At 41.0% G+C, this 101,610-nt stretch overlaps 6 protein-coding genes across 14 annotated transcripts; 2 read left to right on the top strand and 4 right to left on the bottom strand.

Annotated features, from left to right (window-relative positions):
* Positions 1 to 8,054: 8,054 nt before the first annotated feature.
* On the bottom strand, positions 8,055 to 29,274 carry wdr19 (WD repeat domain 19). Its single transcript, XM_072670307.1, has 36 exons — positions 29,189 to 29,274; positions 28,835 to 28,926; positions 28,664 to 28,729; positions 27,373 to 27,498; positions 26,428 to 26,543; positions 25,574 to 25,689; positions 25,405 to 25,485; positions 23,164 to 23,276; positions 22,745 to 22,918; positions 21,389 to 21,459; positions 21,099 to 21,271; positions 20,500 to 20,614; positions 20,255 to 20,361; positions 19,761 to 19,883; positions 19,258 to 19,407; positions 18,951 to 19,098; positions 18,273 to 18,480; positions 18,020 to 18,179; positions 17,690 to 17,800; positions 17,447 to 17,556; positions 17,181 to 17,238; positions 16,844 to 16,990; positions 15,895 to 15,977; positions 15,677 to 15,760; positions 15,269 to 15,415; positions 14,936 to 15,060; positions 13,822 to 13,931; positions 13,625 to 13,693; positions 13,444 to 13,521; positions 12,446 to 12,542; positions 12,118 to 12,242; positions 11,351 to 11,432; positions 11,010 to 11,160; positions 10,114 to 10,237; positions 9,891 to 9,967; positions 8,055 to 8,868 (listed from the first exon to the last, which is right to left on the bottom strand). Exons 1-36 carry the CDS (start codon positions 29,192 to 29,194, stop codon positions 8,754 to 8,756), a joined length of 4,038 nt encoding a protein of 1,345 aa, XP_072526408.1. The 5' UTR covers positions 29,195 to 29,274; the 3' UTR covers positions 8,055 to 8,753.
* A 1,794-nt stretch (positions 29,275 to 31,068) lies between these two features.
* ncapd3 (non-SMC condensin II complex, subunit D3) lies at positions 31,069 to 49,059 on the bottom strand. The gene is made up of 35 exons (XM_072670362.1): positions 48,997 to 49,059; positions 47,536 to 47,684; positions 47,253 to 47,415; positions 46,763 to 46,938; positions 46,024 to 46,194; positions 45,824 to 45,885; positions 45,110 to 45,197; positions 44,127 to 44,260; positions 43,618 to 43,690; positions 43,374 to 43,499; positions 42,820 to 43,081; positions 42,272 to 42,310; positions 41,970 to 42,113; positions 41,581 to 41,654; positions 40,395 to 40,529; positions 39,756 to 39,976; positions 39,223 to 39,414; positions 39,036 to 39,133; positions 38,771 to 38,880; positions 38,560 to 38,667; positions 37,732 to 37,840; positions 37,476 to 37,577; positions 36,988 to 37,226; positions 36,688 to 36,767; positions 36,427 to 36,564; positions 35,791 to 35,924; positions 34,907 to 35,094; positions 34,657 to 34,767; positions 34,370 to 34,537; positions 34,163 to 34,281; positions 33,210 to 33,277; positions 32,806 to 32,853; positions 31,694 to 31,756; positions 31,523 to 31,580; positions 31,069 to 31,263 (listed from the first exon to the last, which is right to left on the bottom strand). The coding sequence occupies exons 1-35, from the start codon at positions 49,046 to 49,048 to the stop codon at positions 31,188 to 31,190; spliced, it is 4,278 nt and encodes a 1,425-aa protein (XP_072526463.1). The 5' UTR covers positions 49,049 to 49,059; the 3' UTR covers positions 31,069 to 31,187.
* A 440-nt stretch (positions 49,060 to 49,499) lies between these two features.
* primpol (primase and polymerase (DNA-directed)) lies at positions 49,500 to 58,120 on the top strand. The gene is made up of 14 exons (XM_072670327.1): positions 49,500 to 49,579; positions 50,748 to 50,953; positions 51,078 to 51,172; positions 51,646 to 51,784; positions 52,069 to 52,216; positions 52,911 to 52,962; positions 53,582 to 53,727; positions 53,868 to 54,030; positions 54,534 to 54,628; positions 55,647 to 55,733; positions 56,319 to 56,427; positions 56,576 to 56,658; positions 56,790 to 56,836; positions 57,361 to 58,120. Exons 2-14 carry the CDS (start codon positions 50,771 to 50,773, stop codon positions 57,610 to 57,612), a joined length of 1,599 nt encoding a protein of 532 aa, XP_072526428.1. The 5' UTR covers positions 49,500 to 49,579; positions 50,748 to 50,770; the 3' UTR covers positions 57,613 to 58,120.
* Positions 58,121 to 59,747: 1,627 nt separating this feature from the next.
* On the top strand, positions 59,748 to 83,174 carry LOC140546869 (uncharacterized). 7 transcript variants are annotated; one of them, XM_072670302.1, is made up of 21 exons: positions 59,748 to 59,893; positions 60,784 to 61,165; positions 62,832 to 64,485; positions 64,604 to 64,873; positions 66,238 to 66,639; positions 67,800 to 68,207; positions 68,427 to 68,538; positions 68,638 to 68,864; positions 69,220 to 69,627; positions 71,551 to 71,985; positions 73,073 to 73,486; positions 74,432 to 74,854; positions 75,272 to 75,529; positions 76,913 to 77,167; positions 78,829 to 79,068; positions 79,161 to 79,418; positions 79,724 to 80,014; positions 80,172 to 80,441; positions 80,534 to 80,617; positions 80,730 to 82,670; positions 83,017 to 83,174. In XM_072670302.1, exons 2-20 carry the CDS (start codon positions 60,835 to 60,837, stop codon positions 80,794 to 80,796), a joined length of 6,807 nt encoding a protein of 2,268 aa, XP_072526403.1. In that variant the 5' UTR covers positions 59,748 to 59,893; positions 60,784 to 60,834; the 3' UTR covers positions 80,797 to 82,670; positions 83,017 to 83,174. The 7 variants fall into 7 exon arrangements, with proteins under 7 accessions (XP_072526403.1, XP_072526402.1, XP_072526400.1 ...); XM_072670301.1 differs by having other exon boundaries at positions 68,427 to 68,864; positions 79,233 to 79,418; XM_072670299.1 differs by having other exon boundaries at positions 68,427 to 68,864.
* A 4,014-nt stretch (positions 83,175 to 87,188) lies between these two features.
* LOC140546888 (uncharacterized) lies at positions 87,189 to 90,115 on the bottom strand. The gene is made up of 5 exons (XM_072670338.1): positions 89,774 to 90,115; positions 89,155 to 89,421; positions 88,487 to 88,629; positions 88,295 to 88,401; positions 87,189 to 87,987 (listed from the first exon to the last, which is right to left on the bottom strand). The coding sequence occupies exons 1-5, from the start codon at positions 89,955 to 89,957 to the stop codon at positions 87,852 to 87,854; spliced, it is 837 nt and encodes a 278-aa protein (XP_072526439.1). The 5' UTR covers positions 89,958 to 90,115; the 3' UTR covers positions 87,189 to 87,851.
* Positions 90,116 to 91,623: 1,508 nt separating this feature from the next.
* LOC140546877 (uncharacterized) lies at positions 91,624 to 95,522 on the bottom strand. 3 transcript variants are annotated; one of them, XM_072670318.1, is made up of 5 exons: positions 95,328 to 95,522; positions 93,393 to 94,664; positions 92,692 to 92,834; positions 92,484 to 92,590; positions 91,624 to 92,196 (listed from the first exon to the last, which is right to left on the bottom strand). In XM_072670318.1, the coding sequence occupies exons 1-5, from the start codon at positions 95,488 to 95,490 to the stop codon at positions 92,061 to 92,063; spliced, it is 1,821 nt and encodes a 606-aa protein (XP_072526419.1). In that variant the 5' UTR covers positions 95,491 to 95,522; the 3' UTR covers positions 91,624 to 92,060. The 3 variants fall into 3 exon arrangements, with proteins under 3 accessions (XP_072526419.1, XP_072526420.1, XP_072526421.1); XM_072670319.1 differs by lacking the exon at positions 91,624 to 92,196 and having other exon boundaries at positions 92,491 to 92,618; XM_072670320.1 differs by lacking the exons at positions 91,624 to 92,196; positions 92,484 to 92,590 and having other exon boundaries at positions 92,694 to 92,829.
* Positions 95,523 to 101,610: the final 6,088 nt, after the last annotated feature.

Below are 101,610 nucleotides of genomic sequence, written 5' to 3'. Positions count from 1 at the left end.
TTTCATATTCAACTGTAAAATATCTCCACACTGCAGACTCTCAAACTCTTTTATTTACCTTCTGAGTATGTCCACACTGCTGCCGGATGGGAATAATGGTGCATTGAGGACAACAGCTCCGAATACCGTGGTTAAAGAGATTAAAATAGCCGATACCCGATCCATTAAAATACACCTGGATGTGCCCGATCTCAATCCACTGCATCAGATAGGGACACCCCTACTAGAAATAGTATGTTACTCTTTAAAAAAAGGTATTTTTCTACAGAAGCTCGAAGCCTTGGTGTAGTGATGGATGATCAGTTATCGTTCTCAAGTCATGTTGCAAACGTAACTCGGTCCTGCAGATTTCTCCTGTACAACATCCGGAGAATTCGACCCTTCCTCTCTAGAGAGTCGCCCAGGTGCTTGTTCAGTCTCTCGTCACTTCCAGACTTGACTACTGCAACTCTCTTCTGGCTGGTCTCCCTCTGCGCACCATCAGGCCCCTGCAACTCATTCAGAATGCAGCGGCACGGGTCGTCTTCAATGTCCCTAAATTTAGCCATGTCACTCCACTGCTGCGTTCTCTCCACTGGCTTCCTGTAGCTGCTGCCTGCATCAGATTCAAAACCCTGACTCTGGCCTACAAAACCAAGATCGGACCAGCCCCTCCGTACCTGATGGCAATGGTCAAAAGCCGTTCCGCACCAAGAGCCCTTCGAGCTTCAAGTACGGCTCGGCTCGACCCGCCATCCCTCAAAATCCGCGGAAGACAAGCGTCCAGGCTTTTTTCTGTCCTGGCACCAAAGTGGTGGAACGAGCTGCCCCTGGGTGTCCGAACGGCCGAGTCACTCGCTGTCTTCAAACGCAGACTGAAGACCCACCTCTTCCGAGAGTACTTGGACGAATAGTCTTATTGTATTGTGTTTAGTAATGTCTAAGCTTAGAGGTATCTTTTGAATTATTAGTCTATTCTAACTAGCTAAGGCTTTAAATAGCAAAACACTTTGTAAGTCGCTGTGGATAAGAGCGTCTGCTAAATGCTGTAAATGTAAATGTAAATGTAATGTATTTTCTCATGCAAAGCGGCGTTATGCTCCTGGGCTCCCCCTACAGCCAGGAAGTGGAATTTTGCACTTTTCACATGCATTTTACAAGCTGAGGGACAGAAGCAGCACCTGATTGGAAAGTAGCATGTGGACAGGGGCTTTAATTACACGGCTGTAATAAATATGGTATGGCAGCGGTATGCTTCCTATTGCAGGTCTGAGGTCTTGCAACAGTACAACCCTTTTTTGTGCTATACTGAATCATCTACAAGAGGTCCTCCATCCTATCTATTTAACCAAACAAAAAAATGTGCATGCATTCAGATGGTTCCTAAATAGTCATGGTTCTGTATAGAAGTGTTCCCTTTAATAAGAAAACCTATGAAGAACCACTGAGATGCACAGCCTTGCCCATGAAGATAGGAATACAAACTAGCGTGTGTGTGGGCACAAGAGAATGATAGATGGTGCTTAAGTAGCCGGGTGTATGAGTGGGAGTGAGCGAGCGAGGTAGAAAGTACAGCACGCACACACTCTCTCTCTCTCTGTGTTCTCTGTGTGTGTCTTAGGTAGAGGATATTTACAGTGGCTGGGTATTCTAGCTAAAATGAACTGTGTGTGTGTGTGTGTGTGTGTGTGTGTGTGTGCGTGTGTGGGTACAGATCACATGAAACACAGAAGAATCTATGAGACCAAATGCAGAGCAGCAGTGTGAGGGTGAGTGTGTGTGTTTCAGGATCCGTGTAAGCAGAGAGGACAGTCAGTTCAGAGAGTGGCGCAATGCCAGCTCACTGCGGAGGAAGACACACACACACACACACGCACAGTCTTGACCAATTATTCAACTTCCTTCAAACCTTCTCACCATCGTACTATCACTCACTCACTCTCTCTCTCTCTCTCTCTTTCACAAGCCTACATCAGCCTTAAAGAATCTCCTATATACCCCACCGATACTAGTGTATTGTTCAGCGACTCCCTCCTTTACAAAACACACACACACACACACACACACAGTCTGCCTTTAACTATTTAACTGGACAGACCTTTTGCTTTGTGAGGGACACATGCTTTGTACATATCTACTGCTTTCTCTCTCTCTCTCTTACACACACACACACACCATCTGTCACGGACTAATATGAACACAATTCTCATTCTGCTCAGTCAAACCGTATATCCCTGACCACAGAGCACTGCTTTCTGATTGGGCGGCCAGAACTGAAAAAAGCTAAGTGATCACTGGAGGATAGCACAACCAGAATCACCTAGATAAGAATGTCCTCTTCGCTAAGGTGAGATCTTCAAAACAGTTCATTAGTTCAACAGATTCATTAACAAACTGAATATGTTCCTTGAGGAACCTTTTATTAAAGATTGTTGTAAGATGTTCTTCAAGAGTTCCAAATTAAGGAACCTCCAAAGGTTAAAAATCCTTTTAACAGTGAATAGGCTTGTGTCCATCTCAGATCAACCATACAGTTAAAACTGAGCCAACTCAGCTGCAGCTGAAATTGTTTATTTCGTACAATTGTTGTGTGTGTCGCCCCTCCCACTAAATTTATTTACTGTTTATCGCCATCTGCGGGTTAGAACTTACCTTGTTACATGTGGGGAGGCCTTACAATTCTCAGATGTCTGACCACAGAGGGCTGTGGTGCTGACAGGATTCAAAGGTATGAAGCAGTTGGACAGTCGCTTTCTAAGGACTCTAGGGTGGCCCTACAGTCTAACTGCTGCTCATCAAGAGGGAGGAGATTATACATTTAAATGCCAGCATGGGCTTAGTATGCCACTGTTAAAAGCCTGGGTCCTACAATGGGGGATTCTAACCTGCAAATGTGAACAAACTGAATCTTACAATCGAATGAGATGCCTCAACACGATAGGTCTATAATGACATGGAGCTGTTGAAAAGATCTTACAGAGAAAAGGAAGAATCAAACTGCTGAAGCTGATGGAGTTTTCAGAACAGTGGACGGATGCCATTCCAAGTCCAGACCTTAACGTCATTAAATGTGTTTGGGATGAAAATGCTGCTTCTACAAATTAACTTTGGAGGTGTTGGAGAAGAGTATTTGGAAACCTGCTCATTCATAATTTCTTCTGAAATCAAGGGTATCCTGCTTTTTCTGGGAGTAACTGTCTCTACTGTCCAGAGAGGAAGGCTTTCTAACACGTTTTGTAGAAGCATTGCTGCAGGGTTTTTAAAAAGATTGCATTCAGGCTCAAGAGCTTTAGTGAGGTCAGGATTTTGGATGATCATCACCTCACCTCATCATCCCCAACTCCCGAGCTCATCCCAAAAATATTGGATGTGGCACCAACCATCATTCCAGAGAACACAGTTCCACTGCTCCACAGCTCAATGCTAAACAAGCTGTGTGTGTGCATTTGCACATCTGTGTCAGCAATGGGTGCAACTTAAAAGTAGCTGAATGCATCCATTAGAAGGGTATAATAAAGAATGATCTGCAGGACACAAATACTGTATCTCAGAACTGTGTGAACACGAGTGCACGTGGAAAGGCTGAGACACACAACTGAGGTCCTCTGGAGCTATTTTAAGATCAGTGTTGGACATGGACCTTCTGTTGTTCTTGGGGCTACACACATTGACCTACTGCCTGTCCCCCTCCTGCACTCTCCATCCGCTCATCCTTTTAGTTCTGTTTGATTGCTACATTTTTGCCAAAGGACTAAACAACAAAGTTATATATTATATAAAAAAACATTATATATTCAAAAGAAGCCATGCAGAAAGATGACCAGGGATAGCCCCTGTAGGGACTGATTTCATTAGCGTGTTCTCACAGAATAACACAAGAGAGAAGCTTGCGGTGGACAGAGCACTGAGCCGCTGGCCCAAAATCTGCAGTCTACCAGCAGCAAACAATAATTTCTTCAAGGAGGCAGTGTAGAGTCCTTGTCTCGACTTACCGTCACCTCTTCAGTGAAGATCTTTTGTAGCCAGTGACAAAGAAGTCTGTGGGGACATGTACACTGTTAAAAGGACAAGATCCTTGAGGAACTTTTGGAGGTTCTTCAATTTGAAACTTTGGAGGACCATCTTAAAGTCCTTTAAGGAACCTTCGAAAAAGTATTTAGAAGGTTTCTTGAAGGATCCTTAAAGCCCCTAAATCCATTCCACCATCAAATAATCCAAGCATTGGTGTCCCGTGTCTGTAGTGGGAATCCCCATCATTATGGAGGGGTCCAATCAGTGATGGGGATTCAAGTCAAGTCAACCAAATGATGTAGTGCCTGAACCTTGAATGGTCCCTTGAGTTCAGTGGTTTAAAGAAGCGTTTTGTGCAAATGTCTGATGAAGAAGAATGTGATGAAACACAATATTTAAGAGCCCTCAAACTAATGTAGAACCTTTATGTAGAACCATTATGGTTCTGTTTTTAGTTCTTTAGATCCTAAAATGTTCTTCATACTCAAATTTCATTTTCAGCTCTTTTTCCAAGGGAACCAAAAGTGGTTCTTCTATAGTATCTATTGAAATGACCCTTTTAGGCACTGGCTCCAGGCCCTTATCGGCTCTCACAAGACCCTCTTCATTTGGACAAGATGTCCTGATTATGACACCAGTTGAATTTTCAAGACTCTACAAGGAAGACTTCCCTGCTGAAAAATTTTGCTGGGATCTGGTTTCCGTATGGTCTAAGCTGGTCTTTCATTGTCAAGGTGGTTAAAAAGCTGGTCATCCAGACAAAAACATCCCCTAAGCTACCAGATTAACCAGCTCTTGACCAGTATAGTGTATGTTGCATTCGATTTTGGTCAAGTTTGGCAATGCTGGTTGTCTAGCTTAGTTATGCTGATCATGCTGGGCAACCAGCTTGGTCTTGTTTATCTAGCTTGGTCAGGTAGATCATGCTTGTAGACCAGCTAAACCATCAATCTCTAACGAAAACATACCCTATGCTGGTCAAGAGCGATGGTCAACCATCTTAACCAGTTTCACCTGCTTGAGTTGACTAGGCTGGATTGTTCAGTAGGGTTTACACAGGTCTTGCCAGATTTCCAGTATCTTGCAGAAAATAAAAAACAGCTCTTGGCCACAATTCTTGTAGTAGAAATGCTTTGCCGGCACTCCTCTGTATGTTCTTTGGCATAGGAACATCTTGTGTCGAGTAGAAGCATGAGAGCTGTTGTTCTAAAGCTTCTTCGTGATGAAAAGTGTAGGGGGTGGGAGCTACTTTGGAAACATTCGCTACTACACTGGGAACTCTTGGCAGCAGTTCCATATATGTATTTGCATAAAATGAGGGCCATGTAGAATCTATTCCTGGCAATGCTGGTCTTGAACTTATATATCCCCCAAGAGAGTGAGCTTGCATATGATGCATCACTGCATGGTGAACAATCAGCAGCTCACAAACCCCAGTTCCCTAAGCAATCAAATGGTACAGCAGCCCTCTACACCATGAACTACTTCCGAGCTGGGGTATTCCTTAGACTCCTGCATGGACACAGAAGACCAGGAGGCTAAGGAAGCATGGAGAAGATGCCATTGCTAGTGTATCAGGACTTGGACAGGTCTCCCATCCAAGAAGCAATCCTGTTTAGGTGTGGATCATAGTAGGAAGTATATAAAGGTAGCCAAGCCACCCAAGAGGGGTGTCCAACTATGATTCAGACTTCTTAGGCATTAGCACACCCCAAGCTCTGAAATGACCACCATTGTAATAGAATGGACTGGTGGGTGGAAGACCTTCCTATGACCTTCCTTCATATGCTTCGTTTACAACTGGTATTCCTTGTATCATTAGGAAAGTTGCTGTGGGGGTTAGGAGCAATACCCTCGTTCCCAGAGAATGTGGCCATAAAAAGGTAGATTCTGCAGACTCCGCATTAGACATCACCACTTGGCAGAATTTAGTTTAATTAGTTCCATTTTTCATGACTTGGCAGGGCAAATGAACATAGACCTGAGCTTCTGACAATCCAGCTTCTGTACGCTGGATCAGCACACTGACCAGCCATTAAGCCGCCTGTAATAGCAATGCTGAAGTATGCTTATACTATATATAACAATCCGGCCACGTTGTATGCACTGTGTACAGGTGCACCTGATGTATTATAGTGCCGTTTATTCGACCTCCGATAGCGAGGCCGGTGTATGTATAAGATATTTTGCTACATTCATTAAAGATTGGAAAAAATGACTGTTTTTTATATTGATTAATCTTGCAAATTATTTTGTTGATTAGTCAATTAATCTAAAAGTTTTTTCTCCACAAAAAGGTAGATTGGGTTTTTTTTTTTTTTTTGTTACAATTCTTTACTTTTTACAAAACTGTAAATAAAAGATTTCCATATTAAGTGCAAAACTGGAGGTTCAACCAAGAACTTCATCAAAGTGTGTGTGATCTTCTGTATTTAAAGAAATGTGCTTAAAATAGCGACCTAAGAGAGTCATTAGATATGGTTTATATCCAGTCAAGCCAAAAGCACATGAACACGCAATCTGACACTGTCAATGAAAAAGCATACTTGGCCAATAAAGTCCGATTCTGATTCTGATTCTGAAAAAGGCCATGATTCTAGCCTTAAACTTTACTCCTAGTCAGGTATTCACTGGAAGTATTCACTAAGGTAGCAGGGAGACAAATATATCGCTTATATAACAAGAACGCAGCTTTGGCAGCTACAAAAATGTTGAGTTGACCGGAACTAGAAACGACTGATCTTGTGGAGCAGTTGGGTCATGGTAATGAGGAAAAACGTTATTTACACTATATACACAATATAAATAAGAATTAAAAAAGCAATAACAATATTATGTACAGGTTATTGCAAATGACTCTTAATTGCACATGTGGGAGCGGGGGGGTATTGCACATAGTATTTTTACATTGAGGGACCTCTGTTCCCTGAACATGTGTGTGTAGTTAAGTGTGTGTGTATGTGGTCCTCTGGGAGCAGTGCTGGTTGTGCAGTCTGACGGCAGCAGGAAGGAAGGACCTGCGATACCCCTCCTTCACACACTTGGGATGAAGCAGCCTGTCACTAAATGATCTGCCCAGTGCTGCCAGAGTCTCATGCATGGGGTGGGAGCTGTTCTCCAGCATGGATGCCAGCTTGCCGGTCATCCTCCTGTCCCATCCCATCCACCACCTGCACTGGGTCTAAGAAGCACCCCAGGACAGAGCCGGCCCTCATTCATTGACTATGGCAACTCATTGCGGCAGCCCTATAAAACTTTACCTTGGTATAGTTGAAGTGACCTTGGTATAGTTGATCATGACAACCCAAAAATCAACTTAAAATACTCAGTAAATGCATTGATGGCACCTTTAAGCAGACATTAAGTACCTTAAGGTGCACTGTTAAAAAAAATGTTGATTACAACAAAATGTACAATGAACTGAATGCAGAAAATCAGTTCAGCACTCCAGGTCGCAGTGATATGGATAGAACCTGAAATAATATACAGGCATTAATCCCTGAAGTACACAGTCAAGCGAAATTCTCCTCTTCTTTCAGTTATTGTGACACCCTCTAACTGAGAATGCTCACTGCTCACTGTATGTTTATTATCACTGGGGTTATAATCTAGATCAGTGGATCCACTGTCGCGCCGGAATTTGTAACACAAAGTAAACAAAGATGGCCGTTGCCCACTGTTTCGTGAAAAATAAGGTGGGTAAAGAATCATTAAATGCAGACATACAAAAATGTCTATGACTTTTTTTTTTAGGTATACTTACAACATCAGGAAAACAGTCAAAGAACAGTCAAAGATCAGCAACTTTTTGACAGCCAATTACCCAACCCACTCGTTAGTACACTCCCCATCACATGTAATGTCATCTACCCACCCAAAGAGAGAGAAAGGCCACTTGTGCTCTCTTAGGCTCCGGCTGCTGATGGCAGATGGCAGGCAGCACTGCTCCACTAAGAGCCCCTGATCTAATCTTTGACAAAAATGCACATAAAAATTCTCTGTTGATGGTTAATGAACAAGACAGCTTTAAACAAAACATTTGAAGTAAATGACCACTACAATGATCACATTCAAAACACCCCATTGAATGAGGCTTTCTTTATTCTTTAGAAGATAAATAGATGTCAATAACAAAATTCTAATAAAATATGTACAAAATTAGACTTAAACAGTGTCTGAGCTGCAGTCATACAATACTAACTATTTTGTTTTAAAAATTGATACAAAATATCAGAATATAATCCTCTCTATATGGATGTGAAAGCACACACTCTCACACATGCACACACACTCCAACTTGTATTTATGATTTAAAGAATGAAAAAATAAAAGTTACACATTGGGAAAGTACCATTCATTTAAAGTCATGTGGGGCTGTCATTGGACATGCAACATGGGCTGGATGGGTCCAGGTGGGTTTCCAGGTGGGCATGGGCTCTGAGCTGTTTTTTAAATGCTTTTTTACTGGGACCCAGTTGGCCTTCCCAAATGGGCTCCATCATTTAAGCCCACCATAATCTCACTTGGATCCCATCTATGCCCCATGTGCAGCATACAACCCAGACTGAGCCCATGATTAACCCTTCTTGTTCCAATCACTGACCCTGGTGGGCATCCTGGTTCCCAGGTGGGCTACCCATACAAGCCCATACACATGGGCATGTTATATGGGAACTGGTCAACCATGAGTGAAAAGAAAGGTATCATTCTTTACCTCATTCCTTTGACCTCTGTATGTTTGTGTGTGTGTATGTGTAAGTGTGTTAGGGCTCATGCTGGTCCTGTTGCAGGAATCTGGAACAGTCTGAGATTTTCTTCAGCTGATTCACACTCAAGCTCTCTGAGCACATGGGACACACTGACTCCGTCTCCAAAAGCCTGATGAACACAAACGAAAATGAAGCGGTCATCATAAATGCAGCAATCCATTGAACTGTCAGTTCAAATATGCCTCGCTGAGCTCACAGGGCCAGATTTAGGGTCTTAGGTAAAAGGCAGGAAAGGGGCCTGTGGACATTTTTAAATTATCTTTAAATTATTATGTTGCTTATCTCATCAACAAGATCACACTGTTATCTGTAATATCAGGAACAACGGCATAAGCTCATGCAACCTCATGCAATGAAAGTGAAAGTGAAAGTTTGTTTCTAGCACCTACTGACGTTTCACAGGTGGCATTGCTATAGGAACATGAGAAGATGGCCAGCATCATGTTGTAGTTGGATCTGCAAAACTACATTAAATAATCTGCTATACTTTACACCGCTGTTCTGTCCAGGGGGTATTCCTGCCTTACGTCCAGAGATGCTGACTAGCCTACAGATCACCAACTGCAACCCTGACCAGGAAGAAGCGATAAGAGCATTTTTCGCTGCCTTAGTTTGTGCCCCACTCTCTATATATAATGTGCATATTGTCGCGTTCACATAAAATCCTTGTATCTCCAAAATGGCAACTTTTACAAATCCTTACTCTGACTTAACTGTTTAATGGAAGTCAATGCATAACGCATTTCTATTGGTCCATTCATCATAAAATTTTGAAACAATATAAAGAACAACTTAATAAAGATCTTTGATGGGAAGTTTGACATCACATCACCCATTACACCAAATGGATATGAGCCAGAAACTAGTATGGTATGAATGTGAGTGCATCAATATTCAAAATTTCTCTTAGATATTTAATATTATGAATGTTTTGAACAAAACATGCTCTGCAAAGGCTTTAGCTAAAAGTCTATTCTCAGGTCTCAGATTCATGGCAAGGTCAACACTAGCAGGCATTCGAATAAAATGGTAGAAAGGTGATGGATGTATAAATAAGTGAGAGGTTGGTAAATGAACAATCAATGGATAGATGAAAAAATGGATAAATGAAAGTACTGGTATTAGACATACTGTGTAAATTGAGAGTACAGGGCAGGGAAGTCGCAGTGCGGGCACACACACCAGTCCTCCTTCACCATGTGGCGACCCTAAGAGAGAAAACACAGATCTATAAGAACAAACTGACGTCACAGGTGAGTTTTATGTGTTCGTGTGTCATTGGGTTTAGACAGAATTGGCCGGGCTGCTCCTGGGTTCAGACCGAATTTAGTCAATTACAAAAGTCCATTCCTACCGTAGCTATGCAGTAGGGCAGGTTGTTCTTGCAGCCAGGGCAGAGCAGCTCACACTCAGGCAGACTGAAGCCGCAGTATGGACAGGGAGAACTTTCCTCTTCTATTTCTGAGGTGTCTGGACGTCTGCATTTCATAGTAGGACAGGAAAAAGACAGCAGGCAGCCAAAGTTATGTCAGCCTCGCAGGATTTTATGTAGCCTCCTGAAATAAGCCTTTGCTGAGGTAAGCATTCTGCAACAATACCCTTCCAAAAAGTTTCAGCAAAGCTGAGCTGCCCCTAGCAATCTGCTGAGACTTTCACAGCCTACTGCCATTAGACAGACATGTTACAAGATACAAGATGTGCCTATTGTGTTGTTTTTTTTTTTAGTAATTATGTTCTTCTAATAGATACGCTATATGTCCAAATGTTTGTGGACACCCCTTCTAATAAATGCTTTTAGCTACTTTAAATTGCACCCATTGCTGACACAGATGTGTAAATACACACACACAGCTCATCTACTCCCTGTACAATCCTTTTGCCAATAGATTAGGACTTTCTGGAGCAGATAAACAGGACTGCCACCATGCCAAATGCCAGGCATGTGCTAGAGGGGTATAAAGTCCCCAGCATTGCTCCATCCAATACTTTTGGGATGAGTTGGGGTGTTGGGGATTCAACATCCTGACCTCACCAACACTAACACTCGCTAAATGCGATCAAATCCTCACAGCAATGCTTTAAATTGTAGTAGAAAATTAGACAGTTACTGCAACCAAAGCAGGATAACCTCTCTTTTAATACCCTTGATTTCAGAAAAAAAAAACAATGAATGAGCAGGTGTGTGAAGTGTTTTAGGGAGCCAGTAATTGACCATTTCTATGTATCTGTGGCTGGGTGTGCATTTCTTACCGGACCATGGCTTCGATCTTCTTCTTATATTTGGAGTCGATCTTGTTGCGGTACTCTGGCCTCATCAGCATGGCAGCAAAGCTGAAAGACGAGTTCTTTAGTCCCGCCCGATGGCACTCGATTACAGCTGACGTCAGGATGGGAACGATGTCTGCATTTCACACACAATGAGACTTCAGGCATAATGCTAATATACTCACTCTCAACTAATTGTTTACATAATAACCACACACCATAACATATGACTTCTATATTTGATTCCCAATAGAAAAGTGCCTGTATAAAAGTGTTGGTGTTGGGGTTAGGGTTAGGGTGTGTGTATATATTTGTGTGAGACTCACGTGAGGGGAATTTGCTGATGTTGTTCGAGACTCTGATCAGCATACGTGCTCCCTTTAGATGGTCTCCTCTCTTCACATGGATCTATAAAAGCATCACTTACTCATTTAACACCACCAGTGGATCAATAGCACATGTTGACCATCTTTCTACTCAGATAAATACACTGCATTAACCACCGGGCAAACAGCAGTCGACAGCTTAACAGTGAAAATAATGTTTATTTTTTTAGGTACACTGAAAATGGTTCACTTCTAAGGCTGTACATACATAATATGTCCAAGTGTTTGCAGACACCTCTTCTTATCAGTGAATTTAGCGAATTGGTGCCCCCATTGCTGATGGAGGTGTTTAAATACACACAAAGCTTGTATTTGTCAGGGAAGTTTGGGGCAGCCCAACACAGCTGGCCATCAACATTAATAGTTGTTGGCATCTGGTTGGATGTTGGTTCTCAGGTGAGCAAAATTCAATTTCAGGACAATGTTTAATGGTTACTTCTATTTGATGTAGAATACGGACATTGGCTGGCATTAATATTTTGTTGTTTTTAAGCTGTGATGTTATGTAACCAACGTCCAACCAAATTCAATATCCGTCCAATGTGCGAGTCCAGCGTCTTTCTATTCTTTTGTTTGTCAAGTGGTATAGAGAATAATCAACCCATTTGTATCCCTAGCACTGCACAAGGTGGTTCCATGGTTGAATTGAAAGATTGATGATCTGCTGTCCCTGACGTTTGGCCATAATGTGTGTGTATATGTGTTACCTTGACTAATATGTAGCTGTGTAGGATCATCAGGTTAGTGGCCATCTCTGCTGGAATCTTGATCTTCTGTGTCTGGAGCTCCATGTACATGCTAAACAAGACATCATGAGCATTCCTGTAGTTACCTAGTATATTAAAACACACACACAGACAAAAATATGACATGGCATTATGGCATAATGACATTCAGTAGTATGGCATCAAAAAAACAATACAGACATATGTAACTATGTGTACATACATAAGTAAATGAGTACTCATCCCTCAGACAAATCAAACAACAAAAGTTTGCTTTCTGTCACACACACACACTCACACACACACACACCTGCCGACTGCTCCTCTCTGGCGATGATTATTGCTGTCCTTGCACTCTCCCTGTACTGTTTGAGTGCCATGTACAGCCTGAACAGATACTTTGCATCCTGTGAAAGGGGAGGGAGAGGCCACAAACATCAGCCAATCACATGCTCAATCTGTGTACCAGGTCATCCTAATCTCACGCAATACGAGGGCACAACAATCTCTTTGTCCTAATACAGCGAACACCACAGTAGAGCTGTCACAGATCAGATCAAATCACGGCTATGAGTCTGTGGGATGACAGGGGTCCTAAACAGGCTTGTAAAACTATATCTGAGCATTTTCCACCCCAACAATTATATTTATACATCAAACAATCTTAAACACTCAATAAATGCATTCTATAGTACCTTTATAATATGCATTACCCTCATTCCAGCAAATCGCGAATCACTGAGAGAGTAAATTTAATATTAAATGAAGTGTTGTTTTTTTCTTTAATCAAGTAATCACGTTTATTCAGGTAATTGTGACAGCCCTACACCACAAACACACACAGAAATCTAAAATAGAGAAAAGAAGCACAGGGTCTCTACTTGAAACACACATGAACACACAAACACATTGCTTCTGCTGGTTCACCACAAGGGGGCAGCAATAGCAGACGCAGTGGGCTACTCACGGAGAGAGACTACATGCAGAAAGCGACAGATGTGGATAAAAAAAAAAAAAATGAGCAAGTGACAAAGTTAATAAGTGAATATGAATGATGGGGGGGAAAAAAGCAACAAAAACAAAACACCATAAAGAGCCAGAATGGCTAATTTTGCCTGTAATGCCAAGAAGCTAAAATAAACCCGCAAGGCGACTGCTAGCCTGCAGCCATGCAGCATTCTTGGCTGAACTTTCGCTTTAATGGGGGTTCAACTGGCTGCAATCGGCCATTCAACGTGTCTCATGTCTTTATGTGTGAAAAGAAAGCAACTGTTTAACGGATGTATACCACGTTAAGGTGTGCTTTACCTTTGGCATTCCATCACTTTCTCCCATCAGGTAATCGATTAGCTGATTGGTCAGAGCCTCATCTTTGGCTTCTCCCACCTGTAATGTGATACAGGTCCTGTTAGTGCCCACAGTACAGCAATTGCATTGCACTGTAATACCCTTCACCACCATCCCCATCAGGCTTCCATTATGCTCTCACCGTCTCAATGGCCATTTCTATAGCCAGATTATCATCAGTGTTGGGGCACTTCAGAAAGTGCTTCAGTGCCTGTGAGAGAGTGAGAGAGCACTATCACAATCATTCCTGTTAATACAATCAATAGGAGTCTAAAACAGTGGTCAAGGAGATATAGGAGTGTACATGTGATTAACTGAGAAAGAAGTGAGTGTGCTGACCCTGCTGTACTGGCCACATTTGTGGAAAAATTTTCCAGCCTGCAGGTGCTTCTTCTCCCCCTCAAAATACAGTGCTATGCTCTGGAAGTCTTCTGTTGTGGCCTCAGAGCCTGGAGGGGGAATAAAAACCCAGAGATTTGGTTGGTTCGGCCAGACAGATATGCAAACAGGTAGATACAGTCCAACATTTGGGCATCTGTGGCCAAATGACCCACTGCCACTATGGCCCGAGGATCACTGGTTCGAATCCAGGGTCATGCTGCCAGAGCCTGAGAGAGAACAAGTGGCATTGCTATCTCTGGGTGGGTAGATGACTTTCTCTCTCTCCCCACATCACTCCAGGCGTCTGCTAGCCAAATGCATCAGACCTGGGTACCCAACACTTTCCTCAGAGCATGTTGGTTGCTCAGTGATGTTGCATCAGTGGCAGTTGGCTGGTTGTGCTAACCTCCAGAAGCTGTCTGAATAATAGTGCTTCCGTGTGGATAACCTTCTGTCTTTCAAAACATAAAAAACATCAAAAATCAAGTTTGGACACAATTTCTCGTTCAGAAATGTAGGCCTGCTGTATGCCATCAGTTGCAATAGACACGGTCACTTAAACCAAATTTCCAAGCTTTATAAATTCTCTGACTCTTCAAACCTTCTGCTAACACTCATCAAATGCAGGCTCCTCTAAACAACTATCTAAAGACCTGAAAAGATCTGAATAGGCTGTATCTTCCCTTAACTAATGATAACTAAATGACTAAAATGTGACCAAAACTAATATATATTATAGTCAAAAGACTAACAGCAGGATTGGAATTTAGTTTTAGTCTTAGAGTTGCTAAGAGGAATCAACTCCATATTAATTTAGAATGTGAGATCATGAAAGCTCCTGTAGGTGTCCCAATACTTTTGTCCTTGTGCTTAGTTTTGCTTTGTTCTGTGTGTTTTCATTCTTTAACATGTGTGCTGTGCAGCAGGTTAGGAGGGGTTGTGTTCCACAGAAGCTACTGAAGTGCAAATATGACTGAGAGCATCTTTTAAACTGTTGTTCTTTAACAACCAGCTGAATGGACCTAGAGCTGAGAGTGACCTTTTTGGACATGAGTGTATGCAGCACTCTCACCAATGATGTCGGCGTACACCTCCATCTGGCCGTGCTGCTGGGCGAGCTGAAAGGCTTCATCGCTGCAGCGCGACATCACCAGAAACTGGATGGCTGAACCGTAATCATTCAGACGCAGGAAAAACCTGCAGCGGCACAAACCACAAACAAGCTACTGCGGCACAGTGTTACTGATGCAAACCTCCGGAAGCTCTCTGAATAATAATAGTGCCTCTGTGTGGATAACCTTCTGCGATCACATCTAATAAAAGGCCTTTAAAAACAGCCAGAAATACTTCAGCGTTTTTCAACCTGCTGCTTTCTGTTCTTATAACAACTCTGTCCCTTTCTGACCTGGCAACCATCTTGGCTCCATCGATGGATTGTGTTTCCCTGACGATCCGGACGGCCTCCTCCGGATTGTTCAGGTGCTCCAGCAGGATACGAATCATGCTGTCATAGTCCCGAGCGCTCTCATAGGCCATCGCAGCTTCTTTATACCTGAAATATAAACACAGAATGATCAGAACGGAGTCTGTGACCCAAGCATCCACATTTCATAAGCTATAAAAAATGTAGCACCTTTAAGCACCATGTTTAAGGTGGTTTTCTATTTCAGGTGGCTGTTAAGATGTACCAGCCGATTGCTGTGGCAGATGCTAGAAGACTACATTTTAGGGCACTTAAGGAAAGACAGGACTAATTTTAGATGTGGGATGATGGTGCAGTGCATTCTGCTCCACCAGTGTGCAATCCACATACTTGCCATCAGCCTCCTTGGCCTTGGCGTACTGCAGGTGAATCTTAGGGGAGCTCACATGGGGCAGCAGCTCTCCAACCTTCGCCCTGAAACACAGGGGTTAAAACCAGTCACATCCGTAATCACTTTACCTAATGATCTCATCAATAACATCAATCACAGCGAACAGCAGTGGATGCAGTGAATCTGCAGGATCAGGAGAAAGGTGAGGTTTCTGTACCAGTTCTTGCAGCGAATGTAGACAGAAGCAGCCTTGTCGTAGTACTGGCCTTTCTCATACAACTGGGCAGCCTCAGAATATTGCTGCAAAACAAATCAGTGCAATCACCAGGAGCGCAAATTTTACATTGAGGGTCCTTATCATAGGAAAACTAATTTCTCACTGTCCTGAAACAAAAGAGTGTAATGCAGTGTGCAGACACAGTTCCAAAACATACATTACGTAGTAGTTTCATAACCATTACTGAAAAAATCATAGTAGATACTGATTCATTTATTGCAGATTCAACATTATTTATGCTAGATACTGAATGATTGATGTCACACTGAATCAGTTGTAGATACCAAATGATTTCCCCCTAGAATCTGAATCATTTATTAAAGATATCAAATCATTTATACTAGATACAGAATCATTTATAGTAGATACCAAATCATGTATAGTAGCTACTGAATCACTTATTGTAGCTAATAAAACATTGGTACTAAATAACACATTATTTATACTAGATACTAATTAATTTATAGTAGATACTGAATCTTTTTTTGGATACAAAATAGTTTACAGTGGATACAGCATCACTTAAATAGATACTGAATTATTTCTACTTGAATCTGAATCATTTATTGTTGATACTCAATAATTTGTATTAGATACTTCATTATTTATTGTAGATACCCAATCATTTATACTAGATCCTGAATAATTCATAGCAGTAACTAAATATTTCTTTATGATTTATTGCACATACCCATTAAAACTACATACTGACTCATTTATTTTAGGCAAATGAAGGTGTCAAAAAATATGTCTGTTTTTGGTACATAAATTTAAACAAATAAATATATAAATCTCATAGGAAGAATAAAGTACAAGAAGTAGTAGGATATGGAGCCTATAAGCATTCGCTGAACTTTTACCTTAAAAACCATTCAGTACTAAGTACTACCTTCATGCTCTCCAGGATGGCTCCACACTCTTTCTTCAGCGTTCTGCTCGGGTGTTTGATCGCCTGGTTGGCTCCTCTGCGGATGTCTCCCATTCGGATGGACATGCGGGCCACTCCAGCCAGACAGCTCTCATCGTGTTCCTGAAACTGCACGCACACACACACACACACACACACACACGCACACGCACACATTCTACTACTATACTTGTATCCTTAGTCTTATACTGACACCACAAAATACATGTAAACTGTAAAGTATACACTTACACTGTTGAGGACATTTACACACACTCTCACATGTCTAATCCGACCATTAATAATTATGCACGCTCACCTTATTGTCTCCAGTCATGCCCTTTTCATAGTGAGCCAGTGCATTTGTATAATCTCCACTAGGGGGAGACAAACACAACATATTCATATGACCTTAATAGAGCAATCAATACAAGTGATCCTTACATAATTATAATGAATATCTGCAGTGATATACAGCTATTTAAATAGTGCAGGTCACTTCATGAAATGAAGACTCAAGCGAGACAGATTTACACCATGAAAGGACTGACTGTCTTGCTGTTACAGATGTTTATAAAGACTTACACAAACTCCAGCTGAATGCCGTATTCCTTAGATATGAAGGGGATTTCCGCAGGGCGCAGTCTCTTAGCCAGCTGCAAGGCGCTGTCCCAGTGCTGCAGATCCCTCCTCATCTACATGTACACAAATTCAGACACACGTTACCGCAGATGTATTTAAATTCTTTTGAAATATGTCTCTCTCCCTATATATGTCTTTATGATTGAATTTTCATGTGTCAGTGTGATTCAGTGTGTGTAAGGGGACCTCCAGTGCTGCCATAGGATATGACGAGGCCAGGTAAAGGTCTTGAGCTTGGTTATAATCACTGAGGAACATGGCCAGGTGCCCTGCCAGCAAATTCTGGTCCTCTATCCCCTGCAAATGAAAGCAAGAAGAAAAACAACTGCAGATTGTACTATTCAAACATTTGGTTATAAGTTATTGGGAGGTGTAGCCACTTTGACAAGGTCTGGATAAAGACTGTGCCCCAGAAATACAATGTTTACATACATACATACATACACACACACACACACACACACACACACACACACACACATACACATACATACACACACACACACTCTGACATACCTTGATGTCCTCCAGAGACAGCACCATGCCCACATTGCCCATGTTACGGTAAACTCTGATGGCTAGCTCCACCTCCATGTGATGGAGACATGCCCTGCCAAGCTCTGCCCATGCTTCAGAACTACCCAGAGCCTTACACACACTCCACGCCTCTGAGAACCTACACACAGAAAAGCAAGATTCACAGCACAGAGTAAATTTGTGGTTGGGGTGGGGGGGTAATATTTGTGTGGGAGTGTGTTTGTGTGTGTACCTCTTGAGCTTAATAGCTTGCTGCAGCAGGGGCTGGAGCGGCTCTTTCCTGGCGTCAGCGTGTGTGTCGCTGAGGAACGAGTGTGTGCTCAGAATAACATTGCTTGTCTTGCCACTCTGCGTCTGACAAGTCAATTCCCCGTTATACAGCAGCAAGGGCTTATGGGAAAATGGCAGCTTTGTGGAGCCCACCAGAAGGACCTTAGAGCCTGAGAGAGACAGAAAGAGTGAGATAGAAAGAGAGAGAGAAAGAGAGATAATGAGAGAGATAGAAAAAGAGAAGAGAGAGTAAAAAGAAAGATGAGAAGAGGGAGTAAGAGAGTATGGGACAGTACAAGGGAGAGAGAGAGAGAGAGAGAAAGAGGAGTGAAAAGCAAGAAGATAAATGAGGGGAGAGAGAGAAAACACAGTGAGACAGAAATGAAAGAGAAAACAGGAGGCGAAAGAAGAAAAAGAGAGAGATGGAGAAGAGACAGAGAGAAAGAGAAGATGAGGGAGGAGTCAAAAAAGGTGGGAGAGGCAGGAAATAGAGACCAAGTGAGAAAGCAGTTCTTACAGAACTAGTCCTGATGCTGCACAATGGTGCTGACATATGAGCTGAACCTTAATAAATAGTGAATAGAAATTCAATCAATCAACCAATCAACACAGAAAAGGTCAGCAGTGAGTGTGTCCTTACCCTGTATGGTGTCCTTGTGGAACGCGTACGTGTAGACTTTGTCCTCATCGAACGCCACAAAAACACACTTATCATTCACCCAGTTTTCCCACAATACACTCGTGATCGTTGGAGAGAAGTCTGGAATCTCAAACAGGGAGTCGTCCACCTGCGGACAACATTGGAATAAGAAGAAGAAATCAGGGCACCCATTTCTGTTTACAAAAGAAACGTCTGAATTACAACAGCTAATCATCACACTTACAGTCTCTATAGTTATATCATAGTTAACTACAGTATTCAGAAGAGAGTGTGAGGGTGTGTGTACCGGACAGTAGAGAAACCCATCGCTCTTGTCGTCTATAAAGACAAGTCGAGTTCCGTTGGGGTCAGGAAAGACCTTGCGAACGCCCACCGGGTGACGATATTCATTAACACTCTGCCAGTCCTCAATGTAGAAACACTGAACGAGACCCGTCTGAGAGAGAGAGAGAGAGAGAGAGAGAGAGAGAGAGAGACATAGAAAGAGAGAGAAAGAGAGAGAGAGAGAGAGAGACATTTGATACAGTAAGTGCAGTGTATACATTAATGAGGATGACTGGCCTGTTTTACTGGTTGTGTAATATCTGGCACTACTGACAGAGAGTCAACCAGCTCATGCAGCATAGAAGTAGGGGAGCGGGGGCTGCAGAGCGCCACTGTTACTTTAATAGCAGCACTTTATTACCATGCTGCAAAATGCATTTTATGTGGTGATTTTTATGGTCCATATTCTATATATAAACCGTGTATGGTGTGTGTGTGTGTGTGTGTGTGTGTGCAATGTCTTACATCTGTTCCATAGAACAGGAACTCTGTGGTAAGGGCGTGGCTGAGGATGCGGTACTTCTGGTCTGGATCTGGGAAGAGCTTTGTTTGTCTGTCCTCCTCAACGTTCTGATCTTCGTCCTCAATCTAACACACACACACACACACATATTTAAAACACTTCATTGTGTAAAAGGCAAGTAATATGTAAAGCCAATGGTCTCGGCTGGGTATAATTATTAAGTACTCAAGTTTCCTGAATATGGGAAATTTGCAAGGGTCAACACAATCCATGTGCAATGAATGAGCCTCCCCTGGGTGAACCACTTTTGAGTGTCACTTCTGCCAAGTATACGGTATATAACACAAAGCACACAATTTCCAGTAGTGTACAAACTTAGGGCTGGGTTAAATACATTTAACCAGAGACTACTGCATGTACCATGCATTATTACCAACATTATTGTAAAACCTGTGTATTAATGCAGCCATACAGATGCACACACACTCTCTCTTACCACATGCAGCTGAACCTTTCCTTCAAACAAAGCAGCTGCATAATCACAGTTCAGACTTAAGCTGACCACCGTCCCCAGATACTCCGTATCTTTAAGACGCTCCACACCTATGTAAACACATACAGACGTAAACAAACTACGCAGCCACCATTTGTCCACTGTATATTAGCACCAACACAATTGTACTATACATGTACACAAATAATGAAAAGTACAAACACCCAGCCTCACACACACACACTCACCACTGTTTCCCAAAGCGTAAAACCACGCCCTGTTGTTCATCCCCACAGCAAGGTGGTACGGTCCCACCGCGATAAAGTTCGGCTCCACCTCCACTGCCACCGCCATGGTGGGATCCTGCGTGGACAGGGAACAGGAAAACGAATGAAGGAGAGGTCAAATCGGCCGAGACATGTTTCTCCCTAGTTTACAGGTGGAAACTAAGCTGCAACTACTGCATACCAGGTACACCCCACAAGATCTGCCTGATGTTTGTAGAGATGCTCTGACTTAGTCGTCTAGACATCGCAGTTTTCATCACACGGCTCCTGACAAAGTGGCTCAGATTCTTACGCTTGCTTATTTTTCCTGCTTTCAACACAACACCTTCAAGAACTGACTGTTCACTCGCTACTTAATGTATTCCCCTCTTGACAGGTGCCATGACAGGAACCAGATAATCAATGTTATTCACTTTACTTGTTATTCACTGTTTTAATGTTATGGCAATGTCCATGTAAAGGGTAAATAAACTAGCAATTGAATGGCTATAAGCGGTCAATATATTAAGAAATGCAAGAGTGTGTGTGTGTGTGTGTGTGTGTGTGTGTGTGTTCCTCACCCCCTCCACCTGATTGGCCACAGTGACCTCCAGCAGAGATGTGAGGTAGGCGATTCGAGTGCCACAGCTGCCCCCTAGAATAGGCAACTTGGTCAGATAGACATGCAGACTGCCCTGCTGAGAGGAAATGGCCAATAACTGGCCATCATCTGTCCAGCAGATCTGATCCAAACCTGAGAGAGACAGAGACAGGGAGAAAAAGACAGAAAGGGTCAGAGAGCAACAGAGAGAAAGAACTTGGAGGTTTGGAGTAATTGTGTGTGTGTGTGTGTGTGTGTTAAACAAGGCACCTTTAGTCTCTTCTTCCAGAGTAACAATGGCATCCATCTCTTTCAGATCAGTCAGGTCATGAATCTTCACACTGCAGAGACACAGAACAGTCATATACACGCCTCAATACAACCCTACATATACATAAATACATACACACATATATACATTTACAAACATACATATACATATAAATGCATATATAGCTTCAGCATGTCCTGGCAGGGCTAAACTGCTGTAGGCTGACTAATAGACCATTACCACACTTCCACATTCATTAATAGGGAAGCGTAAATAGTAGCATTAAATGGCTTCTGGTTGTGTTACTACCATTTCCTAAATACACCCATAATTCAACTAAACACAATTCCTAACATACATGTTCAACTCCAGCTGAAAAATCCTGTGTCAGGATCATCATGTGTCAGGCGTGCAGGGCCACACAAATGTTTTGAGCGTTTGTGCAAAACGTTTTCGCCAAAAAAAAAAATCAGACTTTTGGAAACTGCTCTCCTGTCGGCTGTGCTAAAACCCAATGACAATGAATTTTAGAGGGAGGTTGAACACTCTCGAAGGTGTAGCCACTTTGCCAAGATCTTAAAGAAGATGGTCAGGAACAACCCAAGAACAACCAGGGCACAAGTACACCACAAGCTGCGGAAACGCTAGTTTCACTGTTTACAGGCAAGCGAGTTTAACATTGCAAGGGACTAAGAGGCCGCAGTCCAAGAAAGATGCCCTTGCTTTAAAACTGACACCTTCAAGCTGGACTAAAGTTTATGCTGAAACACATGGACAAAGAAAAAGCCTTCTGGATGAAAGGTTTATGGTCAGATGAAACAAAGATTGAGTTGTTTGGCCATAGCAGGTATGTTTGGAGGAGTATAGGCAAGGCATTCAACCTCAAGAACACTGTACCAACTGTTAAGCATGGTGGTGGTAGTATTATGCTCTGGGGCTGTGTTGCTGTCAGTGGAACTGATACATTACATAATGTTACTGAAATTATGAAGAAGTTAGGACTACCTTAGAATTCTTCAGCATAACCTCAAACCACCAGTTAGATGGTTAGAACTTGGACACAACCGGGTTTTAATTGTAATTATGGGCCATAGATTAATTATTAATTATTATTTACATATGAGAAAATGATAATAATAATAATAATAATAAGCAATGATATACTGTGCATCCACAGCTTACTTATCACTTATTGGAATTGGTATCAGCCAGAAATTGTTACTCTTCAGTTATTGTCATCTGCCAAGAAATTGAATATTGTTTTTTTCGATATGGAATAAGCTATTGTTTGCTAGAAGGTCATGTAATCAAAAAATTATCTACAGGAGACTGAAATCTGAACACATGCTTCATACCAGTTGTCACCACAGGATGCAGCTTTGTTGAGGGCCTGAGAGATGGAGATGCTGGTCAGGGAGTCTTTGTGATTATGGGCCTGAAAGAGCTCCTGGCCAATTTCCCGGATGTGTGTAGAGATGACCACAAAATAGCCATGAGAAAACCCGATCATTATGTAGCCATCACCATACCTACAAAACAGAGAGAGAGAGAGGTGAAGGGTCATTCCAATGTTTTGTAACCAGTGAGTGGAAGTACAAGTTAGAGGCACATGGTAGATGTTTCTAATAAAGTGGCCTGTAAGTGGAAGCATAAAATAGGTGTTTCTCATAAAGTGCCCAGTGATTGAAAGCACAGGATAGGCGTTTCCAATGAAGTGTCTTGTGAGTGGAAGGTAGGTGTTCTTGACGTGCATGGTGAGTTTGAGACTGCATACCAACGGTATGAGATGATGTTTCCGTAGCGCTGCTGGAAGGCCAGTTCAATGGGGTTATCGGGGTCATTCAGGTTAAACAGGAACAAGGTCTTCTTTCCCACTGCCACACTCACCTAAAGGTCAGAGGCCATTCAGGGGTCAAAACACTGTATGCTACTAACAATCAAAACTAATCACCAGAGGTTGTTGACTAGTATAAACTGCTCATCTCAAATCAGCAGGTGAAACGCAGTAGTCTCCAGGCCAGACTGAACGATGGGCTCTAAACTACACTTTGTAGCTGACCATATGAATAGAAAAGCCCTCTGGAGGACAGTTTTATGGTCAGATGAGACAAAGATTGAGTTCTTTGGTCACAATGACCAAAGGTATGCTTGGAGAATTAAAGGTGAGGCATTTGACCCCAAGAACACAACCAACTGTTAAGCATGGTGGCGGTAAGACCACTTCTGGAGCTGGATGAAGGGGATTCAGTGGAGTATCCACCTCAGAACACTTCAGCCTAACCTCAAACCATCAACAAGACAATGACCCCAAATAAACAGCAAAAGTGGGGGTGATATGGATAACGCAAGCTTATGGAATGGCCTGACCCTGTTGAACATATGTGGTCTGTGCTTAAAAATCTTTACATCAGTTTAGCTTTCACTGTTTGCATGTTTTGTTTTAGCTGTTCTGCTAAATGCCTAAATGTGAACGCAAACAGGCTCCAAGACTGAACAAGCAATGCTTTCTGACTGATCTAGTATCAGACACTCCTCCTCCAAGAGGTGCAGAACTGCGTTACTCTGTAGTGAAGATGAATCTGGAATAGAATATGCAGTGCAATTTGTTAGCCCTACACCTAACAACTCGACTTGCAGCCTGACAACAGCAGTAACATATGTTTGTTCCCTTCTCTTTCTCTCTTTCTCTCTCTCTCTCTCTACATCTGCATAATAGAGTGAGTCATCATCCCCTGGACTGTTCTACAGATACCGCCTTTCTGCAGCACTGCAGCACACAGTCAACCCTGCACATCACACTTGTTACACAACCAATACGCATGCTAGAAAACACACAGTGGCTCGACACCGGATACTAACATGAATGTTGCGTGACCAGATCATAAGTGATCAGCGAGATGGATCGCCTTTTATAATTTCCCTAATGGCAAATGACCCCTCCTATGTTCCCTAATAGCCTATATATATGGCTTTCTATTAGAGATACTATAATGCAGGGTGAAGAACCTGTTGATTCATGACTTAGGAAGTGCACTACATAGGGAGTAGTAAGTAAGTAGTAGTGAGCGAGCCATTATTTCATGCTAGGCCTGAAGATTAGTGGACAGGAATTGTGCACAGCTCCTTCACCAATCATTTGAGATTAATACCTGTTGTATTACTGTAATAAATTCAATAATGCAATAAATGTATCTAAGCTCTGCCCACAAAAGTCTTCTTTCATTCCAACAGCTACCAGGTTGGTCAGGCTTCACAGCACGTTGGCTAAAATCCTGTTTAACACAATTAACACAGGGTGGAGTTTAGATTTGACACATAATGCTATATAATACTGGGCAACATTTAAGATGCTAGAATGCCAAGCTGGACCACACTGTTGTAACCAACCAAAACTGAATCTGAAACCATGCTAACATTAGCTTGATCAACAAAACAAGCAACAAAATAAACAACATTGATCCACCCTAAAAGGACAGCCTTTCACACACATACATAACAAACATTTGGAGCTTTTCGAGTGGTGCAACTGTCTAACTGCAGGTTGTTATCAACAGGAAATTGTGAGTTTCATTCTCAGTGATGCTACAGATGTCACAGGCCAAGTAGCCAAAAGCATAACTGGCTTTTGATAGCTGGCTTTTCTCTTGCCCACCCCGCAATAACTCAAGCCAGTGTAGGCGTTAGTTAGCTATGTAACACAATTAGCACTTAATGTTCTCCTCCTAACGTACTGAGCTGCTTGCTTAAATAGATGCACTGGTGCTTCATGTGTCTCCTGTATATGCTAGCTAGCCTTTATCCTACCAGCACTGATTGCATAGTTAAATCTTGTGATATACAGGGGTGTCCTACATAGTGTGCCACAGTTAAATTTACATAATAACAATTATTTGTGTCTCACTAGCTCACTTTGCTTACATTCTTTAAAGCTTATCCAGCACAGCAACAGTTGCAATGAGGGGGGGTCAGACATTTTAAACAGGACACAGTAATATATGTGTGTGTGTGTGCTCACAGTGCTCTCTCCTGGTGATGATCTCTCATCTGTCTTCATCACAGAGAACTGAATATCAGCAGGATCTGCCCTTACTGAAGTCTAAAAGAGAGAGAGAGAGAGTGTGTGTGTGAAAGAGCAAGAGCAAAAGAAAGAGATGTCACATCTACAAACATCAACCGACACACACCTGTCGAATGGTGTCTCCTTCATGGTTGCTGACGGTTATATTACGGTCCTCACTGCCCAGAGCTAAGAGGTTCTGAGTACTCCAGCACCCACAGGTGATGCGTTTGGTGTGTTTACCTAAACAAACAAACAAACACACACGCACACACACAAATATATATACACACATTATAATGTGGCTGATATGGACAAAATACCAGTATTGTGGTTATGTAACTATGCACTTTGTCTAGTCTTTCCAGGTACCTTAGGACCCAGTTATTTACTATTTATGCATATTAAGCAGAGTTGCTGTTGGTTCCACAGATATTCAGTTAAAGAAATAGTACATGCTAATGGTACTAACAATGAATGAAAGCTAGTCGTCAATTAGCATGAGGTCATTTGAGTAATGAATTGAGTAATTGGTGACAATTTATGTTTATTAGTTGTTAGTAAGACCAGCATCCGACCTACGACTAGCATTGACTTTTGTTACTACAGTTACTACAGCTTTGAACAGATGCCATCTCTGCTGTTGCTCAATGTTAAACTGCTCCGACATCTGCACTAGCCTGGATCACAGGACCTTCTTCCTGTCTTCACTTTCTTGTTCCCAACTCTAACAGGTCTGACCAATAAGTGGAGAGAATGTTCTCATGTAGCAATGGTTTAACTACATTGTTTTTGGATTTTTGTTTGCTGGATTCAACAGAAATTGTAAACACACTCTGAAGCTGTGACTGGCCAAGAAGGCAAAGGCCACTATCGTTATAATGACTAACAATACACTAAGCAGCGTTCAAAACAGCATAGTAGTTGATAATACTACTACGACATTAGAGTATGTGTAGGGGTTGTGCGGATAATTTTTACCTAGCACAGGTATCTTGCGGGAGGTTTGCTGGTTGTAGATAAGCAGGTTTCCTTTAGACGTACCAACGGCCAACAGTGGGCCAGTTTTGGACCACAGGAGGAAAGACAGCTGATCCCTGATGTAATTACACAATAATAATTCATACACAAGCAAGGAATCAACAGCAAATTAATATGCACAAGAAAATCATTTGGAAACAATATAAGGGACAGTTGGTATATCAATTTACGTGAACACCAAATGCGATGAGTACTAATAGCACCCCTTGTGGAGAAACCTGCTAAAAGTGAGTGAGTGAATTAAAAGCACAGATTTTGGTCAGTGGTTAGATGTAGAACAGACGGTGTAACCTACAACTATTTGGAAAAAAAAATATTGGGACACCTACATGAGCCTTTAGGACAACTGGACTGAATGAAACACCTGAATTTAATGATTAAGGTGTGTGTCCCAATATTTTCAATATAGTGTAGATACTACTAAATGGTCAGTGTCGGTCATCCACTTTTCTTACAACTTAAAATGTGTAAAATTAGCTGCAGATGACTAGACATGGTTAGAGAGGATTCTGGAGGAGCCTGTCTTATTACAAGCACAGGCATTTAGTTTGGTTTGTTCATGATTGTTGCCAGATCCAGAGAGCTCTCTGAGGCCTTCAGAAAGAAGGTTGTAGATGCAGATGAGTCTGGGATAGGTTTTAAAAAGATTTCAGAACAATTAGAAATCATTCCACTGTCCAAAAATTAAGGTTACAAGCAAAGAACACTGAAAACAACTGCCAAAATGGCCAGATCAGTCTGTCCTGGCAAGTTCAGCCAAAGAGCAGACCACAGGCTGCGTAAAGAAGACAGTTGTATGTGTTCAGTTATATAACCTCCATCTCTCAATACTCTTCAAAAATAAGATCCAAATGTTTAAATATGCACACAAACACACACACACACCTCATGCCGCTGTCTAACTGTGAAGTTTTATTCACATTGGCATCCCAAAGATGAATGGAGCTGGATTTTTCTGCAATTACAGCCAAGGTGTCGCCATCCTTATCCCAGTCCAGAGATACACACTTCCTGCAACCACACACACACACACACACACATACATACATTTTATATACAAACTGTACAAAACTCAACAAACAAGTCCTAATTGTATAGTCATTTTGTATATTTTAGCTAGTTGCATTAACAGTTCCCAAAGATTTGCAATCTGTTGTTTAAATATATACTGTTATGTATTTTTCTGGGACTAAACAGTTACAGAATAGAATTAAGACAAGACATTTTAATATTTCTATATAATATTTAACATTTGTTTTAATATAATATACATACACACATTGTCCTCAGAATCAAAAGTCTTATAAAATCTGAAAGCATAGCGCTCCAGTTCCATAAATAAATGGGTGATTCTTTGACTAGGGAAACTTTTATGGCCCCAGGTTATAAATTCAGGTAAAAAAAAATACAAAATAAAAAAGCTTAACAAAATAAATAAGTTAGTTATTAAATATATCATTTTTTGTACCACTACAAAATCTGCACCAAAATGATGTGCATGTTTATGTATATCATGGAGTGATCAATTCAATAACAAATAGCAATGTATTTTAATAATAACTTAAAAATGCAAAGAATGTATTATTTACTAATGTATTATTTATTAAAGAATGTATTATTTATTAATTTTCATATCTACCCAACTTTTGAAACATATTACTATGATGGGGGGGGGGGGGCTTTATAACCCTCTAGCATATGCATGCATGGAATTCGGCATGGTGCCAATATGTTCATTTTTATCTGCTCCTTACAGGGACTACACAAGCTGTTCATGCTGTGTTCACAAACTTTGGACATACAGTATAATTCTCACTGATAGTCAGTCTTCAGTGAAGAGCGCACTGGAGAATACAGGACAGGATGAAAAAGTAAGTGAACCCTTTGGAATGACTTGGATTTCTACACTTTATCACATGGCAATATATTAAACAATAATTAATTAATTAGAAAGAGAATAATAATTTCTAATTTTATATTTCAAAAGTTGTTAAAATGTAAAAAAAAAAAAAAAAAAAAAAAAGTCCCCATCCAATTAGTAAATACAACAGTGCACTAATATCACTTCAGGCACACTAGTGGAGTATGTATAGTATAGCTAGTGGTGTGTGGTTTGGGACGCGGCCAGCGTTCAGTCCTGCGGAGATAACTGTAGATAGCTAATACTCGTACTGACCCAGGCAGGCTCAGTTCGTTCATCTTCTGTCCATGGCGGTCGAATATCTTGACGGAGTTGTCGGGGCTGGTCATGAAACATAAAAAAAAAACATGGTCATACTTTCCTCCGTTAGCTCCATCCCTGTTAGAGTAACTGAACACAAATACAGTAGCTAATAACGTCTCTCACCCCGCAACGGCCAGATAATTCCCCAGAGCCTTCTGCCATTTATACTGCAAACACGAGCCCGTCCAGGCCTTATCTGACAGGGTAAAAACGCGCTGGAAGAGAAAAGGAGGGGAAATGAAGAGAGAAGAGTCCAGACTGAATCCAGGCGCTGCCTTCAGCTAGTCTGTCTATCAGAGCTCGAGCAGCAGCCAGTTAGCTAGCTAGCTAGTTAGCATGCTAGGCTAGCTGAAGATTCGGCGTGTTGACGGTGAGCTATGGCGAACCTCCGTCGTGTGAAAAAAGGTGCAAATGACTTAAACAACGAAACGGACTCGGCCATGTTTAACACAGACTGCGAGTTTATTATTTACATACCTTCATTTTGGATTTCTAGCCAATGCACAAGTTTTCCCCTTCCCAGAATGCCTCGCACGGAAGCGTCTACTTCTCCCTTAGCGACCTCCCTAGCAACGTCCAAGAGCAAGGAATGGGGGGGATTAAAGGGCCCATCTCTTACGCTATATGTCCAAATGTTTGTGGACACCCCTTCTACTGATTTTCTTAAAGTTACACCCAGACCACATGAGCCTATTGGCAGCATGCTGCCTAACGCCAGGCGTGGGCTAGAGGGGTACAAAGCCCCCCAGTGTTGAGCTGTGGAGCAGTGGAAGAGCTGTGTTCTTGGGAATGATGGATGGTGGAGCTCCATCCAATAGTTTTGGGATGACTTGAGGAGATGGTGATCATCCAACATCCTGGCCTTACTAACACTCGCTCTTGTCACTGAATGCAATCAAATCCTCACAGCAGTCCAAAAATCCTCCAAAATCTAGTAGAAGCCTTCTTCTATGGACAGTAAAGACCAAGTAGTTTCACCAACAAAGGCAGGATAAACTCATTACACTACACTACATTAAAACAATGAATTTGAAAGGCATGATGAATGAGCAGGTGTCCTAATACTTTTGTCCATGTAGCGTACCTTTTCTTATACTTTATTTTCCTCCCTCTGTGTAAGTTTTATTAATCATTATTATTCCTTTTCCATTTATCCCATAAATTAATTTTTCTGCCATCGATATATCGTCACAGCCACACGAAACCCTTGTAATATCCATTTTTAGTGTTCCTTGTTAGCAACATCTCCTGTTCTAAATGTGTGAACTTGAAATCCTGCTTTGTGAAATACCTTTCTGTCGCTAAAGAGATATCTGAAGTCATTTTACAGCCTTCTGAGTGGAACACCAACCTTCGGCCTACTATTTGTACTTTATAAGGCTATCACAACAGTAAATGAGTACATTCGTTCTCTCCCAGACCACCCTATATATAATTATACATTTTGTGACTGATGAAAATTAGAGTCGCGTCAGTTAATCAGTTTTACACTAGAAAAAAGTTGAAAAAACAACTTTTGCATACTATTTCAAATTTCAGGATCAAATGGTCAATGTGCATGAAATCATCTTTTAAGACCCCACAGCCAAAACAAATATTGTTGGTTGTTCTTAAAATCAGTGAGCTCGTGAGCTCCACTGGCTTATAATGGCACAGAGTGCTTGGACCCCGATAATTGCCACTTACAACATAAATTGCACTGTATTTTAATGTTTTACAGACTTTTGTTTTTGTAATGTATAATGTCAGTGTAACTATTAGCCTTCTCAGGTGCATGCTTAGAATAAATTTAGTCATGTGACCAACATGGGGCAGTGGTGGCTCAGCGGTTAGAGCGCCGGGATATCGATAACAGGGTTGTGGGTTCGATTCCCGGGCTCGGCAAGCTGTTGGGTCCTTGAGCAAGGCCCTAGATATACTCTCTGCTCCCCGGGCGCTGGAGTTGGCTGCCCACCGCTCTGGGTGTGTGTGTGTGTACTCACTGCCCCTAACACATGTGTGTGTGTGTGAGTGTGTGTTCACTACCAGATGGGTTAAATGCGGAGGACGCATTTCGCTGTACAGTGACAAATACGTGACAAATACATGCACCTTTTATGATGCACTTACAAACATGTATATGAAATGAAGACAACCTATGATCTAGGGCTATGGTTTAATTTTAAAACCATAAAATTAAAATTAAAATTTAAATAAAATTTACTCAAAACATCTCGGTCACAATTGTGACTGACTTGATTAAACGAGTTAGGTCAACAATATATGCTCCATAACATTCAATCTAATAACAAATAAGAAAAGTAAAAACACATTCTCGATCATTCCGTTTATTTACAAAAGATATCAGTATACTTCCAACAAGCTGAAAAGCATTCTCAAAGTTATAAAATGGACAGAGATATGTATATATAAAAAAAAAGTCTGGACACATTAAAGGTCATTAAGCCATTACGGCTTGCTATGAATGGGCATGCATTCATAACTGCCTTTTCTTGGTTCTGCTTCTTCTCACGACGGGAGACTCCACGTTCCACTGCCTGGGAGCTGGTGCTCTGGAAAAGAACAGGAACCCATTATCACTCGGGAAGTTACGTACATAAAACAGAGCTCTGGTTCTGTAACATCTCCAGGCTGAACTCTCACAGACTTGCTTGTGCAACGTAATAGAATTCAAAGTATATCAAGTGATGATGGTAGTGTTACAGTCATTTATTTTAGTCAGTCTAATTTTGCACAACAACACAAAAATGTCTTATTTTCAGCTTTAATATAAACAAGCATTCAGTCATGGGGGGTGGGGGTGGTACTTACTGATGTTCAGGTGACTTCAGATGCAGAATACTCTCCTCCCCAGGTATGTTATTCCTCCCTGTATCCAGAAACAAGCATTACAAGAGTCAATTCGGCAGCTGTGAAATGACCACATATACGATCACTAGCTTTGCCTCACTACAGTTGTGTGCGACAGTGTAAGAACACTACCTCCAGCTCCGTCGTAGTGAATGGCACTGACTTGCTCTCCAAATGTCACTTCATTGATGCTCTCTGCAAAGAATCACATAATCTCAGTGTTACACAAAGACAGGACAATTTATCTAAGAGAGGCGTAACGTCATCCAAAGAACTTGGTTTGATGAATTCAGCAATGTTTAGACATGAAAAGGTTACAAGTTCAGAAACCCAATCCCTGTAGTGACTAAAACATTCTGAGACCCCACATCTGTAATACAGTAAGGTCATATAAATAAAGTGCTCTGCTGGCTTTATTTGCAATGTAATGAGAGTAAAATCTATGTTGTGCACTATGTAGGAAAAAGGAGCCAGATCCAAGTAGGACCAAAGCCATCAGACAATCGCAGACAATTTTATCCAGATAGCTCTCAGCTGTTTAATATTTCAGCAAAAAACAAACAGTAGCAACAATAAATGGATTTGTGCAACATCAAGCTAGTAATGTGAACATAGCCTAAATCAAAACATCCAAATCTCTGATTCCTCAAAACAGCCGTGAGGGGGTGCCATTTGTCTCATCTTAAATGATTTGGTCTTCATTATGCTCTGTGTCAACCTGTTTATTGGCCCAAGACAAGAATGAAAAGGATATGAAACTGACCATGATTTAGATCGTCTGCTTCTATAAAAATCATCTATGTACTGAAACTTTAGGTAGTTTACAGCACAGATTATAATAAAGCCTGATTTCAAGATGGTGCTCACAAACTAAGTTGGAAACCTTTAGATCCACTATAAAAAAGTACAATCTTTGAACTGCTTTATACAGCATGTTCTATATTTATGATCACAGTTACTGCCACTTTATTCTATATTCTTATATAATTTATAAACATGTACATGTTTCATTCTCTTTTTGTTTTGCATTTCATTTTATAGAGTGTTTATTCATAATGGCCATTTATAGAGTGTTTATTCTTACACAACGGTTGCAACTGGAACAACTACAATTTCCCTTCCTGGGATCAATAAAGTATTTCTGATTCTGATTCTTCCAGTGCAGTTTGATCATACAACTGAGTTAAAGACCAGCTGGTTTGCACAGGCATGTGAGATCTGTAAGGCATTCATTCATTTCCTACCTTGGGGTGTGCTGATAGCTCTGCCATCAAAAACTCCCTTTGCCGTTCCTAAACATAAATAATAAGTTTGTGAGTGTAAGGACCCAAATGAGTTCAATATTATTACACCGTTGTCTTAATTTAATACAGTAAACATAAGTGCCTTAAAATGATCATTGGAACTTTATATATTTGAGACTGTTGCCCTGTCCAATCAGACAGAGATATTCAATAAAAATTCAAATAAAACAAGATCAAATGTGGCAAACCACTGGGTTCATGTACCACTGACTGGCGACAAGTATGCGAATAAATGTACATGCCACTAAAGCCACAATCTAAAGTGCTAGCCATGAGCTGATATATTAGCTCTGAACAATACAGTTTAAATTCACAGCAGAGGAACACTGCTGGTGCAGCTTTACCTGAGGATATTGTGCTCTGGGACCCTCTTCTTCCCACAGGAGTCAGCATACCAGCAAACGTACGACGCCTGACAGCGAGAGAGAGAACACATAAGAGACAGATGGGCTCCTACTGTCATTCAGCCAAGGCTGTCTATTACTTCATTCCTAAGTTTAACCCCGCATTCTTGTGATATAGTAGAATAAGGCTTTTTGTCATTGAAATATATCGGGATGGGTGTGGCTACACATCATACTGCAACCAGCCAGCAGAGGCCTTAGATTTTTGAGAAATGTTGAAGGGTCCATGCTTTCTACAGTCACTGCACTAAACATTTGGAACTTCCGTTGTCATAGACTGCTCCTACATCAGAAGATCCCCTGTTCTGGAACTGTTAGCATGCTAATGCTCACTAACGTTATAAACAGTAAGACCGCTGAATACCAAGAACACCCCACAAGCCCTGACCGATGACTTGGAGATGCTCTGACCCATCACAATTTGACCCTTGACAAAGTGGCTCAGATTCTTACGCCTGGCCATTTTTCCTGACTTCAAGAACTGACTGTTTACCTGTGGTCGGGGCTGTGACACAAGTCAGCTCCTCTCAGCTGAAGAGCTAACTTAGCAATTAGCATGCTGGCTAACTCATCTACAACAACCAGTTAAATAACAGAAAGATCATAATACTTGCAAACAAAATCCATTAGTGCTCACTGTGGCAAATCCCACTGAAATGAATGCTAGCGTGACCACAGCTTTAAGCTAATATTTGAGTAGCAGGTACTGTCAGTATTAAATCAGCGTATAAATTATAGTAGACTTAACCCGAGAGAGACGTTAGCTTGCTTGTAGCATGCAAGTATCAAGATTTCATTTCCCTCCATGGACAAATACAGCATAGAATTCAGAGGCTACACCAACCTCTGCACTAGAGAAAAACGGAGCGAGGAGAGAGTATAAGGGGACAAACCTAAGCACATCTGAAGATTTGTGGTTGTCTGTGGGTCTCTGAGCAGAGCGTGGGGCGAGAGGAGTGGCAAAGCCTGGCCTGGCACCAACTCCTGCAGCTGGAGAAGCAGCAGCACTACCCTGAACACAAACAAGCAGACAGGTTACGGACTGTAGGCTACTGGGTTATGACAGGATGCAGCAATGCTTCTGTGTGCTTCTGACTGACTTTTGGACGTGGTGACAGAGTGAAGTTGCCGAGCTGTTGCTCCAGCTCCTGCTGCTCCTGCTCTTTCTGCTTCTCGAACATCTTCAGGTTGTACTCCACCTCGGCGGCCAGCTGCTCGTCGGCCACAAACAGCTCCTTCACCTCTGAGCGATAGTCCTGCATGGTCACCTACAAGAAATAACAGTCCTGTTACTCAACTGTAGTGGATCAGCCAAGCCTGGAGTTTGTCTCTTCACTCGTTGGCCTACCCAGCATCTCTGAACATCAGACATTGTAACATGTCTCACCTGAAGGTAAGCCATGAGGTGTTTGAGGACAGGTGAGCGATGTTCCTCCAGCATGTTCTTTAGAGCTATGACCATGGGAATCACGTTCTCCACAAAGTTCTTCTTCTGCACCTGCTCGGCAAGATCACATGCATTTTCTTTTTAACAGAGAAGAAAACCAAACACCAGAGCTAAATATAGGCAAGCTGAGAGTGGACAAGCAGTAAAGGCCTGACGTGAGTGTGTGTTTACAGAGGATACACATACTGACCTGTGAGACAAGCTTCTTCTGCAGAACGGCTTTAGCCGCAGCCATCTCGTCTTCTGGAGGCTCATCACCGGAGGCGGGGCCACTCATGGCTGTGAGCTTGATCTCCTTTAGGGAAAGAACGTCAAACACGTCGGCCAGCAGCTCTGCCCCATCGGCATCCAGCGGCAACTCAGAGTCCACAAACAAAGCTATGGAAAGACCACACCAAAAATAAATAAATAAATAAAAAGACACAGGCACTGACATACTGTACATATACACTATATGTCCAAATGTTTGTGGACACCCTTTCTAATGAATGCACTAAGCTACTTTAAGTTACACCCATCGCTGACACAGATATGCAAATGCTAACACAGCTTGTCTAGTCCCTGCAGAGAACTGCCAATAGAACAGGCCTCTCTGGGGCAAAAAAACATCAACCTATGGGCACCATAACTAATGCCAGACGTGTGCTACTGGCATTGAGCTGGGGAGCAATGGAACTGTATTATCTGGAATGATAGTGCTCCATCCAATACTTCTGGGGAGTTGGGGATGAGGTGGGATCCAACATCATAAACTCACTAATGTTCTTGTTGCTGGATGCAATCAAATCATCACAAAGACAGTAACTCCAACAAAAGCGGAATAAACTCTTTTTTTATGCCCTTGATTTTGGAAAGATGAATAAAGGAGCAGGTGTCCCAATACTTTTGTCCATATAGTGTATTTACTGATTACATATTTAAGAGTGGTTTTACATGTACGCCATTTAAGCTTGTTCTGGTCTTTGTTCAATACATTTTAAACCATTACACACACAATCTCTATGCATTACACACACACACACACACACACACACACACACACACACACACACACACACACACACACACACTTACCAAGGACATCCTGACTGATTCTGGTGGTGATATTAAAGCGCTGTTCATCTGTGAAGTTTTTCAAAAGGAATCGGTAGATCCTAAAACGTTTGCCCTGGTTTGTCAGCCCTTTTAGGGAAAACTTGCTCTTCTCACTGTCAGACCACACACATACACACACACACATATATATATGTATATAACCATGTGGTTGCTGTTGGAAGAAAGCCTTGTGTCTCTAAATTGGCAACTTTACATGAGAAAGAACAACTGTATCCTTTTAATGGAAGTCAGTGTAAAAAAAAGGGCTTCCCAAGGCATTTTGGCTCATTTGTAATGGTACGTTTATCACGCAATATCAACACAATATAGAAGACAGTTTGTATTTAAACTTCTGAAAACAAGAGCACAAAGTGTTACTTATGTAAAGCACCAAAATGCACTGAGTACTAATACTGCCCCCTTGTGGACAAACTTGATAAATTTAAGTGAGTTACAAACTAGGTCTCTGAGGTGTTGTGTATCTAGACAAGATTTCGTTCTTTGATTGGATGGTGAACAAAGAGTGTCACCTAGACCCTCCTAAGGGTCCCATATCACTGCATCCCTTTAACCACATTCTTAAAATACACCAAGTTGCTTGTTCTAGGAAATTACCTTTCTGTCTGGGGGAACTTGTTGTATTTCTTGTGCTTCTCGTAAGAGTTAAAATGGAAGATGCACTCGATGAAGTGTTGAGAGAACATCAGTGGGTTCTTCTTCAGCAGCAATTCCACCAGGCAGTACTCACAGAGACTAAACGGGAACAACAATAACTCAATCAATTAAACAGTGCCACCACCAAGCAATAGAATAAGTGGCAAGTAGGAAGAAGCATTTCACTTATAACAAGGTCAAACAGACTTTAGATAGACTTACTCTGCAATGGAGGGATCAGGGTCCACCAGAGCAGCGGCAAAGCGATAAAACAGAGACCCCTTCCATTTGACAAATTCTTCCTAAATGACAGACATGGACTAGGTCTAAATACCACTTATAAAGGCATGCTTAACAGTTTAGAAGTGAAAAAGAGCAATGCAATGAAACTTCGAATCACTACTGCAAACATATAGAGACTGAGACTATGACTAACATTAACTTGGTATTTATTTAAAGATATACAGACAGTAATGTTGCTTCCAGGCATGTGGCCCGTACAATGTGCGTGTTTGTCCTCACCTGCAGCAAGTTGGTCAGCATGATGAGTGTCTGCTCTCTGATGATGGGCTCTGCGTCTCTGAGGCAGGCCGAGATGTTGGGGATATATCGAGTCAGCGTGTTTGGGTAGCGCACACACAGGTCGCACAGCACCACCACCACGTTACTGCGCACAGCCAGCTCCTTGCCAACCTCCAGCTCACGAGCAAACGCAGGCAGGTATCGCACCATCAGCTCCTCATGCTGCAAACACAGCTTCCCTATAAGGGAAGAAGGGGAAGTGTATTTATCTTGGCACAGTAAAATAATGGAATAACCAGTACTGCAACTCAGATACTGTAACATTAAGTAATTAGCAATTTCCCATGTAGTCATACTAAAGAGTTGATAAGATAATGAAGGATAAGCATTCTGCCGTTTAAACAGCTGCAATTCTCTGCAAGTGTACCCTTAGGGTACGGGTGGGTTGTGTGTGCAGTGGGATATGTATGTGCTGGTGTACGTCATACCTAGAGTGATTACTGCATTAGCTCGTACCACCGTAGGCATAGAGGAGGACTTGAACTGAGACAGAGGCTGACTGGCTGGCAACTCCGCTCCGTCTTCAGAAACTGTGGGGGAAAAAAAAATACAGGACACATTTTCCTTCTAAAGTGTAATTGGGTAAATGTATCCCAGTCTAGTTACCTTGCAACAAAAACACTGTATTCCCAACAACAGTTTGGATGAATTGTAAGATCCAAAGATGAAGAGAAAGAAACCCACCAGGCTGCTCTGAGGAGGTGAGAATGGACTGGACAAGAAGGAAAACCCTCTTCTGCACTTTGGCAGGGCAGTGTAGGGAGGCAACACCCAGAGTGTATAGGTACTTCACCTGAGGAAAAAAGATGGGAGAGACTAATAACCAAGACAGAGAATAACCAAAACAGAGCTATAAAATGGGTCAATTCCAAAACACAAGACTTATTACATTCACACCCACAAAATGTACATACATCCAGCAGCTAAAACAGTGAAATAAGACACGGACGGCAGAGAATATGGTGTTATATCAGGCAGCAGGCAAACATGGATTCTCGCTAATCTAAAAGCTAACACTAGCCAACGTTAGCGGTTACCATTTCTTCTCGCCCACTCTCTCAAAAACAAACTGGACTACCTCAGCTAAACAAAACTGGAAATAAACATACAGAAAGGGGGGTGGTGGGGGGGGTGTCACAGCGGTGTAATGCGCTACCACAATGGCCCAGGGGTCGTGGCTTTTTATCCTGAGCCATGCTGCATTGCTATCAGCGGTCTAAGAGAGCACAATCGGCCACGTTCTCCAGGTGGGTAGATGACGCCCTCTCTCCTCATCAGTCTTAAGCAATGTTGGCCGGCACAGGAGCCTTTTGGCTGATGCAGTGGAGCTAGGGCCCGGTGCTTTCCTCTTTGTTATTACCCATATTAACACAAAGGTACACTTTGTCTGGTGCTACAGGAAGCTGCTCTTTCAGCTGATCTAAGATCAGCATTTGTGTATGCCTGTCAACTGGTAGTTTAGCATATTTGGCAGAAGCTGAGCTCAGGTCAGTGTTACTGTTCCAGCCTTACCAGCAGCTCCTCGTTCAGGTTCTCTGCTCCTCTCTCATTTAAGAGGATGCCAGAAAGGTATTCCTCACACAGCGAGACCAGCTCTCCGCAGTACTGGTTGAGGAAGGCCTACCACACACAAATCCCAAGGAATTCAGAGAAAGTCAGAAAGGAATATGAATAAATTTTGTGATTTGCATATTTGTTGATATTAATGGCAGTATAGCGTTACCATTGTGTTCTTGGTGTTCTCTGATTGGCCGAGACAGAAGAGAGCATCAACACTGGAGCTTATCACCTCCAGAGGCAGATTGAAGCCCTTCAGCCAACCCATCAGATCAGCTAAACACAGACATTAAAATTTTTATTCAACATAAGGATAAATACTGTATAAATGTAAATACACATGAGATAAACATATGCACTATATATGCAACTACATTATAAATATATACCTTTCTGGTTAATACACATTCACATATACACGCACGACTCACCAACAATCCTGGTCTTGGTCTCATCGTTGATACCAGCAGCAATGTTACTAATAACAGTGAGGATGTGGCAGGTTGTTGCCACGGCGACCACAGGAGACCTGACCAACAAAACAAAAATAAATATTTGTTAAATAAATATCTCCCAGCAAATATCCACTTTCTCAAATCGAGTCTTACAAGCTCCAACCTGACGGTGTGGTCCCATGCGTCCAGGACAGTGCCATAGTTGAGTTTGGCGGAGCCACCAGCCACTTTAGCCAGCAGCAGCCACGCCCCTGGAGCACGATCACTCTCAGTGTGCCAGATCAGGCTCTTCACAAACGTAGTGGAGAACTTCTGCTGCCTTGCCCACACGCTGAACGCCTTACTGAAATAACGGCTGCCGAGAGAGAGAGAGAGAGAGAGAGGGTAAATAAAATCCTAATCATTTTACAAATAACAGAAATATTTGCTCTGAATAAATGAAACTCATCGCATTGTCAAAGCATCGCACATATATAGCTATTTTACATGAACAAAAAAGAAAAAAGCATAAGAAAGTGACAAGAGTATGGTGCCTCTAACGTGATCGTGGTACCCTTCACACTACATAACTTCTTGTCTTGTAATCAGAACTAGCGGTTATAGTTTTCACATCACGCGATTGATCGTTCACCAGGAGGAACCAGAGTCTGTCTGCTCTCCAAAAGCTAGTCAAGTCACAGCACTTTTCCCACTAACCTGAGGTCTTGGCACTTCTCACAGATCAGTCCCAGCAGGTCCCAGGCTAGTTTCTGGGAGGTGTCACCATGGCGATAGCTGGCGTGACTTTTGATGTGCTTTAGGATGAGGTCATCGAGACATTCCAGCGCTTTCTCCTGCACTGAGCTCTCTGAGTCAATCACTGCAGGAACCACGCCTCGCAGCCACGCCTCTTGCACCTCAGCGTTGTCGGACAGCGCCTGTTCATATGGGCACAAACACACATCAAAACGGATTCAATATTTGGATATTTTTTGTAAAAGCCACACATTTATATTTTGTGCGCATTACTTTAATCATATTTTGATGGGAAGTGCAGCCAAAATCAGTGGCACTGCAAATAACACAAGAAGAACTTCTGACAGTTTCACAGCTTGGGGCAAACTGAGTGGAATGGGTTAAAACAGCCTTTCCAAAAGGAGTGATTATGCTTACTACAGCGTTTCTAGATCAGTATGTATTGTAAGTCTATAGAAGCATACATAAGTAAGTACAGAATATTCAGATTGGACCAGGACATTCCTAATAACAGGCCTGGATAAGCTATGGAACCACGGTGCATTGGTCGTTACTGAAGGAATAGTCTATTGAGTGGAAACTAAACAAGTATGCACTCACAGTGATGAGGTCCATTAAACACTGCATGGCTTTCTTCTTCACAGACACTGCAGGGTCTCGACAGCGCTCTGACAGAATGGCCAGATTCTCTGGACTGCATGGAATCACACTATGCTTCAGCAGGCTCATGACAGTCTGTGCACACACACACACACACACACACACACACACACACACACACACACACACACACACACACACACACACAAAAAATCTAATCAATATTCCATAGACCCCAATACACACTACACACTCCAAATTTCAATTCAGAGGCCCTTTGGGTTTGGTGAATCATAGAAGGCAAGCCTCTCCAAAATAATTACATAATTATAGAGCTGTTAATGCAGATTTATACTGTATTAAAGCCACAGCTTTTGCTAGTAATCACACAAATTACAGCACCTCCTTTGTTAAAACGGAGACAGCCCTAATAGAGCTTAACTTATCTTATTCCAAGCAATTTAAAGCATTTCTATTTGTCCATTCAACAACACAACCTAATGGAAGGTGTGCATAAATGATAAAACTATAAATACATATATACCTAATTGACATACATCGCCCAGGCACTTCATTAACATCACCTTCTTGTTTCTACACTCATTGTCCACTTCATACTAAGCCTCCTTTCACCCCATTATTCAATGGTCAGGACCCACAGGAGCACCACAGAGCTGCTCTCATTTGGGTGGTGGATCATTCTCAGCACTGCAGTGACACAGATATGAGCTGTATAAGTGAATCAGACACAGCAGTGCTGCTGGAATTTTCACACTTTTCAACACTTTAGCACCACTGCAGGACTGAACAGTCCACCAACCCGAAATATCCAGCCAACAGCGTCCTGTGATCACTTATGGACAGTGGACACTGTGTTTAAACACTTCAGCAGCACTGTTGTGTCTGATCCACTCATCACCAGCACAGCTCACATTACCACTCCACCGCCATGTCAGTGTCACTGCAGTGCTGAGAATGACACACTACACAAATAGGTGCTCTATGGTGGTTCTGTGGGGTCCTGACTATTACAGAACACGGTGACAGGAGGCTAACAAAGTATTCAGAGAAAACTTAGAGTCTGTACTTAAAGAACATAAGTATAGAAGTGCTCCTCTATGGTATAAATGAACAATGAATGAATACACTGTTTCGGACAGCAATGATATTGTTTGTGAGTTTGTACCTCAAGTGCACATTTCCTGACGTTGGTTTTGGGATCACTGATACGCTGTTTGAACAGTGCCATGGCTTCTTGGTCTATAAAAAAGAAATAATTAAAAATTCAATAAACACACACAGTCTAAATCCAGCTATACTCTCAAAAAAGTATCCAGACAACCCTAATGAAAGAATATATCTATCTGAGAGACAATATTTGCAGACATATGTGTGAAAATTCATTTATCCAATACTTTTAAAATCAGTTGAAGTGGCAGAACGGATCATCCAACAGCAGTAACCTGACCCCACTAATGCTCTTGTGGCTCGTTGCTGGATACTTTTCTGTGTCTAGGCTGGGTGTATGTACAGTGTTAACATGCACTCCTGGCTTTGGTGAGCATTTGAACTCACACTCTATGGATGTGCCGTTGGGGCTGATGCCATCGCCTGCACCGCTGTGGTGGCTGGTAGCTGCAAGACTCTTGTGTTTGCTCAGCTCGATTGTGCGGAACGTCAGGGCGGTTTTCTGAGTCGTGTCTCTTCTTTTCATTGTTTCTGATAGAAAAAAGCAAAGCAATATTGTACTATGGTCGTGTAGTAGCCGAACAAAAACTAAATGTTTAGGGAATAAATAGGAAAAGTAAGTAATACTTATTAAATATATATAAAATAAATAACAACAACAACAAAAAAAACACTTATATTATGCTTACGTTCTGAACGGCCAGTCTCCATCAGTGTCTGTGTGCCAGCTGTGGAAATTAAAAACACATCACAAAAATTCAGCCATCATTTTTTGGGGGGTTGGGGGACTTTTCTCCCCAATTCGGTTGTTTTTATTTCTCCACCCACTGGTTAGGACTCCCCATCACACAATGATACCAGCAATGAGGGGATGAAGGCTAGCATGTGCTTTCTCAGAGTCACATGAAGCCAACCCACCTCATCCTTTTAAACTGTTAGTAATGCAGCTTCCCAGGACAGCTCAACAGGCTTGGAGGAAAACACTAATTGTCATTTCTGTTACATCAGATGAGCACAAGATAAAAAACGTAATGCAAAATAAAGATAGTATAAGAATCCTCACTACTAATGCAAACAGTATTACTACTACTAGTACTACTACTACTACAACAACTAGCACTAATAATAACTGGCAGTAATGAGAGTACTGTTGCGCTTGCCCTTCCAGAACTGTAATTAGGACAGTGGTGTTTGTATGTATTTTATGGTGCATTGATAATAGAGTAGAATGTTGTACCAGAAGAGGATGAAGAGAAGAGCTCGTGAATCCACTTGGTGGCGTTGTGAGAGGGCAGTTCCAGACACTGAGCAAGGCAGTGAAGGGCGTGGCCTCTGATGGTGGGTGAAACGTCAGAACGGCGGCCGTAGACTATGTTGTGCACCAAGAAACGGTGTGACAGGTAGACAGCCAGGTCAGGGCTCAAAGACTCGTCCGCCTCTCGCTCGTCCTGCCCCAGCAACGCTACGGCCACATCCAGCGCAAACATTCGGAAGGCCACCTGCATCACAACGGTCTGGGTGAATAGGCTGCGCTACACTAATAAGAGTACCTGGACAAGATCTAACACTCACCTCTGTAATACGAGTAACAGTAACAGAATTTCTCAGCTCTTTTCAATAACTCATTAAAAAAATACAAGTGTTCATAACCATGCCCGAACTCCTAGGCAGCAATTAGACTAATCTGCCCAGGGTGCATGTGATGTTTGTCGCTCATTTGGAGCTAATCTGGTGGGATACGGCCTTCCTCAGCGCTAGATACTCTGTAGATGAACCGTGTAGTCGACTTACCTTGGTGTTCTGAGAGTAGTTATACAGCCACTTGACGAAAGCAGCATACTCCTGACATGGCATCTTAGCCATCAGCTTGCCAACAGCTTGTGCTCCACTGGCCCGGTATTCAGCTTTTTCAACCATCTGAAATGAACACGATCACAATGAGAACTGACGCTTTTGGACTTCCGTCCCTGGGTACGTCCTCACACATTTGATTGTATACAGCTATGAAGGAACTGAATTCTTTGGGCTTATATACCTGGTGGCAGATGTGCTGTAAAAGGATCCTGAGAAGTGGTAGGGTGGCTTCAGTCTGCTCATCCACAATATTACTGCAGAACACACACAGGGGCAAGTATTCAATTATATTACACAGTTTAAATTACACAAGCACATCCAGATGTTTCGTAAGTGATGTGCCATTCTTTAAAGATAAGTAAGAGTTGCATTGTATCATCTGATCATTTGGCATTTTGGTGTAAAACTGGAGCACTGGAGTAGTGGTTCCCTTCCCTGGACCTAGGGGACACACTGCCCTACACATTTTGTGCTTTCCTGGAATCAGCAAATGAAAGCTGGATCAGGTGTGGAGCTGGGTAAACCTAAAATGGACAAAGCAGGGTGTCTTCCGGTTGGGAACCACTGAAACAGAGCACTTCTATATACCCGGAAATATGTTATCAGCCTTATTACAAAACAACCTCTTCTGAGTAAACATAAATATAAAAAGTCAGTTAAAACACCAGCACATTCAGAGCTGTGGCTAACCTGACAAAGTGGACGGCCTGGTCTCTGGCTTTTAACACAGTCTGGGAGGGTGCTAGCAGACACGGTTTGGATCTCTCCTCCTTTCTCATCATCAGAATCACGTACAGCAGGCGGTGGAAGACACGGCGGCGACACTGCAAAGCACCAAAGATGAAATACTCCTTCAGCAGCATAGTACAGGAGAACGCAAAATATACATGACTAATTTAACGCAATAGCCTGAATGACTCTCAATTTGTGGTTAGGGATACTCTCACCAAATTTATACACTCTAGACCGGTCATGACAATTATGTTAGAAGTACGATTGACTATATTGTCCACTGTGTTTACTTGCGTTTATTTTAGGCCAGTTGCGCTGTTCTGTTCTCTTGTCTACTCTCTGTCAGAGGCAAGGACAACTCTGTGAGCAGACAGCGACATATATCGTGCAGTGTGCAGTGTGTGCAATGACCAGTGCATCAACAATGCCGCCTCCACACACACACACACACAGAGCGGACAGGTCCGGATTGGCAGATACAGTTTAACCATGATAGTGTATGATACAGTTTTACTGTTTTCCTGCGGCTTAACACAGTGTCAAACACAGACATTTGTAGCTTGCATTCTAATGCAAGACATACAGAATCATCAAACATTTATTTCTCATTAAAAGGGTGTAATTAAATTATAATTATATGACATTATCATTATCAGTGGCATAAAATAATTTTTTTAAATGGCTTTTTTTCTGGGCCGATATATCGTCCAAATAAATAGCTACCGTGACAGGCCTATTGCTCTTTTCTGTGTGATCCAAGTGATGATCAAGAGCCACCTTGAACATGACCACAAGGAGAATAAACAATCTAGGTGCAATACTAAAGAAATGCTGAAAATTCACGCAGAACGTGATGAACATACAGATAAACAGGACTTTTCAACTTCCATATCCCTAAGTGCACACAGATCCTAAACAGAATACATGCCCACTTTACCAACCTCATTTCCTTCACCATGGCTGGAGGAGCAGAGCAGCCAAAGACCGCGGTAAGCTAGCTCAGGAAGGCTCTCCAACTGGTCCACATCTCTGATAACATAGAAAAAAATAATAATAAAAGTGTTTAAATGGCAGAAAATGTGGAACCAACTGTTTCTGGAACATACCAACAATATGTCCAAATATTTGTGGACACACCTTCAAATGGATGCATTCAGCTACTTTAAGTTACACCTATTGCTGACACGAATGTGCAGATGTGTGCGCAGACACATACAGCTTGTCTAGTGCCTAAAGACAAGTACTGCCAATAGAATAGGACTCTCTGGAGCAGGTCAACATGAGCCTATTGACACCATGCTGCCTAATGCCAGGCATGAGCTAGAGGGATATAAAGCCCCCCAGCATTTAGCTGTGGAGCAGTGGAAGAATGGTGTTCTCTGGAATGATGGTTGTTGCACCATCCAATACTTTAGGGACGAGTTGATAAAGTGGTGTAGTGAATATCCAACATCCACTAAAGCTCCTATTGCCGAATGCAAGCTAAATCCTCACAGCAATGCTTCAAAATCTAGTATAAAGTCTTCTCTGGGCAGTAGAGACATTTACTCCAACAAAAACAGGATATTTTATACCTCTGATTTTCAAAGACACGATAAATTAGCAGGTGTCTCAAAACTTTAGTTGTTATAGTCTATGTGTGTTGGATGACTTGCCTTTTCTCAGTGAAGGACAGGTCTCCAACGACCGGCTCAAAGTTGGTGAGCTCTGTGAAAATCTGCAGAAAAAAATTATAATAAAGAAACAAAGCTATAAAACTTTATTGGATAAATGCACCTTATGTTTCTTTCTTGTAGAATACAAACTAAGTTTCTCATCATGAGCATCGCCATCATCACACAGGCCGAAAGCTCACCCGCACACAGCTATCAGCACTCTGAGGTTTGTCCTTCAGTGAAAACTTCTCCAGCAGCCTGAGCAGCGTTTGGACCAGAGCCACCACATCCTCCCTTAATTTTAAGAGATCCTGAGCTGAGAAATACACCTCTTCCTCTTCTTCTTCCTCTTCATCCTCATCAAGCTCCATCTGGAGGGGGGACATTGCACAGACAGTGTTACTGCCAGTGGCCACACAAACTGAGTTCTGCAAACAGTGGCAACTACCAATTAGAAAACAGGTTCTCACATTCCCTCAAAACGTCCTACTGGTTCCTACTGAAGATGTGCTCCTCACGTGAAACAGAGGAAGGTAAAGCGTACCAACATTCGGTAAGACAACCTCTCTCGTATCCATATTGTAATAATACTTTAGAGAATGGTTCAGTAATTCTGTTTGAGGGAATGCTGCTTATTTATAAAGAATATCAGTAGGAAATTAACATGTACCAGTTTGTTGGTTGATTCATTTTTAGAAATAAACAAAGGCTATATAGGCTCTGTTTATACTGGTTGCTCCTCCTTCAAAAAACACTTTATGATGCAATTTAGTCGACAAAGCTGCTTGTGTGCTGGTGCACCTGCCCATCAACGACTCCTCACCAGCTGCATGGGCAAAGCTGGGTGACTTCATCGCTTGTGACAAGCACGCAGGGAATTACAACTAACTCACCTATAATAATAATAATAATAATAATGTACATTCAAAAACATCAGACCTCTTCTAAAGACTTTTTCTGAGGTTTGGATCGTTTGCCACTCTTGGGGTCGCCCTGAGAGCTCTTCACGGACGACTTCTTGCGTTTCTTTCCAGAGCTCTGGGGCCAGCATTTCAGTATGACTTCCAGACATGTATCGAACAGGATCTGATGGAACACTTTGTTGGCAACACTGCCTGAAAACAGACATTAAATAACGTGTTATAAAACAAACTGGAAAATTTAACTAATTTCTCATCAGAAAAATATTCATATTAATATACAGCCAGTGTGGGCAGGCTTCCCGTCATTTGAGTGATGGATTTCCAAACTGCCAATCAGCCAAGACACATTTGTTCTGATTACACAACAGATCACATACAAGTTAATATCAATCCTCCATGGCATAAAACTGCTCTATAACTGCTTTGGAAATCCAGGGTAAGGATAAGAGGATGCACTACAGTAAGCTGCTGTGAGATTCCCACTAAAATTACTAAAAAAGACTTACCTGGGATTTTGAGAAGCAGCAGGTAGAGGGAGGCCGCCTGCAGACTGTAGTGTCTCTGCTCAACACTGGGGGATTTGACTTTGCCGCCGAGGATGAAGCAGGCCAGCACGGCCACCAGCGACTTCACGGACACCTCGTTTTCGCCCAGCACTGTCCAGACATTCTGCACCGAAGCACAGACAAAAACACAGTGAAGAAGCATACATTGCCTTCCATGAGAGTAGGGTGAACTTGGTGAGAAGGCTCTGCATATATACTGTAACTAACAAATGTAGCAGCTTACCTGAGTGCTCTCATCATCACTGGAGAAAGGCAGCAGCTGCTTGTAAAGCTTCTTAAAAACCTCAGAGTCTTCTTTTATCTCATCTTCGATGGCAGAGTCGAGGGGCTCTATGTCAGTGAACTCGCAATCCCAGACGGTGTCCACCCAAGCTGAAAAGACATGGACATGCTATTACAGCTAATACATATGTATATTTTTTATTTATTGTCCAGATTTGGGGCAAGCAAGCTAACCCCCATACCCCCTTAAAAAAACAGGTTTAATGAACTGTTAGAGACGTTGCTTGACTTAGTATGTTACTAAACTCAGTAGCAACTTCCTTTAATCCATGTTTTATACACATCTGAAGTGTTACTGAAGCCTTAATATGAATGGATCAGTTTTCTGATTGCACTGGACTATTGTTTTCTCCTTTTAACAGTATGAAGAAAAAGGAAGAAACACTCAATCACTGGGGGACAGTACCCGGAGCAATGGGCAGCACTAGCTGCCGCGCCAGGGGAGCAGTTGGGGCTTAGGTGCCTTGAGCAAGGCCCTTTACCCTCTCTGCTCCCCGGGTGCTGGAGTTGGCTGCCCACCGCTCTGGGTGTGTGTGTGTACTCACTGCCCCTAACACGTGTGTGTGTGTGAGTGTGTGTTCACTACCAGATGGGTTAAATGCGGAGGACACATTTCGCTGTACAGTCCACACTGTACAGTGACGAATACGTGCACCTTTATCCTTTTTATCCTTTGCTCGAAGGCACTTTAGTCGTGTCCTGAACGTTTAAGGAGATCAAACTAGCAACCTTTAGGTCATAAGGCTGTGTGAGAATTATTATTATTAATAATAATTATTATTACCATTATGATGATGATTATTTTTATTATTGTTACTAATAGTAATATTAGTGGTATTAAATAGCTATACACAAAATAGTGACTACAAGTGTATTTACTTATTTATTTGATATCCTAAATGTAGCTGTTAGCCATGAGTTGGTTCAGTTAGCTAATCTGTCATTATCCATCACTGACAGCCTAAACTTGAACTGATGGCATACAATTTAACAAGTACAACAGACAAGAGCAGCTAAATATTCAGGGTGCATGTGTTACTTAGTGTCCCATCTGTCATCTAGCATTTGGCAAGCAGTTTATTTTGGCTATTTATGAAAAAAAAAAAAGGTCAGAATTATCTGACAACCTGGTCTAATTGCGCGCACAGACAGTAGTGTGACTATACGTGTCAGCTAACGTAGCTTAGTTATCTAGGTTAACTGGAGAAGGCTCTCTCTAACTCTAGCTAGCTATCTAACTAGCCTACGTTAATGTTATGGTTAGCGAAGTTAGCTTAGCATCATAGGCCACCTAAAATCCAATCAAACACGCCCGTTTCCCTCCCTACAGTCACAGCAGATGATATGAAATGTTTTTAAACATCGTCTTTTATAATCGCTCTTATGTAAATATAAAACGTACCGGTAGAAACAGCGTGTAGTTTCAGCAGCTGTACGGCTCGCATGAACTCCATCTTTCCTTTGAATCAACGCGCCAACTGCACTGCGCGGCTGTGCTCCAATGTACGTACTTGTTCTCTAACTAGAGCACTTAGCTATCCACTTCGTACTTGTGTTATAACTAGCCAAAGCTCCTAGACAGAGTAGACAGCTATGGTATGCTAGTATCGAAGTAATTGTTATTTTTTAATGTATAACGTTGGGACTGTAGTGTGTGTACAGGGCATTTAATCTACGTTTTTACCAGAACGCACTAGCTAGAAACAGAGGGCACACGGAGTACGCGGTGGGCACTTCCGCCAATCGGAACACAGCCACAACCCCAGCCCCGGTCCAGCTGACTTTCCCGGCGTGCCCTGCTGCCCGCGAATATCAAAACAAAGTCGAGTTTGACAGTTTCATAAAACACGAAAGTCGGAATAGCTGGAAAACTTGAAAACATGTATTTTAGGGTTTAAAGAAACGTCAGGCTTGAAGAGAGATGTGAATACGGCTCGTTCGTGGAAAGGGGACGCATATTAGGCTGCAGATTTGCACGTTACCACGTAAGTCTTAGCTAGCGTTTAGTTTAGTTAGCTAGCTTTAGTTAGCGCTAGCTGTTACAGAGAGCAGTGCGTACTATCACAAGGTCTTGTAGCCTTATTGAAGTTATAATTTAAGTAGAAGATAAACCAGATAATTGCAGATAAATCAGCCACCAAAAATCATATTAAGTACAAAAGTGTCAGGTCCGAAAACACCTCTGGCAGCTAGCTACCACTAGCTAACTGTTAATGCTGTGAAACACGTTTGTATGCTTGCAGGACAAAAGTAAGTGGACTTATTGGAATTAGTTATATATATTTCTGCATTGATTACTAATGGAATGTGATCCGATCGTTATCTAAGTCTTAATTATAGATAAACACAATCCAGCTAAACTGAGAACACACAGTTGTGCTGTTCATGTCTTTTACTGAGCCCACTGAGTAAACATCAACAGTGCAGGCTAGAAAAAGTAAGTGAGCCTTTGAGTTAATAACGTCTCCTAATGATGAGCTAATAATGTGGGGTAAAATGTAAGAGATTTCTAATGTGGTTAAACAGTGGTTATATTAGCATAGCAGAATATTCTGAAATTGAATAATTTAAAGATATAAGGGTATTAACTCAGAGTTATTAAATCAGAGTAACTCCTGATTTTGTTGGAGTAACTGTCTGTACTGTCCTGGGACAACTTTCTGTTAGATTATGAAGAAGAATTGCTGTGAGAATTTAATTGCATTCAGAAGCAATAGCATTGGTCAGAATGTTTGATGATTATCCCACCTCATTCCTAACTCCCCAACTCATCCCAGAAGTATTTTATGGAGCACCAACCATCATTTCAGAGAACACAGTTTCACTGCTCCACAGCTCAATTTTTAATCCTTAAACTTGAAAAGGGGGATGTTCAAGTTGTCAAACTTTGAACATAGACATTTTCTATTAGTGCCTCCAAAATTGTACAGGTGATTGACAGTTGAGCAACAGTTCGATAAACGTGAACCTGTTGGCATCCTATTGTTACAGTTAACCCAGACTATGAGGCAAGCTGCACACACTTTGCTTACTGCTGTTGTTTATAAACAGTTTGTGTAGGTAGCTTGAAAATGTATGAATCTTATTCACAATTATTAATAATATTTTATTTATTATTATTATTATTATTACTTTTATTGTGTGTTTTGACAGGTGACACTCCACTTACACTGAGAATGACAAGGGGAAAGTGGCAGGACAGACTAAAGTCAGTAGAACAGAGGGCTCAGTCCTTTCAAGCTGCTCCAATTTGCTCCCCGTACAAACCTCGTCTGTCCCGTCCATGGCAGCCCTCCTCCATCTGGAAGCTTTTCCCACGCCAGAGCGCAGCCATCACCTTCAGCCAGCGCTGCAAACAGGTAGAAAGCTCACCTGTTATTTGTGGACAATACGAATGCATGATGATCATTTAAGGCAAGCGGGTGACATTAGTTGAGTGTTAGTATGTCGACTGTGGAATGACCGCTGTTGTCTCACTTTTAGGATGTACATGTGTTTGCTCTGGAGAAGGAGGGCACAGATGCTGGGCAGAGGGTTTATTTAGTGACCAGCTACAGTGAACTCTGGCACTACTACAGGTACCCCTTATTTATCAAAGAACAAAACATGATGCCTTCAAACAATTAATGGGAGACGGAAAATCTTAGTTACCTTAATTCAGCAGCATTTATTGGTCAGTTCATCCTGAAATTTTAATATGGAGTATGCGGTGGAGCACCTCAGTTTGGATCTCACGGTTATGAAGAAGACATATAGTGTGTACCAAATTGCCCCCCGTATCCTCGACTATGTGGTAGTAATATATGTGCTGTTACGCCCTATCTTGTAATAATTATGAAAAACAAACAAACAAACAAACAAAAAAATTTAAACAAATAATAAATCAAACACAACCTTAAGCACTTGAATGCATTCTATGGCTTTTTTTAATTCATGTACATGATCATGTCTGGATGAGGCACCATTTAGACACCATTTAACCTGAATGGGCGTTAACAAGTGCATCTGGAAACTAATGATCAAACTTTTTGTTTTTGTTGTGTTCCTCAAGTTCTCACAGACAGTCGCTGATGCACTGTTACGAGGTAATCCCAGAGGGCGCAGTCTGCAAGCTGTACTTTGACCTGGAATTTCACATAGCCTCTAATACACAACTGGATGGCAAATATATGGTGGCATCACTGATACAGGTAAAAGCAGACAGACAGACAAACACACACATACACATACAATTTGTGCATGTTAAAATAATGGGGTTCGAGGTCTGCTGGTTAAGTGCATTTATCATTTCTGAAGAATAGACTTTATAATCTGTTAAGCCTCAGGATGAAAGTGTACTCTTAGCTGCATGTCAGATTTAGGCTATAATCTCCATTGAGTTCTAGATTTAGGCATAGAGAACCTTTCAAAATGATTCCAAAAAGCATTTACATCTCCTCCATTGTTTCATTTTACCTTTCATCTTCAACGACAGTACATGTGTGAGAAGCTGGAGGAGGCGTATGGACTGCAGTGCTCTGCAAAAGACGTGCTGAATCTTGACTCTAGCACTGCTGAGAAATTCAGCCGCCACCTTATCTTCATGCTTCCCAATTCGGCTTTCAAAGACAACAGCCATGTCGGTGAGGATTGTCTAAGTCTCATATATTCGCTGGAGGACAAAGTGCATACAAATAGTACTTTAAACCACTCATAGAGTGCTATGCCAAGTTCCTGGACATAAGCCTCGTCTTGGACTCGGATTTGGAGTCGTCCTTTGTAAATGTTTAATAAATCCATAATAGAGTATCAGTAACACATCAATGGCATGTCAGTGCAGTAGCAGCAATAAAGAACTAACTATATCTTGAAGATGTTCTGTTAGTGCATTGATGACATTCAGTAGATTAACTGTTCATTTGTTACATCAAGTGGACCTAATGTGTTACTTCTATTAAGCAAAACCTAACCCTAGCTTCAACCAAAAACCTAATCGTAACCCTCATCCTGGTCCCTTAATCCCAGCCTAATCCAGGTAAGATCCAGAAGTTGAGATGGCTGTATTAGACCTGTATGATGATCGGTGAACATCTACAGATCTGAGATGGTGTTGGGGTGATGTGTGATGAGTGTATATTTAATCTAAAAAGGACCACTCCAAATAAGTCAAATGTCACACATAAGTGTTATAAAACCTGATGATTATTTGCCACATATGCACACATTTGCAAACATAAGCATTTGCTTTTGAACACTTTTAGTAAAAAAAAAAAGCTAAATATGTTGATTGTTGATCACTTAATGGTGCTTATGGTGTGTGGTGTGTTTCCATAATAGGCAGATTTATTCATGACGTACTTAAACCTGCCCTGAACAGTCTACAGAAAGGGTGAGTTTTTGCGAAGTATGAAGCTGCATTGCCCTGACCCTAACTTTAACCTCAACCCAAAACTTAACCCTAACCCTGGTCCTGGTCCTTCAATCTCAGTCTAATCCAATTGAGCAAATGTTTAGCTATAATAACATAGCACAGCCACTATATAAAGGAAAATATGTTCATGTGTATTCTGTATATTATTCAATTTTTAGCTGAGTAGAAAAGCACAGAATTACTTTTAAGAGCTAGAGCTAGCCTGTAGTATTACAGCTTGTGATGAAGGTCACATTTGGGCAGGGATCGCTGCACAGTAGAATAGTGCCCCACCACTCCAGAGTCTGCTTTATCATCCTAAAGGTGTTTTGCAGTCAAACTGAGGTTTTGACTTTCCTTTCTAGCAATCCTACGTGCATGTCTCTAGACCTCAACTTCCATCATTCCTGTTAACTGACGTTTCTTCATTACGTTACAAACCGAGGAGAAGGCTACCGGAAAATGCTTTGCTGAGACAAAAACGCGCTTAAACATTCATAGTCATGGAGGTTTTGACCAGTTGTGCCCAGACTTTTGCATGCCAGTTTAATTACTAAGTATTGTAAGCACTTTTTATGTTGTAATTTTTTTCATACAGCTCAGTAAACACTTCAGAAGACATTGGGGATCTCAGTGAAGAGCCTCAGTCAAAGGTGAGGAAGCAGGAAAAGAAAGAAGAGACAGACCTGAGCTTTCTAGTGGTGAAGTCCAGAGATGGCCAAAAGCAGCTCTTTGTGGATCTAGGTAGGATTATATCCCAAGTGGCTGGTTTCTAAGACATATGTTAATCTTGGCTTTTGCACAGTAAACATGCAGGTGTGTTGATGTTGCTAAAAGAATGGCATATTTTCTGATGTAACAATGTTCATCGCCCTCAATCTAAGGTGTGTATACCAAGAACCGAAACTTTCGGCTGTACAAGTCTTCCAAACTGGGAAAGAATGCTGCCTTCACCGTGGCTGAAGATAATGCATATATTCCGAGGTCTGACAAGGTGACCACAGAGGAGGAGAGCATATTCCTGGCTTCCTTAATTACCAATATCAGGTAATCATCACACAGTATGGCAGTGGTGTTTAAGCCGTCAGCCAAAAGTCTTCTAATCTCAATGTGTGAGTAGATCCAATTGTGACATGTACATTGTTGGCTTTTCCATTGTTTTATTAGTGACATTCATTCCCACTAGTTTATCATATCCATATTTCTTTATTTTTATGTATTTATGTAAGGTGTTTTAGGGGCATTTTGGCTCCTGTTCTTGTTTTAAAGCAATCCTATGGGGAATTGGCATTTCTTGCTAATGGGCTCCCCCTGCAGTTATATTTGTGTACATATATTTGTGTTCTGGGTGAGCTAAGAGATACAGAACTGTCTCTGAAAATAAAAAAGCATAAGGACTGAGGCAGTATTATAATATTATGGGATTTCACACAAAAATGACTCACTGCCCAATTCACCAAAGTTACATACTGCAGCGCCTCTGTGTTGTATGTTTAGATACTAGTAAGCACATTAGGCAGACTTAGACAGAGATGCTCTTTGTTTTCCAGTTTCACTGGTCAGAGGATTTTGACGTGTGATGTTTCAGAAAGACCTTCAGCAGGATCTCACTGTTCAGCTCAGCACAAAGGCCCACAAAGCTCAGGTACTTGCTTTGGTAGTTCTGGTAGATCTACAGTTCAAAACCCCTGGCTTCTTGTATAAACCCACTCCCTCATAAAACCACCCCATAATACAACACAAGCCAATTTTAAAACCTTTAGTATTCCAAATGGGGAAGACTCTGATGATATCTGCCTTTTTTTAATCTTTTTTTTTTTTCAAATCAAAAAAATCTAATTAATTCTCTCCATAAAAAACAAATTTGAAATATTTTGAGGAACTCAAAACTCCATTCTTTACTCAACATAATGAAGGCTAATGTGACATTTAATTGAATAGTTTATCAACCTAATCTGCTGCTTCTGTAGCACATGGCCACAAGCTTCTATCATAAGTATCAAATAAACAGTAAAAGAAAATCTCAGTGTCTCAGTTTATGTCTATGATAATTGACTGTATGCTACAGATGTGGCTGACAGAGATTAGATAAAACATTTGACTTTTTACTTTGGCTTTCCTAAATCAAAGTAAATCCAGTATGCAGAATTGGGTTATGTCACCTATGACTTAATAGACATATGTAAACACTGCCACAGACTACCCACAAATGATGTGTGTTTTTACATATAGTTTAGTCCATTTCAGTGGACCAAAGTCCATTATTTAAAGTGAACATAAAAGGGAACTCCAAACGGGGCTAAGTTCTCTTTTCTCTCTTCCTTATGAGATCTCGGACCACTTTCTGTTCACACCATTTTTTTGAAAGCTTTTGAAAGTCCCATTCATTTCTAACGCACTATAATTTAACTTGGACCCAGGATTTCTAATATGGGCATGACTCTGACTACAGATGTTACCACCATCTTGCTTAACAGTTGGTTTATATGCGTTTAAAATTCAAAATGTATAATACTGTACATTATATTGTTTGTTGTTGTTTTATAAAAGCAGTAGCCACTCAAGGCCATGCATTACCAACTGCTGAAACAGACCACATCAGAAACAAAACTGTGTTCTAGAGTTCTTTATATGCTGTTCATCTTATTCTTTTTTTTTCAAAGAGCTGGCAGGTGAACAGCAGCCTTCCCCTTACAAAGAAGTAGATGAATTTGTGCTGAAGCTGGTGCACAAGGACGGCATTCAAGGAAGTAAGCACACAAGATCCACTGTAGTGGAGTAAATTCTCCATAGAAGTGGAGTTCTACGGTGTATGGACAAATCCTTGTGATTTGTACTTGTTTAATGGTGCCATCGAATGCATGTATTGAGGACTTAACAACTCAATTTATGACCATGTTATTATGCCCCTGAATGAAACATGCTGTTTTTAATTTTATGGATGGCTCATCCATAGATAGAGTTGTGTTTAGTGTTACCTTTTAAGTCTTACTGCCATATCCCTTGACAGGCATTCGCTAGTGGGCAGGGTTTATGTAAATTCTGGAGGTATTAATATAATGAATCAGGATTGTTAAGTAACAGTTTTGTTGTGGTTGGAATTGGCCTGTTTTACAGCTACATTTTATTTTCCTGGGTTTTGCTTTTAAAAGAGGACACAACTGAACTCTCAAAAATTAACTACACCAAGATCAATACAGATCAATTTCCTTTCTTGGGCACCTTTAATGCTGAAAGTCTGAAAGCTACATTAACCACAAAAATGCTAACCTGGCTGGCACTATCATGCACTTTTAACATGGATATAATGTTATTGTAATTGGGTTAAATCTCAGGCATTAGGCGCTGGACGTACTTTGTATCTGAGCAGTTGGTGGTCTATGACATTGCCAAGTACCGCTGGTGTTCCAACGTGGGTCGCTTCCACAAGAGCAACAACATAATGTGAGTCTCTACAGTATCATTTTGCTGAACCCTAATCCTAATTTCTTTTGTGACCTTAAATAATAAGAGTTATGACACTGATGCTAATACAGGCTGCTCGATATTAGAAAGTGTGTTCCTGTTTAAACTGTCTTTAAACTCTTTTCAGAATTGTGGTGGATCTAAAAGACGAGGTGTGGTATCAAAGGTGTCACGACCCTGAGTGCAGGAGTCAGAATTACAGGTCTTCTAGTAAGTCCACCAGTCATTCAATATAACCCTGATCACACTGAGCTCAGTCTTTGCATTACATGGCTTATCTGTTCCATGAAAACATTTAACTAGAAATTCCTCTGTGTCTGTCTCTCTGTCATCTTCTGCAGGTTTCCCACTACCACAAGATGTCTGCCTGAGCTCTATGCTAAAGGAGGTCAGTCAGTCGATTAATGACTCTTTGACAATACTGGACGTCCCTACTGTACAAATAAGATGTGCAGTTGTGGTAGTAATTTGTACAACACATATTTAAGGTTTCGAGATTTCGTTCTCGAGAAAGGTTCATGGAAGGTTCATCAAAGCACCTTACGAGGTTCCTCCAAAGTTTCAAACTGAAGAAACACCAAAAGTCCCTCAAGGATCTTTTAACAGTGCTCCTCGCCCCCAACTCCTTAACTCATTTCAAAAGTACTGGATGGAGCACCATCATTCCAGAGAAAACAGTTCCACAGATCCACAGCTCAATGCTCTAGACTCCTCTAGCCCACAGCTGGCATTTGGCATGGTTCCAATAGGTTCATCCAGAGTGTCCTATTCTGTTCTCTGCAGGGACTAGAAAAGCTATGTGTGTGTACATTTGCGTTACAACTTAAAGTAGCTGAATGGACAATGCATTTGTCCACAAACATTTGGACAAGTACTGTATATACATGTGTGTGTGTGTGTGTTACTCTGCAGGATGAGGAGGATCAGGAGTTTCTGATGGATGAGCTGGGTAACATCGAGTTGAGTCCGCCTGTTGACAGAGGTGAGCCGGCGACCTCATCAAGCTCTCAGGCGTTGGCCATAGAGGCTTGGGTTGACTGTCCTGATGACCACTCCTGCCTAGAAGCCTTGGATGAAGTGGAGAAGACCATCGAGGAAGAGGATGAAATCCCTGATGAGCTTATGATCCAGGCAGTCACTGAGTGTGAGGCTACAGCTGTCTGAGAGGGAGTGTGTATAAGTAATAGCCTCAATTTTAGGAATTCAAAAAAGGCTTTCTTTTGTTGACATGATGACATGGCACGCAGTGAATGACAGTAATAGCTGAATGAGAATATTACTGCTTTCAGGCTTAGTGTGTCTTCACTCAAGTTTTACATCTTGTTCTGCACTGTTGGGTTCAATGTAATATTCTTGTGAAGGTAGTTTATTTTTTTACACACGTTCTGGAGCGCAGGTTCCCAGCCCTGCTGCTGGAGGACCCCCTGCCATGCATATTGCAGTGCTTTTCCAGGCAAACACATCATCTTTAACTCAGGAAAGGCTTGTTCATTGACCAATCAGGTGTTTAGGGATTAGGGCAAATAGTAAAATGTGCAGGACTGGGTACTCGAGGACTAGGGTTGGAAATGTGTATATGTAAATATGTATATAAATATGCAGATTCCATTGGAGAGTTATTTAAACTGAGGTTCTTATTGTATTTCATATTGCAGTACCAGATCATAGTTCATAATAAGGCATGATTAGTGTTTATGGAGAATAAATATTTTATCAATATCTCTCATAACCTGCTCACTTCTGCTTAAAAATGAGGAGAATTCCCTGTAGACTTGGATTTCTGCCACTGCTGGTACACCTGTATGACCATGCGCTTCCATACACATGCAGATTCAGCTACTTCATTCACACTATGGTTTTGGCGCAGCCAAATGCAATCACTCCTTTTAGACAATTATTATAATTTGCTTTGCAACCCATTTTCCACACATCCAACTAGACATTCACTAAACTGTACCACCTCCTCTCAATCTATGATTTCCATTGCACACCTCGCCGGTATTTATAACCCGATCAGCTTTGCGCAGCGCCATATGCAGGAGCCTGAAGTTACTACCACCTTAAACATGCAGGGTGACACATTATTTTGTCTTATAAAATAAAAACTGCTTATAAAGTAAAAACTGACTTTAGATGTCACATTAAATTTTAAATGAATTAAATTCAGTGTGTATAGCTATTTGTTACTAACAGTGCTCATGTTCTTTTGTTTTCTGTTTGTCTTTACACTTATATTTCAGTGTCTAAAATTGCATTACTGATCCATATTTATTGGCTTTTTTGACCAGCATAAAACAGCGAAGACCAGTACATACCTGCAGAAACCACTTTCAAATAGTTTTGACCAGCATAACTAGATTAGACCAGCTTTAGCCACATCCGGCCATCTAAAACCAGATCAGACTAGCTCTGACCCCCATAAACTGGCTTCAGTTGACCAGCATAAACCAATTCTCAGCAGCATATCTTATTTTAGAACAGCGCTGACCAGCATCACCTTAGACTGTTTGCTTCTAGACACTAGCTTCTTATCATCTTAGACACTAGCTTCTAGCAATCCTCTCTACCATCAGAGACCTTTACCACATCAGTTTAGCATCATCAGCGACTCACCCCCCCCCTCCCAACCACACAATGTATAACCTCCTCGGAGGAGGCAAATGAGCATCTGTGTCAGGACCAGCTTGTTTCCTTTTGCCATCACTGTGCTGAATTCTGAACTCCACATTACACCAATAAAAACTACTGCATATAAGCAGCATAGATGAGTCTGAATTTTTTAGACAACATTTTAGTTTATTTGCATGATATACTGGAAAAACATAAAACCACCAGCACAAGTGGGATACTTGTGTAATCAACGGGTCAGTCTTCAAACGCCTGATCACGTGTTTCTGCTTGGCTGGAATGAAAACCTGCAGCCATTCCTGCCCTTTGCGGATGAGATTGGACAACCACGCTGTAAAAAAATGTGAAATCAAAAATATAGAATTTGACAGGGGATGCCCAAACTTTTGCAGACGGCTGTTGTATTTATCATATCTGTGTCATTATCTGATTTATGAAAACATGATCATTATTTAATACTGATTATTTATATTTTATAGTATAGAGTACTGCTGACATGTTTGGTGTCTGTACATGAGGAACAGGGCTTCCCCCCTCTCGGGTTTGAATGCAGTTGATTTTACCGCTAAGTGTGTAAAAGCCGCGCCCTCCGCTCTGTTTTTGTGTGCGCGCGGCTGTTTAACCGTAATTACTCGAAACACCTGGCCTCTCCTTTATTCACGAGTTTCCTGTTTGAAGCAGATTCCCTTACTTCATCCCTCCGGCTGATCTGATCCATTTTCCGAGCCTGGTTTTCGTTTACGTAGGGAACAACTTTTTTAACATGTTAAAACACGTGTCTGCAGTTTTACCGCTGTTTTTCTTCCTCGTCTGGAAGGTAAGAGTAAATTTAAATTAAATTAATTATCTAGCTAATTATCCTTAAACCGCACGGCTCTGACGCGTTGCCGTTTTACTTGATTCAGCCTTAAATCACCGCTTATATGAAATATATGACTTTACGTGTCTTGTTTTTGTGTTTAAAACTCGGTTCTTGTGTTGGTTTCACTTTCTGTTTGCGTTTCCGAGTTTCTCGTAAATTCGCTACAATGAGTTTTTGGTTCTATGTTTAGCTCATTTCCCTGTTTAAGCTGTTTGCGAGATTTCTGGACATGAGAATAAAATATAAAAATGACGAAAGTGGCCAGAAAACTCGTTTATTGAGGGACATTTGAGAGTCCTTGAGAAAAACCGTGAGTTTCTGAAAGAAAGCGCTGGTTTCTGGCGGACCTGTAGAGGGCGGCAGAGAGCCGGGCCTATTTTTAGCGCTCGAGCTCCGTCGTTCAGCAGTTCGCGACTCGCTCTGCAGAGAAACCGTCAAAAACTGGGGAAAAACGAGTTAATTCTTTACATAAACACAATTTTCACAATAGTGTAACCGCATAATAATGTATTAAACGTTTCAGTATTACAATGTTGTTTAGTAGTTTGCTAAAAGTACGTTAGTTAGCTAATTCTATCTGTAAGGCCATTAGCCTGTATGCTAACTAGCGCTGTTGTAATTTAGCTAGTGCTAGCAGTAACCGTTCCTTCCTTGAATTACGCTTCGCACTTTCTGATATCTAGCTAATATCTACAGAAATGTTTTTTACTGAATGTTGCTTCAGTTTTAACTGTAATTTAATGATTGCTGAATAAATAAATCTGATTTTTAAGAGTTAGCTAACATGTAGCACTAGTTCTACATATGGATTAACTGTTTAGCTTGCTTTGTTTTTGCTGTCTCAGGTGGATGCAACAGGACTGAGTCAGGTACTATGCAGCTGCTGAAACTCTACCATGGCCTGTGCTCAGCAAAGTGCAGCTGAATACCTCAGAAATGCCAGAGCAGATCTGGTGACTCGTCTGAGGAACTTTCCTCTCATCACTGAGAATCTCTACCAGCGCAAGGTACTGAACGGTTCTGAAGTTGATGCTCTCAAAGCAGAGAGAAGAAATTTTGACAAAGCCAGGTTTATACTGGACTGTGTCAGTAAGAAAGGGGAAGGAGCCAGTTATGAGTTACTCAGGATCCTGGACATCACCAGGAAGAGGACGTTACATCAGGACTCACATCACTGGATCTGCTGTTTTCCTTTCAGGGAAGACACAGAGGCTGACTACAGTGTTGGTGAGTCCTGGTCTTCTTTTGAAAAAGGCCTTTGCTCATGTTGCCTTTGCTTTTTACATTTTGTTTGAAGATGTGAAACAGTTAAGTGTGACAACAACGAGGAAAATTTTGCAGAACACAAGCAGAATAATTTTGCATGTGAATCGTTTGTAAATATCCATAATCATTAAAGTGTTCGTAGTTGAATAGAGTTAAGGCCTGCTCCTGACCACATGTAAAGTGTGCACACCGTCCAAAATACTAAAGTGTCACTTGACAGGACTGCATTTGAATTATGCTTAATTAATAATTAAAGATTAAATAAAGATAATTAAAGAATTAAATAATACATAATTAAAATAACAAAAAACAAATTACACTAAACAAGCAACAGTTGTTTTCCTACGGCCTGTTATTCAGAGAAAAATCCAGTAGCTAGTACAGAGCAGTTGGTTGCTAAATTATTTTATTGCACATATGGTCAATTAGTTACTTATTAAATGTGAATTATTTAAGTATAAAAGAGTTTAGGTCTGTAATAGTCAGAAATTGGCTGATCATGTGCTGCTGCTGGATTTAGCAGACAGAGCTCTGCAGAGAAAACTTCAGCGTCTTTAGGGGTTGTACAGATTTTTTAGCTAAGACTGAGGACTAGCTGGTTAGTGGCTTTACACTTCGAGATCCGTTCTTCTGTATTTATGCGACATTTTAGAGCCAGCTTTGAGAAGGGAGTCCCACAGATGCCATTCTATTTCCTTACCTGTTACATGTGCTGTCTGTGCTTGATTTAGATAAGCGCATTATTTTTTTTTACATGTATACTTGACTGATTGTGCTGGAAAAAGTTACGTTGGCCCCGCACGCTGTCACTTTGCATGGTCGTGCATCTCAGAATTAGCAAAATTAATGATTTTCACTTAGCTCTTGCAGAGGAGGTGCAACTCCACAGGCATTTGTATGATCCCTCTATGAGAGACCAGGCGCCATCTGAAGGGTCATGTGCAACAGGTCTTCCGCGAAAATATTACTGTACATATAGCTGTTATACCTCGCTATATTAAGTTCCTTCAAGTGAGCAACAAATATATCGTTTGAAAATAAAAGGATGTTGATTTGTATGCACTTCAATAAAACCTTGATTTCCACTCAGAATAGTTGTTTTATTTTTGGAGATCGTTGCTATGATTCCTTCGTCCAAGGAGCTTCCTTTTAAGGTGGTAATTTGTAATTCTTGGGTTATTCTTGGGTGGATTACAGTAATAGTATGGTATTTGCAAAGATTCGCTCCAATTGTTGGTATTCATTAACATGCACACATTCTACTAATAAAACAGTGTTTACGGCGCTTTTGTGAGTCAGGTGGGGAAATAATTGTTAAGGTCTGTTTTACTCATAAATTACTTGTAGTTTGCTCATTTTTATGAATGAGGTCCATTGTTTTAATGAATCAAAATAAATAAATAAAAACAAACGGAATACACATGCATGTATTGTAAGCCTGAGGAATTTGATAGGGCAATGAAAACAGCATTACAGTAGAAAATGCCTGTGGCACTTAACATGTTTTAGCCTTACATTAGTGTCAACCTGTGATGGAAAATGGAATATATAGTTTGCAGTTGAATATGAAGGCTCATGCGTTCTTAATAACATTGGATAATGGTTTTACCTATGTAATGATTTTTAGGTACGAAGCCCTGTCATGACTACCAGAAAAGGCTTAAAACAAAAGCTCAAAACATACTGAGAAGACAGAGGGAGCAGTGCAGAGACAGAAGAAAACACAAGACAGAAGGAAAGTTCACTTTTGTACCCGTAGTCCTCGACACTGACACAGATGGGAACTCTGCACAAAGTAAAATTAAAAAGAAAAACAACAAATGTAAGAAACTTCGCCACAAGAAACTTCGGAGTTACCTTCCGGTGCAGAAACAGAAACTATCACCTGATGACCTTCTGCACAGTCGTGAAAAGGCAATCCTGCTCATAGGAAAACCTGGCATAGGAAAAACGTCAGTTGTCCAGGAAATGCTCTCCATCTGGTCCCAAAAAGACAGCAGAGCATTAGACTACATGTTTTACTTTGATGAAGCTACACTAACCCAAATCTCTAGCTTCACATCCTTGGAGTCCCTTCTGTTTGACCTGTACTGCAATCCTCTGGAAAAGGATAGAAAGGAGGTGTGGCAGGATATTGAGGAACACTCAGAAAATGTTATCATTGTGTTTGATGGCATCAATACTACACAGAAAAACCCTCTTTTACAGAAAATACTGGATGGTGACCTTCTTCCAGAGGCTAAGATTGTGATAACATGCAGATCAGAGTTGGAGGACGATTCTTTTTTGTCAGACTGGCCTGCTTGTGAAATCTATGTCCAAGGGTTCAGTGAGGAGTCTGTTCGGATTTACTTGGCTTATATGCTAAGTTCTGAGGCTGAAATTTTTCTGAACAACCAGGAGCTAATAAGCCTTTGCCACGTCCCAATGTATGCATTCATGGTTGCAACCTGTAGTTCTTTCAGCAACCTCACAGCTGCTAGGCATCCACTGACCATTACAGAAATGTATGTCCACATCCTCCGCCAAGACTTGAAAAAAGCTGGAAACAAAACCTTCAGGCAAATCGACCAATACATGAAAGACATTAGAGATCAGCTGTTTTCCTTGATGGAAAGTGCCTTCAGTGCAACACTGCAGAAAACTGTAAACCTACCAAACATAGACAGCGATGAGATTGAAATCAGTAAAGTTTTTCTGAAGAAAATCACAGTTAAAGCCACCCCCACCTCTGTGAAAGAGTTCCATGCATTTCTGCACAGTACTGTACAGGAATTCTTCTCTGCACTGTGGCTCCTTGGAAATCCAGATGAAATTGACAAGATTTTCCAACTTTCTCTGGAAAAAGAGAAAAAGCACCTGAAACACCTGATTCCTTTCCTCTGTGGACTTTTATCACAACAGAATCTTGATCTCTTGAAGAATCTCTTCTCAGAAGATAAGATCAGAAGAGCTTCTGATGGATTTTTCTTGAAAGTCATGAACACGTTTGTTCAGCATGATGAAGATAATGATGAGGAAGATAACAGTGATGCTGTTTTTGTGTGCCAGTGTTTGTATGAATCCCAGTCGCCTGAAGCTTGTCTGCTTTTTCTGGAGAAGATTCATTTTCATTTAGACTTGAGTGGACAATACCTTGATCCACATCAGTGCTGTGCAGTGTCTTATGTGATCAGCCAGTCCAATAGCAAACAGGTTATTTTGACCTTAAAGGACTGCGATATATCTGACTCTGGGATCCAGATGATTCTCAGAATCACTTCACATCTAACACATCTTAGGTATGTATGTATTTATGTACAGTAAGTAGTTAGTTTGTATTACTTTGTAGTTGTTATTTGAATAAATACTTTATTGCAATGCTTTGAATGATTATTTAAGCTGTGATAATTATTGCAGAGCTACACCTTCTATCCTCTGTCAAATTTGGATATCAGCGCTGGGTTGTGAGTTTTTCCAAAATGTCACAACTTTACTGGATGTGTGTGGGAAACAGATGCACCTTCCTGTTTTTGGTGAAGCATCCGTATTTGGAAATGCTGGAAGGGCCATTGGTGAAAGCTCAGAGAAGATCAACCTCCATCTACACTGTAGAGAAAATGCACACCAGCTCAGTGATGCCTGCCCCAAAATGATTTTTCAGGCCCTTTCACAGAAACACTCTCTTCGGTGAGTAGTGCAGCACTTAATTCATTTCACCTGACATTACTGATGTTTTTGAAGGGTTCAAACCCTAATAATATTAACATATATTGTTTTTTTGGACAATTTAGCCAGATAATTGGCATTTCTTGCTCCTGGGCTCCCCCTACGACCACCACTACTAAACACTTTTCACATGCATTTTTACAAGCTTTTTAATAATAGATATATATAATATTATATTATTATGTTATTGGTGTTATTGGTGGCCCAGAGTAGCAATGATAGCACCACTACTCATCCTATTACAGGTCAGCGAGCATTGACATGCATTTGAAGCTGTAATGTAAAAACACAATGTAATGATGCTTTAAATGTAGTTAAATATTTGTGTTTGACAGATGAATATTTCATTTTCACATTCCTCATGCTACTGGAATCAATGTCATGTATGATGATTTTGGTGAGTTTTATAGGGACATTTACCATGTAGTTTTTAAGGTTGGTAAAAACTATTATTGGTCTTTTAAATCGACTTGACCAGAAATTTTAATCCCACACTGTCAGGACCTTGTCATGCTCTCCCCGGGGGCATTCCCAGGACTCGGCTCTTGACACGACCTGTCTTTGGTAGCCCTGTTTATCGCTTTTTCCTTGTAACCTCTGCTTTTGTTTTTAGCCTGTGCATTGTTGTTTTTCTCCCCTGTCTTCCAAAGCACTGCTTCGTAGTTTTGGTTTAGTACTCCCCCATTTGCTATTCGAATCACTGCTTCATGGTTTTGGTTTATTACTTCTCCGTTTGCTATCGGAAGCTCTACTTCGTGTTTTGTTATTTCCCTCGTTATATTTCTGTTTTTCGTTTGTTTCCTTATCCCCTCTGAGTGCTGCTCAGCTGTTGTGGGTTGTTCTCCCTCTTATGTCCCTTGTCTTCCTGATCCCAAGCTCAACCTCCTCCCAGTCACAGGTCTGTTGTTTTGCCCCGCCCGTGTCTGTTGTTACATTACATTTGATTTCTAGTTCTGCCCTTTAGTTTGCTGCCTCTCTTGTTATCCTGTTTTGTTTACTCCGTTTTGTGTTTCACCCTGTTTTCAATAAATCTTGCATCATCCGTCTCTGCAAGTGTTCCAAGTGACACTCTTTGTAAGATGATTTGGTAACCCTACATTTAATTTTTTTTTATCCGTATTTACGTGAGAATGTTAAAATTCGTACAAAACCCAATTTATAGTTCACCTATAATGGTAACCAGGCAGAGAGGCAAAAAAGCAGCTGCAAAACACAAAGCTTATTTCACCCTCCTCTACAGTTTATAATAAGCCTTTTTTGTCTTTTTTTGCCAGACACATTTGAACTAACTAATCCTTTGCGTTAATGTGTGTTTAACTCCACAGGTTTGAGTTGCCTGATGATTCTCTGATACCGGCTAAGATATTTGAATCCATTCAGCGTGATCTTGTACTAAGAGCTGCAGTTTTTGAATCAAATGGGCAGCAGAGTGCCATTGTGTCATCACTTCTGAGTTCTTTCTATGAGGATCCATTTCATGTTTGTAATTTTTTGATAAAGCTGCAATCCCTTGTGAAAACGGATGCAGAATTTCACTGCTTAAAAATAATATATGGATTAATTCCAGCAGTCTGGATTGTAGATCTCTCCGAGAGAAAGAGTTCCCTCTTCCTAGAAGTGCTGAAACTCCAAACAGTGCAGAAACCAGTAGAGCTCAGAGGCTGGTCAGATGAAGAGAGTGAAATGAAGAGTTTCCTTCAGTGTCTGCCCTACATCTCCCAGCTAAGGTCAGTATTATATTGTGAATAACAGTCATATACAAAGTTATTGATCCGGTAAGGTTATTATACCTTGATTTATCTTGCATTTTCTCCAGTGGCGATTTTTAAAAATTGTTTCAAAAATCAAATATTTTTTCTCCTAACCCTTAGGTATACAGCTTTTCAAATTGTAGCAGATTGAGTTTTGAGGAAAAATGCTACACTAAACAACTCTACATCACTTTAACATGCTGCTGAACCGACCCAATCGTGTCCAATACACAAGCATGTTACCCAAGAGTTGCAGATTAAACATGGAAGTATAACAGTTGCTGTTGTCATAGTCTGTGCCACCATTTGCACTGAAACGAAACGGAAGAAATGAGAAAAATGCCTTTGGGTAAGGTTGTGGGTGGGAGCTGGTGTCCTCTTTATAGACTGTAGAGGGAGTTGGAGGTGAGCAACAAATCACACCTGGATTTTACTCTACATACAAGGCAGATGTTGGCTTTTTATACAAATTTAAAAGTTCCTCTTTAAATGATGCTGCAGTATTGGACATGTACTAGCACCAAAATGTAGCTGCTGCCTAATAAGTCAATTTCAGCTTTGTTTGTTTTCATTGGCGAGTAGCGTACACCACTAGATTATGCTCAGAGTTGGGTCGCAAACAAATCAGCTGTTTGATATACTCTTCTGAAATGCAGTAATCCAGATTATATCTGGATAAGGCAAAGCCACATAAAAATGCAAGACTTATCAAAACCAGATACAAATCACTCAAACCACTTCTGGAGGTGGTCTGAGACCCATTTGAGCCACGTTATAGCAGTGTAAACATATCCGTCACTCCAAGACACATTCAACAATCAAAAGTCTTCCTGGCACATCCAAATCCCCTCCCCATGCAGTATGTCACTGGCATGTTTTCTCGTCTGGATGGACTGCTGAAGCTGTTGCCTCTCCCTAAGTTTGTTTAAAATAGAATTGTTTTTGGAATAATGGTTTGTTGTGGTCTCATGTTTTTATCACAATCTAATGTAATTCCTTCATGTTGGCATTAGAAAAATGTCATCTACAGAGTTTTTTTAATATAGCCTTGCAGTCACAGTAGTAGTTCTGCTGCTGCTGAAAAGGTTTAACTGTTGCGAGTATTTCTTTCAATTAATCATTTCCTGTATCTGCAGTTTTAGATCTCAGCAAAGTGAGAGCAATGAGTGGCGAAAGAGAATAAATTCATTCCTACTGGATCTGTGTCTGCAAGCAGCTTTTCATCAGGAAGAACCTGTTGAAACTGTATGGAAACTGATGTCAAATGCGCATGCTGAAGTAGATGATTTCCGTCTGGATCTGTACTCCCATGTGAAGAACTTTGAGTCTCAAACAGGCAGGAGTGTCCTTCCAGCAATACAGCAAGTTTTCCAGTCAGTTTTTACATTGTGGATGATAGACCTCTCAGAGAGAAAGAGCTCCCTCTTCCTAGAAGTACTGAAACTCCAAACAGAAAAGAAACCAGTAGTGTTGAGAGGCTGGTCAGATGAAGAAAGTGAACTGAGGAGTTTCCTTCAGTGTCTGCCCTTCATCTCCCAGCTGAGGTGAGTCTTATATGTTATATATTACATGGTCATATCAAAACATATATATATATATAATATGAACTTCACAGTAATTGTAGTAGAAATCCCACATTGTTTTACTCTGTTTCCGCTGCAGTAATGCAGTAAAAAGGGCCACTTTTCACAGATAAACTGTCACCTAATAAACTACATGTTTTAATCAATGTTCTCTCATTCTGCATATTTTTTGTCTAACAGTTTTTTTTACTTTGGACATCATGCACTTATCCAGTTTCTGGTGAAACTGACTCTTGCAGCAGCAGAGTTTGACGTACCTACAGGACAGAGATTCACCAGGCTGCTCACATCTGTGTGTACCTACACAACTTTCCCTTTTAATGAATATGATTATGTCAATAATGCTTCTGCTCAGTGTGAGTTCCTGCTGGATCTGTTTTCACATGTGAAGGAATATGAGACTGAAACAGGCAGGAGTGTTCTTCCTGCATTGCAGCCAATTTACCAGTCAGCTCCAGTAGTCTGGATCATAGACTTCTCAGAGAGAAAGAGCTCCCACTTCCTAGAGGTGCTGAAACTCCAAACTGTGCATAAACCAGTGGAGCTGTGGGGCTGGTCAGATAAAGAAAGTGAAGTGTTGAGTTTCCTTCAGTGTCTGCCATTTATCTCCCGGCTAAGGTGAGTAACTCAAGTTAGTGGAAATGTAGGAAATTAGGAGGAAATTTGTATTAGCCTTAATGTTTAATGATGACATTGTTTTTATATGAGTAGTGATAGTAAGTTTCTTTTCGGTAGTGCATTTTGCAGCAGATACAAGAACAGAAAATAAGAAACCAGATGAAGGCTTTATTTTTTAGTTATTCCATTATACTGGCATTAGAACATATAGAAAAGGTCATCTACATAATTAATTTTAGTGTGTTTCTTTGCAGTCACAGACACAGTTTTACCGCTGCTGATGAAGAGTTTTTTACTGCTGTTGGTATTTATCTCACTTTTGCTTGCATTTCTGAATAATTTCCTATCTCTGTAGTTTCATATCTCCACAGAATGAGAATGAGGAGTGGAGAAAGAGAGTGAATTCATTCCTGTTGGATCTATGTTTGAAAGCAGCTCTCCATCAGAAGGAACCTGCTGAAACTGTTAAAAAACTGATGTCATGTGCACATGGTGGTGTAGAAGATTTTCTGCTGGATCTGTTCTCACATGTGAAGGAATATGAGACTGAAACAGGCAGGAGTGTTCTTCCAGCATTACAGCCAGTTTACCAGTCAGTTCCTGAAGTCTGGATCATAGACCTCTCAGAGAGAAAGAGCTCTGCCTTCCTAGAAGTGCTGAAACTCCAAACAGTGAAGAAACCAGTAGTGTTGAGAGGTTGGTCAGATGAAGAGAGTGAAGTGAGGAGTTTCCTTCAGTGTCTGCCCTACATCTCCCAGCTGAGGTGAGTGTGAAGCCTGTCAGTGAGGTTTAGTCCTGATCAATCAGTCATTGACACCCAGAGACAAAATATATCTGGTTTTATTAAAATTAGTTACAGAATTAAAAAAGCACAAAAAACATGAAACTGTAAGTCTTTAGTTGGCATAGCCTGCATTTTTCTCATTTTGTCTCTCATAGTTGAGGTCTACCTACGATGTCAATTACAGGCCTCTCTCATCTTTTTAAGTGGGAGAACTTGCACAATTGGTGACTGACTAAATACCTTTTTTTTCCCCCACTGTATGAATGTACACTTTCACACTGGTGCTTCTGTAGAACAGGACAGAGCTTCATTAAGCTGCTAACATCTGTTTGCACCTACACAACCTTTCCTTTTGAATATGGTGCTGCTGCTCAGTGTAATTTCCTATTGGATCTTTACTCACAAGTGAAGGACTATGAGTCTTTAAATCAGTTTAATTAATTGACAGCAATAATTTTTGTTTGAAGGAAAATGTATTTTCGTTCAACTACATGATTTAATCCTGATTTTCACAGTCTACCTTCTGGCTCTTTATTTAAACAGATTTTCTCACAGTACACAACAAAGTGCTCTTCCGTTTCTGATGAAGTTGATCGTTGCAGCAGCAGAGTGTGACAGTGTTTAGTGTTGTTCAGACAGAATACTGAGCTTCACAGTGCAGTACATTTTGCCAGGGATTACTGGTACTCCTGATGTGAAATTAACAGGGACAACAAATTCAACAAAAATGGCCAAATGACAAGCATGATCGCCCGTAACCGGTGACTGGCCAATCAGTCTCAAATAACTGATTCTGTGCTGGTCAAATTTACACTTGTGTATTGCACAAGGGCACCAGCAGCACAAACACAGCCACACACACTATGGCTCTGATCAAAATGGCTCCAGTAGATATTTCTTACAGTCACTATGTCATCTGCCTGCCTGGCTTATTTGGCCTTAGCACAGGCAACGGGGGGCAGGTAACATGTCTGGAAGTCCCTCCAATATGTTCAAAACTGCATTGGAACATTTGCAATATTAGCGAGTCTAGCATTTTTTTTACCTACCGTTCAGCCCTGCCTACTGTGGAGTGATGAACCACAACTGGATATATTCGGGACTATGGATCAGCAGTATGTCTGCAGGAAGAAGAATGAAGCATACGACGTAAAGCGTTTTAAGAAATGAGGTGCTTTCTCTGACTGCAGCGTGTGTGAGATGGATTCCATCAAGTATCAGGAGATACTGTCATGCATTCTGTGAGGAATCTGAAGCTTGGGCATCATTGGCCCTTTGAACAGGACAGTGATCCCAAGCATACCTCAAAGTCCACCAAGGCTTGGTTTCAGACATAGTCCTGGAAGATATTGGAGTGGTCATCACAGTCGCCTAAATTGAAACCCATAGAAAATCTTTGGTGAGATTTGAAGAAGGCAGTTGCAGCATGCAAACCCAAGAACACTGGAGGCCATTGCCGATTAAAAATGGGCTAAGGTTTCTCAGGAATGCTTCCAGAAGCTGGTATCGGGCTATCCTTTTTGCAGCAGGTCATAACAGCAGAAGAATGCTCGACTAAGTACTAAAAGGGACTTGAAAGGGATTGAATAATTCAGAGAAAGTAAAAAGACAGTCAATTTTATGTTGAATTTGGAGAAACCACTTGTAATATTAGTTGTGTTTGGCTGTATTGTGAATAGCTGTCAGTTTGTATATTTTCCTAAAGAGGTGTCCCAATTTGTTCACATGCCTATATAAGTCTTACTGTTTTTCTCTAGTTTACCCGTGATATACACTTAACAGAAGTTCACTGGTTGTGTGAGCACAGTAAAAAAAATAATTCAGAACCGTTTCACCGTTTCAATTCATTCATGATTTAATCCTGATCTTCTCTGTCTACATTCTGTCTCTTTATTTAAACAGATTTTTGCACAATACAAGTGCAGTTCTGCAGTTTCTGGTGAAGCTGATTGCTGCAGCAGCAGAGTGTGATACAGCTACAAGACAGAATCTCACTAAGTTGCTGACATCTGTGTGCACCCAAGCAAACTTCAGTCTTAGACAACTTCATTTTGAATATGGTTCTGCTGACCGATGTCATTTGTTTCTGGATCTGTACTCAAATGTGAAGAACTATGAGACTGAAACAGGCAGGAATGTCCTTCCAGTGTTACAGTCAGTTTACCAGTCAGCTCCTGAGGTCTGGTACCTAGACCTCTCACAGAGAAAGAGCTCCCTTTTTCTAGAAGTGCTGAGACTCCAAACAGGGAAGAAAGCAGTAGTGTTGAGAGGTTGGTCAGATGATGAGGGTGAAGTGAGGAGTTTCCTTCAGTGTCTTCCCTACATTTCTCAGCTGAGGTAAGTGAGAAGTGTTACTTGTTATTCCTATCAAGAACAGTCTGACAGATTTTAAAGTAATGTTAAAGAAATCTAGAAGTTTATAAGCTAGTTTGTTTTATTTTTTGTATGATTTCTTTTCAGCCTCTCACAAGGAACTCCCTGTGAATGTGTTACACTGTAGATTTTGAATCACTGAATCACATCTACACTTTGTTGGACATGTAGTTGCTTTCTTTTAATTGCTCATAAACGGAAAATATTTACCTTAATGGGACACTGCATATGTGTTTAGTTGCTAACTTCAGTACCTTAAACAGTAGCATGCAAATGATTGGGCAACCCTTGTCACAGTTTCTGTTTCTGTTATTAGTTAAGTCAGTAGAAAAACTGATCTCCCAAAGGTATGAAGTCAAAGATATTTAACAATTTAAGTGGATTGTCTTTGAATTGTTTTTGATTAAGCATGGTGTTTGTCCACTTTAAAGGGTTTGAGCTCTTGGGTAACCTTTACTAAGCTCTTAGATCTGAATTAGCTTACTATGGCATGTTCACAAAAATGTAATTTTCATAGCTTTATAAATATTCTAACTTCTTATTTATTGCCCCAGCACTCATCAGCCATGGCATCTGAAGTGAAAGAAGCATGTGGACTGAGGTGGTAATATTACAGAATTGTACACAAATTTGGCTCTGGTTACAAAGCATTACACAGTTCTTGCAAGAGGTCTCATGCAGTGGTCAGTGTACCATCAAAATGATTTTGATTATATTACTTTAAGGGAACTTTAAAGCCCTCACAGTTCCAGACACAAACATTATCAATTATAACATGTCAGGCTGTGGTACTTGCCACAGTGGATGTTACTGACTATGCAGGTTGGCCAAATATTTTGAAACTGGAAAAGATGGAAATGAAAAAAAGACTCTTCCTTTCATCTTTGATTCCATGTATTTTGGAAAAGCCTTCACAGAAACAGTAATTTTGACCAGGGGTGCCCAAACTTTTGCATACCACGGTATTTTTTTCAGGGTTAGAAGTATTGCACTATGTTTCTGCAATTACCCTTACGCTTCCTTGTGTTTCTGATCTGTTTGGTTTATTCAGTTTTACATCTACACATGATGAGAGCCTTGTTGAGTGGAGAAAGAGGGTGAAGTCATTCCTGCTGGATCTGTGTCTGCAAGCAGCTCTTCATCAAAATGAGAATATTCACACAACTGTAGAGGAACTAAGGTCATGTGCATATGGTGATGAAGATAATTTCTTGCTGGATCTGTTCTCACATGTGAAGAAATATGAGACTGAAACAGGCAGGAGTGTTCTTCCGGCATTACAGCCAGTTTACCAGTCGGGCCCTGCATTGTGGAACATAAACCTCTCAGAGAGAAAGAGCTCCCTCCTTCTAGAAGTGCTGAAACTCCAAACAGTGAAGAAACCAGTAGAGCTGAAAGGCTGGTCAGATGAAGAGAGTGAAGTGAGATGTTTCCTTCAGTGTCTGCCCTTCATCTCCCAGCTGAGGTGAGTGTGAAACCTGCTCGCTATCTGTATGGCTGTAGAGTTGTGTTTAGTGCTCTGCCGACAATTTACTGCCTGAGATGTTCACATTGTGATTCATGCAAGGCTAAGTCTTGATTGCATTGCACTGTATAGCCCTACTGAAGGCCTGTGAATTTTGTAAATCGTCTTTCTGATCAACTCATTAAATATAATGTTTAAAATTACAAACCATTGCCAAAACAACACAAAACAGCCACACAAGCTAAAGCTTTAGTAAAATATAAAAGGAATTTAATCTACAAACATGTTATCTGACAACTTGGGTAAAAATGACAGCAGGTCACATTGTTTTGCTTCTTGTGTTTAGACAGAGCACAGTGCATGCTGTGTTTCATTCTGTTTAAAGGAAATGTATGCTGAGGATACTACTAGTGGATACATAGTATTTCCATGTATCCACTATTAGTTAATTTTCTTGGGTTAATTAAAAGCTTGACTAAAAGTAAAACATACCTAACTTCTTTCATTTTGGTATTTAAATACTGTTAGTACTACTGAATGATGAGTAATTTAGAAGCCGATTTTCTCACCATGCCCTGTCAATACCTAGGTAACATGCCCATGTGGAGGCTGTATGGCTAGCCCTACTTGGAGCCAGAAGGTTTTGTCCATGGGATCCATGTTAACCCCACATATGAATGTACAGTTTCACACTGGTGCTTCTGTAGAACCTTGCAGTGCTGTGTGGTTGATAATTGTAGTTGATGTGGTGGTAGACAACATATTCTTTGGGGGACACATGTGCCAGCCCTCTCTGCTGCTGTTTTGTTTGTGCATTTATAAAAAAAATTTAAACACTACACTACTAATCAGTTTAAATAATTGACAACAATAATTGTTTTCTGAAGGAAAATGTATTTTCATCCTAATCTTCACAGTCTACCTTCTGGCTCTTTATTTAAACAGATTTTCTCACAGTACACAACAAAGTGTTCTTCCCTTTCTGGTGAAGTTGATCGTTGCAGCAGCAGAATGTGACATGGCTACAGGACAGAGTTTCATTAAGCTGCTAACATCTGTTTGCACCTACACAACCTTTCCTTTTGAACATGGTGCTGCTGCTCAGTGTAATTTCCTATTGGATCTTTACTCACAAGTGAAGGTCTATGAGTCTCAAACAGGCAGGAGTGTTCTTCCAGCATTACAGCCTGTTTACCAGTCAGCTCCTGCAGTCTGGAACATAAACCTCTCAGAAAGAAAGAGCTCCCTCCTCCTAGAAGTGCTGAAACTCCAAACCGTAAAGAAACCTGTAGAGCTGAGAGGCTGGTCAGATGAAGAAAGTGAAGTGAGGAGTTTCCTTCAGTGTCTGCCCTTCATCTCCCAGCTGAGGTGAGTGTGAAGCCTGTCAGTGAGGTTTAGTCCTGATCAATCAGTGATTGACATCCAGAGATGAAAATATATCTGGTTTTAATACAATTTGTTGCAGAATTAATTTTCTTAGCTCTGAACAAATCTACATTCATATTATCTCAGATCTCAATCCTGTACGTATTCACTGATAGCGTTTGAAGTCTTTTGAATATTTTGCAGATGTATTCCTCTGTGTGCATCTAAATGTACTGTTCTGCTCCAGATTTCTTTAGCCTGGTGGGGTAACTGCTATAATCTAAAACAGTATACAGCCATATTCTAAAGAATTAACCTTGTGCTGTGAAAGATAAAAGATGAAAAGTGTTTCTTTACTGGAATTAAATTGAACTAGATTTAATTATTTTGTTTGTGAGTGGTTTTATTTTTGTGTTTCAGTGGTGCTGAGGAGTGTTTCCTGACTTTGTGTAAATTATCATGGAGGACACCTAAGGCAGAGCAGGTTGCTCCTTTCCTACAGGCTCTAGGCTTCACTCTCTCTTTGGAAGGAAATTTGCCCACTTCTAACTGTAGGGCTGTGGGAAGAGTGCTGGGCCTCTCAGCCTCCAGACTCAACCTTACTCTTAACCCACAAGCCATCTCTCTCAGAGGAACCAGAGTTCTCTTCAGACACATTACACACCTACACACTCTAAAGTATGAACTGAAGACTAAACTAGTTTCTGATGTTGTTTCTGAATTATGGTTAAGGTTTCCTCTTTTAAACCATTTTAAATGCCACAGCAATCACACTTGCACTTACCTACATGTACATACAGTCATTGGACCGAAAGATTATTTATTATTGGACAGTTGCCAGTCTTCCCAGGAGTGGATGTCCCATGGTTTAGATTATTAGAAAAAGACCATTGCTGACCATGAACACAAAGCATGCCTCTAACATCTCTCAGAGAGTTACTTATCATCTAATCACAGTCGTGTCTGGGGGTGGGGGGGGCAAGATAGGGTTAGCATTTTACACTGATATGTGCAGAAACCGATTAAAACTTTAAATTTATTTCATAATGATTTGCTGCAGTAGCCTGTAAATTGTTACTCCACCATTACAGGCTTACATATTACCAATGTTTTATACTACTCTGATTACAGGTTTTCATTATTTCTGTAGTCTTTCTAAACTACATCCTTTACAGGCCATAGACCATATTTATGTTCCTAAACACCTTCTTTCTTTTTTACTTTTCTTTTCCTTTTTTTTTGCCATGTCCTGAGCTGCCCCTTGCTGTCCGGGTCCCTTCGTGGTTGGCTGCTGCCACCTGCCTACCCCTGGATCAGCCTCTCCTGCTGTGTAAACTCGCCTATGTTTGCCACCTAACTCTGTGTTTTTTGTTTTGTTTTGTTTTTTCTTCTTTTCGGTTTTCTTTCTGTCTCTTTTCCCGAAATTCCCTGTTGTCTAATGTTTCCCTGCTGTTTTATCCTGGTGCTGCCCGACCTGGCTACCACTATCATTCACAACACACTAGATAATACATAGCTGTGCACATGTCTGTATGACTTATATGGTCTTTAATATTACATCGTGCATGTGTCCTACACTCACATTCTCATAATCTATTGCTTGCAGTTACATTAGCCATAGCTCTTCATTATCTTGCTCTTTCTGTCCAGTTCTTCTTGTTGTTCTGCTCTTTGTTGTGCTGTCTGGTTTCTTTTGATTTTTTCCTTGCCACTGTTGCTTTTGGCTTGCTCAAAAGATGCTTAGACCTGGATCTCTGCCAAGCTACTTTATGACCACATCTGTTGTTAAAATTGCTATGGAAATGAATTAAATATTTATTTGTAATGAGCTCCCCTGTGTTTTGGGTACAGTCTGTTAGCTGTTTGGCATCATTAGCTGCAGTTGAGCAGGTTTACATAGATTTGTCTGAAGCTGGTTTACTCAAATCATTAATTTACTCTGCTCACCGGATTTCACACACTGTCTTAGGGTGGCCTTAGAAAATGAAAGAAACAGTACCAGTTATATACCAGAGTATAAACCATTTGTTTTTCATCTCTTTCTACACTGTGATGTTTCAGGCTGAGTGGTTCAATGGTAGTGAAAATGGTGAAAGCTCTGAGGGCAGTGAGAGCTTCTGTTCCAGTGAGCGTTGAAGAGCTCTCATTCGACCTGAGCAGAACACAGCAGTCAGTGAGGGAGCTGTCCAGGGTCCTGAGCAGCTTAGCCTCTCTGCTGAGACTCTGGAATGTCCAGTGTGTGAACCTGTTTGAACACACAATGGAAGTCCAGTCTCTCATTGTCCTGCTGTGCCACCAGGGATCTCTGACCATCAGGTCTGTATGAATGTTTGGTTTAATAAAAAAAAAAAGTGTCCATGTATGTATATATGTGTGTGTATGTACACTGCTCAAAAAAATAAAGGGAACACTCAAATAACACATCCTAGATCTGAATGAATGACATATTCTCATTGAATACTTTGTTCTGTACAAAGTTGAATGTGCTGACAAAATCACAACAATCATCAATGGAAATCAAATTTATTAACCAATTGAGGCCTGGATTTGGAGTCACACACAAAATTAAAGTGGAAAAACACACTACAGGCTGAGGATCAGTATTGTGTGTGTGTGGCCTCCACGTGCCTGTATGACCTCCCTACAACGCCTGGGCATGCTCCTGATGATGTGGCAGATGGTCTCCTGAGGGATCTCCTCCCAGATCTGGACTAAAGCATCTGCCAACTCCTGGATAGTCTGTGGTGCAACGTGACGTTGGTGGATGGAGCGAGTCATGATGTCCAGATGTGCTCAATCGGTTTCAGGTCTGGGGAACGGACGGGCCAGTCCATAGCTTCAATGCCTTCATCTTGCAGGAACTGCTGACACACTCCAGCCACATGAGGTCTAGCATTGTCCTGCATTAGGAGGAACCCAGGGCCAACTGCACCAGCATATGGTCTCACAAGGGGTCTGAGGATCTCATCTCGGTATTTAATGGCAGTCAGGCTACCTCTGGCGAGCACATGGAGGTGCTGTGCAGCCCTCCAAAGAAATGCCACCCCACACCATTACTGACCCACTGCCAAACCGGTCATGCTGAATGGATGTTGCAGGCAGCAGATCGCTCTCCACGGCGTCTCCAGACTCTGTCACGTGCTTAGTGGGAACTTGCTTTCATCTGTGAAGAGCACAGGGCGCCAGTGGCGAATTTGCCAATCCTGGTGTTCTCTGGCAAATGCCAGGCGTCCTGCACGGTGTTGGGCTGTGAGCACAACCCCATCTGTGGACGTTGGGACCTCATACCATCCTCATGGAGTCGGTTTCTAACCGTTTGTGCACACACATGCACATTTGTGGCCTGCTGGAGGTCATTTTGGAGGGCTCTGGCAGTGCTCCTCTTTGCACAAAGGCGGAGGTAGCGGTCCTGCTGCTGGGTTATTGCCCTCCAACGGCCTCCTCCACGTCTCCTTTTGTACTGGCCTGTCTCCTGGTACCGCCTCCAGCCTCTGGACACTACGCTGACAGACACAGCAAACCTTCTTGCCACAGCTCGCATTGATGTGCCATCCTGGATGAGCTGCACTACCTGAGCCGCTTGCGTGGGTTGTAGAGTCCGTCTCATGCTACCACGAGTGTGAAAGCACCACCAACATTCAAAAGTGATCAAAACATCAGCCAGAAAGCATAGATACTGAGAAGTGGTCTGTGGTCCCCACCTGCAGAAGCACTCCTTTATTGAGTGTGTCTTGCTAATTGCCAATAATTTCCGCCTGTTATCTATTCCATTTGAACAACAGCATGTGAAATTGTCAATCAGTGTTGCTTCCTAAGTGGACAGTTTGATTTCACAGAAGTTTAATTTACTTAGAGTTATATTGTGTTGTTTAAATGTTCCCTTTATTTTTTGAGCAGAGTATATGTGTGTGTATAGAAATTAATTCATATTTACACAGCTAACACACTGTACTTTTGTGTATTCTGTTTGTGTGTAGGTTATCTAAAGAGGCTCTCCAGCAGCTGCTTGTAGTGGTATATGAAGCTCAGGAAGAGGAGTTTACTCAGTGTTTCCTACAGAAAGTGGGTGGAGATTTGACTCCCTGCTCTCTGAACTGGAAAATGATTCAGTATTTCCTGCAGTATCACTGTGTCACTGTGGACTTCAGAAAGAGCAACATTAAACAACAGAACATCAGAGAACTTCTCACTGTACTGGACAGAGTTCAGCTCAGAAGGTAAAACACAAACATGTAGAACTGCAAAGCTGTTCAGTATTTCAGAAATTATGCAGAATTATGCTGTGTGTGTGTGTGTGACCTCTTCACAGGCTGAGTGCCAGCTTCGTTCTGTCCATGATCAGAGAGATCTATGAGACTGGCTCTGCTCACTGTGTGTCCAGCTTGCTGAGCTCAGCTGAGAATTTCATTAACCTGAACAGCAGAGATCTGGACTCTGTTCACTGGGCTGCCCTTTGCTTCACCCTCCAGCACTGCAGCACAGTTTCTCTCAGCCTTCTGTGGACTTCCATACCAGAGGGGGAGCTAGAGCGAATCGTGCCTCTCCTCAACCACATCTCAAATCTCAGGTGTCTATAACTTTTTAAGGCCTAAGCCTGGATGTGGCCATTTTTTTATGTCCTGAAGTAGTGTTACAACTCACACAGTATCAGTTATTCTTAAACATTAAATGTTAAGTATGAAGTCTGAAGTTCTGAAGATCACAAGAGAACTGCTACTGCACTGGAACAAGCTTTTGTGATGTTGACAGTTACATTTTCAAATGTGTTGTTTTGATTCCTGTGGTTCTGATTAGATTATCTGGAATTTTTAAGTTCGATTTGCCCCTCCTGATCATAGTAAAGTTGGATAAAATCTGTGTGTGTGTTTTCAGTGTTGACAGGCTTCTGTTGCTGAGGCTGCTCCACTGCTGCAGTGTTTCTGAGGGAACAGCAGCAGCAGTTCTGCTCTCCGCTCTGCAGCACAGACTGGACTTCTCCTGCAGCTCCACTCTGGACCTCACAGCTCACACAAACACACTGACTCTGAGCACTGAGGACTGCAGAGTCATCTCCACGACCATTCAGAGAGCTTCCACACACACTCAGCTCAGTCTGCAGGACTGTGAGATCGAGGACGCCGGTGTGGAGCAGCTTATCACCATTGTACACAAAGTCAGTCTGAGGTAAGGAAAAAGAGCAAAACATAGATATGTAAGTAAAAATATATACATATGTAACTAAACCCAGACTGTTTCTGCATAATGAAAAAACATCTGTACTATAGCATCTGTCTATATTTCTCTGTCTCTGTCTCTCTCTCTCTCTCTATCTCTCTCTCAGCTGCAGTAAAGCTCTGCTACTACAGTTCCTGACTCTTGTCCATGTTGGGACTGAATCGGAGTGTGTGAGGCGCGCTGTCTCTCTCTCTCGGGCTCTGGGTGAGGAAGTGGATCTCAGTCACACCCCACTGGATCTGCAGGCCTGTAGGTCACTGGCGCTGGTTCTGGAACATTGTGAAGGGCTGTCAGAACTGGACCTCAGTCATTGCCAGCTCACTGACCACTGCCTGGAGCTGCTGCTTCCACACCTGCACAAAATCAGCGTCCTAGAGTGAGTTAGCAGTGAGAGCACTGCTGTGTGATCATATAAGTTGTAATATGAGAGTTTTGTGTTATAATAAACTCAATTCTTCTGTTTTCCAGTTTAAATACTAATCACATCACTGATCACGGGGCTGGGGGCGTGCACCGTGTGGTCTCCTCAAACAGCCACATACAGACAGTAAGGTGAGTCTGTGTTTGCGTCTGTGTGTATGCTTTCAATCAAATACACATCAAACTGTTTTCTTTAAATACTGTCTACTTAACTGTACGTGTTATGAGTGTTTTGTCTCTGCAGGCTCTTCAACAATGGAATTACACAGAAGCAGCTCTTTATGTCAGACCAGCGCTTTGAGATGTGGTGAAGCTGATGGGTCATCCTCAGAGACTCGTTTGAGCTTTTGGGTTCAGGTCCTGTTATATTTTTAATTAAACTTTGTCAGGTGTGTTTTTATTCTCGTTGTATGTGGTGTCTGGGTTTTTCTGTTTGTTTGTTAGGTTTTTTTTTAAGTGATTTGAGTTTCCTACAGTTTGTAATGTCGCCCTCTGCCGGCCTTAGTAGGGAGTTCATGCACAAGTTATGTGCTCTAATGTTCAAGGGCCATGCTCCGCCCCGTACTTGAGGCTCATCTCCAGCACACAGGTGCTGTTCATGACTGGACTGATTAGGACTCCTTTTAAGCACCTTTGTTTGGAGTGTTCTTGGTGAAGTCACTTGTGGCTTTTTAGAGTTTGTTTAAGTATGTAAACACGTGATCCTAACCATGACCAAGCTTGTCCAGCTTTGGCTTTCTGGCTTGCTAAATTGGGATAAATGTATGTGTACACTGGCACAGGCAAAGCTGCAGTCACAACAACAACTCGTGTCTGGTGCTGAAGGCCATCCTGGTTTTAGAAAACCCCTGAAGTAGCCATTGTATGTTTAGAATGGTGCCTACTTTTTTTTTTTTTTGCTAGTGGATGGGGTTACTGTACTGTACTGTACTGGGGTTTTTGGAATTGGCCTGTTTTACAGCTCTGCTTTTCTTTCTGCTGGATTTTCTTTGGACAGAAGAGACAACCGTGGTTGTGGTTCATGCTTTGTCACTTCAATCTACCTAAACTCTCATTAATCAACTGTGCCAAGATAAATACAGTTCTCCATTGTAGGGCTTCTTTAAGCAGCTACAGGGATGGCTTATCTGCACTATCTTGGGATTAAGTGTCCTGTTCAATGTTCATGGCGGTACTGAACAAAATGTGTGTCCAAGCCAGATTACCTCTCACAGTGCAGACAATACTCTGACCACTGAGTTTCAACCAGCCTGTTTTCTGCCTCAGTGTCAGTGGTGAGGTTCTACCTCATCCCATACACCAGGTTCTGTATATTGTGCCTTTATATGTAGTTACAGACTTTCATAGTCTAGCTCCTGGAGAGAAGCTCCTCAGTACTGTTTGAATACAAATTTGTGATGCACATTACAGTTTTTATTCAGTGTTTTTGCTTCTAAACTGTTTCTTTTATTTGTTGTTGACTGACAGCTTATTTACAATAATTGCAGTGTTTGTCCTTAACATTTGTATTGCTTCATTACTCTTGATTTTCCACAAATGTATGTCTTCTCTCTCCATTTTATTGCCTTTAGTTTGTTGTTTTTATAAAATGCTTCTTTAAACATTTCAAATAAGTGAATTATTACACTGTGGTTTTGTTGTGGTTCAGGTGAGAAATGGCATAGAACACATGCTGAGAGCACATATGAATAAAAGTGTTGTCATGTGATTCAGATAGAAATACTGACTGTCTCTCTGGGTAGCCCCCACAGAAGAGTTTCTTATTGTGTGGGGATTTTATATGTAATGAAATTACTGCACCCTGTAATGAGCAGATTTATTTATTTTTAAACAATTATCTAGTTAGTAAAAATCCTTGTAAACAAAATGATTGGGAAAAGATTAGATTTGTTTTCAGTAAACAGACCAGAATTTGAGGGAGTCTGCTGTAATAAGGGGGTTGGAGGGGTTCTCTCAGTGTGGGATGGATTACTGGTCTTTATTTTCGTTATTACGAAAGACAAATATTTTACGCCGTTTGTACTTAAAACAACTTCACACCTTTTGGGCTGTGGCTGCTGGCAGGAGAGGGTTTGTTAGTGACTTTGTGTTTTCAGTAGAAGAGCTCTTGAGGCCTCAAGGTTTGATGACCGGCCTGTACACCGGAGATGTGAAGAGACTGAGGAGCAGAGAAAGGCAGTACGAGGTAAGATTAGGGTCTAGAAGGAAAATGAATGTTTGTAGACTGCGAGTATAATTATACTGGAATATGAATAATAAACAGAAAATAGTGCAGCATCATGTTCAGCATGAGCAGACCCGCTGCAGCAGGTACTGTATCAGAATCCCCGTGTTAGAGTAACGCCAGTGAAATTGGCGCTTTGTCGCCGTCTAGCGGCCAGCATCTGTAACTGACCGACGGTAATAAAGAAAGAAATAGAAGACTGCGAGGCTTAATTCGTTTGCTGTAGAAGAGGATATGTAAGCTTCTGAGTGGCATTATTTATCTCTGTAATATTTTCTTATGTTTTTTCTTCTGATTTGTCCGTCAGCTTGTGAAATGAGCCTGACATATTCTCATGCATTTTGGACTCGCTCTGGAGCGCCCTCTAGCGTCTGAACAGAACGGAAGACATTATCATGTGGTTGTTCCAGAGATTCTCTAATGTGGGTTTGATCCAGTTAATAAAATATCATACAGATAATCTAATATCTGCAATAAGGGTGGGTTTCTAGTCGTCACTTCAACTTCTCTGATTTAGCAGCAGAGTCACAATATCAAACGGAATACATACATTAGCAGATAAATGATTACTCATTTGTTTAACAGTCCCTCAGTTCAATAATACAACTATTAAAAATCATAAGTCATCTGGAAACATAAATGAAAATAAAGAATAAATAAATAAAAAAAAAAAAAAACAAGAAAGATCAAGTAGTGATGAAACATGCGTTATAAAGCAACAGATAAATAATACAGCATTAGTATAATTAGAAATCCTTAGTTAAAATCACCAGATTAACACATTGGAAAACCGCTTTGGTGTAATGTGGTGAAATGACCAGCAGCATTTGACCAACATTTATAAAAAATCCTTTTTTTGTTTTGGTCTTAAGTAATATTCTAATTATCTGAGATATTGAATTTGGGTTTCATTAGTTGTCAGTTATAACCATCAAAATTAAAATAAATAAACACTTAAATATATTAGTCTGTGTGTAATGAATGAATATAATATACAAGTTTCACTTTTTGAATGGAATTACTGAAATAAATCAACTTGTTCATGATATTCTAATTTTATGACCAGCACCTGTATAGAAGCGTATTAACCTATATTTTGGAAAAGCGCTTCGGTGTAATGTGGTGAAATGACCAGCAGATGGCGGAAATACACCGTTTAATATCAGACTCATTTAAAGCTCTGTTAAACCTCTGTTCAAAAAGTGCAGTAAAAAATAGCAATTATATATATAAAAGTCTATTAACCTGTATTTTGGAAAACCACTTTGGTGTAATGTGGTGAAATACACCGTTTAATTTCAGATTAAGTTTAATTTCAGATTAAGTTAATGCTCTGTTAAACCTCTGTTCAAAAAGTGCAGTAAAAATAGCAATTGGATATATAAAAGTCTATTAACCTGTATTTTGGAAAACCGCTTTGGTGTAATGTGGTGAAATGACCAGCAGATGGCGGAAATACACCGTTTAATATCAGACTCATTTAATGCTCTGTTAAACCTCTGTTCAAAAAGTGCAGTAAAAATAGCAATTAGATATATAAAAGTGTATTAACCTGTATTTTGGAAAACCGCTTTGGTGTAATGTGGTGAAATGCACCGTTTAATAACCAGACTAACTTAATGCTCTGTTAAACCTCTGTTCAAAAAGTGCAGTAAAAATAGCAATTGGATATATAAAAGTGTATTAACCTGTATTTTGGAAAACCGCTTTGGTGTAATGTGGTGAAATACACCGTTTAATATCAGACTCATTTAATGCTCTGTTAAACCTCCGATCAAAAAGTGCAGTAAAAATAGCAATTAGATATATAAAAGTGTATTAACCTGTATTTTGGAAAACCGCTTTGGTGTAATGTGGTGAAATGCACCGTTTAATATCAGACTAATTTAATGCTCTGTTAAACCTCCGATCAAAAAGTGCAGTAAAAATAGCAATTGGATATATAAAAGTCTATTAACCTGTATTTTGGAAAACCACTTTGGTGTAATGTGGTGAAATGACCAGCAGATGGCGGAAATACACCGTTTAATATCAGACTCATTTAATGCTCTGTTAAACCTCCGATCAAAAAGTGCAGTAAAAATAGCAATTGGATATATAAAAGTCTATTAACCTGTATTTTGGAAAACCACTTTGGTGTAATGTGGTGAAATACACCGTTTAATATCAGACTAATTTAATGCTCTGTTAAACCTCCGATCAAAAAGTGCAGTAAAAATAGCAATTGGATATATAAAAGTCTATTAACCTGTATTTTGGAAAACCACTTTGGTGTAATGTGGTGAAATGACCAGCAGATGGCGGAAATACACCGTTTAATATCAGACTCATTTAATGCTCTGTTAAACCTCTGTTCAAAAAGTGCAGTAAAAATAGCAATTAGATATATAAAAGTGTATTAACCTGTATTTTGGAAAACCGCTTTGGTGTAATGTGGTGAAATGCACCGTTTAATAACCAGACTAATTTAATGCTCTGTTAAACCTCCGTTCAAAAAGTGCAGTAAAAATAGCAATTAGATATATAAAAGTCTATTAACCTGTATTTTGGAAAACCGCTTTGGTGTAATGTGGTGAAATGCACCGTTCAATAACCAGACTAATTTAATGCTTTGTTAAACCTCCGTTCAAAAAGTGCAGTAAAAATGTGCAGCTGTCTACCAGTAAGTTTTAGAGCACTTCATGCTTCTTACTGCTGACCAACTTTATAGAGATACAGATTTTTTTTTCCAACAGGACTTGGCGCCTGTACACAGTGCCAAAGCTACCAGTACCTTGTTTAAGGACCATGATATCCATGTTCTTAATTGGCCAGCACTCGCCTGACCTTAACCCCATAGAAAAAATTAATAGGAATTAAACCAATAGAAAAAACGCCAGACCCAACAATGCAGAAGAGCTGAGGGCCACTATCAGAGCAGCCTGGGCTCTCATAACACCCAAGCAGTGCCAAAGACTGATCGACTCCATGCCACACCGCATTACTGCAGTAATCCAGGCTAAAGGAGCCCCAACGAAGAATTAAGTGCTGTACATGCTCACACTTTTCATGTTCATACTTTTCATTTGGCCAACATTTATAAAAATCCTTTTTTTGTATTGGTCTTAAGTAATATTATAATTATCTGAGATACTGAATTTGGGGTTTCATTAGTTGTCAGTTATAACCATCAAAATTAAAATAAATAAACACTTAAATATATTAGTCTCTGTGTAATGAATGAATATAATATATAAGTTTCACTTTTTGAATGGAATTACTGAAATAAATCAACTTGTTCATGATATTCTAATTTTATGACCAGCACCTGTATAGAAGCGTATTAACCTATATTTTGGAAAAGCGCTTTGGTGTAATGTGATGAAATGGCCAGATGAACAAATTGTCATCCTCCACTGTTCTGGATTCGGATTCACCCAATGAGGGCAGATAGTCTATACCACTAAACACTTTTTAGTTCACTCTTTCAAGTTTTCAACAGTTGCTTGGTTATTAATACTTCCTGTAGGGCAGATTCTGGAAGAGGAGTGGACATAACCTGGGAAAAGTTCCTAGGGTGCAGGAGAGATAGCTCAGCATAAAGAGTTCTGTGTGAGCTCTTCCAATGAACAGCACTTGAAATCAACTCGAGACCTTAATCTGTCACTGGGTATCTGTGCGAAGGTCCTGGAGTGCTGGACCTAGGCAGGTGCTCGGCTAAAAGCTAACCCTAGCAGACTCTACTACAGTCTCTTTAGCTAGCTCACAGCACACTGTGATGAACAGACACCAAGAGGGCAGCAATGCTGTCCAGTAAGACTACAGCAGAGTGTTACTAAGAGTGCTTTTCAGATTGGTCCGAATCAAAATAGCAGGTGTGAAAGGTGCCGCGAAGCACTGTCCGAACCAAAGGATCAAAATTTGGGTGGATTTAGGGAATGTGAACTACTTTAGAATTTAGAGTGCTGTGCCTGAAGTGGGTGCTGACAACACACCAATGTCAGACGACCACCCTGCTACAAACCAATCAGTGTCAATTATTGGAAGATTTAGCCGGGATGTAGACGTATCATGCAAAGCTCTTTACTGTGCTCGCAAAAAATGCAGTGTGAGTCACGAACTAACAGGACCAAACGTATACAATGTAACAAAAAGAGAAACCTTGGTTTGGACCTTGGTCTGGACTTTTAGGACTGAAAACACCCTAAGGTCCACCCTAAGACCATGCAGGGTGCTTGCTTTGCTTCAGGCCCATCTATTTTTTTGTTATAATAAAATAGAATCTTGATTAAAATGTTAAAGTTGTGTCTTATTTTTCAACTTTATGCCTTTTGAAAATCAGGTCATTATACTGTATTCACAGTAACAGATATTTTGACAAGGGGTGCCCAAGTTTTGCATGCCACAATAAAATAAAAAAATCATAAAACAAAAAGACACAGGGTCTTTTTTTTTTTTAAATCATTATATTATCATTTTATCATTATAATCATATCCCAACTTGAATTTCTTATGAAGCAACATTTGAAATGATAATTTTTTTTTCAAACACAATTAAAAAAAACATGTAAAGACAGACAAACAATAATTTGTAAGACTTTAAAAAGTGATGTCACACATAATAGCTCCTAGACTACAAGGTTTTCACTCCGCCACCAGGGGGCAGTCAAACCTTAAAAACCCACAGCTGACCACAAAATCCAGCAGCTTTAGATAAACAATCTTTCTGGAAAGTATCAAACATCACAATAATATCACAATAATAATACTACACATATAGTAGTATAATAATCACAACAATTTAAAAATCTTTATATTAACTTTGTTATGAAATTAACACATTTAACACATTTGTGTGAAATTTCTATAAATACATAAGCAAGGCCACACATTGCTAAACCAGTCTGCATGCAGGCAGCAGTTCAACTGGCCTGGAATTTCCCAGTTCAGCTAAATACATCCTTCATATCCACATCTAAACATTTCAAAGCTCATAATTTGTGCATCTACATTTGTGCTGCGCTACATTTTGTTTTGCCATTTTTTGTTGCATAATGCTATTACGACATGTAAGAAATGCAGACATTAAGGCACATTTTAAATGATTATACTGTATGAACTGTTACGATGCCCAGCACTATTGGAAGTTTATACATTTCTCACTCAAAAGCTTTTCTCACAGATCCACGTTTTTTTAATAGAGCATGGGCTGTCATTCCATCTCTTCTTACCTAGAGAATTCCTAATCTCAGCACAGTCCTCATTATTCTCATCATTGGGTTCTCCTTCATGCCAGTACCTGAAATCCAGAAGCAGAATCAGTCTCTGATCAGAGTTTATTCAGGCAATGGTTCCACGCCTTTACCTCAACTCTCTTAATTCTTCTGCAAATTATTTTTAGACTCTAGTACTAGTACTCTTGTACTTAATCAGTCAACATTAATAAATAGTATCTCTTGGCATGCCAGCATACCTGCTGAAAGTTGCAGAGGATCATTGCACTTGGTACATACAAAGCTGTAGTGTCTACATGCACTATCAATGTTTGACTATCACTATTTAGGCTGATTAAGGTGAGAAAATTCTCCAGTTAATGAGTTTCTTACGCTGTGGTCAGTGCTGTGCCATCCACCCATTTCCAGACCCTCTCATTTTCACTATCTGTCAGACCAATCCACATCCGGTCACTGTCCAGATTGTTAATAATGAAGTCCTGCCAATGTAATCACAAAAACACAGAGATGAATAATGGAGATTCTGGTTCTATCTTTCCCCTCCCCTCTCTGTCTCTCTCTCACCTGTTCCTCTCTGCTGTTGATGATCACCAGGTCTGCTCCTCTGTTTCTGCAGTCCGCTCTGCTCTCACTCCAGGTTTTCTCCACATTAGAGATGTAGTAAAGTCTGCAGCTGAAAAATTTCCAGCCTGTCTCCTTGGCCGTCACTATACATTTCACACACAGAACAACACAGCCATTACCCAACTGTACAGCCTGACAGCAATTTCCACAGTCCTGTCACGGCCTCTCTACCAGACCACCTGTGCTCACTCTCAGCACATATAGCAGACCTGATTCAGTCATGCAGGTTCCTCCTCTACATGTTCTCAAACATCTGAAACCGGAACCCAAACTTAGCTTCTGCATGTGTATTCACAGAAGAAGGTCAGTACCCCCTGCTACATCAGCCATGGCCTAGTTAACACTGGTTGTATGAGTAAGTGAACTTCTCTGAGGACAGTCGTGTTCATGAGCTCAGGATCTTGCTGAAACTGCACAGTTAATATCTAAAGTGAGGGCTTGACTTCTGGGCTGATATTACTGAGACAGGACAGAGTTAGAATATCTCTCTGAGCAGGACAGGGGTCAGAGAGGCTCCAAATATAGCTCATATAGTTTCATTCATGTGAGATATCTCTCCCCCATAGCAGGTGTAGTGCTTTCTCTGCAGGGTTTCAGTGTCTGCTTACCTAATTGAGAAAGTTTATTCTGAAGCTGGTCCCTTTCCCTGACCACATCGCTGTAGCTGGTCTCCAAGTTCTTTTTCTCTGTAGTCAGGTTGGTGAACCTGGTATGTAACTGGTCTCTCTCTTTAGTCAGGTTGGTGTAACTGGTGTGTAACTGGTCTCTCTCTGCAGTCAGGGTGTTGAAGTTGACCCACAGCAGTGTGATGGCAGTCAGCAGGAGAACACACAGCAGCCCCAGACACACTGCAGCCAGTCTGTAGCATCTGCTTCCTGTTTGTTGTTAAATACGTGTATCAGTAGTAAAACAAGCAAGTGGGAGTGACACACACAGCATCCTGATTGGTCTCCCTTTGTGCTAAGCAGACCTATCAGCTCTCTCTGTGGGCGGGATTTACAGCCGACCTCTCCCCCAGTGTCTAACGCTTCAGTTCTGCAGCTTTGTGTAGGAGTGTTCAGAAATAGAGGCTACAAGCATACTTTACCCTACATTACAATGACAGTGTTGCAGCACTGTTTGCAACAGTTCGTGTAGCTTACCCTAAATAAAATAAGCCTAAAAACACAGTGTTTAATTAAGACATTGACAATTAAGACAAAATTTCTAATGGTAAAGCCTACTGACCTGAGTACTGAGGATCAGCTGAACGTGTAAGAGACGGTTTAGCCACTTTCTCAGTATTCCTCTGATGACCATGGTCACTCTGTGTATTGTCCCCATTTGCATAAACATCTTCATAGGAATGATCACTACTATCTGAACCACCTTTGCTGTCTGAATTTGCATAAATATCCTCCATTTTCTCCATTCTGCTCTGATGAGCAATGTCTGTGTGATACTGAACAGATGTGTGATGTTATGTGGAGGGGCCAGGAAGTCATAAGACAACATCCTATGCTATTTAGTGTATATGACCAACAGTGTGCTGCGCTGTAACTGGTCTATGCAAATGTGTTTCACAGCTCTATTAATAATACTTGCTGCCAACCTCAAACTGTGAGCATGCGAGATGTGTGAATCACATGACACACATGCAGAAACTGCCTGACTGAGTTTTTTTTTTCTAGTTTGTCAACTTTATTTATTCATAGTTTTTACTCATCTTTTTCATGAAGCTGTCTACTTCACTGTGGTTAAGGTGGATCAGCAGCAGCCGTGTAAACGTTCTGCTCATAGTTTTAGTTGAGCTACATACCCTTATACATAAGTGTTTGCTCTGCTTTTAATCTGATGAGTAGCTCCCTCTTGTTGACAGTTATGATCTGCCACCTCTAATCTGAGCCTGATTTGGTTTCATACAGAATTATAAAACCAAAGTAAGTAAATTTACTGAAGGTGAGCTACAAGTTAGCACATATGCAGAGAATGGCCATCTCTGGCCACTCATGCTCAGGCTCACTTGTGGCCACATTAGCACACACATGAATCCCCCAGCATAATAATTTCATGGTTTATCTGTATTTCCTAAAACACAAATATTTACTATATAAAAATGGTACTTTGCAGATAAGCAGACCTACAGTCAGAAAGCCACAGAGAGAGAGCCTCCTGTTGTTTATCCTTTAGGTACTCAGACCAGTTAGATGGCCTAGAACTATCAGACTGTCCAAAAAATCTGAGTGACCATGCAAGAAGGAGACTAGTGAGGGAGGACAGTGATGACTGCTCTGAAGGAGCTAAAAGCTTCAGCTGCTCAGATGGGAGACTCTGCATACGCCAACTGTTGCCTGGGTTCTCCACCAGTCAGAGCTTTATGGGAGAGCGACAAAGCGAATTACACCTTCACTACAGTTCACCCAGAGGCCTGTGAAAGACTTCAGGGTCAACCGGAAGAAGGTTCTGTGGTCTGATGAGACTGAAATGGAAATTTGAGTAGTCATAGGTGTCTTGGTGGCTTTTCTAGAGGCATGTTGTGTTGGGGTTGGAGAAAACACTTGTTATTTTAGTTGTGCTGAGCAGTTTAAATTGGCATTGTTTGATTGGTTGATTGCAAACAGCTAAAAGTTTATAGATAAAATATGTCCCTTTTAACTTCCTGCCTTTTGTGAAAACAAAGCACATCATTCATAGAGGTCTGAACACTGCTCAGAGTTGTGAGAAACAGGAAGTGCTGAATTTAAATACACATAAGCAGAAATCATCTATGTTCTGATGCAACCTCTGAAGAAATCTCCACCTCAAACCTTTCATGTGTCGGGGTCGGTGATGGGACCCTTCTCTGTAGCACAGTCTGCGTCCTCATCCCCACACTTATACTTACTACAGTAATGACTGCATAGAATCTAGCATGGCAGTGAGCGGTTTGGGACTCAGTCTCGTTACGTCACTATTCCAGTCCCGGTATATCACGGTATCTTAATTTATTCATGTATTATTTATTTTTAGAAGTAATTGACTTTGAAAATCAATGAACTGCTTTTTATAGCATCCTATTAGAAACAGCAGACATGTCTTTATAGATTGACAGTGGGTTACTTTAATACAAAAACACATATTTAAGATGAACAGTGTGAATCTAATATTTTAAAACAGAAGTAAATAGTAAACAGATTGATAAACATATCATTACCGCATGATTTAAAACATCTTTTGAATGTTTATGAACTAAAAACATTAGACAGAAAACAGAAAGGTGAACAGAAACAGGGCAGTTAAGTTTTATTTCAGAAAGCCTTTGGATTCTCAACTGTAACAACTGCAAATGTAGCGTGATTAGAAAGTGCTTGACACAGTGTGTGTGTGTGTGTGTGTGTGTGTGTGTGTGTGTGTGTGTAGAGAGAGAGAGTTAAAGCTCTGTTTTTGTCATTTACTGTGTGATTGTAGCTAAGGTGTCTCACAAACTCTGCTGGTTCCCCTCCCAGAGATCTAATAGGACTTCTAACTTTGGAAAGGATGTTTATACATTTCTCACTCAAAAGCTTTTCTCACAGATCCACGTTTTTTTAATAGAGCATGGGACGTCATTCCATCTCTTCTTACCTAGAGAATTTCTAATCTCAGCACAGTCCTCATTATGCGCATCATTGGGTTCTCCTTCATGCCAGTACCTGAAACCCAGAAGTAGAATCAGTCTCTGATCAGAGTTTATTCAGCTTTTGGTTCCACACCTTTACTTCAACTCTCTTAATTCTGCTTAATTCTACCCTGCCTAAAATGACCCACCTGCTGAAAGCTGCAGAGGATCATAGTGTACATAATGTAATCATAGTGATCATCTGCTGGAAGTTGCAGTGTTAAAATGCACTCTGGATGTTCTACTGATACTGATTAGGCTGGATGTTTTTATGGTGGTGAGATAAATCTATAGTTAATCTCCAGTTACTTAGTTTCTTACGCAGTGGTCAGTGCTGTGCCGTCCACCCATTTCCAGACCCCTTCACTTTCACTATCAGTCAGACCAATCCAAATCCTGTCGCTGCTCAGATTGTTAAGGATGAAGTCCTGCCAAAGTAATCACAAAAAAATAGAGCTGAATAATGGTGATTAACTCTCTCTCTCTCACACACACACACACACACACACTCTCACTCTCTGTCTCTGACCTGTTCCTCTTTGCTGTTGATGATCAGCAGGTCTGCTCCTCTCTTTCTGCAGTCCTCTCTGCCCTCGCTCCAGCTCTTCTCCTCAGTAGAAATGTAGTAAAAACTGGTGTCGAAACACTTCCAACCCTGAAGATTTGCCTTCACTGCACATTAAACACACACGCACACACACACACACACACACACACACACACACACACAAACACACTTGCAACAAGCACAACTGGTTTGCTAAGCATGAGCAACTGTAGCAACAGTTTGCTAACGCTAATCTAGCTAAAGCTTGATTACTTTTTATAATTTAAGGACATTTAAGAGTGTATCCTTTCATACTTTTACTTGCATGTAAACCATATCTCAATATATCTATATCTCAATATATCTCAAACTACACTTCCTGACTGCAGGGGGAGCCCATGAGCAAGAAATACCAGTTCTTGCATAATGCTGCTTTAATACCTGGGTATGGAAATCCAAGATTTACCAAAGATTAGAAAGATCAGCAGGAAATGCTACTTACAGCAATTCACATGAACATTGTTTGACTATTCTGGATTACACACCTTTTAGTCTTATCAGACTTCTCTGAATCTGAGTTTTATTTGAAGCTCTTTACCGGCCAATAAAAATCAGTGAGCCGAAACAGTATGAACAGAATGATCTTTGAAGAATATTCTAGATGGTGTGTTTTTGGAACTAACCTCTCTCATTCTGGAGCTGCTGCATGGCACTGGTGTAACTGGTCTTTAATTGATCCTTTTCCTTTGTGACTTCTACACATCTGGTCTGTAACTGGTCTCTCTCTTTAGTCAGGGTGGTGTATCTGGTCTGTAACTGGTCTCTCTCTTTAGTCAGGGAGGTGTAACTGGTCTGTACCTGGTCTCTCTCTTTAGTCAGGGAGGTGTAACTAGTCTGTAACTGGTCTCTCTCTTTAGTCAGGGTGGTGTATCTGGTCTGTAACTGATCTCTCCCTTTAGTCAAGGTGGTGTAACTGGTCTGTAACTGGTCTCTCTCTTTAGTCAGGGTGGTGTATCTGGTCTGTAACTGATCTCTCCCTTTAGTCAAGGTGGTGTAACTGGTCTGTAACTGGTCTCTCTCTTTAGTCAGGGAGGTGTAACTGGTCTGTAACTGGTCTCTCTCTTTAGTCAGGTTGGTGTATCTGGTCTGTAACTGGTCTCTCTCTTTATTCAGGTTGGTGTATCTGGTCTGTAACTGGTCTCTCTCTTTAGTCAAGGTGGTGTAAATGGTCTGTAACTGGTCTCTCTCTTTAGTCAGGTTGGTGTATCTGGTCTGTAACTGGTCTCTCTCTATAGTTAGGGAGGTGTAACTGGTCTGTAATTGGTCTCTCTCTTTAGTCAGGGAGGTGTACCTGGTCTGTAATTGGTCTCTCTCTTTAGTCAGGGAGGTGTATCTGGTCTGTAACTGGTCTCTCTCTTTAGTCAGGGAGGTGTAACTGGTCTGTACCTGGTCTCTCTCTTTAGTCAGGGAGGTGTAACTGGTCTGTACCTGGTTTCTCTCTTTAGTCAGGGAGGTGTAATTAGTCTGTAACTGGTCTCTCTCTATAGTCAGGGAGGTGTAACTGGTGTGTAATTGGTCTCTCTCTTTAGTCAGGGAGGTGTAACTGGTCTGTAATTGGTCTCTCTCTTTAGTCAGGGAGGTGTAACTGGTCTGTAATTGGTCTCTCTCTTTAGTCAGGGAGGTGTAACTGGTCTGTAATTGGTCTCTCTCTTTAGTCAGGGAGGTGTAACTGGTCTGTAACTGGTCTTTCTCTATAGTCAGGTTGGTGTATCTGGTCTGTAACTGGTCTCTCTCTTTAGTCAAGGTGGTATAACTGGTGTGCAACTGGTCTTTCTCTGCAGTCAGGTTGTTGAACTTGATCCACAGCAGTGTGATGGCAGTCAGCAGTAGAACACACAGCAGCCCCAGAAACACTGCAGTCAGTCTGTAGCATCTGCTCCCTGCAGAGCTCCTTCCTGACAATAGAAACAGACATGTTCCAGTGAATGGATTAGCTGTTCAGATGCTAAAGGTGGCAGAGTTGATGTGGGCTACATGACTAGCCTCCAGAAATATGTGTTGGTCAGAAGATGCTCATTTTAAATACTCAGTGATGCTTCATTGAGATTCAGGGACCTTTCTGAAAGTTATATAGTGCCTCCCTGTTGACATTTTCTAAAACAGCATTCTGACATAGGTGTCTTTATTGTTCAGGTGTGTGAAAGCCAGGTGGAATGTGATGCAAACTGCAGAGGATCCAGTGAGGAAAGAGCTGCATTTTGATGTTCCTCAGGACAAGCCTCGCAAGGCACTTTTGTGTAGGCATGATTTGCCTCTCTGATGGCCCGAGAAATCTTGGTTCTTGCTGTTCTGAGGCCTGCCTTATCCCCTGACTTAAAGGCCTCATCACAAGTTCTCAGCAACACATGCACCTCTGCATTCATCCATGGTTTCTGGTTGGTGTGTGCTGTGGTTTTAGAGACATTAGCATCATCAATAGACTTGCTAATGTAGTGTTGCTAATGTATGTTTAACCATTTTAAAATGTTCTATAAAGAAGCATACATTAGACTACAGTACTTCTACTACCACTACTTCTGTGAAACCCCCAATAAAATATCAAGATAAGGCCTACTAACCTGAGTACGGAGGATTTGCTGAACATGTGAGAGAGGGTTTGTCCACTTTCTCAGTATTCCTCTGATAAAAAGGATCGTTCTGTGTATTGTCCTCATTCGCATAAACACCTTCATAAGATTCAAACTGTCCTGAATTTGCATAAATATTCTCCATCATCTCCATTTTGCTCTGATAGATGTCTGAGTGATGTAGAAGTCCAGTCTTAACATTTATAAGTGACTCTGTGTGGGTGGGTAGTGATACCACAATTGTGGTTGGGCACAGTGATTTAAGGAGGTCAGGAAGATGTCAGGAAGTCAAAGAGGAACCTTTGCTGCAGAGTATCTGGACTCTTCACATTCTCTACATTTGCTGCAAATTTGTCCATTTCCGTGGCCTTAATGTTTAATATAGAGAACTAAAGTAAAAGACCTGGAGTAAAGACTGTGTGTGTGCATGTGTCTGGTCTACAAGTGCTCAGTAGGAGACATAGTGGGCAGCGCTCCGTGTCATCCATACCTAAATCCAGCGCAGTTTACAGACCACTGATCTTCTATGTTACTACAGTTTACAGTTCACTCCTCTTCAAACATTTGGGTCACTGGGTGAACTTGCACAGGGCGGAGGAACTAGCTTCAAATATTTCTATCATTTTGTCAGCAGCTTACAGCAAAAAACTTGCTCTCTGTTTTTCTCATGCATACTCACATGACTCACAGTGCCCTATAAAAGCACCCCAATGTCAGCACATCTTCCCCTTTCTTTAATTCTTTCTGAGAAAGGAATAAAACAGTGTAGCTTTATAATACACAGGAACAAGTGCTAAAGGGCACAATGCAAACTCCTATAAACTAGTACATTGAGGTAAACTGCCACAACAGCATAGGGATTATTCTACCCCAAACAACTGCCATTCCTACAGCTAATATTGCTGTATCAAGCGAGCAGGTAGTTTAATCCCTCTGCCTCTCTTGTTGAGTCCACAGATAATGACTGACCTGGAAACAGCACTTGGGAACCTGACTGATCACACGTCTCAGTAGCTACTTCTTTGTTCCCACAAGATGATTGTGGTCAAACAGTTTCTTGTAGCACTGGGGCCGATTCAGTCTGGTTGTGGTACTGTTCTCAGTTTGAACAACATGCGATCTTGGGTCAGAAGACTCGCTCAAGTCTTTTGCCGGGTTTTCCACCATTTTTCTGTGTCTAGCTTGACTCTGACTGTGTTTCGCGTCCGTAGACGGGTGGAGTGTCGCCTGTTGTAAAAGCCCTTGTCTAGCTGTCTGGCAGGGGTGCCATATGGGATGGTGGGGGCTACAGGGGTTCAATTAATCAATACAAAATGTATGTTTGGCAGAATTGTCAGAGTTGTGGGGCCCAGTGTAAGTCTTTTCATGTGGGCCAAAATCCCTGACTAGATGGTTGCGGTATCAGCTTCTTCTCCAGCATTGGAATTGTGCGAATCTGATGGCTCATCATCAGCTGGGCTGGGCTTGCCCCTGCAGCACTGATTTGGGATCAAAGCTAGATATGGATCCGACTTGTAGCAGCCATATCTTCAGTGCAGAGCAGTTCTCTCTATCCATTGAATAACAGCTGTGTCATAAGCCTGTGGCTTGTCCTCCTCTAATTTAAAATTATCCAACATCTGTTCTGCCTTTGCAGTCACTGCACAAAGTAATGAGTTCACCTGCACCATACCGCTCTCGGTACCTGAAAACAGGAAAACTTCTGCCACCACAACGATGGCTAATCTGAAGGGGTAAAAACCTGGACTGGAATTTGCTGGAATTCACTGGGATGTCTGAGTTTATCTTTCTGACACCAGGTTATGAACTCACACAGGGCACAGGAACTAGCTTCAAGAACTTCATACAGATGATATGTATCAGCAGCTTACAGCAAAAATGTGCTCTCTCAGTCCTTCTCAGGCACACACTCAGTCCACATCATGTGAGTCATAGTGCCCTATGGAAGCACCCCAATATAAGTACAATGACCCATGACCCCATCATCTCAAAGTCATCTTTAAGCCCAGGCCTAGCAGCGCTCTAAGTTTACTACTGCTACTGCTGTGAAACCCCCTAATAAACAAAAGATCTGCTAACCAAAGATAAGAAACTGACCTGAGTACTGAGAATCTGCTGAACGTGTAAAAGAGGGGTTTATGATCTTTCTCAAGGATTGGCCTTATTGGCATAAATATCTTCATATGAATGACTACTTCAATCTAAATCACATCTGCCATCTGTAGTGTGTCCTGAAATTGGATAAATATCCTCCATCATCTACATGCTGCTCTGATAAATGTCTGATTAGTGTCTCTGTGAGAAATCTGATTTGATCTTGAATTAAGTAGTATGGAGGATTCAGGAAGTTGCGCTGTGCTCTGTGGTCTAGATGACCATCTATGTGTTCAGTCAGTTAGAAAGCTCCCTCTGGTGGGTGCTCACAGCTATTTACATTAGTGCAGGTACAAGCAACCCATAACTCTATACAGGATATTACAGCAGATAATAATAAAAACAAAACAGGAATAAAGACAACAATAATACACAACTGGATAAAAACAGGATATTTTTTAAAATAAAGAATTAAAATACTATTTTGAATTCCCTTAAATAGTCATGTCTCTTGAATTTTTTTGCCTTCAGGAAATCATCTATTTAAAGTATTTCTACTAAAAAATACAATAAAACCCTACCAATGTTGGGCCCCTAAACAAGGCCCTTACCCACCTTGCTCAATAGTGTGTGTGTAAGTGTTCACTGCATGGATGTTATAAACGGCAGAGGCCAAATTCCATGTTTTCCTGTGTTCAACACTAACATTGGTGTCTTGTCCTGTAAAAAAAAAAAAAAAAAAAAAAAAAAAAAATATATATATATATATATATATATATATATATATATATATATATATATATATATATACATATATATATATATATATACATATATATATATATATATATATATATATATATATATATATATAAAGATCATCATATCATAGCAAGGGCATTTGCTAGATGATTTGTTGTACTGGGTCACACCAATAATTAAGAGAGACAGAGCAGAACATTTTACATTTACATTTAAGGCATTTAGCAGATGCTCTTATCCAGAGCGAATTACAAAAATTGCTTTGCTATTTACACCTTTGGTTGCCTAAAAAGTTTACTAGTTAATAAGAATATTATTATTAATATTACTATGTTATCCTGTGTATGTGTAATCATATTACCATTAGCAATAAGACTAATAATAATTGTATTATTATTATTATTATTATTATTATTATATTGTTGTTATTATTATTATAACACTCACATGCATTAAATATTTCATTTGCAGAATGAAGCTACACATAAACTGTCATTTTGTATTTTGTATTTTAAAATGAGTTGTTTACTTTTATATTGACTGACTGAAAGCATTAGCTGTTTAAGCTTTTGGAAAGATAATGGCATTATGGGAAATGAAGTGCCCATAGTGGCATGTGCTGTAGTTCTGCTCAGTAATCCAAATTGACCTTTTACTGCAGTGAGTTTAGTAGGCCGCAGCAACGTTTTACTAGGTGCATTTCTACTAGGTTTCTACTGCAGTGCATTTGGGTCTAATGACGCCTTTGGATCATAGGAAAGTGCTATGCCTCTGGCTACAACACAACCTCAAAGTATGATCATGTTTACAAGGAAATCTAAAGTAATCTTGAATGCTGAATATTTATTCAACAATGGCAATATGTTGGCTGCAGAATTACCCATGTTCGTCCTGGACATCTGTATAATGTGCTAAACTGTTTGAGTGATGAAAGAGAGCACTGTCATTTTTGCTCTGCAACTCTGATTGAGTAGGCTAAACAATAGAGAATGGTGTCAGCATAAAGGTGCATTCTGAAATCAGCAGAGATTAAAGTATAATTTATACATATATTCAACAGTACCAGCTTATGAATTGAACCTTGAGGCATCCCCTTTAGTCACTGGTTGCAGCTCTAATTTAGTGCAGGTCCATAAGGTTTTTGACAGTGAAATTATTCGCTCTCAGTTCATCCTATGCTTTAACTGTCAGCCTATATATGTTGATGTTTTAACTGCATATTTAGATATGGCTAGATTTAGCTAGCTGCCATTAGCAGTGTTTTCTTTTAATAAACTATGGCCTATACATGTTCTTTCTGAGAAGTCGGTTGTGTTGCTCTCACTTCCTGATTTTCAGCTGAGTCTTACACCATCAAGATGCTAAGCACACTCATTGCATGCAGGCTGTAGCGTTCTCAGCGTTCCTCCGAGTGTTGATTTCGTGACTGTGGATTTGGATATGGACGTTCTAAATGAACCCGTTCATCCTGGCCAGAATGTAGAGAGACTGCACCAAACGGCTCATTTAAATGCAAGAGATGGCAAGTACAGAGGTAAGAGTACACTATGTCTAAAAGTTTGTGGACACCCCTTCTAATGACTGCATTCAGCTATTTTAAACTGAACCCATTGCTGACATAGATGCAAATGCAAATGCAAACACACAGCTGGTTTGGACTCTGTGGAAAAGTACTGCCAAAAGAATAGGACTAAACATGAACCTAGTGGCACCATGCCTCCTAATGCCATAAGTGGGCTGGAGGGGTATAAAGCCCCCAACATTGCACTGTGGGGCAGTGGAACTGTGTTTTCTGGAACATATTGGAGTTGGATCAGTTGGGGATGATGAGGTGGGGTGCTGATCGTCCAACATCCTGACCTCACGAACGCTATTGTTGCTAAATGCAAGCAAATCCTCACAGCAATGCTGCTCCAAAATCTAGTAGAAAGCCTTTCCTGGTCAGTAGAGACAGTTACACCAACAAAAGCAGATTAAACTCTTTAATATCCTTTATTTTAGAAGTCACAATAAATGAGCAGATGTCCCAATACTTTTGTCCATGTAGTGCATGTGTGTTGAAACGCATACAATGTTCGCCCAGTTCCACAAAGTATGTTCTGTAACTGTTTGTGTGTTTCAGCGCTCAGGTTGGCTGGAGTGTGTGTTGGAGTGATGTGTGTTCTTCAGGTGACCCTGAACGTTGTCCTGAGGCTGTACTGTGAGTTATCTTCAGCTTTTGGAATCATTCACATGTTCAGATTCAGAGCGATGCCTTTTTTTAGGCAATGTTTCTGGCTGATTACATTTGTAACAGTGCTCTTGAATCATCAGTTACCTTTCGGGAGGACGCAAACTTGGTACACACCGGCTGCAACAATCAGTCTACAGAGAGAGACCAGCTCCTGACTGGTTACAACAGCCTGGTTAGGGAGAAAAAACAGTTACAGATCCGTTACACCAGCCTGGCAAAAGAGAAAGATGGACTCCAGACGAAACTGCTTTACCTGGGTTAGTGATTTGTAATATTTTTATATTATGTATAAATGTTAAGGTTTGGATTAGGGCCAGGATGAGGGTTAGGATTAGGTTTTGGGGTGAGGTTAAGGTTAAAGTTAGGCTAAGGGCCAGGATGAGAGTTTGGATTAGATTTTGGGTTGAGGTTAAGGTTTGGATTAGGGCCAGGATGAGGGTTAGGATTAGGTTTTGGGTTGAGGTTAAGGTTTGGATTAGGGCCAGGATGAGGGTTAGGATTAGGTTTTGGGTTGTGGTTAAGTTTGGGATTAGGGCCAGGGTAAGGATTAGGATTAAGTTTTGGGTTGAGGTTAAGTTTGGGATTAGGGCCAGGGTAAGGATTAGGATTAGGTTTTGGGTTGAGGTTACAGTTAAATGTAGGATTATGGCCAGGGTGAGAGTTAGGATTAGGTTTTGTGTTGCGATTACGAGTAGGATTAAGGCCGGGATGAGGGTTAGGATTAAGTTTTGGGTTGAGGTTAAGGTTAAAGTTAGGCTAAGGGCCAGGGTGAGAGTTTGGATTAGGTTTTGGGTTGAGGTTAAGGTTAGGATTAGGGCCAGGATGAGGATTAGATTTTGGGTTGAGGTTAAGGTTAGGATTAGTGTCCCTTGTTTCACTATTAGGGGTGACTGTTGGTTAGGATTAGGGCCAGGATGAGGGTTGGGATTAGGTTTTGGGTTGAGGTTAAGGTTCGGATTAGGGCCAGGATGAGGGTTAGGATTAGGTTTTGCGTTGAGGTTGAGGTTAAACTTAGGCTAAGAGCCAGGATGAGAGTTTGGATTAGGTTTTGGGTTGAGGTTAAGGTTAAGATTAGGGCCAGGATGAGGATTTGGGTTGAGGTTAAGGTTCAGATTAGGGCCAGGATGAGGGTTAGGATTAGGTTTTGGGTTGTGGTTAAGTTTGGGATTAGGGCCAGGGTAAGGA

This window comes from Salminus brasiliensis, chromosome 24 (assembly GCF_030463535.1).
Source record: "Salminus brasiliensis chromosome 24, fSalBra1.hap2, whole genome shotgun sequence".
NCBI lineage: Eukaryota > Metazoa > Chordata > Actinopteri > Characiformes > Bryconidae > Salminus > Salminus brasiliensis.
Note: the sequence above shows the minus strand (reverse complement) of the source record. Positions and strands in the feature narration are given on the sequence as shown.

Coding starts and splice junctions, on each gene's coding strand:
- wdr19 (XM_072670307.1), bottom strand. Junction 17,239..17,446: donor GGCATTCAGCTGGAGTTTGT/GTAAGTCTTTAT, acceptor GTCTCCCCCTAG/TGGAGATTATACAAATGCAC. Junction 10,238..11,009: donor AAGATCGAAGCCATGGTCCG/GTAAGAAATGCA, acceptor TATGAAATGCAG/ACGTCCAGACACCTCAGAAA.
- ncapd3 (XM_072670362.1), bottom strand. CDS start 49,048: ATGGAGTTCATGCGAGCCGTACAGCTGCTGAAACTACACGCTGTTTCT. Junction 46,195..46,762: donor AGAAAAAGTCTTTAGAAGAG/GTCTGATGTTTT, acceptor TCCCCCCTCCAG/ATGGAGCTTGATGAGGATGA. Junction 43,082..43,373: donor ACTACTCTCAGAACACCAAG/GTAAGTCGACTA, acceptor GTTGTGATGCAG/GTGGCCTTCCGAATGTTTGC.
- primpol (XM_072670327.1), top strand. CDS start 50,771: ATGACAAGGGGAAAGTGGCAGGACAGACTAAAGTCAGTAGAACAGAGG. Junction 53,728..53,867: donor GCAGCTCTTTGTGGATCTAG/GTAGGATTATAT, acceptor CCTCAATCTAAG/GTGTGTATACCAAGAACCGA. Junction 56,659..56,789: donor TCAGAATTACAGGTCTTCTA/GTAAGTCCACCA, acceptor CATCTTCTGCAG/GTTTCCCACTACCACAAGAT.
- LOC140546869 (XM_072670299.1), top strand. CDS start 60,835: ATGGCCTGTGCTCAGCAAAGTGCAGCTGAATACCTCAGAAATGCCAGA. Junction 64,486..64,603: donor TCACATCTAACACATCTTAG/GTATGTATGTAT, acceptor TAATTATTGCAG/AGCTACACCTTCTATCCTCT. Junction 79,419..79,723: donor AACCACATCTCAAATCTCAG/GTGTCTATAACT, acceptor GTGTGTTTTCAG/TGTTGACAGGCTTCTGTTGC.
- LOC140546888 (XM_072670338.1), bottom strand. CDS start 89,957: ATGGAGAAAATGGAGGATATTTATGCAAATTCAGACAGCAAAGGTGGT. Junction 89,422..89,773: donor AGCTGATCCTCAGTACTCAG/GTCAGTAGGCTT, acceptor AACAACAAACAG/GAAGCAGATGCTACAGACTG. Junction 88,402..88,486: donor TCAACAGCAGAGAGGAACAG/GTGAGAGAGAGA, acceptor TTACATTGGCAG/GACTTCATTATTAACAATCT.
- LOC140546877 (XM_072670318.1), bottom strand. CDS start 95,490: ATGGAGATGATGGAGAATATTTATGCAAATTCAGGACAGTTTGAATCT. Junction 92,835..93,392: donor GCAGCTCCAGAATGAGAGAG/GTTAGTTCCAAA, acceptor TTTAATGTGCAG/TGAAGGCAAATCTTCAGGGT. Junction 92,591..92,691: donor TCAACAGCAAAGAGGAACAG/GTCAGAGACAGA, acceptor TTACTTTGGCAG/GACTTCATCCTTAACAATCT.